The sequence below is a fragment of the Epinephelus fuscoguttatus genome, linkage group LG4 (assembly GCF_011397635.1).
Source record: "Epinephelus fuscoguttatus linkage group LG4, E.fuscoguttatus.final_Chr_v1".
Lineage (NCBI taxonomy): Eukaryota > Metazoa > Chordata > Actinopteri > Perciformes > Serranidae > Epinephelus > Epinephelus fuscoguttatus.
The window spans coordinates 41,418,260-41,527,337 of record NC_064755.1 but is presented as its reverse complement, the minus strand read 5'-3'; the positions used below and the strand labels follow the sequence as shown (position 1 = coordinate 41,527,337).

Here is a 109,078-nt window from a genome sequence, read left to right as displayed (position 1 = left end):
TTTTTTTGTAATTTTGTGTCTCTTTGTTGTTGTTGTTTGTCTCCTTGTGGTCATTTTCTGTTTTCCAGCAGTTATTTTATGTTTCTTTAAGATCATTTTGTGTCTGTTTGTGGTCGTTTAGGTCTCTTTGAAGTAATTCTGTGTTTGGTTGAGGTAATGTATGTATTTTTTTAGTGTCCTTTGTCACCTTATAATTATTTTGTGTATCCTTGTGGTTGTTTTGTGTCTCTCTGCAGTTCCTTTGCATCTCTTTGTGTCTCTTTGTGGTCTTTTTGAGTCTCTTCCTGGTCTATCGGTGTTTGTTAGATGGCCCCCTGACACTCTGGGCCCCCGGGCCTTGTGTAATCCATCAATGGGCAAAAGCAACCACTTTATTAATAATTGCAGAATATGATTACAAAAGGCATAAAGGATCTCAACTGAAAACGTCTTTCTAAAAAGAAGAAAGCTGCATGACTTAGTTGAACACCAGATTACCTGTAAGTTTAAAGAACACAGTCGAACATCTTTCATCAAACACAGTCAGATCTTCACAACTGAAAACATTGTCATTACTCCCCCAAAATGTTTTATAACTTCCCAAAGGTACTGACCAGAGTCACATTTTGGCACAATAAGCCGTACAGCAGAATCGTTTGGTTGCAGCGCTGCGTAGTGGAAATGAAATGTGGTGTCATGGACCTGTGTGGGCATTTTGGGCAGCGAGCTAGGAGAGGTCAGTGAGCCTAAGACCTTGTAGGTGAATCACAGGACCAGAAGAACAAAAAATGTGTCAGGCTGTGAACAATGCACACTTTTTCCATGGCATTTCTGATCACAAAGACCAGTTCCTCTCTCCCGTGGTGAAGTCTGTGCTGTTGTGCTGTACTCCTTCTCTTTGAGGAGATTCCAGTGGCCCACACAGGTTTTCCCATACACATTCCCGAGGGCTTTCTAAAAGGAACCCAGTCTCCTTCCTCAGAGTTTCAAAGAAGAACAGCATGTCCTCCATCCCAAACTGTTTGCTCCGGAGACACACCGAGGCCTGTTCTCCGTTCTCGTGACACTCCAGGACGAAAACAAAACAACAGAATGGCGCCAGATCAGACTTCATTTTTTCCTTCAAAGGCCAACAGTGAATTCCACAACGACAATGAAAGGCACTACATCTACAGCACTTATGTGGCCTACAAGGTCAGGACCATCAGAATCTTCTCAGGTCCGGCACAGACATGCTTTCATAAAGGTCATTACAGGTCAGAGCACAACTTCAGTTCTGAAGCTGACGGGCAGAAACAGGACACTTTGGTGCTGTCCCCGTTGTTGGAGTCAAACTGCCTGTCCCTTATGTTTCATTAGGTCCTCTAAGAATCATTGACCAAGTTCAATTGCTCAAAAAGGCTCCATCAGCAAGCCTTGTCCACTCCGATTAGGACCAGGCCCTTTGTCAGTGGGCAAGGTGTCCGTCGCTTTTGTCCAAGTGCACGGAACCCAGACAGCAGCCAGACAGGACCAAGCTGCAGATTTACACAGCAGATTACGCCAGTCAATGGCGGCTCCGGCCCAAACGCAGCAGAGGTTTGGATAGCAGCCGTGTGTTTACACTGTCAAGGGTTTTCTGTTACTCGTCTGTAGCCATTATCTTGGCAGCCAATGGGCCTATCAAGCCTATCATTTCCATCTGGGGGCTTTGACGAAAGAAGGGATTGGAGGGAAAAATTACCACCACCAAAAACTGCCTTTTAACCTTCCCTTAGAATGCACAGGCTGCAAGTCACAATCCGTTAGATATTATCACATCAGATAATATCAGTGCGAATGATCCTTCCCTTTAACAAAGTACTAGTATCATTATTACTACTGTGCCATTGTGCCATTATTACTATTATTACCACATACAGAACTGCAGTACACCATAACATTCATTTTAATATCATGGTGTAGTGCAGTTCTGCATGTGGTTTGTCCAAGTGGTGTTGCCGTACCCCTGCAGAAGCTGTTGCTTGACTGCTGTGGAAGGTACAACAACACAACAGCGTGACCAGTTACATTACTGCCAAGTCAGTTAACGTGGTTACGTCATCACAGGCTTGTGTGTGTCTGCTATTCGCCACAAAGCACCTCAGCTGAACGTCATCTAAAGTTTGTATTTGGTCAAAAAAGTATCTGCTTTTGCTTCATGTCTGAGCTCCATTTTAACATCACACTTCACCTCATCATGACCTCTGCATGCACACTACAGTACACAGAGATTGGTTGACGCTTCACCGTGTCATTGGGGTGCTGGCAAAAGCTGAGGCTAGCTCAACCTTCATTTGTAGAATGTCACACCCGTCAACAGCAGTTTGTAGTTTCATTGCACACTGGAAACATCCCTGTCACTTCATGGATTAAATATAGACAATGATTTAAAATGTTTTCTGTGATGTACTTTTAAATATTGGATATATAGTTAAAGTTAATAATGATGTTCATTTAGAGATGATGCCTTGACCTTTGCTATCTATCAATAAGTAATACTTTTGTATTTTAACATTTCTTAATACAGTGAACTAAAGAATGTTTGTTGAACTGAAATATGGTAGAATATGTAGCGGCTGTTGTCATTTGTTTCAATGACATGTGATTGGCTGTAGCTCCCGACACATGCTTTCAAGGTCTTACACATGGTTTCATATGGAGCCAGAGTGTGCGACACTTGTTTTCTAATCAAGTCTACCACCAGTGGTCTGCACCTTGTTATAATTCTTGGTGTGTGTTACTCTTATATTCTAAAAGTCTGTAATTTTATGCCACCAGCTTCTGTTAGTAATAAACTGCAGCACGTTGCTGTGTCACTCAAAGTGTGAACACAGCAAAACACAGAACCATCTCTTTATTTCATTACTTTCAAATGTATTTAAAAAGTGGAAAACTAGAATGTTATATTTGTGTCACGGAGATTATATCACTGTTGACTGTTACAGTTTTGTAAAGTGTTAGTATGTCATAAAGTAGCGTATACACTCTTCCTCTGCTGCCCTAAATTCTATGCTGGCTGCCTAAAATGGCGCTCAGTCATTCAAACTTTGAGAACCCCCTGATCTAACGCCAGAATTCCACTGGATGCGTGTCCGTTGCGGAACGGCAGCGCTGGTTATCCGCTATATGCTCTGCTGTCCGTCAACACCCACCAGCTGCGTTTGCTGTGCGGTGTGGTGCATCTCTGCCGGAAGACATTGCAGTGCACCGCCATGATTAATATCTCCTCGTCCATGGTGTCAACGGGGTGAAATGACGTTCGAAAACCTCTGACCTGTTGACTTCAGGCCTGCCTCTGCCCATTATTGAAAATTAACTGGAAGTTTTATTTTGTTTCTGTGCATGACTTCCTGCCCCGCACGGTCTGCTCTGTGCTGAATTGTTGCGTTGTGCTCCAGCGTCCAGCAAAAATAGAAGACCTGCGTATCTGTTCCGGAGGGCTCCGGAGTGCCGGAGCTGAGACGGAGCCAGAACGCAGCACAGCCGCAGCCGGTGGAAACACACACGTTGACTAGAATTGAATCCTATCGGCTCCGCTGCCATGCCGGAGCGCAGACGCAGCCAACACACATCTGGTGGAAATTGGGAGTAAAAGTTTTGTTTGAAGATGTTCGATGATGTTCACCTTAGCTGTTAAATTTCTGAAAATTCCTCCCAAGGGAAATTTCCCCCAGACCCATCTGGAGGGTCGCAGAAAGTGTCGATTACAAATGGTCCCCCCAAAGTTGAATAGTTGATTACGGCCCTGCAATGTATATCAAAAATGACTAACTTGTGCTTTTGTTCTGTTAAACATGAATTATTCTCAAGTTTATTCTGTTTGTCATACTTAATAATCATGGATTGAATCAATCAGGAACCTAATATAGAAATATAAACATCCAGAGATAAAATATTCTTCATGCATGAACTCAAGACGACATTTCAAACCCCCATTTCTGGGAAATGATTCTTCTCAGTGCACTGAGCCAGATTACAGGCCTCTGAGAGTAAAGCGACTTGTATGTTGACCTGATGGCAGTTAAAACATATTAGCCGCACGTGAGGGGGGAAATATTCAAGCGAGCTAATCCTGCACGAACGCCGCTGTAAGCCTAATCACTCTTATGTTGCATTCTTGTAGTCATCTGCTGTCAAATCTAATTCATGCTTCTCCACAAATTCTCAAAACTATACCTGCACAACATTTCCTAAAATTAGCGAAGTTCAGCCAGTTCATCCTCGACACCCTCCTCACTGAGATTATCTCTCCTTCAGTGCAGTGACAGCAGTGAATCAAATGGATTTGGACAGAGATTTGGATTGCCTTTCAAAGTTATCACCACTCTGCCAGTGTGACCTTAGTGCACCTAAATCTGCTTCAAATGACTGTGGGATTACTCTAATCAGAATCCCCCTTAACAAGCTGGGGCCAGGAGCTGGGAGTAGTTTCCTCCTGTGACTTACATTAACAGGTCTGCTGCTTTTTATTCACCATTCAGACACATCTCCCAGTTATTAATCTCTGTATTACTAAGTTTACACAGTGTTTTCAGGGTCAAATCTGCACGTTTTCACACGTCTTCTCTTCGCACATCTTTAACAGTCACATGCAGAGAGGAGCATTTCCCTACAGGGCAATCAATGGCAACATTGACAACCAGAGGCAAAATGAAATGTGAGCTCTTTTGTTAACTTCACTGAGGAACCAAACACTGTACGTATACAGAGAATATCTGAGGCTAAACTCAATGAGTCTGTGTAAATACGTCCACTGTGTGGAGGCAGAATGACTCTCTGTGACTAAAACTATAGAGGCTGCTCACTGCTGGCTGTCTCAGAATAGTCAGTGCAACATTTGCTTTTTAACAAAATATGCAGAAGACAGGAAAATGCCTGAAATCACATTTTTCCCTTTATAGATGAAGCTCTGATCACTGGATGTAGTCTGTAGTAATTAAGTGTAAAATATATTATTTGTAAAAGGCAGAGGAACTGTTGACTCTGAAACAATGCAGCCATTCATAAGAGAGCAAGGCAGAGTCTGATTACTTAGTATGTTCACACAGTAACATGACACAGGCCATAATGTCTAAATACACGTCAGTAATAAGGGTGACAGTGTGCCTGAGTTTAAATTTCATCCAGTCACATTGACATCAGCGTTGTTAGATGATTGTTGGTAACTCCTCTGAAACTTACAGCCTCATCTGTAGGTTGATAACCAGTTCATTAGTTTATCTTATTGGTTCTGAAAAGGTTTCATATTAGGGATGTTCCCAAATACAAATCTGGGAAAGCACAGATATGTGTGGTGGAAACAGATTTCATCCACAGTTGCTCATTATCAGGCAGGAAAAACATCATGATTGTTGCGTCTGTTTCAGCCATTATGTTCCTTCAAATATCATCGTGGACGACCACAAATAAAAAACCTCAATTAATCCACGCTCATCTCTCCGGACCTACTTTGTTTGAGCGACAGCATCCGAACATGTTGCAGGAGAGAAGGGTGAGGAACTAACATTATATTACCAAACTCCAGCTAAAAAATGATACTAAAGATAATTCCATACAAATAACTATGTACAACAACTTCCATGTTTGTTCGAGAATGTTGAGGCTAATATTGACATAGTTAGCAAGCAGATGCCTGGCTAGCATTAGCTTGATGGCGAAATAACTTTTTAACATTTTTTCAATGTTAATTTTGAATGCAGTCTTGTAGTCTTCTGTTTCCTTAAATAAAATAAATAAAAAATGAAATTAAGAGTGTGTCTCAAATCACATTCATCGTTCAGTACACTTCAATGTAGTGCACCATGTATACTACGTACTTCTTGCGTGGTGCACTAATTTCAACAGGATAGTGTTGTCTCAAATCGCGCACTGCCATTTTGCAAATGGCAAATAGCAAACAGATGGTGGAGCATTATTGCCAACATTTGACTGTTATTTCCGCCTACATAAGCTAAGGTTAGCAATTGCATTATTGTTCCTTGTACCAAATTACTACACACCCAACAAACATTACTGACGGCTTCTATTCAACAACAGTTTTGGTACTTAGTGCAAAAAACATGTACAGTGCCGTCCAAAAGTATTGGAACAGTGAGTCCAATTCATTTACTTTTGTTGTAGACTGAAAACATTTGGGTTTGACATCAAAAGATGAATATGAGACAAGAGATCAACATTTCAGCTTTTATTTCCAGGTATTTACATCTGGATCTGATACACAACTTAGAAGATAGCATTATTTGTAATGGAACACAAAATTTTTAGGTGAGCAAAAGTATTGGAACATATAAACTTAAAATAGATTAAAGTGAATGAGACTTAATATTTAGTTGCAAATCCTTTGCTTTCAATAACTGCATCAAGCCTGTGACCCACTGACATCACCAAACTTTTGCATTCTTCTTTTGTGATGCTTTTCCAGGCTTTCACCGCAGCCTCTTTCAGTTGTTGTTTGTTTTGGGGGGTTACTCCCTTCAGTCTCCTCTTCAGCAGGTAAAATGCATGCTCTATTGGGTTTAAGTCTGGAGACTGACTTGGCCAGTCTAAAACCTTCCACTTCTTGCCCCTGATGAACTCCTTTGTTGTTTTGGCAGTGTGTTTTGGGTCGTTATCTTGCTGCATGATGAAGGATCTCCCAATCAGTTTGGTTGCATCTTTCTTTAAATTAGCAGACAAAATGTTTCTGTAGACTTCTGAGTTCATTTTGCCGCTGCCATCATGTGTTACATCATCAGTGAAGATGAAAGAGCCCGTCCCAGAAGAAGCCATGCAAGCCCAAGCCATGACATTACCTCCACCGTGTTTCACAGATGAGCTTGTATGTTTGGGATCATGAGCAGATCCTTTCTTTCTCCAAACTTTCGCCTTTCCGTCACTTTGGAAAAAGTTAATCTTTGTCCATCAGTCCATAAAACTTTTTCCCAGAATTTTTGAGGCTCATCTCTGTACCTTTTGGCAAATTCCAGCCTGGCCTTCCTATTCTTCTTGCTAATGAGTGGTTTGCATCTTATGGTGTAGCCTCTGTACTTTTGTTCATGAAGTCTTCTGCGAGCAGTAGATTGTGATACCTTCACTCCTGCCCTCTGGAGGTTGCTGCTGATGTCACTAACAGTTGTTTTAGGGTCTTTCTTTACAGCTCTCACAATGTTTCTGTCATCAACTGCTGATGTTTTCCTTGGTCTACCTGTTCGACGTCTGTTGCTTAGTACACCAGTGGTTTCTTTCTTCTTCAGGACATTCCAAATGGTTGTACTGGCTATGGCCAATGTTTGTGCAATGGCTCTGATTGATTGTCCATCTTCTCTCAGATTCACAATTGCTTCTTTTTCACCCATAGACAGCTCTCTGGTTTTCATGTTGGTTCCACCTCTAAATGCAGTCTGCACAGGCAAAATCTATCGTACCCAATCTGAAACTGAGCTCAGACATTCAGTGCTATTTATTGTTTGAATAATCAATGTAATTGGGAGACACCTGGGCAACAAAACACACCTGTCAGTGACATGTTCCAATACTTTTGCTCTCATGAAAAATGGGTGGGTTCAAACAAAAGGTGCTATCTTCTAAGTTGTGTATCAGATCCAGATGTAAATACCTGGAAATAAAAGCTGAAATGTTGATCTCTTGTCCCATATTCATCTTTTGAGGTCAAACCCAAATATTTTCAGTCTACAACAAAAATAAAGGAATTGGCCTCACTGTTCCAATACTTTTGGAGGGCACTGTAGAACTGACAGGCTTTGTGTTGTCCATCACATCCTCACTCCGACCTCGTCACATGTCCACGTTTGGTCATGGACTTTCCACGTCCACATATGACATCCAAGTTACCCTGGGTGTGTTGGTTGTTGACATTCTGGGACGCCGTGTCAACTTCAGCCTGTTACATGCATTGTCTGTTTTCAAAATACACTTCTGTTTTCACAGGAAATGTACAGTTTGCATACAGTCTTTCAAAATAAAAGCACTATGTCAATACAACACCGCCAACTGTTTTTTTTTTCCTTCAACAACAAACATACGTGGTTGGGTTTAGGACAAAAGAACAGGGTTCAGCCTTACATTCAAATGGAAAGTGAACACCGGCCTCCTGGGTGAAAGTCAGTGGTTGTTGAACCCATCCACCACCTCTCTCACCCTCCCTACTTGAACTTCCACACCCTTAACTTACCTTGTTGTCCCGCCGCACTTCCCCCTGATGCAGCTGGGCGCCATTTAACAACAACAGCGACTGGCTGCATATCATACCAACATGAAAGGAGGCCTATTTTGTGTCAGCGTGTGATACCTGAAGACACTGACCAAGCGCAGGTATTCAGCGACTTTGGAGTGAGACCAGGTTGTGTTGTCCCCAGCTGCCATGCCAAAAGCTGAGCACTTTGCTAAGTCATAAAGCTGGTGATTGTTAAGTGTGAGAAGTGTCCATCATTCCACACTCAACTTTCAGACCATTATGAGTACGCCAGGAGTACACTGCATTTTCCTGTAGTATACAGTGGCCACACTAGTACAGAAGTGTGTCATTTAAGACACACTGTACGCCTATGCCTTTAGCAAAAGAGTGACCTGCTCGTCTCTCTCTGAAGAACCTCCGGATGGAGTTTCCAACAATCAGATCATGTTGCTGTCACTCACTTACATCTGATAATTGCTTGCGATTTTCTGACATTGATTGTCCTGCAGTGCGTTGAAACACCCACGTGGTGCCTAAGAGGGATAAAACAAAGCATATAAAGCGCAGTTGGCCAGGATCTGGTGCTGGAGCTGTGATGTACCCTGTTGGGTCCCATGACTTGTTCTTGGCCTCATGTCACAGGACGGTTCCTAGTGAGAGAGGAGAGGAGGCTTTACTGCAGTTAATCCTCTCTTTGAAAAAAGCATCTCCTCCTCCCGCCAGCAAGCGCCAGAGGTGAGCCAGAGCCACATTACCGTCATCGTGTTGTTGAAAACGAGCCAGGTGCATGAGAGGGAGCTGTGGACTCGGATGTCACGACCTGTCACCTGGAGTGCCAGTGGCTGTGGGGCTGGGCAACAATTCAAGATATTGTTCCTCTGTATAATAACGCTGTTAAATAATTCTCATGTAAGGATAATGTGGCTCACACTTCTGGTATTTAAATCACTGATATCAAATTAATTTTTACCCAAAATCTGTCAGAGTGCAGAAACACAATGCGTTTAACAGGCTGAAGTTGACACGGTGTCCCAGAATGTCAACAACCAACACACCCAGGGTTGGACGTCATATGTAGATGTGAAAGGTCCATGACCAAGCGTGGACATTGGAGGTTAGAGTGAGGATGTGTTAATACAATGCCTGACATAAAAGACTTTAAACTATATACAAAATAATTTGAGGTGTGCTTTTGAGACACAGTGGGTTATAATAAGATATATTTTATTTGTCCCCCTCCCTCTATAAAAACATGAAAGCAGCAGAGAACTTTTATTTTGCCAAATTAAAGACATTTACATCATAAACTGATGTCGAATAGGCACAAATTGGCACCAGGATGCAAGAAATTAAGTGTTTGATGCTCAAAATCTTTTGTCAGAAGACTCCCAACACCCTTTTTTATATGTGTTTGTGCCCCTATAATATTGGAAGGAAACCTACGCCTTTGACGGTACTGCTATACTTTTTGTTCTGGGTGTGAGGGCAAAGACCTGTCAAACAAGCCAACAGGTATAATGAAGGTATAATAAAATAAATAGTGTTCAAGCCTTGATCAGAAAACCTACCTTTGCTCTTGTTTTACATTGAGCTTGAAGTTGTGTGCAATATTTTATGTGTCCATTTTGTTTGTAATTAAATTAAGCAGCAGTACAGACAAAGCGGCGAAGAGGAACATGCAGAAAGTTACACTCCTCTAACAAAAACTTCAGATAAACCCCACCACTTCACCAGCCTCAGTGTTTGAATGACTGTTAGCTGAAACACGCTCGGTCCTTGATGCTGTAATAATAAGACAATGACGTAAGAGCGCAGGGACACACAGCAGCAGCTGAGCTGTAACCAAAGCTGAGAGCACCAGAACACGATCTGTGCCAGGACTCGGACCAGCAGCTACAGCTACTGTACGAGGTGGCAGAATGTTACCTGCAGCCGCTCTGTGCTCAGGTGTTTGCACAGAAGAGTGACAGCTCAGAAACAAAGGCCATGAACAAAACCCTTTGGTGAGAGGAAAGCCATCCCTGAGTTACCCACTGTGACTCAGACAAGACACAACATGGAGGGTGCAGATAGCATTTATCACCATCTAGTGTTTCCATTCTTATTTCACAAACTCCAACCATAAGCACTTCTCATGGCCTCGCAGCCTCACCAGAAAAAGAAAAAAAAACTGAATCAAGGCTGGCCGGGTGGACGTCATCGCAGCCTCGCCGCTGACTGTTTTCTTTTGTTTTATCAGAGCAGGTTTGAGCTGAACTTTGCCTATCAGGCTTTTTCTGTTTTTCAAAGTAGCTCCCAGACAGCACATGAAATACTCTTTGTTTCCCCCGAGCTTTTTAAGACAATAGGTCTGTAGGTTTATGATGTTATAAATAGTTAATCTAAATATAGTCACATCATAGGACTGGATAACAGATGCAGGATGTTGTGGGAGAAAATACTGTCGGTGAGGCACAGACGCAAAAGCTTTCTCGGTTTCCAGCCCTGAAAATTCAGAGTTTCTCTTCCACAGTTTTACTGCACACCACTCTTCACTTCATACTTCATACAAAAAGTAGGGGAGAACGGGGTTGGTTGTCACACCTTTTACTTTCATTTGAATCCTTCAAAATTGTATCCTTAGTAGTCTCTCTTAATGTGTCCAGCAGCCGCTGGCTGCGAGCAGAGCTAGCTGCTAACAGCCACCGCTGCAACTAACAAACTCCACAAATCTATTCAGCAGCTCCACCATCCACAGTCAGACACACACGGCTGATTATTTACTGCTGAATTACAGCTCACAACTCGCACCAACCCAAACATCCTGGTGCAGACTATTTACTGGAGTTTAGTTCCGTTCATGTCGCTCATGCTGCATATGAAGAGAATTACAAACATGGCCGTTCTCGGCTTTAAATGTCTGATAGTCCACCACTAACATTTCATCAAGTCTCATCAATGAAAATGAAACATAGATTTCGTCTCATGGAAAAAAAGTTGATAATGAAAAATATTCATCATACTTTTTGTCAACAAAATTAACCCTGCTGTTCACGGTGGTGTGATACATACTGGGCAGTGGCAGTTGTTGACGCAGCAGGCAATGACCTAACTCATCAAATACCGCTGCTTTGTCAGTGGACATTAATATCAGACACGTCATGATTGTATGAAATGCACCAGGCCGCCAGCAACCACCACAGTATAAAAAGCAAGTAAGTCTGTACGGGGAGGCAAAGTGGAAATACAGCAAGAGCTGGACAATCAATCAATCAATCAATCAATTTTATTTGTACAGCCCAATATCACAAATCACAATTTGCCTCACAGGGCTTTACAGCATACGACATCCCTCTGTCCTTAGGACCCTCACAGCAGAGACAGAGCTGTGAGTAATAACCCCGCCCTTATTTAAGAGTGCTGTCTGCAGTGGAAACGCTAAACAGATCGAGGGTCGAGGTATCATGTCTGCGGGGGCTACTTTTGGTTCTAAAGAGTACAACACCAAAAGTTTTTGGTGGAAACAGAGCTTTTAAGTCCTCTCACCTCAATGTCAAGTATCTTACTCCTGAGATGAGACTAAAGGTGACCTCTGACCCCAGTTCTAAAAATTTCAATACGAACAATTTTAGGGAGCGAGATCTAACAAATGTGACAAACACTGATGTTCTCTCCTAATAAAATGCTGCTCCATCACTTATTCACAGAGATAGTTTTAGTTGGACAGTGCATGTTAAAACGTGGAGTCTGTAGTTTGTGATGTTGTAGAACTGTGTTGCATTAAACAGAGAGGTGTTTCCACCTTCACTGGTTTAAATGAGGTGTACAAAATAATAGAAATACCTGCATGTTGAACAGAACCACAAACTGCAGCTCGATGAAGTCAAATCAGCCCTAAAACAGTCTCAACAGAAACTGAACATTTAAACAAGGTGGGAGGACTGACTGCAGGACTGTTGGATCAGACTGCATTAGATTCAGGTGTGTGTGCCTAATAGATGTTTTTTTTTTTTCCTGAGGGAGTGGGTGTGAAGAATCAGGTGCAACATCAAATCCCTGATTCGTCCATTCATGCCAGCGCTGGGTGATTCCCATTGGCTGACAGCTTGCATCTCTGTGACACGGTGAAAACCAATATGCCTTAACTTTCCATCAGAGGTCTGGCGGAGGTAAACTCGTGACGGCCGGATGGCGTCATGTTACCAAAGTCAGGGTCAGCTTATGAAGAATTCAACAGGTAGGCGAGGTAAGCCGCCATCTGTGACTGGCGCCGTGTTTACAGCCGCAAAATCAAAACAGCAGCACGGAGTGGAGAACAGCAGGTACTCTCTGGTCCATATCAACCAATCATGTGTTTTAGTCCTGTTTCAAAACAAGAGACTGAAAAAAAAGACATTTTGGTAATTTTTTTAAGATAAAAACACATCTAATGAGCTGATGTGGAGAATGAGCTCAGTTAATATTCCACAAAACAAAGACATATAATGAAATTCCTCCCTCCCGTCAGCAGCCTCTCTCTTCATTAATGTGTAACACTACATGCTGGGTCATCATGCCACAGAACACACTCACCCACTGGGTTGTGTGATGCACAGGCTCCATCTGACACAGCTGTCTGAAGGACGGAAAATAGATTGTAATAAAGAACATGAGGAGGCAGACGACCAAAGTGGAGATGAGTCAGAGAAAGAGTCACAGCCTGGTGAGGGGCAACAAAGAAGTCATTAAAAACTCGTGACAAATATAAAGTAAGATAATTGGGTTCAGATCTGGAAGCTATGAAATGATTCACATCATCTTCATACAAACATCATGATAGAAATGTTTCATTACAGCACAAAGAGAAAGACTGTGTGACCCCTGGCAGGTTGTTCAATTTACAAATATGCATTTAATGTATAATTCATTTATGTTTCTCTTTCAAACATAATGATCCATGTAGAATTCATTTATCTTGAGGGATGGAACTTCATGGAATTATTCATTCAATTATGATGAAATGAATGACGGAAATCATGTTTTGTTAAAACTGGAAAACCCCGCCTCCTGAGAACAGGCTCAGCCCACTGAGGACCATCACACACTGCACCATTTTCCCTCTCATGTCAGAGGCTTTGTCATGGACCTCAAGAATTCTCCACTAAGTAGTTCAGTTCGCATTTTTTTCCTGTTCCACAGTGAAAAGTTGTGGATGGTACCAACAGAAGCGTTCCTTAGTGTTCCCATGTTTGGTCCCCCCTCTGTTGGGGTACCTAGCACACAGATCTGGTACTAAAAGGTGGAGCTAGAAACCCTGCAGTCTGATTGGTCGGTAGAGGACGGTCACTCTGGTTTTATGTAACCTCTGTTCATACATCAGTAAACTACAACTATAAAATGAAAGAGAAAAATATAACTTCATTCACTGGGCCGACTGCCGGCAACTTTTAAGGTGGAACGTTTACTTGTAATGTTACTCAATGCATGAGTTGATGACGTGAATCCATCAGCACATCTTAAATTTCACTGTGACAACTTTGACCATCACTTTAGTTTCTATATGACACACACTTTTAGTAATGAATTTAAATATATAGATTAATTTGGAGCGGATCATGTGAAGGTCATATATTCTAATCCTCACTTCCTGTGGGCTACAGCAACACTAAACCCCTGAGCTTGCCTGAGAAGGACTAAATGCACAAAGCTGCTATTTTTAAATATCCCATGGAGAGAGACTCTCACTGCAGCCTGTTCTATTTTGTTCTGAAAATGTGGGCGTGCAGCCTCGTTCTGTGGACGATAAACCAGGTGCAGACTTCCATCTGTGTCACCGCTGATGAGGAAATACAGCGAGTGCTGGACGGAGCAGTGAGTGACAACAACCCCGTCCACATTTAAGAGGACTGTCTGAACGGACCAAGATGTCTGAAGGGTCACTGTTGGTTCCAAAGGGACTGCACTGAAAGGGTTTGGTGGAGATGAGGCTTAAATGTTACTGCAAATGTTTGCTACTGTCCAAAGTGCTGTTTATAAAACGGCAATATTTTTATTTAGTGCTCTTACAAAGAGAGACAGATAACAGTCTAGTGACATGGTAAAATAACAGGAGGTAAGTCAGAACTTGTATTAGCATTAAATTAATCTGTTTAACCTGTCATCCATCCTTGTTTGTGTCGCCATCGATGGAGTGAAAAATCCCAAAACTTGTTTGAACTGCTCTGTAACTAACTGTACTGATTTCAGGTTCTGGGTGAATTCTGAGTCTAATGTCAATGTTGTGTAGTATATTTTCAACAAATAAAAGTTTTGTGAAATTTAACATGCTTTTGAGCTTGTGCTTATAACATAATGAAATTGCTTTAGAGGTACATAACACCCTTAAATAATATTTGCATTATGAAGTGAAGTTGTAGATAAAGCTATAAATCAGGTGCCCTGGACATGATTAAATGGCTTAACATTACAAAATAAACTGGTTTAATAGTAACTGACCAATGATATGTAGCACCAATATGATTCTTTTAAACAGTCTAATGTGAAGGAAATACGATGATCAATAATTCATAAAGAAGAAAAGGGAAATGTCAGTTGTTCACATTTTCTTTTCTTTTCCATTTTAAAGTTCTTTTAATCACATATAGGCTCTCAGTGATCCGGCACCAGAGTATAACTGAGCTTCTCACACCGTAGCGTTCAAACAGGTCCCTCAGATCTGCTGGTCTCGGTCCTCTAACTGTTCCAGAGTCCAGGTTACAGACAAAGGGTGATCAATCCTTTTCAGTTCTTGCTCCTTGGCTTTGGATCAGCCTCCCACTGAGCATCAGATCAGCTGACTCTGTTCATGTCTTTAAATCTCGTTTCAAAACTTGACAACCTGACAGTGTGTGTATGGGAGTGTATGTATGTATGCAGCCATGTGTATATGTATGTGTGCATGCTTACAGGTGTGTTTAAGTGTATATGTTGGTATATGCTTATGTTTTATTAGAATCACTTTTGTTTTGTATTTTCTGCACATTGAAAAGCACTTTGTGCTTTCAGCTTGACACGTGTTTTACAAATAAAGTTATTATTATCATTATTATCATTTTGATCACGTGGGACCGATGTACCGACCCAGTCTCATTCCAAAGTCGTTGAAAGTTGGTGCTTGGTCAGTGACTTCCGAAATCAGACACAGACAAAAAAAAAGCCTTCCTTTCATGTCGGCATGATACGCGTCAATCCCGTTGGCATCAGGGGAAGTGCTGCGGTGGTGAAAGTCTGAGTAAGGAGGATGGGAGCAGCGGTGGATGGGTCCAACAATCATCAACTTTCACCCAGGAGGCCGTTGTTTTCTCCCTGTAAGACTGTAAAGCCAAACCCTGTTCTTTTTTACTTGAACTTAACCACATGCTTCTGTTGGCTAAACTTAACCACGTGCGTTTGTTGTTGAAGGCAAAAAAGATCAGTTTGCAGTGTTGTACCAACATGGTGCTTTTATTGTGAAAGAAACTGTATGCAAACTGTACATTTCCTGTGTAAACAGAAGTGTACGCGATAAAATCAAGTAAATCCAAAGGACTTTTTTCTATTTTACTTTACCAAGTAAAATGTGTCAGTATATGAACTGATGATGAAGGAATATCATTATGTGGGTAGATAAATAGTTCTCTGACTCTTAGATCTGAAGCTCAGTCCTGAGGCTGTTCTGTAAATAGTTTTCTAATAACAAATAAAGCAACTTCTGATCAACCAGTTTCAGGGTTTAAATAACAACCTGTCAAGCCCCACCCACTTCTGGTTTAAAGTATGCTCATTCTGAGTACATGTATGGATACAGTAGCCGTTTCTCAGTATGCGTTCTTGTGCAGACTTGTGACACGTCATCAGTCACAGCCCAAATACTGTTCCAATTCAAAGTTCACATCTAGCCAAGTTCAGTCCAAATGCCCGGATGTGTTCTCTCCGAACTGTGTTCTCTCCAAACTCTCTCCGATACAGATAATGGTGTACTCGATTATTCCTAAAAGTGGCCCCAAACCTCCTCACTGCGGGGTCAAGCATTCAGGGCCGCACCTTCCTCCTGGTATAAGCCACACATGAAGTAGCTTAGGTTTTCAATTGATGTGTCACCACACTGAACAGAATTTGATATTAAAGACAAAAACAATCCGTGTTTGTTTTGTTTTTCACTGTAATTTTATATTTTATGATCATTATCTCTCATCAGATGACTGTTTCCGCTGCTGCTACATAACCAGAACATAAATGCTGCCCAGCTCTCATTAAGGGTTTCATAAGAGGTTTTTTTCATCATCTTTTTTTGGTCCTTCAGGCAAACTGATCTTTTTCAGACTTCACACACGGCCGACATGCACCACACAGCCTCACATGAGCAAAGTCATCTTATCATCATACTCCACAAAGAAAAAGGGACTTTCTTTCAGCCAGACGGTGACATATCAATTCCTAGAAGGAGGAGCTGATTCATCTGTTAATACAAAGATACATATACACACACAAACATACAGAGACACACACGTCATCATACTCACTACCAGGAACATCCCTGACATAATGCCTGCTGATTATGGCTGTTATCCAAACTGTCAGATTGTGACCTTCAGAAAAATAAAACAAGAGACTCTTTAGCTCACTGAAATATTACATCAGTGAATGGAAGTGTCACTTGGTTCATCCACAGATGACACAAACACAGTAAAAGATTACATGAGGAGAGATCATGAGATTTAGAACTGCAAAAAACTTCTGGAGTACTGTAGTGCTGCATACTGTGAAGTGAATGAGCAGTGGAACTCCTCTAAACACTCAACGCAGGTCAACAAGTTTCAGATATCCAGGCAGAAATAAAACCTTCGACTCCAGTGTGTTCAAACTTCTGTTACTTGATGCCAGTTATGTAAAAGAGACCAAAACCCTGCAGATACTCCAACAGCTCAGTCACAAGAAGAGAATTTTGGCATCATACGTTTCTGCAAACCACAAATATTTTACATATGTACATTTCATACGCAACATATCAGCATTTAAAGGGCCAGTGTGTAATATTTGGCATGGTTTATTGTCAAATCTGAATCTGAATCTGAATATTCTACCCACTAATATGTTTATATAAGTGTATAATCGCTATAAAATAAAATTCGTTTGGTTTTCGTAGCCTTATAATTATGCTTTTATATATATACTGTATATATATATATATATATATATATACATATACACACACACACATATACAGCAAGGGCCTTGCTTTAGAGAGGTCACCATCTTGCGCCGCCATGTTTGTACGGCAGCCCGAGCGGACAATCCAGCCAGCCAGAGAACGCGTTTCGCGTGTATAAATGAACCAACGAAGACAGCGGAAGGAAGGAAGAAGGAGGAGGAAACAGCAGAGAGTGTTAGTAGTTCGTCGACAGAGAGTAGTGAAAAGTTTTTTTAGTTATAAAGTTTGCGAATGGACCACACTTACCACGCAACAGGAGAGAATGAACCCGAACCGTCGTCTGCGAGGAAAAGAAGACGCAACTTCACTCCTTGTGATGCGCTCTCTGCGGCGCTTTTCCTCCTGATGATATATCTCCCCAATGATGGTAGCAGCGAATCCCATTCTGTGCAGCAAAATGGGAGCGGAGGATTCAGCCTCTCTTCTCGCCCGCTCAGCATCCAAGTTCCTCATCTGTATGCTCCGGCTCTCATCTGTATGCTCCGGCTCAAACAGGTATGGCTCTGGGTCTGTGTCCGCTACAAGAAACTCTTCAAAATTGCGTTCAAAGTCGTCAGTCGTACAGGCTACGCTGTCAGTCAGTGTGCGGGCTGGAGATTGGTGGAGCAGAGAGGGTAGGGGGTACCTGCTAGGTACTGTAAGCGAGTATGTGTGTTTGAAGTGTGTGTGTTACGCTAGAAGAGTCAGAGTTACCCCCTGGAGTGTTACCGGAGTTTTTGGAGTGCTCAAATAAACGGGCCTTTTTCCCGAACGCTCCTCTGGTCTCCTGCTCGTGAGGGATTCATTACAATATCGTAACATGGCTTAGATTTCTAAATAAACATTCACCTCGTCGCTAAATAGACCTACTCCTGAAAAACTCGTGCGCAAGGCTTTTTGTCCCTACGAGGCCACCGTCATTTACCCGACGGGAGGCGTGAGCGAGTGAGCCCTGCAATCTAGAATTTGACCACTGATGTCACTGTTTTCAACGGTTTTCAACCCAATTTACACACTGGCCCTTTAAGAGACATAATATACAAGCTGACTTGGTCATCAGCAGCTGGTGGATGGCGCAGCTGTGATTTAGTAAGTCATCTTTCCAGATGCTTTTGGGCTCCAAACGTGGGTGTTTTAAAGAAGTTAACTGCAACAGGGTCAGTTATACTGCAGTAATATGTGTGATATAAGTACATTTGTAATGTTGAGCATTATAATCCCACAAAATCTGGTTCAGTTGTTATTACCTAACATGCTCCGTACACAATACATGGAAGGTTTGATACTAGTTTCTGTACCCCTACGTTCATCTTTGGGGGTACCCCACCTATAAAGGAGTGTCTCCCACCTTACCCCTCCCCTTTTGCTGTTGTACTCTGTGGGAGACAGAGATGGGGGACTCGAGTCACATGACTTGACTCGAGTCAGACTCGAGTCGCAAATATGATGACTTGAGACTTGCTTGACTAACGTTGATAAAAGACTCGACTTGACTTTGACTTTGTATTCATGACTTGAGACTTGACTTTGACTTGAGACAGATGACTCGAAAGGACTTGGCTTTAATTCACTATTAAAGGCACGCTAAGCACCGTTGGGTGTCACTTCTGTTTATGTTCAACAATGTTATCAAACAATGTTATCAAACACATCGGAGCTAGCTAGTTTTAGAGTCCTCACATACCTTGCGGAGATCCAAGGGGAGAGGCGGTAGCAACAAAACTCCACCTAATGGAGGCTTATGGCGTCCCAGATTCAAACGTCCAAAAACACATAATTGAAACAACAAACAAACAAACAAATATCTCCATACTGCTCGTCCGTAGTGATCCAAGTGTCCTGAAGCCCCGACATAAAAAGTTGTTTGGAAAAACGTCATTTGAACTCTGTTTTTAGCCTCATTGTAGCCTGTAGCTCTGACTGCCTCTTTGCACCGAGTTCATGTGTGCACGCTTGAGCGAGACCGTGACACATGGGCACCGCGTTCATGTGTGTGTGCTTGCTTTCGCTGGTCTTGCGCTGGCTGTTTGGTGCAGCCTGGACCCAAATGTTTTTGTTGCCATTTGCGGAGCCTGGGATGGCTACAGAGACCGGACTTTTTCACAGCATATTCAGAGGGGATCGTGAGGAGGTGTTTGCTGTATGTGACATATGACTTGACTTAGGACTTGCTTGACCTGAGCAATGACACAACTTGACTTGCTTGACTTATAGCAGGGACTTGACTTGACTTGCTTGATTCTCACCACAACTAACTTGGGACTTGCTTGAGACTTTAAGGTAAAGACTTGAGACTTGCATGTGACTTGCACGTGTGTGACTTTCCCCCGTCTGGTGGGAGAGGTAAGCTACATTGCTTTCATGGTAATTTCTGTGTTTTAGTGCTGTTAAACTGTCTATAAGTTTATTTCATGTTGACATAATCTTGTGTCGCTTAATTTGTGTAGGGGCTGCAGTGTGTATGGTTGTGTATGACGGAGGATTTTGTTTTTGCCACTTGCTGTCAGAGGAGGAATAAACAGGGATCGCTTAAGAAGATATCTACACAATGTAGACATCACTAGAGTCCACCGGTTACAGGTATACATTTTTGTAATTTTTTTCACACAGGCTCGAATCACACACACATGCACAAACAGGCCCTGTACATGTATAACATGGAGAGGCGTCAGAGCCAGGGGACTGCCTTGGACAGACACTCAAGGGCACCTCGGCAGTGCCCAGGAGGCAAACCAGTGCCAGTCCACACTCCATACTTGGTCTGTATGGGAACTTGAGCCTTTTTTTTTTTTTTTTTTACAGGGACATCACTGCTTGTCTTGCAGGAACTGTGGCTCCTAAACCGGGTATTTCGAGCCAGAACATGATCTTTTCTTAACCATAACCAAGTGGTTTCTGTGCCTAAAACCTGACCACATGATAACCACAGCCCTGGGTATCTGCTGTATCTGTGGTTTGCAGGAAAGTACAGTGCCAAGATTTTTTTCTGATGACTGGGTTCAGGGTTGTAGCACCAAACTTTGGGCCCTGTGCATGAGCAGTCTCTGTGGGGCCCCTGCCCATCCTCTCCGGATCCATGTCTTCACATGCACCTTTTAAACAATTTTGCGCCTTTGAGGAGCTGTTATGGGGGTTTTTTTACCCTCCCTGAAGCCAAGATACTTTTCTTTGAGTCTCCCTGAGTGACACATGACCCTCCCTACTCCATAAATGAGTTATTAGATTTTTAAAACTTATCCTTTGATGTTTGAAGTTGAAGATGAAATCCTGGAGTTGAGAAAAGTCTCAGTTTTTTACTCTTGTTGTTTATGCTGGTTAGTTCGTGCAAAAGGTTTATTTTTGGACAAACTTTAAACGAGAGATGGAATAAAGTGATTTTGATGAGATATCATAACTTTAAGCTCAGATTTGATTTTGTTTTTTATCTGATAGTAGCGTTTGTTACACATGATATGTTTAAAGACTGTTGGAAACTTGAAAATCCAACAATAATTTCTGTTTTTACAGTTTCTTGCTGTGATAAATGCAGCTTTGGTGATTTTTAAAGTAGCATGCCTTCCAAACCTGCATGCTTTCTTTTAAAAACAGCGGTAAAATGAATACAAAGTACAGCCATTTAAATCTAAAGCCCTTCCCCTCAGCTAAAAAAACAAAAAACAAAACATAAATCTCTCCAAAGTGCTTAAAAAATTATTTGACCAATCCCTCCCTACTTCATAAATCATGAACAGTACCTAAGTGGTGAGAGAGGCCTCAGACAGCTTTTGCTGGGTTGACTGGGTTGACTCAAAATGGTTCAAGAACAGATTCACTCATCAGACTGCAGCTCATTATTATCATCTGTTTTATCAGTGACACTTATTAGCTCCTCTGTCTGTGGCACACTGAGCTCCAGCTGATACTGTTTGCAGATTAGACTACAAGAGTTTCAGCAGTGAGTCATCATCATTTGCTAAATTTTACTGGCCATAACCTTTTTACGCAGTTCAAGTAAATAATAAGAGATAATGAAGAATGACGTGCATCAAATGTCCTCGGCCAGATGATTCAGGTATGTTAAATTAAATTAAATGGTTCATCATTAGCTGCATAGATTGAGCTATAAACTGTCCTCTGCCTCTGAAGCTGCTCTGCCATCGAGAAACGTTCATAATCACCCAGAGCCGCTGCTGTCCTGCTATCCTATTAGCCAAAGCTGCTCCTCTCAGCCTCTGCTTCTGACTTGACAAAATCCCTGACCGCAAAAAAACCCTGAATCACTCACAGTCACTAAAATACATAATGCCATAAATCCACTGCATCCAACTCCCACCGGGTTCACGCAGGCTCACCAGCTTTGTTGTTCACCAGCTGCTGGTTCTGTCTATTCTGTGTGAACTGACTGCTGCATCTTCAGTGGATGTACAGAGAGGACGGCCTGCTGGGTGCCGGACCAGCAGCAGCAGCGGTACCAGTCAGGTTTAGAGGTACCTGCGGCTCCAGAGCTGCATCTTGTTCTTCAGCCTGTCTCCAGTGGCTCCTGGGGCTTTGACCAAAAATAATGTGAAAATGGAAAATTGAATCGTTGTGAAGATCTACAACAAATAAAACAACTTGTGAACGCAGCTCAGAAAAGTCCAGACTTTGTCTCGCAGGACTCTCCTGCCTGTTCTCACAACACATTTGCACTCTGACATCGTCACATGGACTTTCCACATCCAGATACAATGTGCAAGGCACCCTGGGTTGGTTGTTTGTTGATGTTCTGGGACGCCGTGTCAACTTCAGGGTTTGGCCTTAAATATATTATAGTAATCCAACACCGGCCTCCTGAGTGAAAGTCAGTGGTTGTTGGACCCATCCACCACCCCTCCTGCCCGCCCTGCACAGACTTCTGCAGCCTTACCTTTCGTTGTTGTCCCACCACATTTCCAACCAACACTGCCAGGCGCCAATAAACAATAATGGGGACCGGCTGCGTATCATGCCAATGTGAAAGGACGGCTTTTTTTCGTCGGCGTGTGAAGCCAGAGGTCACTGACCAAGCTCTGGTTTTTGTCAACTTCGACGCAGGACAGCGTCAGGTCCAACAAACCCCCAGACTTTCACCTGTGCTTCCAGTATGAATGCAGAGCCAAACTATTATGTTTTGTTCCAAATCTGCTTTTGCTGACCTCCCCCTGTTGGTTGCAGCGCCCTGGAACATCAACAGCACACACAGGAGGATACCTGGTGCATATATGTGGACATGAAAGTTCACTAAGGGTGCTGGAGGAATTATATATCTCATGTAGCCTGGGAACGCCTCAGGATCCTCCAGGGGGAGCTTGAAAGCGTAGCTGAGGAGAGGGACGTCTGGAGTGCTTTGCCACATTTTTTGAAACGCCTCTCGTCAAACGATACCTAAATATGATTATTTTTGCACGGAAGATCTGGTCTCAAACATCCTGACTCCGAGTCAAATCAGCAAACTTCCTGTTGTCGTTATCAGTGATTCCAGACAGGTTTTTTTCTTCTTGGCTCTTTTCATAGTAAAGGCTGCTGACCTCTACGTCAAAACAACATCCTCTTTCATTTCCCATTTCTTAGCCTCATGAAACCACGATGGTTTACTTTCACATCCACTTGGACTGAAAAAAAAACCTGACAAAAATTTGATGGTCAAATGGTCATAATGTAAACTGTCAGAGAAACTTGACTGGTGCGTGAAGGCATACAACTGCAGGGCAGTAATTCTAGTTTTATTTCTTATTCATCTCATAGATGAAACACATCTTGCACCAACCTGGGAGTCGACCACAGGAGATGATGTGCTTAAACAAAGGACGTAGCTTTCATTTCAACATCGGGAGGTGACACACATGAGACGTGGGAGGTTGGAGATCCTACCTCATTAAATTTTACACATCAAACACTTCTGCATTCTGTTGAATTGTATTGCACCATTTTGTGCCTTTCCTGCATCAAGTTACAGAGGAAATGTCTTAGATTTTGTCAAAATAAAAGCATTCAGGTGCATATTCCAGATATTGAGGGCACGTGTCCCTCGTGCCTCCCCAAAATCTACACCTATTGCTCAAACACATTCTGAATGGGTCACAGGACGAAGAGAGTGATTACATTTTTACAGCTTTTCTATCATCACAGAGTTGCTCTCTGAACAGATGGTGATTATGCAACAATAATAATACCTCTCCTGCTTTTGAATGGGTTGTGGCATGTTCCTAAATCATTTATGAGTGAACTACAGTGTCATCAGCCAAACAAAACATACATGCACTAATAGAATTAAGATGATTATTGGCTTTCTTTCACTGCTCTCAGGGTGTGTGTGTGTGCTGCTCTGCTGATGAGATGGAGGCTATTAGCAGCGATCGATAAGCCTGTTACTTCAGCTGCTCTCGCTGAGCTCCTGCAGAGAGAGGAGAAAAAGCATCGAGCAGGAAATATCCTGAACATTTTGTACAATGAGGACAACGGGCTGCGTTCATGTCAGGAGCGCAGAGATGTAACGACAGAGACTGAGGGACTCTTCATCCATCAGCAGAGGAGAGTTTTAAAGAGTACTGATGAGAGCTGTGAACTGGAAGTAACAGGATTTGTGTGAGCATCAAATACACACTCGCACACACATTTTGGCCTCCTGACAACTACTGTGAGATTTCTGTGATGATGTCCTGAATTTACCTGGAACACTGTGGGTGGAGATCACACCAGATTCTGGGGCAACTCAGGACAGACACATGAGGGGTCCTGGTCTCTCCTTTCCATCGTGCACCTCCATCTCCAGTAATCAGTTAGAAAAACAGATGAGTAGAAAGTCGGACAGTTTCCCCCCTCTGACAGGAGTCAGCTCAGAAAGGACCCAAATGCAGAGCAGCAGACAGGGTGAAGGTTTCTGGTTAGAAAAAATTCTCCAAACAGGCAGGTGACAAAAGAAGGAGAACCAAAACTGAACCAAACCAAGGAAGCACGACGGACACAGGGTTGAACTCAGGGAAGAAATCCAACAGAACACAAGAGACTCGGTGGAGAACAACACCATGAGCACAGATGAACTGACGAGGAATAAAGGGAAACACACAGGTATACACACAGGAAACTAATCACAGGAATGAGACACAGCTGCAGCAGGTGGACACAGGTAAAAGAAGGGAAATGTGGATTGGCTGACAACAAGGGTGTGGTGGGGAGGGTGGAGCAGAACAGGTGTGATTGAAGGGAAGACGCTGGAACAGGTAGGGACTAATGACACTGATGGAAGACATTTGTGACAGAAAACAGGCGGGAAAACACACAAAGACAGGAAGTCAAACCAGGCATGACACATGAGGAGAGAATCTACAAAATAAATCAGGAGACAGATTAAATATGAATATAGAGAGAGTGGGCCCTCCAACAATCAACAATGTGTTGGGTGGAGAACGGGCCCCTATGAGTGATCGCCACCTTAGAAATCTGCCTGTGTGTTGTTTTTTTTCTTCAAAGATTATTTTTGTGGGCTTTTGCCTTTAATGACAGGACAGAGAGTGAAATGGGGAGACAGAGAGAGTGGGGACTGACATGCAGCAAAGGGCCGCGAGTCGGATTCGAACCCACGGCCACTGCAGCGAGGCAATGCCTCTGTACATGGGGTGCCGGCACTATCCATTATGCTTCCAATGCCCGAGAAATCTGTCTGTGTTTTAAAGCCTCAGTGTGTAAAAATGGTGAGTAACAGTGACATCAGTGGTCAAATTCTAGATTGCAGCGCTCACTCCCGCTCACTCACTCACCCCTCCTGTCGGGTAAGTGATGGTGGCCTCGTAGGACAAAAAGCCTTGCGCAGACAGCAGAGTTTTTCGAGTTTTTCAGGAGTATCTAGCGACAAGGTGAATATTTATTTCGGAATCTAAACCATGTTACGATATGTTATAGCTTACCAGTGAGATATAGGCTATCTGTGAGATAAATGTTAGGAGTGTTTTATTTCTAATTGTTTTGGTAACATGAGCAAACATCAGCACAGTAATGCTAAAATAACAAATGTGATAGTCACGACACAGTGCGGCAAATATAGGTTGGATTATAATATATGCGTTTCCAGAGTGTTCTTCCACAGGACACAGGGAGATGAGGAAGAGGGAGAGGGAGAGGAGGAAGACCAGGGAGAGGAAGGGGGCGAGGGGGTAGAGGCGGTGCAGGAACGGCCAGGCGAAGAGGTGTGTCTCAGCTACCCAGAGGGAAGAGGAGGAGGAGAGGGTGGCAGCCTTCGCAGCAGCGCGAGAGGAATCAGCAGATTAGGCTGTAGGCTAGGCTAACCATTTAGCTGTAGCTCTGGGATAACGTTAGCCAAGGCTAGGATAGCGTTAGCACGTAAACGTAGCCGTCACTCGAACTTAGACGAGAGGGAAAAGTAGTTGCAAACATGAAGCCAAAATGATTTTAAAATATCAGATTGAATTACCTGTCTGGCAGAAAGCAGGCAACCACCGCATCCCTTATGAAATCCTTCTCCTTCAGGAGTTCTTTTCTTTTATTTGGTGGTGTGGTTTCCCTCTTACGGGGCAAAACATGTGTGTGATCCTCCATTTAAACTGCAACAGAATCATAAAGTACAAAGCAAGTTCACGCAGAAGCGCCCCGGATTGATCTTCACCTTAACCGTCTCCAGTGACGGCAAGTTCTAGGTAAACGCGAACCGCGTATATCCCTTTCAGCCACTGTATTCAAATATGGCGACGCAAGAGGGCAGCCTCCAGCAGACCGCGCCCTGCCTGTGTATATATAGAGAAATCATTCTAAGCCTATGAGAAAGCTTCAACTGTATCAGAATCAGAATCAGAAATATGTTTATGTTACAGGTGCTCCTTGCAAGAGAGGAAAGATACGTGAAAATATAAGAAATTTAAACAATAGTATTAACAATAGTATTAACAAATATAGAGTTAAATAAACAGGAATTATTAACAAATATAAACTTAAATATATATGTGTATATATATATATATTGTAAACTGAACAAGATTATTTACACAAACAAAATATATACAGTCAGGGTGAATGGGGTTATTGCACAAGTTAGATTAAATTATTGCAGCGGGTGAAATAGTCACAGAGCCACTCAGAGGGAGGAGTTGTACAGTTTGATGGCCACAGGCAGGAATGATTTCCTGTGGCGCTCAGTGGTACATCTTGGTGGTATGAGTCTCCCACTGAAAGTACTCCTGTGCCTGACCAGCACATGGTGGAGTGGGTGTGGGACATTGTCCAAGATAGTTCGTAGCTTAGACAGTATCCTCCTCTCTGACACCACCATCAGAGAGTCACACTCCGTTCCCACGACGTCACTGGCCTTGCGGATCAGTTTGTTGAGTCTGTTGGTGTCCGCCACCCTCAGCCTGCTGCCCCAGCACACAACAGCATAGAGGATAGCACTGGCCACCACAGACTCATAGAAAATCCTGAGCATAGTCCGGCAGGTGTTGAAGGACCTCAGTCGCCTCAGAAAATAGAGATGACTCTGGCCCTTCCTGTAGAGAGCATTAGTGTTCTTAACCCAGTCCAGTTTATTGTCAATGTGTACCCCTAGGTACTTATAGCTCTCCACAATGTCCACACTGACCCCCTGGATGGAAACAGGGGTCACCGGCCACCGCCAGTTCCTTTGTCTTTGCCACGTTGAGCTGCAGATGGTTCTGCTCACACCATGTGACAAAGTTATCCACAACAGCCCTGTACTCATCCTCATCACCCTTGGTGATACATCCAACTATAGTAGAGTCATCAGAAAACTTCTGAAGATGGCAGGTCTCAGTGTGATAGCTGAAGTCCGTGGTGTAGAGGGTGAAGAGGAAGGGAGAGAGGACAGTCCCCTGCGGGGCCCCAGTATTGCTGACCACTCTGTCCGACGCACAGCGTTGCAAGCGCACATACTGTGGTCTGCCAGTCAAGTAGTCTACAATCCAGGACACCAGGGGGGCATCCACCTGCATTGCTGTGAGCTTGTCACCCAGTAGAGCTGGACGTATGGTGTTGAACGCACTAGAGAAGTCAAAAAACATGACCCTCACAGTGCTCGCCGGCTTGTCCAGGTGGGCATAGACGCGGTTGAGCAGGTAGATGATGGCGTCCTCCACTCCAAGTCGGGGCTGATAGGCGAACTGGAGGGGGTCCAAAAGTGGCTTGACCATGGGCCGGAGCTGCTCCAAGACGAGTCTCTCTAGGGTCTTCATGATGTGGGAGGTCAATGCCACAGGTCTGTAGTCCTTGGAGCCACGAGGACGCGACGTCTTAGGCACAGGAACGAGGCAGGATGTCTTCCACAGCAAGGGGACCCTCTGGAGACTAAGGCTCATGTTGAAGACATGCTGAAGTACTCCACATAGCTGGGGGGCACAGGCTTTGAGCACCATAGCTGGGGGGCACAGGCTTTGAGCACCATAGCTGGGGGGCACAGGCTTTGAGCACCAAAATGAATGTGACCAGAACCACACCAAAATGTGAATTGCATTACACTTTCGTAAATATATATTTTATGAAAGCAATAGTTGATATTTGCTAATAAACAACCACGTAAATTACACATTGTAACTTTAAGGAGAACTCTCATTAAATTAGAAATAGTGCCATTTGTTGGCCTTCGAGAAAGCGAAACCCATCTGTGTCATGTTTTTGTTATTTTATTTTTCTGTAAAATAGTCAATAGTCAACTCATCCTCACCATGACCTCGTCACATATTGACGTTTGGTCACGTCCCCATATGACGTCCAAGGTACCCTGGGTGTGTTGGTTGTTGACGTTCTGGGACGCAGTGTCAATTTCAGCCTGTTGTCTGTTTTCAAAATACACTTCTGTTTTCACAGAAAATGTACAGTTTGCATACAGTCTCTTTCAGAATAAAAGCACTACGTCCTTACAACACAGCAAATTGACGTTTTCCTTCAACAACAAACACACAGTGTTACGTTAAGCCAACACACACACGTGGTTGGGTTTGGCTTTACAATCTTACAGGAAGTGAACACCAGCCTCCCGGGTGACAGTCGGTGGTTGTTGCTACCCGCCCTACTCCGACTTACACAGCCTCAACTTTCATTGTTGTCCCGCCTCGTTTCTCCTTGACGCCATTAAACAATAACGGCAACCAGCAGCGTATCATGTCAACATGAAAAGACATTTTTTTTCTACCATCACAGAGCTGCTCTCTGAACAGATGGTGATTATGCAACAATAATAATGCCTCTCCTGCTTTTAAATGGGTTGTGGCATGTTCCTAAATCATCTATGAGTGAGCTACAAAACATACACGCATAAGAAAAGTCTCCTCCTTATTGGGAAACATCACTTTTTTGATTCAAATATTTCCCTTACCATCATGGATGAGTCACTGAACTACCAGGCACAGGCCCCGGGGCCCAAAGTATCAGGGGCCCAAAGGCTCAAATGAACAAGTACCAACTAGGAAGAGACTCAAGATGAGCACAAAGAGATGCAAAGGAACTGCAAAGAGACACAAAACAGCTACAAAGAGACAGAAAATGACCCAGTGCTACACAATATGTTGCTGTCCTTTCAGTTTCAGTAACAAGCTGGAACTGTGAGGCTGATCAGTTCTGATGAAAGTGGACACAGCATGGGAACACATGTCCTCCATACGCACAAAGAGCTACATTAAGAAAGATGTGAAGGCGGCACAATACAAGTGTGACCCTGAAACTGTGGTGTGATGGTGGGAGGATGATTGCCCTCACTCAGTTTCCTCCCATGACCCAGTTTCACTTTAAGTCACACTGTTTCACTGTGAGCTGTCGGCTCAGGTCTCCTCACTTTAAAGTTGCACTCGGTGACTTTTATGGAAATAGAAATGACTTTTTGTCATATTTGCTGAAACTGTTCTGACAGAAGTACACGACACACATCATCTTCCTCATACAAAAAGCACACTCCGGGGCATTGGTAGCATAGTGGATAGTGCCGGCGCCCCATGTACAGAGGCGATGCCTTGCTGCAGCAGTCGCAGGCTCGACTCCAGCTTGCAACCTTTTGCTGCATGTCAAAATTCTGTCTTCTTATTTCTCACCTCTAATGTTTTCAGAAAGATGTTTTAGTGACTGTTTCGCTATAGAAGGAGAGAGTTAGTTGCAGCCAGTGGGCGGTGCTTGATTTCAGCTCGACTGTTTCCAGGATGGCGGCTCGGTCACAATCATTCCCAAGTTCAAGTTATTAATTTTAAAGTTACTGACTACAGATTTAACTCAACCAAACACTGTCTCAGACAGTGAATGGAGAACACAGGCCTGGGGGCCCAAAGTGTTGGTGGGGCCCCCCTTTGGGCTTCACCTGTTAAATGTTACTCAGATTAACTCAGAACATATAGGAGAGACAAAAAACGACCACAAAGAGACAAAAAGGTGCAAAGGAACTGCAAAGAGACCAAAAATAACTTCAGAAACAGGCACAATGAACGCACAGATACACAACGACTACAAAGAGACACAAAATGACCTGGTATAAATTAGAAATATTAGATATATATTTAGACACACACACAGACACAGACACACACACACACACACACACACACACACACAGCTATATTCCTCTTTTTATTTCTATTAAGAAAAAGGGATTTCCGTCTTGTCTGAGCTTTATGCTAATTTCTTTTTCTTTTTTCTTTTCTTTTTTTTTTGAATCGCAATAGCCAGGAAGGGTTGCGCGGGTGGATGACGCGGTAAATGCCAACCTTGACCAAAACCTCTCTTTTTTACTAGTTAAATTCCTAAAAACAGTTTTTACTCCGCTGAGTATAGTCAGTGTGTAAAAAATGTGTGTAATATAAGAGTGTTTGAATATCCAGAGAAGGAAATGAGCGTTTATAAACAGAGGCACATTGCATTCATCCATGAGCCAGCCCCTTTCAGTGTAGTAGTGGCGCGTACCAAGTACAACAACAGGGGGGTACGGGAAACTAAAAACAGAATTTAGCCTTATATCTTCATTAAACTATCACACACAACTTGTGATGTCATAAAGTATAGGTTTATAACCTCCATGAGAAGCAATATGTTATTTATAATAGTGGAATATGACGCGTAACAGGAGCGTGGGGGTCGGAGCGCCCCTCTGAGCTCTGCGTGTTTCCGCCTGAAAGCTAGAGAAGTCGGAGCACCGAAATGAGAGGCAGCACACCGGCCGGACTGGTTCACTCAGATACAAGTGATAATGTCTCCTCCGTGCATGTGCTCTCATAATTTCATTCCTTGAGACGCGTCATCTCAGAAAAGGACGACTGTTATTCCTCAGTGGTGAGTACACACACAGACACACACAAACACACACACACACACACATACACAGCCTCCTCAGGGCTTATTACACAGATGATAAAGGCATGGTGTGTGTGAGTGTGAGGGAGGATGAGTGAGGTACCAGTGCGCAGGATGTGGTTGGCCAGTGAATGATGAAACACTTCACATGGATGTCATGCAGCCTGGGCGGGAGGCACAGGACACTAATGTATGCGCATTGCTCACAGAACAAACTGTGCCACACCGAGCCACATGGCCCCGGTGAGCTTTGTTGGCTTGATTATTTTTATCCTTTTCTTCATCCGCATGTTCTCTTTGTATCCCGTCGGCCCGTTTACTGACTCGTCATTCCTGAGTCATGTGCAGACACACACACACACACAGACACACACACACACAGAGGAGAAAAAAACCGCTCCTCGTCTTTACGCGCTCTCTCAGCCTCACATCCTCACCCTCAGACACATTCATGCATTCATATTCACGCATTAATCGCGGTGCCACTTCCATTACCGCCTCCATAATATCTGCAGTGAAGGTTACTGAGCATCAGCCTCCTTTTGGCTGCTCCATTCACTGGATTATGAAACGACGGCCTTTGCCTCATACAAACCAGGCTAATCTGGAAGCGGTAAAGGAAATCTATTAATCACTTAATCCTCCGCTTGGTGAGAAGGAGGGGAGGCATGTGGGGTTTCTGCAACATGCTCGCGCCCCTGATGCGTTTTTATGAAAATATTTATGGCTGAATTATTGCGTAAAAATGAAAAGCAGGACGCCCGAGGATGCTGATTTGCAGACGGTGATGTTGCGCACCTTAACCCGCCTCAGGGCGCGCACTGTCCACACCCTTGAATCTTTTCCAGCGATATTTATAGTCAGAATCACAGCAGGAGATATTAATGTGAATAAATGATGATCGTGTACAGGAAGATGTTTTGCTTCCACCCTTGTGGTAAGGCAGCCCGCGCGTGTCTGCTCACATCCCCGTTTGTATTTTGGAAGTTGATACCCTTTTATATTTGAGGGCTTTCCCGATCCCATCCAGAGAGCTGCGGAGAAAAGGAGTGTTTGGGTTCATATGCAAATGGCCTCCTCCCTTCAATTATTAAGGAGGATGGAAACGTGATCGACCTGTCAGTATCCACATCAGCCAGTCACTCCCTGACCTTTCTTTCTTTGCTTCAGAACAATGACTTGTAATAAAATGATCCTCATTCAGTGAGTGTGCTGCCTCAGCCAGACACGTGATCTCCATGTGAGTTCTAACTCTGCGTCCCCGGATAAAGCAATAATTCTCTGGATGGACTTTTTCCCCACAGTCCGGCCAGGCCAGAGAAAAAGATCAGTGTCAGGTCAAAACAGGAACAGTTCTGTTATAACAGGATGTCATATGGGTTTACACGAGATATAACAAGATGAATAAGTAGGCTGTAACAATAACAAAAATGTGTCACAGAAAGTTTCACATTAAAAGAAGAGAAATAAGTCAGTTTTTGTTGTTGTTGTTGTTGTTGTTGTTGTTATGGTGGTTGTTATGGTGGTTGTTGTTATATCAAGAAATGTGTCTTGATATAACATAAAAACATCTTGTTAAAATGTAAATATCTTTTTATTTCAAGAAACTTTTCTTTATATATCAAAAGTTTCTTGTAATAACATGAAAACATTTTGTTAAGACATCAAAACATTGTTATAAGAAGAAAGTTTTATTGTTGTATCCAGAAACTGATACTGATCAGTTTTGTTTTCCTGGCGTGGCATCAATAAGCTTCCGTAGACTCAGATAACTAAATAAATAAATAAACGTATGATTATAATCAGGCAGAAACACCTCACACAGTTTGAGCTGTTGAGATAAATCCAGTCTTTTTAAAACAAGGTTAACAGAAAGTCAGTTCTCGTCTCCATCTGCCAGAGTCAGCATGTTTTTGCTTATTCAAAGTTAATTCATGTTAAAACCAGTCAGACAGAAATGTATGAAGGGAAATTAGAGGCTGAGAGTCAAGACACAAAACTGTAATGCTGAGCAGCGACTCATCAAATGTGTCAAAGCTCTGACGCAACCTCGTCCATAATTTTCACTGCTGTTTTCTCACTGTAATCTGTATATGTCCTCCTCTGTCCCACAGACTCTTGGTGATAATGAAGACATAGGCTAAACCACTTCCTGATCACTCAACCTGCACAAACTGTCTCAAACCTCACCGGGCACTTGAACCCTAACACCTTTAAACTCTCAGCTTTGCACAGCCAAGGTTCAGAAAGTGACTTTTTCCCAGACGCCGGCCCTGCCCTTCAGCCTGCCAACTTATAAAGACGTTCCACCCCTCGCCCTTGTTTGCTTTATCAAATGCCCAAAAACAGCAAGGCCGTCAAGAGAGAGCTTGACGACGATGTCACAGAGTCTGTCAAAGACCTGCTTTCCAACGAGGACGCCTGTGACGATTCCTTCAAGAAGACCTCGCTGATCGTCAACAACCATGAAGGGGAAGGGAAAGAGTGCGACGTGGAGGAAGGGGGCTCGGACGGAGAGGAGGAGGAACGCCCGGCCTGGAACAGCAAGCTCCAGTACATCCTGGCCCAGGTTGGCTTCTCTGTAGGCCTGGGCAACGTCTGGAGGTTCCCCTACCTGTGTCAGAAGAACGGAGGGGGTGAGTTCCCGCCAGCAGCCGACAAATATAATGATGATGATGATAGTCATAAGAAATCATAATTCACTAATTTTAAAAAACAGAATCATTTGAGGGACTGTTCTTTACCTGTGAGGGCGGGGAGGGTTACTGTCAGCCCTCATCACACTGAGGCTGACGAACATGTGCACAGTAGGAGTGGGAAATATGGGAAAACATAATGATGATAGTCATAAGAAATCATCCTAACATTATCACTAACTTTAAAAAAGAGGCATTTAAGGGACTGTTTGTTATTTACTGGGGGGAAGGGGGTGGTGCAAAAAGTGGGAGGCATGTCAAATTATTTTTTTAAGCACTGGGGAGGAGCTTATAAATTTTATTTTTGGCTTAGGGAAGAAGCATCAGAAAACAAACAAATATCCAAATCTGAGCTTAAAACGGTGATGTTTCATCAAAATCACTTTATTCTACGTCTCGTTTGGCCAAAAAATATAAACTGTTTTACCAACAAGAGTGGAGAGGCTTTTTTCAACTCCAGGATTTCGTCTTCAACTTTTAACTGTCAAACACCGAAGGGTAAGTTTTAAAAATCTAAATTTGTATTTATTTTACAGCGGATTTTTAAAGCAAACATGTAGGAAGGAAGGCGTGATTTGACACCATCTATCACAGCCAAAAACTGTAAAAACTTAAATTATCGTTGGACTTTCAAATTTCCGACAATCCCTGGACACAACATGTGCAACAAACACTTCCGTCAGGGATGAACATAACCAAATCTGACCAAAAATAAACCATTTCTACGAAGTAACGAGTATGAACGACAATAGTGAGAAACCAAGGCTTCCTTCAACTCCGGCATTTCTTCTTCGTCTTTAAACTTTAAAACATCAAAGGGTAAGTTTTAAAAGTCTAATGTATGGAGGTGGAAGGGTCATGGATTTTCCACTAGTCACTCAGGGAGGCCCAAAGAAAATAAATAAATAAAGAACAGTCCCTTAAAAAACAAAATTTTGACAAATATATGAAGTTTATGAATGAATGAATGAATGAAACAAAATAAATCTTGAAGGATTTTCCTCATGAGTGCACCTCACTATGATTCATGTGTGTATGACTCAAAGGATATTTCTGGTTATAACAATGTGGCTGTGTTCTGGCTGATAATTTGTATCGTCGTACTCACCAGAGTAAATCTGCAAACATCAGTAAAACAAAGTCCAGCAGGACAAGAAACACAATCATTAAGATGATGAAAGAGGTTATAAATAAGACAACAAAAGGACAGACAGTGATGGTAACTGTTGGTTATAACGATTCAAAGCTCAGGAAATCTGTACGTCTGTTGCAACAAGAGACCAGGAAGTCTGTCTGTAAACTGTGTGAATACAATTTGGGTTTTGATGCAGCATCTGATTTCTTTTTAGACACATTGTCAGATCTTAGCAATTAACTCAACGATGTTAGCACCAACAGAAACCACGGCCAAAACTGTGAAATTAAGACTCAGGTTGTAATTAGCAACATCAGAGTCAACCCAGAGACGGGGCTCGACAATTACGGTTGCCAAAATGCCACTGGCAACCATTTCAAGAAACTGGCAACCAATTCTTGGCGTTAAGTTTCAATCAGTGGAACCACATCTTGACATATGAGAAAAAGGGACAGCAAAAAGCAAAAATAGCACCTCCCAAAAAAGGTACTTTTTTTTTCGAATTTGTTGAATTAGTGATATTTCTATTTTGCTGTTACAGTCAGAACAGGAACCACGCTGCACGCTGCCAAACTGAAAGTCGGGGATAGTTGAACTTTTAGCGGCAAATAGCAGCCAGAGAATCCCCGCAGCCAATCATTAAACAGCGTCCTCTCTGTGACACGTTGACCAATGTTACACAGATGCCCTTCCCAGCTGAAACACATAAACACAACTCCCAGTCACAGAAAAATATAATTATAGTGGCGAGCCACACTTCGCAGCTGTGTGGTTTGTTTTCTGTGCAACCCGTCATTACAGAGATTCTTTTACGTCACATTTTCACCATTAAGCTGACACATAACTGCATAACTACACTGCAGTATCTTAATTACTCAGATTATGAGCTGATTTAAAATGGCAACCATGTTTTCAGTTTAGGCAACCAAAAGCAGATGCCTCATTGCCAGCTTGTCAGTGCTGAGCCCTGCACAGATTATTTCACATGACACTGACATGCCGACAGACTAAGAACGACACAATATGAAACCAGGGCCGGATGAAAATTTAGCATCAAAACAGGTAAACTACAGAGAGAGCATCAGGATAAGATATTTCAGAATAAATGCAACTGTACAGTCTGTCTGGTTTGTGAGAGTGTAGAGATCTGAGTGTGCGCACATCTGTGTGTCTGTCTGTGTTGTATATGTTGTTACAGAGGACAAACGAGGACAGAATAAATTATGGATGTGATGCACTTCCACGGCCTTGTAGACAAACAGAGCCGGATTGCATCACTGTTTTTTTTTTTTTCCAGTCACACAAATGTGCCTGGAATTGGATTTCCATACTCTCAGTCAGTGCAGTCTTCATGGTTTCATTTTTCACGCTTGTATGTCGGTCCAAATTTCACAGAATGATCATGTAGCTTTTATTATAACATGTTTACAGCTTGTGTGCAGGTCCTGTAACGTCTCAGCAGTGTTCAAGTGAATGCATGTCAAAATGTGTTAAGAAATATGATTGTAAGACAGATCATCCAGTCTCCTCCAAAAAGCCAAAATTTGTAAACAGGTTTCAGTTCTTGGACATTTAAAAGATTCCTCACGATTAGTCCTTTAACGCAGTGGTTCCCAACTGGTGGGTCATGGTCCTAAAGTGGGTCACGGGTCCATTCTGAATGGACCACTGATGACTTGGAAACATTTCCAGCACATAGCTTTTATTTCGAAGTGTGGTTTCCTGCTGTAGAGTGACTGACTGACGGACAGCTACTTAACAGAGACAGCAAACTAGCTTGACGTCATGGCAAAACACAAGTATGACATTGAATATATTAAACTGTGTGAACCTTTAACCAATGACTCAGCAGAAATCTGGACCCTGAGGCTGAACCAGCTGGAAACCAGCACATCTAGACTCCACATGAAGCACACAGACGCAAGTTTAATGTGCAGTGTGTTCAGTACTCTCTGTGGAAGTGTGTGTAAGACAGATGGGGAAACACAGTTCCTTCCTGTTTGGTACCTGTCTGTTAAAACCAGCCTGCTCAGTGACCTTCAGGGTCGACGGTCATGTGACCTCCTGTCAGTGTTCAATCTGCATCATTTGCATCGAACTCTGCTGTCAACATGTGGGACACCTTCCTGAGAGCAGCTCACGACTGTAGTCTAATAATAACAAGACTGAACCCTGCTGCGATCTAAACCACATTTCCCACAATGCCTTCAACTTCACTTGATTTAAAGTGCTCGTCACCTGAAACGATCTCCTCGTGTTGTTGTGTCGCAATGAGGACTCGCTGCTGGGTTATTACTCTGACGTGTGTGCGTGTGTGTGTGTGTGTGTGTGTGTGTGTGTGTGTCCTGAGAAGGTGAAGAGGTGCTGCACTTCCCACCTGCAGATTATGTCTCAAGAAAGCTGATTAAATGAACCCGTCTCAGACTGGCTGTCCAGACAGGATATAATCTCTCAATCCAAGTCATCATTAACAATGTGCGTGTGGGCTTCACTGAACCACAGCAGCTACAGCTACAGCTCCTGTTACAGTCCAACTCCCGAAAAGTCAAGGAAAGAAAGGCAAACAAACCTTGGTAAAGAATTAAAAGGAATTCTCGCCTATTTCAACATCCGGATGTAGAATAAGTTGTTTAAAACTCACCCGTATAATCTGCTGCCTCTAAACATTTCCTTATCACATATGATATTATCATAGTTCACTCAGTAGTCTGTGAACATGCTGAGTGTGTGGTTTGCAGTCGGGCTGAACTATCATGATATTATCATCTATTACCTTATCATGATATTGTGTTGCAGGGGCATAAATATAGACGGTGCAGGCAGTGCGGTTGCAGTGGGGCCCGTGGGGTGCACAGTGGGATTCTTCTCTCACTATTAAATGCTAATGTAGTAACATACAGTGAAAAATCTTGGAGAAAAAAGTCGATGAAATTGGCCCATTGAGAGAAGACGTTCAACATCGAGTCTTCATATCGTTGAAAATTACAGTTGGAGGAGAGGTGGGGTTGTGATGGTGGTGGGGGTCTGTGGTGGATGTGAGGTGTGATGGATGAAAGTGGGGTGACAGTTTGAGAGACTGAAGTCTGTGTCTGTGCGTAACCACAGTGAATCATGTCCTTATGAGTTTGTTAATGTACTTCATTTGCGTAAGATCCATCTGTAAGTGTGTGTGTGTGTGTGTGTGTGTGTGTGTGTGTGTGTGTGTGTGTGTGTGTGTGTGTTCAGCTGTGATCACGACCTCTCTCTAACTCCTGTCATGTTTTCAGGTCTGTTTTAAACAGCTCTGGTCGCCCTGCTGTGTTCAACTGTAATTAGATTAAAATGAGGCAGATCTTTGTGTGTGTGTGTGTGTGTGTGTGTGTGTGTGTGTGTGTATGTGTGTGTGTTTCATCTTTTATCTACCCACTCCAGGAACCTGTGCGTATCGTGTCCCGTGTTCATACATGTGTACGTACATCAGTGTCTTTCATCTTCTTACTACAGTTTATTTCCTTTTATGGCTGAATGTTTGTCGAGGGGGTGTTTGTGCTCCGAGTGCTGGATCCACTGATTGTTCTCATCATCACTTTATCCATCGTCTGCATTAATTGTTTCGTTTATGAAATGTCAGAAAGTAGTAAAAATTGTCAGATCAGTGACATCATATTCAGCAGAGAAAGAAAAACATTGGCCTCTGCCGCGCCAGATTTTTTAAAAAACAGAAGATGTAGCTCAACAGCTCACCTACATTTTTTATTCTCCTCCATTCAATCATACGTTAAGGTGAGCAGTATTTCAGGTCGTGTTGTTATAGTAATTTGTTCCTCATTGCTCATACTACAAGTATGCAAATCACCCACGCCCGTTGTCGTTGTACATGTAGTACTGCTACAACACAGAGATGTCAATCATGTGGACAATGCCTCGACTGGATCAACCGCATATTTACTGCCAGTGATCTGTGTAATAAAAGTAAAGAGAGAGCTGGAAACTATTTTAAGAAAAGATGAAATGCGCTCTCATCAGGCTGTTTGCTTTCTCAAAGTGCCATCAAAGTGTTCAAACGTCTAGCGGAGACTGTCGAGGCTTTTAGAAGACAATAGAAACCAGAGGGGTTTTTGATGCTGACTGATGCCAGAGCCTCTTCCCAGAACCAAGCGTGTACTCAGTGAACCAGAAATAGAGGTTTTAATATTAGAAACCAGTTAATATACAAACAAACCAAACAACAGAAGCACACATTTACTTCCCCGCCTGTGACCACTCCCATAACGCTGAACCTGGGAGGGACAGCAGGACTCAGGATGTGAATGAACGTCCGGCCAGATGGAACAATAAATGCGGCTGAAGCAGGGATGAAACTTATCTTAAAAACAATACACCCATGGCGGAAGTTTTGACGCCGTCATCAATGACTCACTGCAAACATTACAATACGTCCACCCGCCAATGTTAACATTTAATGTTGTGGTTCAGCCTGTTGAAGGAAAGGAGGGGGAAATTTTACAAAAGGGGATTTTTACATCATCACTGTCGTCAGTGTGACTTCAAAAAGTGTGTTTTAAAGAAAAGATTGTCTGGTTTTTCCACAGTGGCCGTGCACTTTTAAAATGATGCAACAGTTTCTAACAGATTTCCATGGCCTCTCAAAGCCTTCAGCACACACACACCCACAGGAACCTCACGTGAGGAAAAAGAAAAACCTCCCACTGCAGCGTGCATACCTACATCGCCCTTTATCCAACAAGAAGATAAAAGCTGCATTATTTTACAATCTGGTGCCACTGATCACGTCTAACCACCGGCCATTTCTTCTCAACAAAGACTTTTAGTTACTCTCGTCCTCTGCCAGCCGTCATGTGCCCGGCAGTCTTACTCTTGACTGTCACAAGAGATGTGCCCCCCTGTGTTTTATCACAGCACACTATTACAGCCTGTCTTAATGTTAGTCATTTGCCCGGAAACCTTAGTTCTAGAGAGGAATGTCGTCTCTGCAGAGCCTCAAAGTGATCCCACTGTAATTTAGATAATTTTAGACTTCAGTATATTTCCTGGTTTCCAGAATTATTTGATTGCACCACACACCAGGGGGGAGGCACTAGGTGGAGACACACAGATGCAGCTCAGCACATGAGTGTGTAGTAATTTCAGTGTGTGTGTGTGTGTATGAGGGAGATTATGAGACAGATACTGTTAGAGAGCTTTTATGCAAATATGTCACCATCGGGGGGACGTTATGTGGAAGTATAGTTAGAGTTTAGGAAGCTGCTGTGTGAGTTTGAATGTAGCACGTGGCAGTCAGAGATGTGAAGGTGTGTGTGTGTGTGTGTGTGTGTGTGTGTGTGTGTGTGATGCCCATGTGCTCGTGGGCTGCATTCAGGAACTGAAATGGTGTCAGCTGCGGCTTGTAGCTGTCTGATGACACAGTTTCCCTTCTTTGCATGTGCTTCCTTTAACTCGCTGTCTGTGTGGTTTTGACTGACAGGAGCCTACCTGGTGCCCTATCTCATCTTGCTGATATTGATCGGCATCCCGCTGTTCTTCCTGGAGCTGGCGGTGGGGCAGCGGATCCGCAGGGGCAGCATTGGGGTGTGGAACTACATCAGCCCTCGGCTGGGGGGCATCGGCTTCGCCAGCTGTGTGGTGAGTGACACAGTACAGTCAGGCCCCATCACACAGAAAGGGTTTTGCAGGGTGTAAAATGTGTGGCTTTTTTTAAAAAAAAAAAATTCAATGCCCCTTAAAAAACGCTTGCTGGACCTTTTTATTGTTGCCAGGCAACCACCCAACTTTCATATTAAAGTATACCTTGAAACGGGTGTATTGCTGCAGCCCCACTGTGTGTTACGAAATTATACAAACTGTAACCTGAAACTATTTGTGGCGTCTCTGGTGTCAGTTATAAAGCTTTCTAAGGAAAAATGTGGTGAAACACAGGAAGTGATGTAATTCATGTTTCCAGCAGCGGCTTTAAATCAGCAGCACAAATGAATGAAACAAAAACATGATGATATTTATCTAAAGATGGCTGAAAAGGAAGCTGTGGCTCCATACTCAGAAAATAAAGACTCCTTTTGCAATAAGAAAAAGAGACGTCAGTGTACTGAACACATGTGGAACAATGTTTGTCACTATTCTGATGATTCAAACATCTTCATCACATCATTTGTGGTTTTGTGCGTCCAAACTTAACTCCCCTCTCTTCGCTGCAGGTATGCTTCTTCGTGGCTCTCTACTACAATGTCATCATCAGCTGGAGTCTCTTCTATTTCTCCCAGTCCTTCCAGCAGCCTCTGCCGTGGCACGAGTGTCCACTCGTCAAGAACAAGACCAGTACATGTGAGACACAGTCAGACATGTTAGGACCAGATTCACTCAGTACGATTACCTGCACAGTTGACCTATTACGTCACAGACCAAACAATGGACAAACAAGTTAGCTACGGTTAGCTAGCAGCTAACTGGTACCATGGTGGACAACTTTACAGCTCTGTACATTTGGTCTGTCCAAAAAGTCACAGCTCTGGATGTAGATTTCTCCATGTTGTTACCGGCTTCTTCTTCTCTTACACATTTAATGCTATTGGACTTCTGGGTCAAAGCCCGGGGCGGAAACTGTGGAGCATGCTCAGAGTGCCTCGGCCAGTTTGGGTCTGATTGACTGTATACATGCAGGAGTCACATGATCTGGGTGTGTTAGTCCCACTGTGACAAATTCACTTTATTGTGACACAATAAATCAGTTTTCTCTGATGTCATGTAAACGTACTGAGTGACCAATCAGAAGGCTTTTATAACACTTTTCATCAGAGGTACACATGACATATAGGCTGTAACTTCCTCCGTTTTGTCTGTAGACGTGGTGCCTGAGTGTGAGAAGAGCTCGGCCACCACCTACTACTGGTACCGCGAGGCCCTGAACATCTCTGACAGCATCTCTGAGGGCGGAGGACTCAACTGGAAGATGACCTTGTGCCTGCTGGCTGCCTGGTCCATGGTTTGCCTCGCCATGATCAAGGGGATCCAGTCGTCTGGGAAGGTAAAGAAGAGATTTGATTCTGTTAGCATTTTTAGTTTTGGAGAAAAGATGTTCATGAGAGGAGGAGAACAGAGGGACAGGCTTACTGCAGCTGCCCTGCAATCCCAGCAGCTTGGCCTATATAACTGCTCCAGTATAACTCTTGTACCCTGCAAACTGTGAAACAGTGACAGAAACAAAAGGTTGTTTTCTCGCCCAGTTTTTTCTTTTCTTTTTTTTTTTTTTTTTTTAAATCCCCTCACACTTAATTAGCTCACTTTAAGGTAGAGGCTTACAGAGTGCTAACTGCACCAATGCCTGGTCTAAAGACGCTAAATGACTACTGTAATGTGACTTGACAAATTTTTCTAATGATACAGTCTCAGATGTGACCCCAAGAGCTCATGTGATCCTGTGTGGGATTTCTGTCTTAATGTACTTTAGCTTAGCAAAGCTGACAGTAGCGTGACTAGCATCCGGAAGGATTAGCCCGCTGGGTAAATGTTGGCGTTTGCTTGAAAACTCACCCCGCTCCTCCTCTTTTCTTTTACAGGTGATCTTTATCATTGCACAACCCCTCATGTCATATGATAAGCATTAGCCGGGGCTCCTCCAAGGTCACGGTCGAGCTTAATTGGAAGAATGGTCGCACTTGTTAATCTTTCCGGAAAAAGCTTTGATGAGGAAGTCATTTGATTTTGGTATTATCCCCACCTCTTATCTCAGGTCTGGGCTCAGATACAACAAAGTGTGCAGTCAAAATGAATATACTGTATTTCAGGGATCACATTTTTTTGGCTGCAGTGGAGTAAAGTCTTACAGAACTTAACTCAATGAAATGAGTCTTTGTAATCGTGCCAACATCAGAGAGAATTAACACCCAGCTCTGCAGCTCCGTTTGGGCTTTTAAGCCTCTTTTAGCTCATTATTTTGGTTTTACAGCACATTTACTGTACGATTCAGTCTTAGCTGCATTCATCGACCAATGTAATGTTTCTACAACAAAGGCTCTGACAGACACACAATACACAACCTGTCCAGCACCAAACAGTGGAGACGCAAAGTTAGCAGTGAGCTGGTGGAGACAGTGGAACATAGCTGCCAGATGTTTTTCTCAGGAGCTGGTGGAGACCAAAGCAGAGCTGAAAAGAGTGAACTCAACGTTTTTTAAGCCAGTTGTGGTGGCTGAGTATCTGACAGCTTTTTAATGTTTTCTTGGCCAAAACAAAAGATGCAGCTGATGATATCAAGTGCTGCAGGGATGATGTGTTTAGTCGGACAACCAAGGGATCGTTACCTCACCATTTTTTTAAAGGTTCCTTGAGGCTAACCAGGAAGTAAGCATCACACAAGATCATTTTCACAAATGATTTTTGGAGCATAAATTCAATCACTAGAAGTAAAACACTAATGTTAGGCTATAAACAAATGACTACAGAGTCACATGACTCAATGTTGCCACCACAATGAGGCTGTAAAGCCGTTTAGCCACTTGTTAGCAGCCGCCTTTTTGAGACATGTAAAAGCTTCTGAATTCGCAGGATGAGTCTTTAAACATTTGAAACTGTTTTATAGAAAGAGAAAAAACAGGGATCTCGATTAAAAAATACTTTGATACTGATTGAAAACAGCAAGAGATAGCTACATGATTGATTAACGCGGGGACACAGGATAAAAACTGGGAAATGTTTTTTTCATGTCATGGGGACTCTAAACTTTGGGTCAAAAAAATGTAGGTGAAAGAGACTAACAGGTCAGAGTGAACGGACCTCTCATTACACTGTAACTCTTTTGTAACGGAGTGGGAAAGACGTCCATCTCCGGCTAAATGAGTTTTCCCACCTTTGATCCAGGCTCTGTCCTCAGCTCAGGTCTTATCCAGGCAGCTGTCTGCTGTTTACTTGACACCACCGAGCCCTTGTCTTTTGTGTCGTGTTCACCACAACAGCAGCAGACAAAACAACAGAGGTGCTTTAATCTCAGAATGTGCCGTGATGGTTTTGCGGTAGGAGACAGTCTCATTTCCCCCCCGACTGCTACATTCTGCTGCCTGGCAAGAAATGTCACTGATAACCACAATCATTGTCACAATCTATCCCGACTGCCGCTCTGTCAGAGGAGCTAGATAATGTTCAAGTCCTTCACTGCCGTTGGAAAATACGATGAACTGCTAAAGATATACAGTGTTTATTTAATATGAAAAAGAAATAATGGTTAATTTTTGTAAAGCTCCAAACAGAAGCAGCCGAGCTGCTGGTTAATTGTACAGTTTGAGCCAGATGGTCGTCCTCCAACTACCTGGTGTGTCTGGATGGCCTTTTCAGTTGGCCACAGTAGAAATGGGCCTGAACTTTCCCTCGCAGGGGCCGGCTGGAAAGTGTCTTTGAAGTTTAATCAGCGCTGTGCGGCACAAAAGAATATTAATGCCCTCTCTCCACACATGTTCACAAAAGCCTTTTCCAAGGAATATCCCTGCTGCCATCTGCATTTCTCTCCTGTTCAGTGTGTGTGGGTGGGCGTGAAAGGGATCAGGACGTTTTTGGTTGCCATGGTTATACGCGCTCTTTCGGCTTGGCTTGATTGTCAAGAGTGTGGCCAAAAAAAAAAAAGAAAGAAAGAGAACAGGGAGGCACGATCATGATGGGCAGAGAAGGGGCCTGTCATTTGGTAAAATTATAGTGAAATTAATCAAAAGTGTTTGAAAGTAGCTGAACAACATTCATAGTAACCAACTACTGTATATGCCAAATAATATAATGAATAATGTAATGTTTCAGATGTAAAATAACATTTAAATTACATCTTATTATTAAGGAGAGAAAGTGTGAAAACATATTTTTTAATGATTTGTAATTAATAATTAACTTTATTTTAATTTAGAAAAATAACATTGATTTTATTATCCCAGTAGGCTGCCAAAAGTTAAATTTATATTTGTGAAATTTATAATTTATATAAAAAACACGATACTTGACATCTGTGTATCGATGCGTATTACAACACAAAAATATTGCAATACGTTAATGTACGGATTGAACGATTAAGTTAACAATATTACCCTATCCACCTGGGTGTCTCCCTTCAAGGATGCTAACACGTCTGTCGTTCATCGTGTGAACACCTGTCCTGTAGAATCAGTTTATAAAGATAATGGCGCCGTTCTCAGAACATGACCTTTGGGAGAAGCACATACTATCTGCCATGACACAAAACCTTTCATAATACAAGTCTCCGTTTTGATAGAACATAGCAGTGAGGTTACAAAGGAGCAGATATCTGCGTATCACACAAAATGTTTGGCTTTGTGCTGACCAAGGCCACGACGGTGCAGCGCTGGGAGGGTTTTATCAGAGAAGAAAAGCTGACAAGCTGCAGCTGTCAAAACCTCAGAGAAGAAATGCACTTTGGTTCTGACATTTGACTTTATATTTAGGGATTTATGTTGGTTTCTGTGTCCATTTCCTTGGGTTTCACAATTAATGACCAACTTTGTATCTGTGATGTCGTCAAGAAATCAAGTTTAAAGCCTTTTCTTTGACAATGAAAAGGAAAAACTTTGTGGTTAGGGATTGTTCTTTATTTATCAGAGGAGGGGGGTTGCTGGGGAATGAGTTAATTGTCCCTTCTCGAAGCTACAGATATTTTTCCTTGAGCCTCCCTGAGTAACTGGTGGAAAATCCATGACCCTCCCTCCACCATAAGCTAGATTTGTATAACTTCCTGTTTGAAGTTTGAAAGTTAAAAGTTGAAGACGAAATCCTGGAGTTGAAAAAAAGCCTTGGTTTTTTACTCTTGTCTGATTAGTTCGTGCAAATGGTTTATTTTTGGACAAATTATAAATGTAGAATAAAGTGATTTTGATGACATTTTACTATTTAAAGTTCAGATATTTTTTTTTTCTGACAGAAGCATTCATCACACGTGTCAAAGGACTGTTGGAAATTTGAAAATCCAACAATATATATATTTTTTACAGTTTCTGGCTGTGATTAATGGCACCATTTTGGCGATTTGTACATAAGACATGATTTTTAAAGACAACTTGCATGTTTTCTTTAACAATCTGGGGTAAAATCAATATAAAATACAACAGTTTAAAGTTATATGCCCCGCCCCTCAGCCTAAATAAAAAACATCAGTCCCTCCCTAGGGCTTAAAAAATTATTTGACATGCCTCCCCCTTTCTTCACCATCCCTCCCGCCTCATAGATAACGTACAGTCCCGTAGGCTACTACACAACAGGGAAGTCCCCAGTATGACTTCCTGTGGGGGTAGAAGCTGTTTAGGTTTAAAAACTGTCCATTATGAGAGAACAAGCTGGAGGACAAACATAAACTCCCGAGCACTACAACAATCCCTCATGTGTCTGAGACTCACAGCTTGTTTTCGCCTCTGATCACGAAGAGAAAATCACCACACTCCCTACCTGAACTTTCAGGTATCTGAATGAATCCTGCTTTAGGTTGAATCATCCTTTTCCCTGTAAGCCAATACGTAACACAGTCTCCCTCAGAGCTACATATGGACCACCATGTAGGAGACGCAGTGTCTCTGAATCACCAACTCTGCCTATGACTCAACCTTAAACCATCTCCCAGTGCTTGCACCCACACCCACTGCCAGCACAGTAAACCCACGTGTCACAGCGTAGCGGCTGAGTCAGGCCTCTCAGTCTTTAAGTACCTCCACCTAGTCTACAAAGAGACGCAGGAAAAAAAAAAGACGAGAGGCCCGCTGTCTAATTAGCAGGATAATTGGACAAAGGGTCTTATAAAGGCTCAGCAGCTACCAGCTCTGCCTGGAACCCTGCTGGTGTCGTTTACACAACTTTCACGGTACATTAAGTCATCACCACTCATACATGCAATGTTATTATCTCAGATACATAAAGCAAAAGTTTAAACAAAATGTGTCCAACTTTTAACAGAAATAAGAAACAAAAGAGAAAAAACTAAAGTTTACTTTCTCCTGTAATGAAATACCATCAACTTAAAAACTCTCTTTTCTAAACAATTTCATGACGAGTTATTGTCATCAACACCGCAGAGACAGTCGGGCAGTAAGTTCACACCACATGTATTTTTACAGTCAAGAAACACACACACACACACACACACTTCTGACAGGAACTGAACAGCCATTATTTTCTCTTCATCACCACATTTTTGAACGCGACTCAGTAATTTAGAAACTCAGGATAACTGGCACTGAGCGACACGTGATTCACATCAGAAGTGGTCGACTCAAGTCTGTACTGAAGAGGTACAACATAATCTGACTGATCTTGAAACTAGTTTATTGCCATCAGCAAAAAAACCCAAAACAACTGAATTTAAATGCAGCTTAGTTTGATTTTTTTCAACAGATTGTGTTTAACACATTTGTCCTTATTTTTAAAAGTTCACCTCTGATTACCGTTTCAATTATGCATCAGTTGCTTGTAATAGTTTCATGTCTTCTAAGACTCAGAGGAGGCGTAAAATAAAATATGCAGAGTGACTTAATTAAAGTGCAGACTGAGCTGTGTGTGGTGAACACTTAATAAGAGCGAGCTCCAGGTCACACAGATTAAAATGAACTAGTTCATGTTCATAATTCACAATTTGAATTTTGAACTGAAATTCATAGTCACAAAAAAATAATTTAGTTTATGATCACGTTTTCCATTGTTTTAAATAAACTGAATCTTGTGCTCATTAACTTGCAAATATTTCTAAGGACTAAACTGATGCTTTAACTCGATTTATCATTTTAAAGTTGTTGCAGATGTCACTGATGTTTGGACGTGCACAACTTGCACGTAAATGTGAGATTTTGTACAAATCTGAACTGATTTGTTCATAAAAGTCCTTCAAATAATATCTATATGAACTGGCTTCAGCAGTCACTGTAGCTTTGTTGTCCTAGGTGCCATTAACGCGCTCCGTTTGTGTGTTCATGCACAGCACTGAGTCGGACTGCAGAGGTTTGACGTCTTCTAACAGGTTGTTTTGTTTGCCTGCAGGTGATGTACTTCAGCTCCCTGTTCCCGTACGTCGTGTTGATTTGCTTCCTGGTTCGGGCTCTGCTTCTGAAGGGCTCCGTGGACGGGATTCGACACATGTTCACACCCAAGGTAATGCACGTTTCATGCAAACGTTTCTCTAAACTGTGAAGGTACAAGTTCAGAGAGATGAGGAAAAAGTCTCTGTGAGATACTCAGCCACAGGAGGGAGATCGTGATTGCAGGGCTCAAACAATTCTTTTCTTTGTAGATTAATCTGCTGATTTTTTGGTCTATAAAAGGTCAGGAAAAAATGAAGGTGACGCCTTCAAATGTCTTGTTTTGTTCAAACAACAGTCCAAAATCTAAAGATGTTCAGTTCACTGTCACTTATGACAAGAAAAAAGCATCAAACTTAACATTTGAAAAGCTGTAACAATAGATGTGACTGATTTCTGCTTTAGCAATGACTAAAATGATATATCGACTATCAGCGATCGATAAATTGTCTCAGCTCTGCTACATGTCGACACACTGCTGTTGTTTCCTCTCCTTAATACTGAACATCAAGCAGCTGCTGTTGAATCCACTCACTGTTTACAAAAAAAGGTGTCTGAACTCAAAATTTAAATCTACGCTGTAATAGGCCGGCTCCTCGGCAGCAACAAGCCAATGGCACCTCAGGCTGTGGAATCATGTCGCCATGGAAACAGGAGTTACCGAGGCTTTATGTAACCAAGCAGCAGGAGAGGCTCGCTCACAGCAGACTCTGTCTGTCTCGTGTCTGCTCAGTGTCCTCGGCTGACATCTTACAGCTTCAAACATCGCGTCCTGCCTCCATCTTCTGTGTACCTGCGGACATCAAAGTCCTGCTGCGTGTGTGTTCTGCTCTGCGCTCACAACAGTTTGAGACCTTTGTGATAGAAAACTGCACTGTGGAAACTGTCAGGACGCCAGGTGTCATCTGGCAAGAGGGTACAGTGAGAGTCTGTCAAAGACAAACAGAAGAACATGTTACTGTGGTCAACTTTTAAATGAGGACCAAAATTTAAACTTTTAAAGTTTTGGCTTTACCTTTATTGTCACTAGAGCATTTTTATCTTGGAGTCAGGTGAAGCACAAAACACACAGGCTTAGCATAAAGCATATGAATATGTGAAACATGTTCAAAATCCCCCACACCAGCTCAAATAAAACATCCAGCCATTGATGCCCCACCTACAGCTGAACAACTGTTGCTCAAAATTCAATATATCTAAGTTGGAAAAAGCAGCTTTTGACGACAGTGTTAATTTGTTTGTCAAATTTTAATTAATTTTTATCAAAGATGACACCAAGATTTCTGGCCTGGGCATCAAGGGTTTGGCGCCAGGGGCCCTAGGTGGTTTGCTATACCCCTGATGGAGTTGGAGGGGCCAATTAAGACCACCTCTGCCATACTATCATTTAACTGAAGACAGTTTTTTGGCATTCAAGAGTTCACATCTTGGAGGCCGTCCAAGAGGGGCCCAACTGTGTTGTTACTGTTATCACCTGGTTCTAATGGGAGGTAAAGCTGAGTATCATCTGTATAGCAGTGTCAGGTGATGTTGTATTGCATGGAAGATGGAGCCTAAAGGGAGCAAAAAAACGAGCAAAGAAGATGGGTCCCAAGAGGGAGCCCTGGGGTGCACCACAGGTGATGGGAGTAGAGGAGGAGAACAGGCTTCCAGTTTGGACAGAGAACATTCCAACTGTAAGGACCAGACCATCTTGAGCGCCAGGTCCATTCCCAGGGTAATGGACCAGGATGGCTCAGGAAAACAGAATGGTCAACGATGTCAAGAGCTGAGCTGAAGTCTAAACGAATGAGCATGGCACATTTACCAGAGTCAAGGGACAGCAGATCATTAGATACTTTAAGCAGAGCTGACTCCATGCTGTGGCGTGCCCTGAAACCTGGTCATGTGCTATAGTGATAAAGTATTCAGTCAGTGTGATAAAATGTTGATCTTGTTTTAAAGAAATTCCTGTGTAAGAAAATAACAGTGTTCACAGATTTGCAGATTTCTGTTTCCGTCCTGAAAACAATCACCTATATAAACAGATATGACCGTATTCTTTCAGTGACAATCCTAAATGTAGACTGTGTTTCCAAACTAAGCTGAACTCTGCCTGTGTTGTTTTTTAGTTGGAGATCATGTTGGAGGCCAAGGTGTGGCGAGAGGCGGCCACGCAGGTCTTCTTCGCCCTGGGCCTCGGCTTCGGCGGCGTCATCGCCTTCTCCAGCTACAACAAGCGGGACAACAATTGCCACTTCGATGCCGTCTTGGTGTCTTTTATCAACTTCTTCACCTCCGTGTTGGCCACCCTGGTGGTGTTCGCAGTGCTGGGCTTCAAAGCAAACATCATGAACAGCAAGTGTGTCGCACTGTGAGTAGCTTCTTCTCACATTTGTGTATTTATAGACTGAAACTGCATTGGCTGCAGACCATCAAAGAGCTGATGTACAAGACGTTCAGGTGTGAATGTGACTCACAGTGAAATGGTGATTGCGGCTTTTTGAAAGGCGAAGTAGCTCTGTTTTTTTTTTTTTGTTCTTTAGACATTGAAAAGCAGAAAAGGAAACAGTTTAGGGGAAACAACTTAGAAAAAAGCTCCTGCAGAATGTGTTCCAATGTTGTTTTAGACTTTCAGACAACTTAACAGTCTCTGTACGTGTTTTCTCTTTGGTATTTTAAAGTATGAAGGTCAACCCACCATTTGCTAAAGCTCGCCCCCAAAAAGTGATTACCCAATCATAGCATAGCAGCCATAACTAGGCACAGCCACAGGTCTGTTAGTCAGCAATACTCTGCATCGAAGACTGGATTTTTAACTTGTCCAAAAACACAGCAACAAAAGTTGACTGTATTAAATGGTGTGTTTACCTGCCCAAACAGGAGCTGCAACTGTTCTGCTACTTAGCTGAAGAACTGTATAAAAGAAGTCGATGTAACCTTACCCATTAGAAACTCGACATTTTGGCAGTCACCTTCTTGTTTTTTTGGGCCAGAAGTGACTATATTTGGACAAGAGGTTGGCTCACACTAACAAAATAACACTATTAATGTCCAACAACCTCAGTCTATGCTTGACACAAGTTACCAGCCTGACGTTGCCAGGTACCACTAAGGTATTAGGTAACGCTACCCATAAATAGCCTGTTTTCAAAATACACTTCTGTTTTCCCAGGAAATGTACCGTTTTCATACAGTCTCTTTCAAAATAAAAGCACTACGTCGGTACAACACCACCAACTGACGTTTTTTCCTTCAACAACAAACACATGTGGTTACGTTGAGCCAACACACACACACACACGTGGTTGGGTTTAGGAAGAAAGAACAGGGTTTGACTTTACAATCTTACAGGAAGGGAACACCGGGTGGAAGTAGGTGGTATTCGGTCGTTTAACTATCAGTAACTTCTCCTGTGGTTTTTTTTTTTTTTTAGGAACACCCACAAGATAGTGACGCTATTGGGGAATGGCATTGAAGAAAGCCTGATCCCCCACCACATCAACCTCACTCAGGTCAGCCAGGTCAGCACTGAAGACTACCACAAGATGATAGAGATCATCAAAGGGGTGAAGGAGGACGGGTTCGACGCGCTGGGACTGGAACCCTGCAGCATTGAGAATGAGCTCAATAAGGTACGTGCAAAAACTGAAAGTCCTGTAAGTAAAGAAGTCTTGGTTACTTCTTTACTTACATGAATATATCAACACTTCACAACACTGCATTCTGGTAAATTTTATGTACCAGTTTATGGTGAAAATGTCCTAAATTTTGTCAAAATAAAAGTCCTGCTACTTTCATGGGGACAAATGCACACGTCCCCTGCGTCCCCCTCAAAATCTACACCAATGGAAGAAACTATTCCTTTAACTACATTAAAACAGCGTCGTCATGTCTTACTCACCTCTCCACTGCTTCAACTTGATGACGTTAAGCAGCTCTTAAAATCCAACACTTTCTGTGTGTTTCACAATAAAAGCTTCCAGGGAAAGGGAGGGGATTATTGCTGCTGAGCTGCTCGCAGGGTTTTAATGTGAAACAAACGAAACATGACAGATGACTTTTCATGATACCTACAAAACAGGGGAATTAGAAATAAAGGTTCATGAGGTCACCATCTCAAATAAAATTGGGGTTAAATAAAGTTCCTGGCCACTATTTTTTTTTTTTACCTCTTCTTCTTCCTCCTGTCTCCCCATCAGGCGGTCCAAGGCACAGGCTTGGCCTTCATCGCCTTCACAGAGGCCATGACCCACTTCCCAGCCTCGCCCTTCTGGTCCGTCATGTTCTTCCTCATGCTGGTGAACCTCGGCCTTGGCAGCATGTTCGGCACCATCGAGGGCATCCTCACTCCGCTGATAGACACTTTCAAAGTCCGCAAGGAATTTCTTACAGGTTAGAGAGACCTCTCAGTACCTCTCCGTTAAGTCATGCAAAGATCAGATGGACTCTAAAGAGCACACATTTGAAATCTTTCTGTGAAGAGAGATTTACTTTTTATACTTTTTATCAGATTTTTGAACACTAGCCTGCAATTTGAAGGCATTTTGTAGAGTTCTGTAAAAGGACTGTGATCCCTGTGTGCCAACACATGTCATGAGTGCAGGATTTATGGAGGCGGTGATGGCAGGGAATCTTGCAGACTTGGGTGGATGCAGGGTTGCAAAAAGTCCTGTGCAAACTTGTTGTATGTTTAGGTTACTTTAGTTTAATCCCTGGATGTCTGTAGAGTCTGAAGCAACTCAAATGGACTCCTCAGCTTCTCCAAAGATTAATGCTTTGGTCTAATAACTATTTACACATTAGAAAATGAACAATGAAATGACATAACAGTGAATCAAACTTCTCATCCATCTCCAGCACTGTGATGTCAGATAAATACCAACAGAAGGAGTTACAACCATAAAAAGAAGCTTGTGCTGTGAGAAATGTCTGTATCATAATGCAGCGTGTGGGCAGCTTCTTCCTGCTTCCACAGAAATTCCTTGAATAAAAAGCTGAGACAGTCTGACAGTCGTCCAACATACCTTTACTCTGCACTCAGAGACTAAAAAAGGATAACATTTCCAAACTGAGCTTTTCCCACAGAGAGAGGAGGAGATGAAAAGAAATATCTTAGAGAATGATCACAGAAAAGCTGCACCAAACTTGATTAATGATTTCTCAGTGGCGGCTGCACACTACAGTGAACAGATGTGGGCCATCCTGCTGCTCCTTTGACTCAAACTGCTTTAAATGGGTCCCGCTCCACTTACGTATGATCCATTTAGCTCCGTTTATCTCGACTCTTCTTATACCAGCTTGAGTGTACACGGGGGGATAGTGGCAATAATTCATGGCACAGGTTTGCTGTTCATAAAGCAGTGCCTTTTACGTATGAAAATAATATGAGTTGAAACGATGTCAGTAAGTTCACCTCATGTATCTGTCAGCTCGTACAGTAACCGACTCTCTGCTCCTCTCCTGCAGTGGGCTGCTGCGTATTGGCCTTCTCCATCGGTCTCCTGTTTGTTCAGCGCTCAGGGAACTACTTTGTGGCCATGTTCGACGACTACTCGGCTACTCTGCCTCTGCTCATAGTGGTCATACTGGAGAACGTGGCTGTCGCCTGGGTCTATGGGATTGACAAGTAAGTACAGGGTGGGAATCACCAGAGGATCCACGATATGATATTATCATGATAATGCTATGGCGATTTTAAATATGCTGCGATACGCTGAGTATTGTGACAAAATATGTTCTGATTTATGACCTTTTTTCAACTGTAAATTTTGTCCCCAAGAGAAAACTGTTTATCTATCTAACATGATAAAGTTTTTAGTCTGTTCATTTCACTGCAGTCATTTTTTTGCAGCAGCAGTAAAATGTGTGTAATGGACTAAAAAAGCAACTGATTAAATTATTCTAGTAGGCTACCTAAAGTTTAAATTGTATTTGTCATATTAATAATTTATATAATAAAAAAAATTGATACTGTGTGACGATACGATACTGCTGCACAAAAATATCGTAATACTTTGCTGTATCGATTTTTCCCCCACCCCCTGGTGTCCACACGTAACCGACAGCTTTCCAAGGAATTTTAAAACTAAATTTAAGACTGATTTTTTCGGCAAATAATATCAAATGTAGTCCTATGCAAAGGCAGTTTAAATCAAATCTGTTTAAATCAACTTCACCTTTTATAATTTGTGATTTAGTTTGATTATTTGGAAAATGAACCCTTCAGACACAGCAGATTCATTTCTGCAGTTTAGATTTAAATATTTTAGTCAAACAATAATAAAAACCTAAAGTTATATATTTATATAGTCTGTAAATGTTACAGCCTGTTCTCATGGCAGGTTTTGTTCCCTTATTTCCACATGCTGTGAATGATTCCTGTAAGAACAAGCTGTCACTGACCGTGGTGACTTTAGGAGGTTAAAAACAAACCCTTTGTTTGCCAAATACTATATCTGGATCACTATTTTTGGAACCATATAAACAGCATGTAAAGGCCATCAGGTTTATGAAGCACTTATATCATGAGACCATTGTGAATTCTTTACCACAAAGTTCTGATCTCACCTCCCGCGGCGTCGCTCTCTTTTCTCTCAGGTTCTTTGAAGACCTGAAGGACATGCTGGGCTTTACGCCGTACCGCTTCTACTACTACATGTGGAAGTACATCACACCCATCCTGCTGCTGGTCCTCCTGTGCGCCAGCTTCATCCAGATGACCATGACGCCGCCCAGCTACAGTGCCTGGATACAGGAAGAGGTGAGTCAACGTCTCCGGCTCGTCTCCCCTGGGACGAAGGTTCAATGGGGGTGGAAGTTCTCCCAAACCTGGAACAAGTAAAAAGCAAATTAAAGAGTTCAAAGTAAACGAGGCAGGAGCTGAAAAAGAGGGGAAAGGCAAAGGTTTTACGTGTTTAGGTGCTCTTAAACTCTGAGACAATTGACAGGATGTGCAGCCTACCACGGAGACATTCAAGCACCTGTTTGATCACATCAAGAGAAAACCAGTCGTTTTAAAAGCTTCAAGGACAAATGGGACAAAGTGTCCCTGCATGGACTCCTTAATTTGTCCAGTGAGACCAACACACCTCAGCTCACTAAAGCAGCTAATTAGTTTCACCTGCAGCTGAACTGACTCAGGGACATGGATTTACCTCACCTGAGTGAGCAGTGATTGGTCATCATTTTGTCTGAAATGCAGACTCTTAATGCATTTAAGCAGATCTCAGGGATGACGTGATGAGGCTGCAACAAACAATAATACTCATTATCTTTAATAAAAAACATTTTGATCAAATAAAAATTTGCACCAAAAGTGTAAAATGGTAAAACAGTCTTCTCCAAACAACACTCTACAGGTCAAATATATTGATTTTACAATAAAAAGAATACACAGAAAGCAGCACATCTTCACATCAGAGAAGCTGAAGCTGGTAAATGTTGGGCATTTTCCCTCCATAAATTAATTTTCTGTTTTCTTTTCTCAGTTTTATAGCTCAGTGTTTTATAACCGGGGCCTGAAATAGAGACTGCTTCTGCTAAAATCATAAAAAACATTTATAGACTAATAAAATATAGCGTCAGCCCTCAGAGGAGCCATGTGACACAATAAAGTCAATATATTTCATAAATGTGGCTGTTTGTTCGTCCGTCACCTCCCGGATAAACTGATCAGGAGATGAACTGTGACACAGCCTGGACAGCTTCTAAAGGAAAAACCTGAGCCAGTGTTTCTGTCAGTGAAAGCAGGGGTAGGAAGAAATCTCCTCTCCCCTCTCTGTCTTAAGCCCCCCCACATGACCACAGGCATGCACATGCTCCATACAGTATCCCAGTGTTTCTGTACATTGGTTTATTATTTTTTTTTATTGTAGAGCAACCAGCACATTCACCTCTCCTGTCCTCACCCCGCTCTCTTTTTGTTTATCAGACCACAAATGAGACAAGCATTAGCTGCTAGCCACCTCACGCTCCCTCCGCCTCGCTCACCACTGCTGTAGGAGAGCAGGTAGCAGATCCTGGGAGAGATCTTCAGTCGGCAGCTGTAGCAGATGATGTTTGGCCTTTGCAATCTCCCCAGTGCCGGGTCTAACCTGTGTAATGGCAGCAACAGAAAGTTTGCTGATCCACCAGAAGGTCGGGGCTGTCTGGTCCCCCCAAGCTGGGGTTTGCATTGGCTGCATACAGGTTGCTACTCGCTCTCCTCCCAGCAAGGTGGTCTGTGGCGGAGGAGAGTGAGGTGGAGGACACGCTGTGGTTCGAGGCTCTTGCTAACATTAGCTAGATGAACATGAAGCTGTGAGCCTTTAGCTCCTGTTAGGAGAAGGCTAAACTATTAACAACTTTTTCTCTTCATCTCTGAAACACTTCACTGAGATTGAGACATATTTTGTTTCATTTATTGTCAGACTCTGTTTGATCAGTCCGTCTTTCTTTTTTGGGTTGCTTAGTGGTGCAGACAGTTGTTGCCGACGCTGAAGTAGCAACTTTCTCTGCAGGATTCTCTGACATTAAATGAGCCATTCATCATCTGAACAGCCAATAGGAACATCCCTCCCTCTGAAAGACCTGTGATTGGACAAAGTTTCCAGTCACAGACTAGATTTACTAAATCCTGAAAACAGAACCAAGAAACAAAAAAGTAACATTTCATCCTCTGACACCAGTTACCAACTTGCTGTTTGTCTCCTGTCTGTCCTCCAGGCCAAAGAGCAGAGCTTGCATTTCCCTACGTGGGGCATCGTGGTCTGCATCTCCCTGGTGGTGGTGGCCATCTTGCCAGTGCCCATTGTCTTTGCCCTGCGCTACTTCAACATCATCGACGAGAACACTACCGGCATCTCTACAGTCTCCTACAAGAAGGGCCGCATCATCAAGGAGACCGCCCGGCCGGGCGAGGACGACGACACCAGCCTGATCCAAGGCAAGTCGCCCAGCGAGGCGCCCTCGCCGATGCCTGGCAACAGCATCTACCGCAAGCAGAGCGGCAGCGGTGGCCCTGACGCGGACACTGCACCCAATGGCCGTTACGGTATCGGTTACTTGATGGCCGACATGCCGGACATGCCCGAGTCGGACTTATAGACTGACTTTAGTAAGCCCTGCCCGGCCGTCCCGGCTGGCCACTCCTCCCCTCCACCCCTCTGCGTGCGTTTAGTTGGCCGTATCATACATGTATATTTCAATTGTACTGTATATTCTTTGTAGATATCGTAGCTGCTCTCTTATTTGTCGTCTCTGAACCTTACATGACTGTCCACCTTTAAAAAAATAAGGTGTGGGAATAAATGTCATCCTTGTCTTACCCCTCACCCATTCGCTTGGCTGCGTCCCAAACTCATCTCTGGCCCCCGCTCCCTCCCTTTGCTGCCTCCTCCTTGTAGATGCTGCAGGAGACAATGTGTGTAAGCAATAAGGTGGATGCTCCACCAGGCCTACTTGAACAAGAATCTGCAAAGAGGAGTCTGCAGAGGAGCGAGTTGAGGGGTCAGGAGGTCACCTTGGGACCGCACCTGTGTCTGTGGGCTGTGTAAATCAAGCCAGCTTCAAGTCCTGCTGTAAAAAATGGTCATGTACATTATGATCCCAAACTGCTGGCCAACAAGTCGTGAGCATAGTAGCAGTTTAGCCGCTCTGGGAGGCGTAACGATGCAAGACGCAGCAGGTCCTTCCTGCTGAAAGTTCAGGTCAACCCAGTTCAAACAGCGAGAGGATGGCCTTTGAAAACCACTCCCATGATTGTTTGAGACTAAAGTGTGCCTAAGTAATTTATATTTGTTTATAGAATACATGATGGACGTTGTATATTTAAGGTATTCTGTAAATATAATATAAATATTATAAATATATTTATCTTGATAGTTTGGATATCAGAACACCATGTTTTTAAGGTTCAGAAGTACTTCAAATCCTTAACCTTTGTGTCTTTGTTTTTTACTAATGTGCTGTCGATGTTTGTGAGGACCGAGTCCTCCCTGTAAATATTTTTTTTTTCCATGAAATGGCTTCAAATGCATCTTTTTTTCCCCGTCAAAATTAAAAATCAAATATGGCCCATACCCTGAAACTCGTGTGATTTTTTGTCCTACAAATTTTAGGTGGTTGCCAAAGCACGTCACTATATGAAAATATATCTTAAAGGTCCACTGTGTCAGATTCAGGAGGATTTAGTGTCATCTATCAGTGAGGATTACGGATTACAACCAGCTAAAACTGCTCCTGGTTGGAATTCCCTTAGCGTTCATTGTTCATGAGCTGAGTCTGTCTCCACCATCCAACAGCATTGATCACACTAACAATGACAACACTTTCACAGTCAGCAGTTCAGGGGTGTGTCTCTGACAACCAATCACATCTGTTAAAAGAATGTGTCACACCTAGCAACAGGGTCAACCACACCTCCTCACTGAGGTCAAAGTTTCTGTCCCTTCCTCGCTCAGAGTTGCTGAACTTTCCTAAATCACTCCTAAGCTCAGACTCCTTACTGACAGTTTTTAGTCTCAGTTAAGAGCTCTCAGTGTGTCTGTGAATACGGCCCCTGATGATTTGAACCAAGAAAACTGAATAAAGCTGTTTCACTTGAAAAACAAAAGTGTTTTTCTGACGCTCTCCCCTTTACGGAGGAGCTGCTAACTATGGTGGCTGACATGCAAACGTGAATGACCTTATCTAGAGCCAGTCAGTGCTTCACAAAGTCAAGGATGCGTCCTTGGTAGGACAGGTTCTTCCAAGTTGGGTCCAAGACTCCTTCCTAGCATTTGGTGAACACACGCTGGAATAGGCCGTTTATGGATCCTTCACTGACTTTGAGAAGCACCAAGTGGTTTTTGTCTGTTTTGGGCTACTGTAGAAACATGGCGCTCTCTGTAGATGAGGACCATATGTAGATATAAACGTGAGGAAAACACAACAGTTCTTATTTTCAGCTGATTATGCACTAAAGAAAACTCACTGATTATATTAGACTCCATTTCTACCAATATATCCCCCTGAATCCTGCACACTGGAGCTTTAATGTAAGAAACACAAATACCACAATATCAAACATGCAATATCCAACATAAATACAAAATGCTTTGTTTAAAGAAATCTGTGGGAAAAAAGGAGAAGCAGAAACAAAACAGCAAATTGTATTAAAAAATCGAATAACTAAAACTCTAATTCAAGTATTCAAAATTTAAAAAAACAAAATAACACTTCTTCCTGTCCCCCGTGTTCTTTGGTAAAATGATCCTCTGACAACAACATCAGCAGCAAGCCGCCATCACAGTTCATAAACCAGCATTTACTGACAGTTTGACACCATCACAAACCACTTCAGGAAACATGACATAAAACCTTGTACAAAGCCGGCAGATGTCTGAGACGTCCTGTGTTCGGTTTACTGACGTGGAGTGAATGAGCTCACAGGTAAACACACACGCACACACACATAAACACAGACATGAGAATAAATAACCAAGTATACACTTTAAAAAATGTTCTGTTCCTTTGGCTTTCTCTGCAGTTTCAGTTTCTTTTTTAATAAAATCATAATACAGGTAAACAAACATGTCAGTTCATGCGGAGCGTCTGGACATGTGCGCTGCTCTCGGCTATGATAACAGCACAAATCACACCATCTGTGTCCCTTTTAGAAAAATGTCTCCTCACAAATTACAGAGATTGTCCTCTTAGTTCATGTGCATCCTGATTTTTATATTTTCCTTTGATTGATTCATTGCATCGCGTCCCCTCCTCATCGTCAGTTCTTCATCAGTGCACTTGGATTAAAGTATGGCTGTCAGAAAATGAGGTAAACATCTCCTTTAATGTGTTCTGCTGACACATCTATCCACCGGAAAGTTGATCCCTTTTCCACCAACACTCTGTGAACAAAAGATAAAACAAAATTAATATTACTGCCAATACCACAAATACTACTACTGCACATGGTGAGGGCAAGATGGTGGAAATTATTATCATATTATTTTTCTGGATATTGGTGTGAACCACAATGTGGCATATGCATGCAAAATTAAATACACGCCAAAAACATTAAAGCAGCTAAAAGGTGTTTTCAACATGTTGTGAAATAGAGCTGCTCCACTCATACTATACCTGCATTTGATCCTTTTCACACCAGGTGTCTGACCCTGAACCGTCCCAGTTCCCCACCAGATCAGCAAACTTTCTGTTGCTGCCCGACGAATGATCAGTTCAACGCCTGCCTGGTTAGCCTGAGCTAACACAGCAGCGGCACCGGCTAACATCCAACACTGAGCCATTAAACATTCCCAACAAACTCACACTGGCACCAAACAGCTCAACTCAGTAGTTTAACCCATCAATAAGCGTGAGTTAAAGTTAGCTGTATGATGCTAACAGTTAGCCCTGTCACTGAGTGTATGGCAGACTCTCCCAGCTAGTCTGTGGTATGGTGAAATCAGGTGCAGTGTTTTTTTAAAGAGTTCAGCGTGCAGAGATGTCACCAAAATATTTAAAAGAATGGCTACACTACACACTGCTCCATTCATATTGAATAAAGTACGCTATCGTATGACATTAGGGTGCTGGTATAGTCATTTTTAAACTTACCCAGCTTTATTATAAAACGCTAATTTAAAACTGTTGCCTTTCTAAATGATCTACATGAGCAAACAAGACCATCAGAAGATTGGCTTTTTCTGTTACCGCCTGTCCCCGGGTCAGATGCCCTGCGAAATCAGATGAAACAATTTACAGCACGCAGACCGAAAGAGTCCATGTTTACATTTTCCCAGGCAAAGTTCGACAGTGAATCGTTCGCTAGCCAGTTAACAGGAAGCAAAGGAGATTTTTCTATCGAGAATTTTATATTTGACATTATTTTTGGTAGTTACACTGGATAGTGGGGAAGGATCAGCACAGAGAAAAAGACTGAAGGGAAAAAAAAGCTAAAAGGGACAGTGATAGATCAGCGGGTGAAAACATGACTCATACTTGGTCGCTCATTCAACAGATGGAAACTTGCAGGATTTGAAAGGAAAAACTGATTCTGAACTGTCCCTCTGCCTCCTGCACAGGAATGTAATATGTCTGTTTTATTTATAATATACATTGTGAAAATGTGGTTTAAATAAATAATCAGATAAGTTGGGTCTCAACAAATTCCTGCACTGGTCAGCTTAAGATCTTTTCGACAGTTCAGTTGAAACAGTTCTGCTTTTGTCCACGGGAGGCGCCAAATTCAACACCAAATGAAAGCTCCTTGTAGTTGCGTTAAATAAAATAATCAGACATGAATCTAAGCTCAGGTTGTAAAGGGAATAAAGTCCATACATACAGATGTGTGGGCTCAGTCAAGATGGAGCTGCTCTCTCAGTTTGGCTGCGATCTGCTCTCTTTTCTGGCAGTGTTTGTTCAGGTCTTTGACCTCCATCGGCAGAGTGCTGTTCCACACCATCAACACGGACTCCTCCTCTGAGAGCAGACACAAACTTTAGACCCGACAGCATGACAGCTGTATTCACAAAGTGTGCGACCAACAATGAACCATCTCACTCACCAACATGATGTGTGTCCTGTGGGATCCTTCTGCCCAAAACCAGCACCACATTCTTCCAGTTTAGTGTTTCTGTTCATGAAAAAATTATTTGTGGTCACTATCGACAGGAGACACAGACGCCTGACAGAAAAATGTGTTTAGATGCAGCATTTCAACATGTAAATAATAAAGACAGAGAACAGGGGGACAGGAAACATATTGAGTTTAACACATGGGCAAACTGTGAGCAGGACGACGGGTTGTTTCACACATTTTATCACACAACAGCTCCGACACACTCACATGACTCACAACAACAGAGGACAAAAGAAAAACACAGCTGTTGTATTATGAGCTCTTCTTAAGTTGTTTTCATTCATTTTCTGACTCTGACTGTTTCCACTGTATTTAAGATGCGCTTTAACAGGTGTGGAGAAAATTTCAGATCAATATGCACGAGGCAATTTGCTGTCATTTATATAGTTGTGTGAGAAAACACTTACTTAGAACTGAAACATTTGATCTGATCCACACACGAGCAGCTGTTATCTACAGTAAAAGGTCATTTAACATGTTAATGTATTTAAAAGATTAATCTCTGGCTGTGTGACATCGTTCTGTTGTCACTTACAAGTGTAAAATACGGCTTTATCAGTGCCTTTACATGATCACATTGTTCCCTCCAGACATATATCTGTTGAAACTGCCCCATTGTTTATTAACAATAACATTTTTCTATCACTTTGGGGTTTTTTTTTTACCTTAAAGTCATGCGAGCACAGGTTATAAGGCCAGTTTTCAATATTATAAATACAAATTTATTTCAGTTCAGCACTAAACTTTGTCACCAAGAAGACATAATCTTGGGCAGTTCACATTCTCACCATCTACGAAAATAATCCAGAACGTTCCTCCACAGGGGAGAAACCATACAGTAGGACACACCGATAATGCATGCATATATGTGCCACGTTCTTTGCTGCATTTCCAACATAGATCGACTTTCTGTTGAGTCTCGCTGGAGTGTGATAATATCTGTGAATTATTATTATATATTGAATAAATTTGCCTCTGGACTCCTCTTGCATCCCATATCATCCTCAGATGACCATTGTTTTTTATTTAAGGACATATTTCATACCACTTTGTTGCTTTGTGAAACATTGTCAGCAGTCGTCAGATTTTTATCTTAATACAGTCTCTAATCTGTAGATATTTCCAAAAGTGGACTCGTCCTTCCAGGTTAAATTTTTCCCCTCACCCTGTTATATGAAAGAAAATTCCCCCTCTGTTACCTTTTCTTTACCACTCAGCACAATAGACTGTCTGCCTACTTTTTTCAGGATTGTGTCATATGGCAGAATATTTTTGAGTATTATGAGAAAACTTATATTTTTATGTACTTCTTGCCAGACTATTCTTGGATAAGCTTGAATAGGATTATCCATCCATCCATCCATCCATCCATTTTCATCCGCTTATCCGGGGCCAGGTCCCGGGGGCAGCAGGCTAAGCAAAGCACCCCAGATGTCCCTCTCCCCAGCAACGCTTTCCAGCTCCTCCTGGGGTACCCCAAAGCGTTCCCAGGCCAGATGAGATAAGTAATCCCTCCAGCATGTTCTGGGTCTACCCCGGGGCCTCCTACCTGTGGGACATGCCCGGAACACCTCCAGCAGGAGGCGTCCAGGAGGCATCCCGATCAGATGCCCGAGCCACCTAACTGACCCCTTTCGACGAGAAGGAGCAACGGCTCTACTCCGAGCTACCTCCAGATGTCCGAGCTCCTTACCCTATCTCTAAGGCTGAGCCCAGCCACCCCACGGAGGAAACTCATTTCCAACGCTAGAATAGGATTAAGCATACTCTAATTATTCCCATTTTTTGTTTGCGTGAGAGCTTCAGTGGGTTTAAAAGGAGAAGTAAGTTCCTGTTCAGTCAGGATCCAGTCCAAAGCAGCATCTGTTCCGCCCCAGTGTCAGGTGAGTTTTGCCATTTCAATAGAAATACTATAATATTTCATGTTCTCCCTTCTTTGGCCGGCATGATTTGTCCATATGAATTCTAGATCTTCTTCCATCCCAAAGAAAATGGTTCATCATTTTGTTATATCTTAGTAATACTCATTGTGAAATAGATATTGGTATCATTCCAAGGGTTGGGGGTGATGTACATCCCTTTGTGTTAAATTCAACTGTTTGCAGCATTATGAATGTCTTTAATTCACTCAAATACTTTAAGAAGTTTGCTGCTGTTTCTTTATAAACCAGCAGAAAGAAAATTAAGACATAAAGTTCATCTTAAAGCTGTGGAACAAAGATGCAAATAAGATGATGACTGAGTGCGTGCACAAATAATCTTTTCCCTTAACTTCTCCTGCGGCACCAAAGATTATCACTATCTCATTTAAAACACTAAGACTTATCCTAATGAGGTCAGTCATAAGGATCGTATTAGTCAGTGAAATCCCTCTGTATTAACGTGTTATATAACAGGTGTCAGTGTGGACTCCTGACCCACAGGGGGAGCTGTGTTAGTTTTAACTAAATGTTTTGTCCTTATTAATATTCAACTTCAGGCAACATGATGCTCCAAAATCCAGTGAGGTCACTCAGTGTCAGTGTGAGGTTTCTGTCATGATGACTGTGAGACAGTTTGTGTTCCTCACACACACACACACACACACACACACACGCACACTATGACGATACACAGCAGTGTCTTGAACATGTGACCTCAGGCTGACATCACAGAGACTAACACTAGATGCATTAATGATTAAATAAATAGAAACAGGTTTAGCACCCACCTATGAGCGCAGAGGCCATGCAGCGGATGGAGCGGCAGCAGGGGCCGATGACCTGCAGCGTCTGGTGTTTGGAGATCTCCAGCAGCAGCAGGTGGCCCCCTCTGGTGCCGATCCAGAGAGTTGCAGCGCTCTGCACCAGCAGGGCCTTCACTCTGGCCCAGGAAGGAGCCGCTTCAGTGGGCAGCTCCGCCTCGCTGCCATGCCTGCCTCTGCAGCCAGAGTCGTGTCTGCAGGACGAGAAGACGGACAAACACGACTCAGCACACAAAGTCATGTTGTTTAGTTGTATACTTTTATGATCCTGATAGTTTGTGTTAGAAAGATTTCTCTTGCTAAGTGCTGACTGATGTGTCGGTGTCGTTTCTGCTCTGTCAAATGATTGATTAGTCAAACAGTCTTTAACCTTTGAGTTTCTGTTGAAAGTTACAACTCAACTACTTCAGTCTGTTATTTTCTTCATGGCAGGAAACGGATTGCGAAAATGCAAAACACATGACTTCCTGTTCTGTTTAAAACAGGGACTGCAAATGCAAATTAGCTCTAAGCTAAATCAAGCTAAGGTACGGTGCATCAAATGGTAACATTTATGTTTTGAACTGTGAATGGACCCTTTAAAAAAAAATAAAAAATAAATTTAAAAACAACAGAACACAATTAAATACAGCAACATGAAAGATATATGTATCAAGGCCCGATTGGGGCCGATGCCAATTCCGACATTATGGAATAAAAAAATCCAATAACCGATATATCGGCCGATTAAATTTTTATGTTTTTCAATTTAAAAAACCCAGAAATACCTGCTTTTGATGGCTTAAATATAGTTCAAACACTCGTTACAAAGATATAAATTGAAGGAAGAACCTTTTACTATTTTCAAATACTTTTATTGTCAGAAATTGTGTGGAACAAGCAGCATATGAACAATTTGAACACAAAATAAATCAAAAACATGATGTGCAAAAAGGCAGTAAACCTCTGGGAAATAAAACAATCATGTTAAGTCTCTATGAATTAATACATTCACATGTATGTTCACAGCACCAGAGTTCTTCTTATTATTGACAACTTAACAGAGGGAGGTTATAGTGCACAAAGTAAAACAAGGACATCATTTCTAAGTAAAACACCATATTCCCTGCATTTTATTAGTGATGAAAATCTAAGTGTTAACATCGGTGTCAATCGCAAATAAATCGGTCGGGCCCTAATATGTACATATGTGTGTGTGTGTGTGTGTGTGTGTGTTGTACCTGATGATCTGAGCACAGTCGATGCAGTCCACCATCCTCTCGCTCCTCTTATCCCAAACCTCCACAGTCGTTGTCCCAGACTTACTCAGGTAAATATATTTATCCACAACCATCCGAGACACACACGCCTCACCTGCCAATGACCGCTGCTGCCTGAGGAGCACACACACACACACACACACACACACACACACACACACACACACACACACAAAGCTTTACCTTTAAACTCAGGCTTCACTCTAATCAAACCTTAATTATTTTCTACTTTTAAACTTTCTCATCTTGTCAAACATGCAGAGATAACTTTTAGAAAAACTCAGATTTATGATCCACGAGTTTTTGATGAGTATTTTATTGTGCTGTCAGACTGCGTCATTGACACAGGTGTGTCCTTTGTGTGCAGATAGTGCGAGAGCGAGTCCTTTTTTTTTTTTTTACCGCAGTGAAAATGTTGTTTTTGAAATGCTAAACGCCAACAAGTATGGATAAAAATATGGATGATTCCATCTTTTATCAGTAAATTTTGCCTTCATTTGACAGCTCTCTGGAGGGTTTAGAAATGGTTGGATCACTGGAGTCAGAAAACAATCCAGCTAATTTTACAAATGGTATAACACTGATAGCATCAGTGTAGCCGGACCACGAAATATCGGGTTTGATTTTACTGAACAGACAAAAAAAAACACAACAAGCTCATACAAACCACAAAAATGTTCAGTTTCCAAACCTGTCTAATAAACTCTGACCTACGAACTGCCTCTGACCTCTGACCTCTGACTGCCCCACAGGACACAGACTCACTGGAAGATGAGGTTTGGTCTCGTGTCGATGTTCTTGCAGACGTCGTATTCGGCAGTGAAGGAGAGGATCTTGGTTCCGCAGCCGGCCCACACAGACCTGCTGTCCAGAGAATGCATCGACTGACCCAGACACATGACGGGCGTGTTGACGTTTCCCACGGTGAGAGTTTTAACTGGCTGCCCGTTCTCCTGCTGCAGGGACAAGAACGAGAAGAAATGAAGTTCCAAACTGTTGCTGGACGAGGTCGGAGTGACATCTGAGCAAAACCTCAGAGTGCCTTCGAATGAAACAAACAAACAAAAATCATCTTTTATGGCTCATTAATTTAATATCTAATATTTACCTTGAGCACAGAGTCCTCATAAACAGTGAGAACTCCATCAGCTGTTCCAACCAGCAGGTAATTCTTTCTTTGGCTGAGGAGAGATGAAAAAGGAGGTTAACTCTCCTCCAGCCTTACATCACTTCACAGTGATGTTACAGACACTTACGTGCGGCGAGGGTGGACATGGAAGTACAGCGAGGTGACAGCGTCTGTGACACTCTGCAGGTGGTGCCAAGTCGACGGGTCCTGAGTGCTGATGACCACTAAGGAGCCAGACTGGGTGCCTGCCACCAGCCAATCACAGGCCTCTGTTGGGATCTGGACGGTCACGAGACACAAGACGGGACTGGTGTCGACTTTCTGCAGGAGTGAAAGAGAAAACTTTTAAACATGAGTCAAACAAAGACATATTTTCATTGTGAAAATAAATGACAGGGCGACACTGAGTCTGTTACAGAGCAGGTTCAACTGGTCCTTAACTGTGGTGTTAAATATGTGAGGAAGCACTGCTTTGTGTGACATGACGACTCTGTAATAACTTTAAATGGCTGTTTGGACTGAACATCCACAGACGGCACCTCAGACCTGCTCACCATCTGTCACACTGAATGATTTGGAAAAAATAACTAATTGCCGGAGTCCTTCTGTGTGGGGTTTGCATGTTCTCCCCGTGTCAGCACTGATGCTCTCCGGGCACTCCAGCTTCCTCCCACAGTCCAAGACATGCAGGTTAATTGTGGTTATTAATTTTTCAGTCACAGCAAACATGTTTATGCGTGAGACTCCTTTAGGTGGTTCACTGTGTCTCTGATTCACACTAAACTCCTCGGAGAGATGTTACAAATTTACATCCTGATCCTCTTCCAGTGAAAGTGAAACATGTTTCATCACAAGAGGAATGAGACAGTGATCCAGCCACGTGTCACCCGATACTTCCTCATATTTACTGAGCCAAACATGACAAAATGAAAGTATGACAAACTGCAGTCTGGGCTGATGCTAATATTAAGAACTGATTTTAACTTTTAATTACAGCATTAAAGTTTAGTTTTAATACATCCTCTCTGTAGATATATTTAAGGAATAGTGTTTTTAAAGTTTGTTTTTGTTCTGGTATCTTTGTATTTTTACTTTTTCTTTTTAAAATAATAATTTCAAATGCACAAATGGAAATCTGACACATTTTTCTTACTGCAGCTAAAGTTAAAAGTTAAAGTTAAAGTCCCACTGATTGTCACACACCTGAGTGTGTGAAATGTGTTCTCCGCATTTGACCCATCCCCTGAGGGAGCGGTGAGCAGCAGCGGTGAGCAAGTGGTGATGTAACCCCCCAATTCCAACCCCTGATACTGAGTGCCAAGCAAGGAGGCAATGGGTCCCATTTTTATAGTCTTTGGTATGACCCGGCTGGGGAGCAGATTACAGCTGCTCTGTAATCTGAGTATCTGTTAATAAAGACAAATCTTTTGAAAAAAAAAAAAAGCCCAGCCAATAAAAGAGCTCGTTTAGTTTTTGTTAAGAATAAATAAAACCAAACTAAAGATGTGAAATGAAGATCTGACCCTCCATGCTGAGGTGATCAGCAGTGTTGTTAATACCTGTGTGGTGACCCTGCTGGTGTCCAGGTCCATGGCTGTGATGGAGCCCTGTCTGTGGGTGCTGCTGCCTCCACCCAGCCAGGCCGTGTGGCTGCTCGAGGCTCCGTCCCTGCAGCCGGAGCTCACTGTGAAGCACTCAGCGTTGAATACCCGAGGAACCACCAGCTCCCTCATCAGGCACAGCATCTCTCCTGAGTTCAGCCGATCAAACACCTGCACGCATCACACAAGACACAAACACTTTATTTTGTTTTAACTGGTTCTGAAATCTCATCAAAGCCTCGGCGTGTTTCTGCACTGCTTCCTGTCACAGTGTGTTGGTCTTTCCAGCACCACCAGGGGGCGATCTTACAAAGCTATGCCTTCTTTGTGCCTCTGCACAGTAAAAACAAAAACACCTTCTCCACAGTGTTCAGGTCCTGACCTGAGCAGACGTGGGTCGACTCTGAGGGCTCTCCCTCAAACAGTCCTTCATCAGAGCCTGGAAGCCCGGCCAGGGTGACACACCGTAATGTTTTACTGGATCTGTGGGCAAGACGGAGAACAGGTGAGGTCATGTTTGAGTGACCTTTGGTGGCAGAAAATTACATATTGTGTATTTAAATATCCTGAAGAATTCAGGTCCAGCATCACATTTAAGAAATAAGAACATTTGTTTAAATTAAAAAGTCTGATCTCGTGATGTGCCTCCTAAAATAATTCTCTCAGCACAGCAGCTTTAAAAAGGACGGTGGCTGACACCAGACCATACACCAGCACAACAGACGTCTGTCAGCCTTACCTGGCAGTTTTCCCTGCACTGCGACCTCATCAAACTCACTGGGGAACTTCATGCCGTCAGAGATGCGCTCACCACAAGTCAGCAGGTCGTAGAGCAGCAGGCCGAACGAGAACACGTCAGCCTGCTGGTTGTAGATCACGTTACCTCGGGCGACCTCAGGGGCTCTGAAACCTGCCACATACACAGATATCAGTATAAAAAGCTGAACAAAATGTCTCCTGCTGAAAGATCTGGTTTGATAGAGGAACCTCAGGTCAGATAGATATAATCAGGATGTATAAAGTCTGAGGAGGCGTCTGACCTGGCGTGCCCTCAGAGCTCCTCACTCCCATGCTGCAGCAGTACTGAGCGATGCCGTAGTCGGTGATCTTGGCGATGATCTCAGAGTCGGTCTTGAGGTTGAACAGGAGGACGTTATGAGGCTTCAGATCCCGATAGATGATCATGGCGGAGTGAAGGTACCTGATCACACAGGTTAAACAGGGACCTGAACATTTTCTTTTCTTCACACAAAATTTGACGCTGACTTTAAGGATCTATCTGGTTTAAAAAAGAAAAGTCAGAATCCTGATGCTAATTTTGATTCTTTATCATGACGAGATTTTATGTTCTTACAACACATTTCCTATGATGTTATTAACAGCTCTGCACTTGGCTTACCCAAGAATGACACAGTATTGTATCATACCGTAATTAAGACTTTTACCACAGTTTCCAAAACAACTGAAACGTAAAGTCACCCTCCATCTCTCTGTACCTGAGTCCGTCTGCCACCTGCAGAGAGATTCTGTGCTGCAGTTTTCGGTTCAGGCCGCCGTTCTCGTGTTCAAACAGTGAGTCCAGTGAGCCCCGCAGAGCCAGCTCCATCACCAGCACCTGAGGATATGAGCCGGCTGCCAGCAGACCCACCAAGCTGGGGTGACGGAGGCGACCCAACACCGCCAACTCCTGCAGGAAAACACGACATGAAAAGAAGTGAAGTGACGAGCGATGGAGGCCGAAAACGACAGGTTAGGAAAGAGTGGGGGCCAGAAAAGGCTGCCTGATTTTGCAGACTTGGTCATTTTTCCTTGAGATTTGTGTTTCTAACATCAGTAAGTGAGTCAGCTACGAGTTAAATGTTTTCTTTTATGCCTGTTATGTGTTTATCATTATTTCATACTTCATTGTGCTGCAGCCGACAAAGCTGACACCATTAAAAGTCCAGTTATGAACGACATGGATCAAAGATGTCTGGCTATATTTTAACTATCAAAGTACATTTATCCTCATAATTATGGTGCATCTATATTTCAAATACAGTGATTTTTGCAGGAAAACTCATCTGCTCTGTGCAATGTGCTGTCAAAAATAGACAAGGGCTGTATTCTCATAGGCTTCTGAAACGTGCTGCAGTGCATCTGCAGGAATTACAAGAACTGTCTCCAGTGGTTTCAATCTACTCAGGCGGCCACGTAGCAGCTGGAACACGGCTGCCTGGAGGAGATCTGCCCTCTGCTGAGTGAACTTTTCTACCTTCAGTTTTCAGTAGTTAACAACTTGTAGAGAATCTCCTGCACACTGTCTAACTTGCAAAATTCGCTAACTCGACCTTCATCAGACAAACAGCAGGCAAATGTTCAGTGGTACCTGTCTGAGCAGTCTGTTGATGTAAAGCTCTGATGCGTGCTTGTTGAATATTTTCACGGCTACTTCTTCATTTTTGTAGACACTTCGATAGACGGTCCCAAAGCCTCCGTCCCCTGTAAACAAATTAAGATGTATTTATGTGTTTAACTTAATTTTTTAAAGGCATTACCAGGAAAAGAAACTGATACATTTTTGACCTAGAAAAGCAAACGGAGGAAAAAGCATGGAGATCCTTGTCTTGTACATTTTTAACAAAACTGTCAGTTTTAATAATAAGTTATTTAAAAATAGAAAAAAGTAAATTGTTATTATATATGGAGCCTGAGGCAGAAGTACCCAGTCTGTTCTCTTTCGACATGTCGACATGCAGCTCTTCACTGTCCAGTATGGTTCCTGCAGGCTGGTCACTCAGCAGCAGGTCAGGAGCGATCTGAGAGATGGGCAGCGTGCAGCTAGGGTCCTCCTTGCTCGGCAGCAAAAAATCTGTGATCGACCATCACGATAATCATTAACACAACAGATCTGACAAATCTGGAGCCATGCATGTTGGATGATAGCAGGATCCAAACACAATGTTTTGTACCTGACTTTTACAAATTAAAGGAACATTCTTGAATTGATCCTGAGGAAACAGGTGCTGTTTGTTAGTGTGATTCATGTACCCTTTTCAAAATATGGAAAGAGGTCCTCAAGCAGAATCTTGCTCCACTCCTGGCCATCCTCAAAGCTGTACTGAGCCCACTTCTTCAGCAGAGCCTCTCCACTGCCATGCATGTCGGTGTTGAGGAGGCCAGGAAACCATTCCTCCAGCAGGGAGTCGATGTGATCCACCACCTGACCCAGCAGCACCCGGCCTGGACGGAAACAGACACAACAGTCAGCTCACGGTAGAGATATTTTGTGTAATGCAGGACTTTAATTTTTTAGAAACAACGACACCTTTGCGTGAGGAGGGCACGGTCACCCTGACAAAGCTGGAGGGGTTCTCCTCCTCGGGGGCAGCCTCCACCAGACAGTAGGCCTCGGGAGACCAGCTCAGGTACACGCCTCTCCTCCAGTAGATACGGTTGGGCCGCACAGGTTTTTCTGAATAACACACAGCAAGATTTGTTTTTATCTGCATCTACAGAGTCGCTCCTTTGTTGAAAGAGTGTCTACTGTCAGTTCAATCTACCTCTTCCACAAAGCAAGTAAGAAGAAACCTCCAGCAGGCGGCTGATCTGGCGAGACCAGTAATCCATGGGGAAGTATGGCATCTCGTACAGACGCACAATCAGCTCTGAGTTCTCACAGTGCGGCAGCTCGATCACTGGCCTGTGTTTGGACAAACTGTAAAGCAAGAGATGAGTGGAGTGATACGATCTCTCTACAACGACACAATCCAAAAACTCAGACGTCTGTGGCTTCAGATTTTGAAACACATACCTGCTGGGTATCAGCAGCTGGTCCTCGCTGAAGGGCAGAGCGATCAGAAACTTCTCCAGCAGTTTGAAGAACTGCGTCAGGTGACTCTTGGGGAAACATTTAGTCTCAGACAGAAACTTTTCCACCACTGAGCGCTGGACGAGTCCTTTAGGGTGCTCCCAGAAGCCACAGCTCTTTGATGTCAGCTTCTACACAGAGAACAGGCAACACAACACATGCATAGGATTAGCTGTTCAATCATTAATGTGGCTAGCAAGGCTAGGAAGCCTGCAGTGTGTGTCATCGACTGCATGCATTTAGATGAATCTACCTGTGAGATGATGTTGCACAGCCACTGTGGGTCGATAAAGTAGAGGTCCTGGAGCTGCAGAGCAGGATCATCAAAGTGCAGTAAAACTCCTTTAATGACAGAAACAGGAGAGAAAAAAAAACAGAGTGGTCAGATATGTTGCTGAGCCTTCAGACAATATTTAAAACATTAAAGTTATCATTAAAAGTTAAGTGTGCTGCAGGTTAGCAACATCTACATGTGGATTACTACTCCTCCTCCTTCTCCTCCTACCAGTGTCTGAGAAACAGACTGCACATGTTAACAAAGTGAAGGCACGGTAAGATTTAGATTCATACAGTCACACTGCTGTTCTCTGCACACTAAAGACCTCAGTTAATATAATCCTGTTTTTACTGCAGGTTACTGTCATGAAGCACTGATGCTGAGATGAAGGAGAGCTCAAGGATAATGATGAATTATCACTCTGTATTTAATCAAAACGTCTTCCCCAAACAGTTGAAGGCCTGTGCAGCTCTGACGGCGACTGACCGGCTTCACTGAGGAAGTGAACAGCGTGGGGCAGCTCGGCCTCATCCAGCTGCAGCTGACTCTCCTGGATGAGCTGCAGCAGCTCCTGGTGTCTGAGGACGGGGAACTCCGGAGGAACCCTGGTTCTCTCCTGCAGAACGCGGCGCTCCAGCTCCACGTAGCTGTCTGGAATCAGCTGGCCCATCACAGGCTGGCCCTGGATCTGCGGGAGGGGGAGGAGGAGAGGAGGAGAGGAGGAGAGGAAGAGATGAGGAGACGGAGGAGGGGAGAGCTAAGGAAAGGAAAGCTTTAATCTGTTTTTTTCTCACCTTAAAGCTGGTGACCTCTCTGGCGATGGCTTTGCGCAGCTTGGTCATGGCGTCTGAGTCCTCGCAGACGGAGACCATGTGGTAGTCTCTGATGGCGGGGAAGCCCTGGTGGTTCAGCAGCTCCTCTCTGGTCTTGGTCAGACAGGCCTGAAGCTGCAGCTCGTCGCTCACATCTGTGTGAGTTCCCACCAAGATAACAGGGGACAGAGGAGCTACAGCCTGAAGAAGAGGAGGGAAGGATTTATATTTATAATATCTTTACATGTGCATAATTTATATTTCAGAGTTTAATATGATTTACAAAACATTTTTATCATTAAATATGGAAACATTTTTATGAGATGCATTTCTTCATCAAACTGGGACTTTGTGAGTCTTTGGCTGATGATTGACCTTGATGTTGAAGAGCCAGGGTTTGAGGGCGTCCACCTGACTGGCTCCTTTACTCAGGTTGTAAACCACCAGGTACAGAGCTCTGGACGTCAGGAAGTGAGGGTGAGAGCCGCTGAACTCTTCTCCACCTGTGTGACAAAGAAGCAGGAAGTGAAAGTCAAACCACACCCATACACCTGGACTGTCTACTACGATCTAATTCACTGTTTAACACACATCCCTGCAGCTGCACCTGTTTGAAGGACTGAGCCTCTGAACCACGAGTGGCTTTATCTTTTTAAGGTGATGTGTTTCTTGGCTATTTTTCCCTTCAACAACATCACATTCACTTCTGACTTTATACGTTGGCCAACCTGAGAAGTCCCAGACGTTAAGCACCATCTTCTTCTTGTCCCGTTCTCTGATGGTCCAGTCCCTGACGTCAATACCAACAGCGTTCTGCTTTGAGTTTACTTGGGAACGCTTCAGCTTCATCAGCTGCTGGATCAGGGTGGTCTTCCCGCTGCCTGCGTTCCCCACCACGATGAGCTTCATCCTGTAGTACGGCACTGCCTTCTTCAGACGCTGCTGCAGGAACCTGGCAGAGCGAGGCGGAGAGGTATTCATTATGAGATGATGTAAACTGCATAACTAAGATGTGAGATTACAACAATGTGGTATTCAAAAAGTATTCAACATTAATATCTGTCCCTGACCGGACGATGTCTTTGGTCTTGCTGCCAATGAGTTTGAGGTCCAGCTGGAGTCGAAGGCCGTCCAGCGGCAGGTCCCACAGTCGGCCCAGTTTCCCCATCTCATCAGGGAAGGACCGGAGGTTGGCGTTACGACTCACATCCAAAGAGGTCAGGCCTTCCAACAGGCCGATCTGTGGAGGGATCTGAACAGAGACCATTCATCAGGCGAGGCGTTCTTTAGTTTCAAACTGATCAGTAACGGCGTCAGGACAAACTCTTAAAGTCTTCTGTACCTCAGTGAGCTTGTTGTCACTCAGGTGGAGTTTCTCCAGTCTGGTCCATTTGTAGATGGGCCCACTCAGGTCCAGGACTTTGATACAGTTCTGACTGAACATCAGCTCTCTGAGGTTGCTGGACTCCCAGAGTCCCGGACCGGGCAGATCAGTGATGCTATTGGTTCTCATGTCCACTGAACGCAGGCTGGACACAAAGAGAATAAGTGTTTGTAGTATGAGAGGAGGGACACGTGAAATGTTTTTGGTACGGCTGAAATCAAGCAGTCAATATAAAAACCAGCTAATTATGTGACTCACTTTGGGAGATGCAGGATGGCTTCAGGAACACACGTGAAGCTGTTGTTCGCTAGTTTCAGTGTTGTGATCTTGGAGGGCAGATGTGACAGAGAACCTGGAGAGGACAGTAAAGATCTTTCTATGTCTCCACATCACAGAGTATGAATATCATGAAAAGAATCCTTTCCTGAAACTCAAGATTATACAGATCCATTCTTCAAATAAACCAGCTGGCAGTGTGGAGGATTTAAAGGCATCCATCAGTGAGGACTGCAGATTGCAACCAGCTGAAACTTCTCCTGGTTAGAATTGTTTCAGTGTTCATTGTTCAGGTGTTTCTGAAACTTTGATCCATGCTTACCAATATTTTGGAGATGGGAAATTGGCGACGCAGATGGTGAGCTGGAAGCAGGATTGTAGTAACTGCTGAATGTTTTTTGGCACATGCTATTGTTGGCTTTTGTCCATATGTACATATCTAATATGGATCCTGCGAACTGTCTTATAAATAAGGACCCTGCTGATTTAAACCACTAAAGACACTGAATAAAGATGTTTTTCCCCGATTTGCTCGTCGCAGAGAGGCTGCTGAGAAAACATCAATGTCCCTGTGTCGGACAGCTTTCTTTCACCTCTGCAACATCTCCAAACTCCGCCTATCACTGTCCCAGTCCAGCACTGATCACTGGGTCCATGCATTTGTCACATCTCGTATTGACAGTTCTCTCTGGCCTTCCCACCAAACTCATCAACAGGTTTCAAATCATTCAAAACTCTGCTGCTCAGATCATCACCTGCACCAAATCATCCAACCACATCACCCTCATTCTCCTCCAACTACACTGGCTCCCTGTTCAGTACCGGATCGATTACCCTCCACAGCCCTCCACAACCCAGTCTCCACCTATCTCTCTGACCTCCTCCAGGAGTACACCCCCTTCCGCCCCCCTGACCGTCCCCACCTCATGCCTCAGCACCATGGGTGCTTTCAGCTACACTGCACCCAGGGTGGGGCCTTGGGAGCTGTAAAGGGTGCCTTTTAAATTAAATAAAATCATTATTATTATTATCTAGAGTCAGTGTTTGGTTTCGTTCTGGGCTACTGTAGAATCATGGCGGTGCAACATGGTGATCTCCAAGAGGAGGACCTGCTCCCTATGTAGATATAAACAGCTCATTCTGAGGGAACGGAAACACAAGGATGCGTATTTTCAGCTGATTATACACTAAAGAAAACACACTAATTAGATTATATTCCATTTCTTCCAATAGATCGCCCTGAATCCTACACACTGGAGATTTAAATCTTTCAAAATTTAAAGTATGTTTACAGCCATGCCAACAGTCTAATTCTAACTGTCTGGATGATCATCTGTTGCTTAAATATCCTCAGATATCTTGAGCTCACAGAGCCGTGCTTTTGATAGAACAGTTAATAGAACTCACTGATTTGGTTCATGGAGGCGCTGAAGGTTTCCAGTTTGGGGCAGCCGGTCAGGAAGTCTGGAGAAATATTCTCCACACTGTTCTTACTCACATCGAGCAGTTTGATCTCAGGCAGACACAGAGGCACACACAGCTCCGTTATACTGTTCCTGAAAAGACAAAGAGGAAACTGTTAAAGATAAACTCTGAAGGATTTTCATAGAAACAAAGTACAGACTCAGACAGCAGTGATCCCCCTCCATCATCACTGTGAGGCGGTGTGTTTATCTGCAGTGACTCTGCCTGGATTTTACTATTTTATTTCTTATTCTCTGTGTTCTGGATATTTGTGGGCGTGTCCCCCCCACAGCACTCAGGTGAGGGCAGGGCTTTATTAAAACGTGACCAGGTGCCAGACCACCAGCAGCAGCAGCAGCAGCAACAGCATCCAAGACACAGTACCAAAAAATCACAAATATAGTGAAGACGAGAGTCAATCTGGGTTTGGCTTTCACTGGCGAGCGTGTTTATGAACAGTAACCAGAAATCCTTTCATCAATTTGTAGTTCGACATATGGATACATGATGTTCTCATAAACTTCATACAGCACATATGGGTACTATGGGATGAGCAGTATCAGTAAGAGTAGTAGTATCGCTAAAATCTTAACAATACTTATCCCTACTTACTTATTCAGTCTCTCTCTAAAACTCGGTACAGACTAAACTTTGAACAATGTTCGAGCGCTGCTTGGAAGCAGATGGATGGTATTTTATGGTGACGTGTCACTGAATCGTTCCGGCAAAGGGGCTAAAATTAGCACTTCAACCCAGGTGTTGTGTTTCTATCACTGCTGATCAGAGCTGGAGCTGATAAATACCTGTGACTACTGCAGAGTGCATTTGTCACAGAAGTGAACACTGATTGTAACCTATCTCATTAAAAAGCCAGATGTTAGCAGATGTTAGTGGGTTTGTTTAAAGTAGAAATTTGGAGACATGATTTAACCTCTGTGTACGCTGTTAGTCGTCTACGCAGAACCCTATAGGAACACTTTCCCTAATAGGTGCTGTGGTGATGACAGCCTCCTCTGGATGACGTATGCAGCCATGTTGAAGTATAAAAGAACAAACACGTCCTCTGCTCATGCGAGGATTCAAACCAGCAGCCTACCCTTCCAAAAACAGCTCCTCCAGCTGGTCCATGGCGCGGCCCAACTCCTGAGGGAACGTGGTGATCTTGTTAAAGGACAGGTTGAGCTGGCGCAGTGATGGGCAGGTGACAGCGGGGTCAAAGGTCAGGACGGGACCCACACAGTTACGAGAGACGTTCAGCATGCTCAGTGAGAGCAGAGACAGCAGCTCCACCGGCAGCGACTGCAGCTGGTTCCCCTGCAGGTCCAGCCGGGTCAGACTCTTCAAACTCTGAGCGAAATCACAAACAAATACAACGTCAGTGAAGACGTCTTTAATTATCTGATATCATGTTGATGCAGCACAGATCAGATGCTACCTGACAGAGAGCTGAGGGGAACTCCAGCAGGTTGTTGTGGCTCAGGTCCAGACGGAGGAGATGACCCAGCTGCTGCTGGACGATGCCGTCGTCCATCAGACAAGACAGAGAGTCCAACTCGTTACCCGACAGGTCCAACAGGCGGATCCTCTCTCGCTCTTTAGGCAGAGCAGCAGAGCTCTCACCTGATCCAAACACTGGGGACGAGATAAACCATTACACACCGTCTGATGGAGAGACGCCGTGAGTTTAACAGCTTTTACATCAGTGAAGTGACATGTGGAGGAGGAGATGGACTTCAATAAGACACTGCTGCTCTGATAAACCTCTTAAAAAACTAAAACTTCTCGCATTATAGAACTTAAACTTATTTGCAATTATGGATGGAAGTGTGGTGTGTTTGTAGGTCTTGTCCAAACCAAACAAAGTTGTTGTTTTTGATGCAGTTGTGTTTGATAAGATCAGAATAAAGTCACACAGAAGGAAATCTGATGGAGAAACCTTTCTGGCTGGAGCCGGTCCTTCCATATCTCCTGTGCACATGTTCACTGTGTTCGTTCTCCGTTTGGCCGCTCTGGAAAAAAACACAGACACCAGAGAGAGAAACCAACAGTGAGAGAACAGATGGACAGCTGGGCAGGATTTACAGATCTGTTACTGAGAAAGGAGCTGAAAGGAAGGTGAATATTTAAAGGGGAGCGGTGCCTAAAGTGAGAATTCCAATGTATTATTTCCATGGTTGAAGGAAGATCAATCAGTATTAGTGAACATGAGCCACTCTCTCTCAAAGCCAGGATCCAGAGAAGGAAGTCTCAAACTTGTGATGTCATAAAGTATAAAGTCTGGCTGCTCCATAGTCGATGAATGGACGTCTGATTTTCTTTCACCAGTCAGTGTCTCTGAAGCAGCTCCAGACTTTATACCCTGTGACATCACTAATATGAGTTTTGGCACTCTAGATTTTGGATTTGGGAGAAAGTTGTTCCTGTTTACAGACTTTTTGGATTGTTTAAGACCACAGGAATAACATGTATGAATTTACAAAATGGGCGTCGTCCTCCTTTAACTTCCGAGTAATTAAAACTTTGCTTTATGATGTTTTAACACAGTCCAGTTAAAACAACAGAGGTTGGATGAAGATGTTTCTAAAGAGGTTTTACCTCTGCACTGGCGTGTCTGCGGCGGCCCTGCTTCTTTTTGCACGACCCTCCTCTCAGCTCTTCTGACGAATTATTACGAGCCTTTGGAGACAGAACTCCGGACAGTGAATCACTTCCTGCAAAAGGAAAAGCCCACAGTGAGAGGAGAGGACGTTATCATCATCATCATCATCATCATCATCATCGGAGGGGGAAAAACATGTCAGGAAGCAGCTCAGATATTTTATTTTCGTCAGCATTGCCCGTCAGTGACGTCATATCCCCTGTACACGTGTCAGGGTTGTGGTTTTCTGCCAGGAGCTTCAAAAATTGACCTTTGTCCAGTTTTAAGAAACATTTCTATGATAAACTTTTTAGATCTTGGTTATTTTTAACTACATGGTCTAACTGGACGAAGGATTTGAGTCATGAGACGTCTGGATCTGAAGTCATCAGAGAAACAAGCTCAGCAAACGCTGGTACCTCGGCTCCAACTCCTGTGATGCCAAACAGCATCTGAGACACACTGATTTGTAACATGAAACTTTTTGTATTCAGTGTTTTTATCAGCTTTAATCAGCTGATCAGCTTGTTTTGGAGAGGAAGAGACCTCTGTGGTTAATTCAGCTCCTGGTAGAAACCTTGCTAACGATGAACACTAAAGCAATCAGGAGAAACTGACTGCAGTGATGGCATTGCTCCATTTTTTGATAGTGCTCTGAGTAACAGACGCCCTGCAGGAGAAAATAACTCGCTTTGTCAAACGCCACATGAAAAAAATGAGATCTATGTATCAGTACAGTAAGAACAGACTGAGACTAATCATAAATCAATGACATCTATAACTAATTAATTTGACTTCTTTGATGTGAAACGGACTGTACAGAGTTCAGATGGACGACTTGTTGATCACTGGGGAAGAAAAATACAGGATGTTACTGTGTATGAACTTCTGATGTTACTGATTCACCCGCTGGAGAACAACACAGCTACAGTTTAACAGATTAATTCATTTAGACTGAACATGGTTCAGTCTGTAGTAGAGTTATATTGACTGATTCAGGCGTATTAATCTAAAGAGGACACACTTAGAGTCTGAAGAACATTTGCAACCTGAGAGTTTAAGAGTTTAACCCCTGATTGTTCTCTGTGATGTCTGTGTGCTTTACCGTCACTCTCCATGTCGTCGTTTAAAAACAAGCTGTCATCTGCGGAGACAAAGCTGAAGCTGGAGTCGTCGCTCTCGTCAGAGATGTAGCCGGAGGTCAGACAGGGGTCGGTCACAGATCTTGAAGGACCGCTGGTACTCTTGGACTTCTGCAAAGAGTCAATGTACTTGGCCAAACTCATTCCTTTACCTTAAAGACAGAACACGAGACACAGACATTAAGACTGACAGCTGACACAGTTACAAAGCAGACAAAGCATCGACTCTTCCTCACTGTTGTTGTAACGCAGACTGTGCGTTCGGCCTCTGTCAGCCAGCAGCGGGCTGAGCCAGGCGGCGTCCAGGCGGCCCAGCCTGAAGCCCCCGAGGCAGAGGGCGCTGTTGTTGAGGTCCAGACCCAGACGGCCCAGCAGCTGAATGACGGTGGGTCCTTCGCCACGCTTCACGCTCACAGCCAGAGCCCTGCGGAGGTGCTGCTCGTGGACGCCTCGGCTGAGCAGGAGCTCCACCAGATCCAGAGGACCGCCTCTCTCACACACCTGAAAGAGACCGCACAGAGGTCAGGATTAGGATTGATTATTATACTAATATTGATTCATCTATTTATTAGCAGGGCTGAGTGCTGAAACTGAATTTGTTTTTGGCACAGTTTGAAATGTGTCATTACAACAACATCTATCAAACACCAAAAGCTTTCATCAAATGTCTGGTCACAGTCATAATGTTGTTACTTCCACCAAGAAGGTCATGTTTCTAGTTTCTTTTGTTTGTTTATTTGTTTGTTGGTCTGTTTGTCAGCTGGATTACAGAATAAAAAAATGATGGCCTGACTCACATGAAACTTGGACATGGAACTTTGACATTCGTTAGCATGAGACCTGACGTTCGACCATGTTGGTATTAATGCCAGACATCTATAAATCAGTAGATGGTAGTAAAGTTCAACAGTGACAGAACAGCCAACTGTGGAAATACAATAATACTATATAACGGTCCACATTCAATCAATCAATCAATTTTATTTATAAAGCCCAATATCACAAATCACAATTTGCCTCACAGGGCTTTACAGCATACGACATCGCTCTGTCCTTATGACCCTCACAGCAGATAACGAAAAACTCTGCAAAAAAAACCCTTTAAAGGGGGAAAAATGGTAGAAAGCTCAGGAAGAGCAACTGAGGAGGGATCCCTCTTCCAGGACGGACAGACGTGCAATAGATGTCGTACAGAACAGATCAACATGATAAATTAACAGTAATCCGTATGACACAATGAGACAGAAAGAGAGATGCAGGACAGACTTGATCTTTGAATAGTTCCAGCATTATCCTCATATGTAAACTTTTTCCAGGTTTGAAGTCCAAAAATTGTCCACACAAAAAGTATCTACAACCATGTGCTGAGGCACACTGGTGGTTTAAGCTAAACGTCAGCATGCTCACATGGTCGCATGACAACGCTAACATGCTGCAGTTTAGCAGATATTATGTTTGTTTAGCACAATAAAATAGAAAAAATATTAAAATAAAATACTAAACTCTCCAAGTACCACCACTGCCGAACATATTTAGCTGTGTGGAGTTCACACAGAGGGCAGGTTCTAATCAGAGGACGCTGCCACTAGAGGGAGCTTGAGGAGTGCCATAGTTTGAGAAACAGTGCTTTAGCGTGTTAGCATGCTAACATTTTTAAGTTATGGACCAATTAAAATTTAATCCGTTCAGGGAATCCTCAGAGTTACAATAATTCATTCTGAGGGGAACATAAATATGTGTGACGAATGTCACAGCAATCCACTCAATAATTTCTAACATTTCAGGCTGGACCACAGCGGGAGAGCCGTGCTGTTAGCATGACTGAAAAATATCCAAATATCCAGAATGTGTTTCCTGATCAAGAAATTTCTAAATTCTGTTCTGGACTTTCTTGATAAAATAGAACAGACTGACAGGAGCAAAAACAAAACCTCCCTCATCAAACTCAACATGACCTGATTTGACTTATAAAATATGTGATTTTTTGTGACCTCTGACCTTGTAGATGAGAGATTCTGTTTTGGTCTTCCTGTTGATGTCGGTGCCGAGCTCGATCAGACACTCAGCCAATATCGTGTCTCCGTCCTCGCAGGCCTTTTCCAGCATGCTGTAGTTAAGCTGTGGGTCGCACCGCATCTTAGACAGAGCCAGACACAGCGACTTACGCAGCTGACGGCGAACAGAGAGGGACAAGAGAAAGTTAAACGTGTTCATGTACAAATCTGATTATCCGATTACAGTGAACTTTACAAGAAGGAGACAAGTGGCCTCCAGGATTAATCTGAACAGTGTTCAAGCATGTCTGGAATGTCCTACACGGTCCATTCGTTCCTGTGTGTTCCTGTGTGTGTACAGTGCGGCCTGTGTGTCAACATGACCGCCTGCTGATACACAGAGACTCAAACTCCTCATATTTTCAGTGACATCATTTTTTAAAAAGTGCATTTTCTAGCAGCAGATCAAACTGGAAAAAAACAAGGATGTGGTGAAATGCTGCCCTGGTTCTTTTGGAGACAAATACACATCAAAAGTTATTAAAGTAGTTACTAAATATTGATGAATAAATTTAGTTATCATGGGTGCAGAGGACCTGTGATGACAGCCTGTGGTGAGGGGACAAAGACAGAGAAGGAACCTGATCGTCTAACTCACGGGGTTGTCAGCGGTCTCCTCTCTGAGGTGTTGGAAGATCTGCCTGTCAAAGTCTTCTCTCTGCAGCTCAGCAGCTGCTCCTGAACAGGCGTCCAGCATCCTCAACGCCACCTGAACACACTGCAGGACACACGGACACAGACGGGTCATCAGTTTACAAGCACTAAACTATAACCAGTAACATTCAAGTCAGCTTTACTCACAGTATAAAACCAATAGTATGATATATCAATGAGCCTCAGAGTTTTACAGTCTGTACAGTTCACAACACCATCATCAGACCCTCGATTCAAACATGCTGGAGCTCTGTATTCAGACTACCAGCGATGAATGACACATGCATTAAATACTCCAGTTTTTGCCCTTATCCCTAACCCGCCCAGGTGACAGTGTGTTTGTTTCCTTGCCATCAGGGAAGAGCCAGCTTCTTCCCCAGAGCTGTATCCTCCATCAGCCCCAAACCCTCCCACAGCTGGTTGTGCAATACTTTTTATAATTGATTATCTTTTATTATGTTGCCATCTTGTTCCTTGTTGCTGCCATTTGCTGAAAGATGTCAACGTCACTTCTCTGTCAGCCCACAAGGACAATAAAGTGTCTTATCTTATCTTCACAGCAGCTGACTTTAAAATCATTTTCATGACTCTTGGATGACAGTTGTGTCCAGTCATCTAATGTGTGATTAAAAACCTTCGAAGAGAGCTAAACATGTAGCATGTGTTCAGAGGTCACCTTCAGGAGCATCTCTCTGTCCTCTCTGTACTGGATGAGAGAGGCGACAACAACGGAGGCCAGAACAGGTACGATCATCCTCGACAGCTTCTTCTTGGAGACGAGGTAGTTGAGCAGGGTCAGACCCCAGTAGTGTATCTCTGGAGGAGGGTGGGAAGTTAGAGAAAGCACAATTAATCATCTTTAATATGAAATAATAATATTTAGAAACAGAAACTCCACTTTTACTTTGCTTCAGGATCTAATCATTATTCACTACATTTATTCAGCCAAAGTGCTTCAAACCTGTTTTTACTGAACTAAACTCACAGCAGTAGTGACGGACGAACTGTAGTGTCAGTGTTAATCAGCCATAAATCTCCAGCCTGTCACTGAAGAGGAAACACTAAAAGTCCTCTGATGAGTCCTGTTTCAGTCAGGAGGTGCAAACCAACGTTCTGACGAAGTTCAGCTGATCGTTCTTCTCAAATTCAATAACAAGACTGACGCAAACCTCATCTGTTGTTGTTTATCAGTAACAGGTGTTCACTGTACCTCGTTCCTGAGGGAACATCTGTAGTGTATGCAGCACCGTGTCTATCGCCCCCTGTTGGCAGAGCAGGTCCACCGCACCGGAGCAGTCAGCCAGAGCGGACAGCACCTTCAGACCACACTGCTGGATGGACGAGCTGCTGATGAACTGCACACACACACACACACACACACACACAGGGACATGGAGAGACTGACTTCTCTACTAAGACTGAAGATGATTTAAGACTGAAGATACGTAAATGGATAATGTTTCATTGGAATAATATAAATTGACAGTTAGATTGCCCCTCTCACCTTTAATACATCTTTAAACTTCACGCTTAATCATTCATGAATAACAAAACATGCAGAGCTACACAGACCATTGCTGTCTACAACTTCCTGTGGTTTTTAACAAGTAAAAGAAAAGAGAGATGAACAAATTACAGCAATAAATACTCACTGTACTTACAATAATAAGTGTTTGTGACATGCCGAATCAGCACAAGGTACAGAATAGTTCAATTTTTTTCTTTTGTCATATTTTCAGTCTTTTTTCTTCCTTCTCATTATTTTTGTTTAAGAAAAATATATATATGTGTAGAAATAAAAAAAAATGCATAGTGCACCCATCTGCACAACTGCACACATACCTGCACATACACTTCTGCACACAAACTCACACACGCACATCTGCTCATCTCCAAACTCAGTAAGTAAACTTAATTACGTCCACTCTACCGATGCCATCATGAGGGCGAAAGGAAGAGCAAACAGTAGTGGAGTTAAACAATGACTGTTCTGACTGGGGTCACAGATTTGGTCCTTTTATTCCAGATTTGACAGAATTTGTTCTTTTTCTTTTCCTTAAAAAGAAGGTCAACTTTTACATTTTAAATAATTCTAAAATTATTTCATAGCAATCTTCGAAAGTAGGTGCTGCTGGGTTTAGTCATTTTCTAGATTGATTTCTTACTTGCTGCTAAGAGGGCCTGCAGCAGCTTCATATCGCTCCTCTGTCTCAAAAACACAACCAATAGCGCAGACCTCAGAGCTTGGGTTTACAGCAATTTTATTATTTTATCCACTTCGCTTCAACTGATCACCATCAAAATTTTATCATCTGTTCCTTGTCCCATTATTAACCTTTCCTTAAAATTTCATCAAAATCCGTTCAGAACTTTTTGAGTTATTTTGCAGACAAACAGACCAGCGCCGGCGAAAACATAACCTCCTTGGTGGACATAATAAAGAGTCTCTGAGTTGAGGGATATCTGAGTCTTAAACACAGCATTTAATGGTTCGTGGATGTTCCTCCAGTAGAAAACTCAGTTTGGGACAATCCCAAAATATATGAAAATGATTTGCCTCCATTGAGCCACATCGTCTCCAGAATGTCAAATTTGTATTTTGTATTTTTCCTGGTGTGGGGTCTTAAAATATCTTATAATATCTTCAGATGTCAATCAATCAATCAATTTTATTTATAAAGCCCAATATCACAAATCACAATTTGCCTCACAGGGCTTTACAGCATTTGACATCCCTCTGTCCTTTGGACCCTCTCAGTGGATAAGGAAAAACTCCCCCCAAAAAAACCCTGTTTTTCCAACAATGTTCCCTCCAGTCCACTGAGGTAGTTGAGGGCCATTGAAAATTAAAATATCAAATATAAACCACAGGATGAGGTAAATTATTGAAAAGTGCACTGATTTTCTTTTTCCCCTGGATTACGACGTCCCAGAGGAGAAACATAGTGGTTTAGTAGTTCGTTTAGGAACTCAGACCTGCCCAGTGTAAACCTCTGCTTTATACATGTTACTGGAGCAACGTTACAACAGTTATTTCTCCACTTAAGTTGCCTGTTTAGTGATTTACTTTATTTTTTTACCTTCCCAGTTGACCTTTTAATTTAATTTCATTCATTTCACTGAACTCCCTCCTTTTTTTCCTTTTATTTATTGATCTATTTTTCACTGTATTTTCTACCTTCATCCATTGAGGTCTCTTATTTTTTTTGTCAGTGACATAAAGAAGGTAGAAAGAATTAAAAATGTAAGACGTAACAAAAAGAAAAAGTTTTATGCTGTAAGTCACTGCGTAAATGTTAGTTTAACAACACATTCTCTAATCAAACTCTTTACGTGGCCGATAAAAGTTCCAGTTTGGTTAATTATTGTCTTTTGACTTCCCCCTGACATGTGACGCCTTTTTGCTTCGTTCTCTTTTCAGAAGCTGTGTTTTGGTCAGTGTTTACCACCCTGCCCTCAGGCTGAGGGCATACAAACAAAAAAAACATGCTCACCACTCTTTCATACCAGTAAGTCAACTGGCAAATTCTTTTTGGAAATGTAATTACAGCCCTCCTCCCGATGTTCAAGCTGCAGAACGACCTACTGTATAATTTCACCAATGAATGGATGAACTGTTGTTTAATCTCTGTAATGAATGAGAACTATATGTTCTGATGGAGGAGCTGTTCACTGATGCTATTTATGTGCTAAACAAAATCCCATTAGGGCGGTTTACAAGCTCCACCCTCCTGTCTTCTTCATGGTTTTTGTGATATCTGTGCCATCTAACTAAACAGAAAGGAGTCTGTCTGTCTGTCTGTCTGTCGATGTTCTCGACAGCTGTAGGAGTACACACTGTGTAGTGTAATGATAGGAGACCCCAATTAACTATTACACAGCCCAACTGCACGCTGGGTACAGCTCGCTCTCTGTCCCCCGCCACAGTAGATCCCCCAGGAACAGAGCTGGGCCCTGAAGTCGTTTGACAGAGCAGCCAAACGCTGAATCACAACATCTGGGTCAGTCACGTGACGCCATGAGGCCAAGACATACTTTTCCCACAGACTGACATATGAAAGAGACGTCTGAACATCAGCAGATCATTTTTTCAGAAGTAAATCAACTCAGAGTCCTGCACCAGGTCGGTACCTGACAGGTTTATTTATTTATTTGGATCCCCATTCGTCACTACCAAGGTAGCAACAACTCTTCCTGGGGTCCACACAAGCAAACATTACATCAGGTAACAAGCGGGTAAAAATGAACTACATGTGGGCGTGCAGCCGGTGTTCTTGTCACAGCAGCCGTAGGTTCCCCTGCCCCTCTCTCTACCTCCCTCACGCCTCAAAACTATCCTGTCACTAAAGGCAAAAAAGCCTAAAAAAAAAGCAACCTTAAAAATCAAGTAGCCTGGCTATAATTTCACTGAGGCCATGAAATGTTTGTGAGTTTTTGCACCCGAGTGATGCGTCTACACAAGCATTGCTAGGGGATGCAACCATGTCATTGAGGACTCAACGAAGCCAAGTGTCAAGTGTGAAGATGTTTAGATGAGCAGCTCTTGAGAAAGCTGCAAGCAGTCAGAGCAATCTGCCCATCGGCGCTGCTCGAGTTTTACTAAACTGTATCAGGTAAGATTTTTTTTTTTTAAAGCATGCAAGGACCAAAAATGTGACGAGACTGTAAGAAAATGGAGCATATTAGCGAGATTTTTGGGGGTAAGTCAGTGTGTTCATACCCTGTTGAGAACTTCCAGGTAGAGTGTGTGAGCTCCTTCCACCACACACTGATTTTTCAGGACCTTCAATGACACGTCGGCCATGTCAGGATCTGCGACCGAGACGCCGTGCTCACTTAAACTCCTGTCTGGCAATTCAAGCACACCAAGAAAACATGTGAAGACAAAGAAGCAAGCAAACATACACACACAGACACAGCCGCTCTGTTATCAGTCACTAACGTAATTATAGCGTAGCTGTAGGAGCAGAGGAAGAGTCCACTGTAACGTCAGGGACATGTGATAAACATTTAAACAAGCTGCTCCACTGAACCAGCTTTGTATTCTTGACCTTCCTGAGAAGTCACTGGAACTTCCAGACCCCAGAATGTTCACTAATCGCCTGGATTGCATTTTGATGTCTGTTATAACAGCGGCATTCATAGATATTTTTGGATATATGTGGACTTCTGGACTTGAGTCAGAGTCCAGTATTCACTCCACTTTTAGCTCTGTTTTGGTCTCTGACAAATCTTTCACTGCTGGATGTTTCACTTTCTAACTAACTTCACTCTTCGTTTCTAACTATGATGTTCACCGCTGGATGGTGAGTTTATCAGAGCTTGTTTTAGGCAAAAGCCACCTGCTGCAGCTGGAAACGAGCTGAGACCGGCCCTGCTTACTCCTGATACTGACATGTGTCCTGGGTGATCAGATCACATATTTAAGTCCAGGTGTGAATGCACCCAATGCGTCCTTGATGCGCCTTCAGAGGCTATCGATCAGACTACATGCGAGGTGGTCTAGGACACATACAGCCACATTATTTCCGCCATGTTTACACTAATGTGTCCCGGGCCGTGTTGAAGCTGACGCCCTTGCTTCTCTGACTCCCCGCTGGATAAACACTCTCTGTTGCTGCTGTTACACAGAATGCAGCGTATAAAGACAGTCTCCGGAGCCGCTCTCCTCACAGCAAGCCGTCAGTTTAATGTCTGCCTGGTTAGCATGAGCTGACACAGCAGCAGCTGTTAAAGCGTCCCAACAAACTCATATCGACACCGAAACGGCTCGACTCTGAGTGAAACCGTTGATAACCGTTAGGTAACGTTAGCTGTGTGTTGTCATTAGTTTGTCCTATCACTGTGCATGTGGGCAGACTTTCATCAACTGTAGCCAGCGTGGAGTGAAGCTCACACTCCTGCAGCAGTCGTCTCCTGTGTGACTAAAATGATGTATGTGTTAATTTGCATATCGAGCAGGAAAGTAAGATCCAAGAACAAGTGGGTGCTCGAGACGCTTGTGGAGACTCACTCTGATGCCAGCTGTGAACGGACAGACTCACTGATGATAATCCAAAGCAGTGAGCTAATGGAAATGCAAATCCGTGCTGTGCTGGTCTGACAGCCCAAACCAAAGTAAGCCAAGTCATGACTAACGGGCATTATATGTTACCTGGGCAGAGGAAGACCAGACTGGCCTGCAGAGCCTCCAGCTGAACCTCTGGCTGGAAGTTGTGAATCTTCATGGTGCTGAGGATTTGACTCATGGCCATGTTCAACTCATCCAGACTGGCTGTCCTGCAGATACACAGAGGCAGGTTTTTAATCCATTAAACACTAAATCAGATATGAACGTCACTGCTTTTTAACTGATGTTCATTACATGATATTTTCCATTCATCAGAAAACACACGTGAAAACATCATTCTCCTCTCTGTGTCTGTTTGCTGACTTCATTTTGATTTTACCATTAATGTGAATTTCTAAAACCAACACAAACATCACAGGATGGCCCACCTTCCCTGAAAGAGCAGTTTGAGCAGTTTGCAGGCGCTGATGGAAACCTCAGCTGACGTCGAATGTCTCTTCATCATCTCCACTAGGTTGACGTGGAGGCCGCTGGACAGCAGCAGAGAACGCATTTTACCTGCACACAGAGCAGAGCTGACGTTCACTGTACGAGCCAATAAAACTGTTTTTATAAACATCTGAACATGGGATGTTAAATCTGGGATAACTGAATTGTGTGGCAGCAGTGGAAACAAGCTGTGAACACAACACTGACATATCCTCACCATTTAGATTAATAGGGTGAACTTGTTAACAAACAGTTGCTCATTTACACATTGAGCAGTTACAGACCGACATTATTGTTCATTTGGAGTCGTGTTTCTGACCACCTGGTGAACGCAAACCTTAAATTCAATCTCTTTTAGGTCTGATCGTGGTCTCCTACAACTCCAGAGCAAAATACCTGTCTCTTTAGCTGTTCACCAGCTGCTCTCTAACTCTGTCTGTCTTCTGTTTTGTTCAGTGGGTTTTAGAGCTTTTTCACTGAAAGCAGCCACCTGCTGCAGCAGAAAACAAAACTATGAGAGCAGTCTCACTGTTGTGTTGTGAAGTAAAACAGTAAAGTTGTAGACAGACGGCTCAACAATGAGCTGAAAGTCACCATAGAGCTGTGTAAAGCCCAGTGGGGCTGCAGATTCACCTGATCATTCTCAGTTAATTGTGATCGGCCCTTTAAATATCATCACACTCTGTCAGTTTCCATGACATCAGAGAAAATGGATTTATTGTGTCAGGCTTTTAAAATCCCTGTAAACATGTAAGAGAAGAAGAAGCCGGTAACAACATGGAGAAATCTACATCCAGAGCTGTGACTTTTTGGACGGATCAAATGTAAATGTAATGTAAATGTAAGCTGTAAAGTTGTCCACCATGGTACCAGTTAGCAGCTAGCTAACCGTAGCTAACTTGTTTGTCCATTGTTTGGTCTGTGACGTAATAGGTCAACAGGAAAAAGGTCCAATACTAACAAGCTGAAAGGGGGCATATCTCCACCTATCGTAGAGGAGTCACACATACTTGGGTCAATACATGGATTCCCATCCCGTGCTTGTATACTGGGACAAGGACAGTAGTCCAGTTAAATGTCCTCGTCCAGCTGGGACTGTAGCTCCACTTCACACTTAGTGTTTTCACAGTCATTTGAAACACTACTATGACACAAAGTGACCTGTTGCAGACTCACTGTTGTGTGTGAGGAGTGTGGCGATGGCACTGGTAGCAGCTTGAAACACACTGGGAGAGGAGGAGTGGAGCAGCATGGCCGCCATTAACTGTCTGTGAACAGGAGTCCTGAAAACAACCACAGAACATCCAACAAACGTCATCACATTCTCACATCAGACTTTCTTATATTTCTCTCAAACAGCGCTGTGCAACACTGAATCATTCTGAATCTGATGTCCTGTGTTTCTCGTCTCTAATAAAAAAATAAATGATCATGTCTTTCGTGCTTTTCAGTTTAAACACCTGTAGAAAACAGTGTGTACCTCTCATCCTGCTCCTCCTCTGAAGGGTTGAGTCCAGCTCCGTGCAGTAACAGGTTATGGATGGCCCAGCTTGCAGCTTCCTGAGGCAGCGACAGTGATTCATGGTTCATCAGAGACATTTTAAAATGATTCTATGTCAAATAGTAAACAGGACTTTGGACTGACCTGAACATCCGGCTCCTCAGCGTGGAGCTCCAGGGCCGTACAGCAGGCCTCCATCCAGCCCAGGCCCATGTCCTCCACCTCCTCCCTCCCCCTGTTCTCCTCCTCCTCTCCTTCCTCCAGGCCCTGCTCGGCCACCGCTTTGTTCTGCACGATGGTGGCAGCTGACAGACGGACACATTACAGTGTAATTACTGCACTGTACGACATGTGATTGAATCACCAGAGCTCCTCTGTTCTTATCAACAGTAACTGTGTTTTTAAACTTATACAGCTCGTCTTCTCCACACTGCTGAACAGACGCAGACAATAACTGTGTTATTTTCTACTGAGAGCTCGTTGTTGATCTGATGATGCATGAAACTCACTGTGTCTGTCGGCTTGTGTTGATAATTACGAGATCATATCATAGCTAACAAAGCTTAAAAGGGACAGTTCACTCCAAAATCAACAATACATATTTTCCCTCTGCACTGGGCTGTTTAGCTTTGGTGTGAGTTGCAGAGTGTTGGAGATATCGGCCCCCTCTCTACTGGAACTAGATCACATTCAGCTTGTGGTGCTCAAAGCGCTAAAAACAAACCCAAAACATTTGAGAAACATCAGTCTCTTTTCAGAAATCATGACCTGGTTACTAAAGACAGAGTCCTGCACTGGGTCGAGTACCTGACAGGTGACCTGCAAAAAGGTGTGTAACTGGTACAAATATGTACATATATATAAATTCAATTACAGGTGCAGGTTGGGTCGTGGGACTTTTATTAACCCTTTAAACCTGAGCAAGTTGGCTTTATTTCTTTCAAAAACATAGGAAAAAGGCAACGAAAGAAGAAGTGACCCAAAATATTGCAAAAAATTAGTAAAAAATAAAATAAAATAAAAAGTAATTTACTATAAAAAAAGAAACAAACAAACAAGGAAATGACTTGGGAAAAAAAGTGCTTAAAAATTATAACAATTCTTTACCATAATTTTTTTTATTATTATTTATTATTATTATTATTTTTATTTGTTTTATTATTTTATTTTATTTTATTTATTATTTTATTTATCTTTTTTGTTTATTATATTTATTATTATTTTTATCTTTACCATAATTTGAAATATGTAATAATAATGATTATAAATATAGTTTTTCCCTATTTTTTAAAATAATTTTCTAAATCTATTAATTTATAATTTGTGGGACATTTCTCATTAAGTTGCTCATTGCCTTTTTCCCCATGCTTTTGACAGAAATCGCACCACTTTGCTGGGATCGGAGTTCAAAAGTTTATATATTTGAGAAAGGCGTCTGAAAGCAGCACAAGAAAAGTAATGTGACGTCACGTTTCAGTGGGTTAACGGGTGTAGCTTTGACTTCGACATAATGACAGGTAACAGATCGGTTATGTACTGAGCTTTACAGGTATGGGCAGGTGCAGTTTTTCAAAAATGGACCCATGCATGACTCTGACCTGTATATTATGTTTCCTCTCATGAGCCCACACAGACTGGTGGGTCCATTCTCTCTCTCTAAAGCTTCAGTCGTCCCTTCATCCAGAGCAGGTACTCTATCTTGTGCAGACATGTTTACTTATATATTACGTACCATGGCCACCAGATGCAAACAAAGCATCTCACCTGAAAAAACGCAGCCCCTCAAAAGTGCTCTCCGATGCTCCCAGCTGGGCGTTTCCTGAGGAGTTTCTGGCATTTTCAATTGGGAAAAAACACTTTGGTGGACACAGGGTGTTAACCCTTCGAAGGACCTGCCTGTTTTCCTTCCTCTCAGATACTCAGACTTTCAAAGCAAACTTAAGAACAAACATTTGCTGCTGGCTGCCACGAAAGCACCCATACATAAATGTAGAGTTTCATTACATTGGAGAAAAGGCAGACATCTCTACAGCTGATATCTCCAACACTCTGCAACTCACACCAAAACTATCTCAACTGATAAACAGCTCTACAGAGAAGAGTAAAATATGTATTTTTGATTTTGGGTGAACTGTCCCTTTAAATCGTCAGAATTCAAGTCAAGTGTTTCAGGTCAGAGACAACGGATTACAGATAAAGTGTTTATTACTGAGCTTCCTGTCCTCTGTGGCTGTCAGCAGCAGCAGTGTCGGTATTTACTACAGGTCTGACAGCGCTGACTCAAACTCCACAATAAGAGCATTAAACAGCCTCCTGCTCCTCGTCTATTACACAGCCTGGAAGCTGTCCACTATTCATGTCCGTATTTAGCACCCTGGAAAACACAAGCTGGTGGTTCACGTCTGAGGACTTGAGAAATCAATCAGCACAGTCACAACACACAGAGAACGTGCTGCTGTTGTACACTAATCAAATTCATCTTGTGTCTCACACTGCTGTGTGTCGAGGTCCAGGCATTGTTCTGTCATCTCCACCACTAACTGACACACTCTGTGTGAGTATAAATACACGAGATAAATATAGTGTGTGTGAGTGAGTGTGTGCCCTCACTGAGGTCTGCCAGGCAGGAGAGAGCGGCGGCTTGCAGCATGGCGTTGTCGGGGAAAGTCTGACAGGCTCTCACTGCGACCCTCTGGACGCCATTCAGTACCAGGATGTTGTAGTAGCTCTCTATGAGACGACACAAAACAAGCGCATTAAACTGATGCCTCTATTGACTAAATCTTAATGTGTCAGATGGCAAACACGTTCTGTTATCAGCATGAAGACAATCCAAACACTGCACTCCAAACACGATCAGGATTCATTGATTTAACAAACAGTGTTATCGTCACTGACTGTCAACAAGACAGGAGATACTCTAGTTATTCATTTACAGATGTTTTAAGTGTTGGCTGCAACATATCTGACATTAATTCCAGTGAAATAAATGACAAACTAATTTTATCCCCTAAAGATCTAGTTTATTTCTAACATTTTAAAATAAGAACCTGATGTGTATATTACACTAAAACAACAAAAAATAGAGTGAGACTGGCCACCAACAAAATACTGTCCTCCCCAAATTGTTTTAGCACAGCGTAAAGTATTCATCAAACAATGAGGAAGTATTTTTTACTTGTCCTCTGGTGTTACCTCTGGAACTACTAAATGTGGACATATGGACAAAACTTTTCAACAAATTAAACTAAATTTTAAAAAATGAAGAGAAAAATGAGAAAAAACATCGGTAAAGGGATCATTTTGATTTTTTTAAAGTGGGGCTATCTAAGGTTTTCACCCAGAGTCAGTGTATTACTGAGATGGCGGGCGGCCCACCCTCGTTTGCAGGCTGGAGTACCACCACAGAAACCGAGCTATGGACAGGGTCAACAGCACAATGTATTTCAGCCACCTAAAAATATCAATATCAGTTTAAGTGTACGCTTCATTGAGAGTATTTTCACGGCTTTAGCTTTCTGTCAGACAGCCTGTTCTGACGAGGAAGACATCGACAGCTCCAGTTCCCGTCTCTGCTCTCGTCAAACCAGACTCCACTGACAAAAACTGTAATTCTAGGTGCATGAACACAAGAGCTGCTGGTTTACTGCTGCCTTGACCAGTTAGTTAGTTTGTGCTAATGTGTGACTTTGGTGAATCTGAATGAACCCTTTAAAACATTAAAGTCACACAACACAAACACACTAACTGATGGAGGCAGCAGGTGACCAGCAGCTCCTGTGTTCAGTGATGTTAAATCACTGTTTTTCTCAGTGGAGTCTGGCTTTGAGGAGAGCGATTTCAGAGCTTCAGTTCCTTGTTAGAAATCAATGTTAGACTCACAGGTAAAGCAGGAAAAAAAATTATAAACATAGCGTACACATAAACTGGTAGTGTTTTTTTTTTCAAACTTTATTTTAGGATTTTCAATATGTAGAAAAACTGCTGCACACTAACTTGCAAAAATTCAAATTAAAACTTTGTTTTTAAATAAAAAGATCTGAACCTTTAAAATCTGTCTCAGTCTGTGGAAATTTTGAACTCTGACCTGATGTAAACCTCTTGAAGAGGCAGCACGCCGTCTCCTGCAGATCCTCCACCTCGGGGAAGGCGTCCATGGCGGCGATGATCAGGCTGTAGCAGCGAGCGCCTCCTGACATCAGCATCTCCACGTTACTGACTGGAAGAGAAAAGATGTTTGACTCAAAATGATCAGACTATCTCTGCTTTTTTACAGTTTAAATTAGAACCTTCATGTTTTACAGATGTAAATAAAAATGTGTGTACGTGTCATGATATGTAAAAAAAGAATCAAGTCTAAAGTTGCATAAAACGTGGGCACTGATTAACAGTCACAACTGCATCTAGATTCCTAAACAACAAAGAACTGATGTTAACAAAGTCGCCATGGAAACAAAAGAAAAACAGCACACAAAAAAAAGTCCCTAACAAACGACAGAGAGGAGCTGGTGTCTCCTGGAATCCCCCCATGACTGTGATGAAACGTTTATCTGTGAAAAACACAGATTAAAGTGGAGAAAATGTCCGTGACTGAAACTTTGTCATGTTCACTTTTTCACTTCTTCATGTCCAGCTGCAGCTTTCACGCAGCAATCACCCAGATAATAAGAATTTAATGTAGATCAACGCCTGAAACAAAAGTATTATTTCATCCTCTGTTCAGCAGGTGTCTCCACAGATGATGTGTGATATGTTGGATGCTATGTCACAAGGGTTTTGCCTTTGCCTGCAGTCCGCCTCATGACAAGCTTTTAATACAGATGTACTACAGAGGCTAGACTGAATTACCAGAACACTTATTATTTACATTTTTTTTTTTCAGAGTACATAACAAACATACTGAAAGTGATCAAATGATCTGAACAAGACAGAGTTTTAGGTTATCAGACCCTAGCCACTCCGTCTGTAGTCCCCTTCACAGCTGAATGAAGCTCTCTACATCACAGTGTAAACACAGCAGCAAGCTTTGGGACAAACTTCCTTCTCTGCAGCGGAAAAAGGAGGTGTCAATGTATTCAGTAACCACAGAGAAAAGTCAAATTACTCCCATTTTATGTTCTTTATATGTATTTGTATCACTTTGATTTGATTTGTGCTGTTTACTTGAATTTTGGTTGCGTGTATTACCCTTTTGCCATTCAAATAATTGAATGAATTGATACATAAACACATTCATTAATTAACAACTAAATAAAACATACAAGGGTATAGAACTTATCCCTGAGATTAATTGGTGACATTTCTTGTCTTTTACTTTTGTACACATCTTCTCCTTTTTCTCTCTGATGTTTATGAGCTGCTCAGTTTTACAACAGTTCCTGTTACATTATAAAATAAACACAACTGCAGTGTTACAGAGACCAGAGAGGTGAAGATTTGATCCTAAATACAATGTTGTCGTTAGGAAAGGCCATGTATGTTTATCAGAGAAGATCAAAGCTGACAGGTAACAATACATTGATCAATAAACTAGAATTAAGGTGTGTGTGTAACAGTGAACCAGGAGAAACAGGTACTGCAGAGGGGAACTTTATGTGTGGAAATTCTTCCTTTGTTTTCTACCAGGAAACAAATACAAACACTAACGAGCTGAAATCATTGTTATTTAACACTTGTTTTTTCACAGGCAGTTCAGTGATCACACCCCCAGCTGTGCTCCAGAGTCGCCTTTGTCTGACAAGACCGAGTCAAAACGTTTTCTTGAGACCGAGACCGATCTCGAGCACTGGAACAGTACGTAGCAGTGTTCCTCACCATGGAGGGAATTTCCTTTAAGATTTGACTCTTTTAAACACACACTGCTCTCCTGTCACACAAACAGCTGCTCTGACTTCTGTTTAAAAAGCGTAGCAGTGACATCACGGTCGGGTGGCAAGGCTGGAAATAGACTGTGTGAAATAAAGAAACCGGCTGATGTAGTGTAACGCATCAACCGTTAAATCCAGCGAGGGACAGCACACATTCCTGAAGCTCTCCGCGTTAAGAGAAGTACACTGCATCCATTCATCCACCCTCAGCCCACTGAGCTTCAAACTAAACTCTTTCATCTGTGCATGCACATCTGGACTGCAATGATAATCAATCAATCTCAGATCAATGTTCTGTAGGATTCAGCAGTGAAATTGGTACTCTGGTTTATTTCTCTCCCTCCTACACCTCATAGACTGAATATGAAGAGGTCTTACCAGGCTGAGCCAGAGGGAGCAGCACCTTCATGGCCTGCAGCAGCAGCTCAGGGCTGTCAGGGAACCTCTGCAGAGCCGCCAGAACCACAACATGATCCTGGTTCTCCACAAACTCCACCAGGTGGTCTTCACTCACTGGAAAAAGACACGACAAAGAGAATTCAGGTCTTATAGAAAAATGTTAACGCAAAGCTAAAATGATTAATTGTACGTACAGGTAGAAACGTTAGTGACCTCGCATGCTGAATGTAATCTGACTGCAGGCCGTCACAAAGGCTCGATTAAAACTGAAGGATTCATGCAAATAAATCAGGGGTGCAGTGTGCTCAGAAAGGCATGAAACTTTGCACACATGTCTGAACTGGTGAAAATTTTGATATTTTATAATTTATTTGAAAAAAAAAAAAAATTTGTTCAGTAGCGCCCCCTACAAAATTTCTTTGAGGTAGCCCCTTAAAGGAAATGGCCACTTTGGAATGAAAATACAGACAGTACTTACTGACCCTCATGCCGACAAGAAGTCCAGTGTAGTTTTTTAATCAACAAAACTCGTTTGGGGTATTGGATGATAACAGCTAGCCGGAATAACAGCTACACTTGAAGTGCATGGTACCCACATTTTGAAAACCTAACAGAACTCAGCTAATGCATTTCAAAAACGTCAGAACGGCTCGTCCGTCGTAATCCAAGTGCCCTCAAGCAGCGGCATGTAAAATTGACTCGAAAAGACATAATTTACTCCACTTTTATAGCATCGATACAAAAAAGTCTCTTGGAGCCACGCCATAAGCCAAACAGGAAGTCAGCCATTTTTAGTTTCCTGTGCAATTTTTGGCCATTTCTAGGAGTCGTACTTTAACAAACTCCTTCTAGAGATTTGATCTGATTGTCTGTCTTTCAAAATTAAAAATCACTCAAAGCGTGAGTTTTTGTTGAACCGTGTGACCGTGGCGAGGTGTCAAATTTTCATGTTTCACCATCAGACAGTAAGTGAGGAATAACTCCAAGGTACGTGGTCCGATCTTCCTCAAACTTCACTACATCAACAAGTAGTTGTAGTTATAGTTGCCATCTACTGGCAACAGGAAATGACATGTTTTATACTTTGCTTTGTTCCTCCGAGCAGGTTGACCAGATCCACCTCAAATTTGTTCTGAAGAGTCTCAAGACATGGATGATGCTTCCTGATGAAAATTGTGAGTTTTCGTCCACAAATTGCCATGGCGTGGTGGCCATTTTGCATGTTTTACTGCAAAACAGGAAGTTGTAACTTGAGCATACTTTGTCTAATCTGCCCCAAATTTGTCCTGCTTCATAAGAGTCTCGGCCTGAAAACATCTACATGTCTACACTCGTTACTAGTTACAGCACCATTTTCTTAAAGGTAATGACTTGGCCTTTACTCTTGAACCACCCAAATAATATCAAAGCTTCACTCCTTGTAATGAGCATCAAAACCTCACAGGACTCAAAGCACAACTACTGATGTTTGGCTGGTATTAGATATGTAAATATAATAGAAACACTGTTTGTTCTGATACATGATACAAAGCCAGAAACATCTTAAATACTCTGCTACAGCACGGGATATCGACCACACTTCACACTCATATGTTGGAGCTTAGAGTGTATGTTTCCCCTCACCTCTCTCCAGGAGGAGCTGCAGAGCTCCGCAGCCTTGGAGCTGAACTTCTTCACTGGTAGGAAACGTCTTCATCGCCTGCACCACCAGGCTGAACACATCCTCCTCTTCCTCCAGCACCAGCAGAGGAAGCATGTCTGCAGATCCATCGATTAAACAAACTTATACAAATAAGACTTAATGAGAAGAGCTCAGTAAAAAGCTGAAGCAGCACTTTGTGCCAGAGAACTGAGAAGTTTCAGAGCCATAAATCCATTAAATTCACAAGTTCCACAGTTTGTCTCGTGATAAGTTGTGGATAATACGAGTTTTTCTTTTTGACATTTTGTGAATATTTTCTATGAAACTGTCCCTCAGAGTCAGAAGCAGAACGTCTGGTTGGTTATTTTTCTCTGCAGAGCAGCCACTGACATTTTACTCAGACAAACCAAAGCTGGTTTACAGATCATGTGATGAGTATTTAACCTCTGCCTTTCTCAGAAGCCTCACGTCACACGGTCACTGCAAATTAGGTTTGGAATGAGCATAACTGAAGAGGTCATGTTATGAAAGAGATCAAAGTGTTACTACACCAAGATGATGAGTTTTACTGAAGTATAGTCATGCATACCAGAAGTGGAAACAATACGACAGACTCATAACCAGATAATTACATGTGAACTGCAGCTGTTTGATGTTTAATTAATTCGTTATAAAAGGCTTCTGTGAATCATTTACACAGAAGTCTCCTCCAAGTTTCCGTCTCCTATTGACCCGATGGCAAGAACGCATCATCACAAAACCGCTGTCTGGATTATATAATATATTCCAATCACATGTAGAATCACCACTGCAATCAGAGCCTGTGACCTGAGCTTTGGCTGTGAGTCACAGAAAAAGGCTAATGATTGACTTTCAATCCTATAGCACTCATGCTGGAGCCCTGGTGTATTGTGCCATATCCCCTGTGTGTTTGTGTACCTGATCTGAGCAGAAGAGCCAGAGCTCTGAGTCCAACCATGGTGACTCTGCAGTCTGCGCTGTACTGAGAGAGAACCTTCAGGATCTGCCTGGAAAAAACATCACGACAGTGAAAAATGGAGCAGAGCTGCGGCCAAGACAAAAACTCTCCTCGGCTAAATCACTTCACTGCCTGCAGGCAAAGGGACTAACTTCTGCAAACCTGAAGAGAGTTAGTCAACACTCAGCATATCTTACTCTAGATCCTGATTTACACATCAGATCTATAAGCTCTTATTGTGTGAGTACACAGAACTGAAGAAAATCAAACAGCTCGGCAGAATACAAAGAGATTTAAAGAAATGTTAGACAGCAGTGTGAAGGAAGTGAAAGGATCACTTGTGGGAAAAAAGGCAGGTAAAACTGACATAGCGTGATTTGATAACATGACCACAGCTGGTATCGTGCAACGAGCAGGAACTGAAAATGACAGTAATATAATCTGAATCTGGAACATCTAAGAGCCGAAATCTGTTTCCTTACAAAAAACAGATGCAGACGAGCACTTAAATTCATCCACACTTTGTCCAACAGTACTTGGCTCAGATGTGAAATGACGCTTTCACATCTCATGATGCTGAATATACACACCGATCAGACGAAACATTGAACCTACTGACAGGTGAAGTGACTAACATTGATCATCTTGTTACAGTACAATGTTATGCTGGGTGAAGTGTGCCAGGTGGCATCCATATGAATACCAGGACCAAAGGTTTCCCAACAGAATATTGTAACAAGATGATCAATGTTTTTCAACCTGTCAGTGGTTTAATGTTTTGGCTGATCAGTGTGTATGTATGTTCTCTTTAACATATATTATAAGAAACCTTTAAACATATGAAAGTCAACATCACAAATGAGCAAACCAACAAAAATCCACATGATGCTCAGAACATGTGTCTCTATAACAGATTCTGCTTCTTGTAGTCAGACTGACGGGTTCTGAGATTGTGTAACTTAGAATGTGAAATGTTATGCAACTCTCAAAACTTTTATTACTTTTACTTCTTTCACTGTTTTCACTTCTTTTGGGGACAGATTACCGAGTAAATCAGGATGTGATCCTTGTTGGAACATGGAAGCAACAACACAAAGGCTTCACTCAGACTGCAAGTAAAACATGTGTTATTCTCAAATTTCCGACAGACTGTCCACACTGTTATTCACAGGTGACCAGATCAGATTTTTGAGTCCAAACCGCACAGACCGATCTGCATTCGAGGACTCACTGGGACTGCATGAAGGTGAATGTTAGCTTCTGGGCTAAATGAAGTCAGTCTCTCTCATGCAGGATTCCAGACATATTTAATGTTGGTAATGTTATGTCGTATATGATACTGTCAACCCAAGAGGGAAGGTGTCCTGTATTTCAGATTTTTCTCATCCGTCCTGTTCGACGCCTGGTGGTGAGACAGGTTCACGCACATGCAGTTTACAGCCATGGTCATGACTCTATGAGGCCACACAGAGCTGCTTTGAGCTAAATGCTAACACCAACATGCTAACATGCTGACAGTGACAATGCTAACATGCTGTTTAGCTGATGTAATGTTTACCATGTTCATTATCTTTATTTAATGTGTTAGCATCACTAAATACAAATTACAGCGAGGCTGGTGGTGATGTCATTAGTTTTGCGGATATTTAATAATAAACCAAAATATCAGATAAATTCAAATATAACAGCTTCTTTTTTAACATGAATGTGATGTCATCTGTCATCTGATCGACCACGCTGTGATTATGTTCTGTACAAACATGTAACAAGATAATCTGAATTCACTCCTGTACAACTGACATCAGTTCATCACAGTTACAGGTACAGCACCCAGTGTGTGTGTTGCTACTTACTGGTGCACTCCCAGTACCTCCCAGTCCTTGGCTGCCTTCAGAGGTCTGGTCAACTCTTCCAGCGTATTGGGGCATATTTCAATCAGCCGACACAACAATGACCAACCAACCTGTAACAAGAAGATTACACCGTCACTCAGGCTACAACTGAACAATCAAGTCAAACTATCAAATTAAAACTGCAGAAATTTTCTGCAGAGTTCCTTCAGCTTACAGCAAGTTAGGTTTAAGGCTTTTTAATACCATTTGCCAATTTTACAATGAAAACAAGAACTGACATCAGTTATGTGGGCTTAAAGGGGCAATAAGCAGAAATTCATCATTTCTAGATTGGAGGAATTAAAAAATTGCTATGTGAAGAACAAGAGGAGTAATTTCATCTGGAGTATAGCATGACATCACACACCCTCTCTCTGTGTTGATCTCCAGCCCCTTGTTTACAAGCCGGTCCAGCTGCGTGTTCATGTACGTTCATGTGAATCACCGCCTCCTCCCTCCTCTCAGAGCCCTTTGCCCTCCCTCCCTATAAAAGGCTACAGCCAGTGAGCAATGGCAGCGCGTATTATCGAAGCGATATGGCGGAGAGCGGAACGAAACGTTCACCCGAAGACACCAGGATCCGACATTACCTCTAAAGAAACAACGGTTGCTGGCGAGGAAGTTGTCGGATAAAGAAAGGGACAGAACTCAGATTAACATTGGCCTTGCATTTCCAAGGTGGAGAGCACTGCGAGAGCTAAAGGGGCTACAATCTGACTTGGAGCCAGCTCTTCTTCTCCTGGACAGGTACAACATAAAGTCAAATGTCTGTTTTAATTAGTGTGTCCGGAGCTTGAGTTATTAGCGGCTCGGCCCCAGCAATGGGTCAGGCGTTACGGTTGTGTTAGCTGAGTAGCATTTGCAATTAGCATTGTAAAATGTAGCCAGGCTAAAACATCGCTCTCACTCACGGAGAAGAGTAGAAACGTTAGCGTTAGCTCCCGGTGTTAGCACTAGCCGGGATCCGGCGATGGCTCGAGCCGAGTGAGTGTAAGACATCGCTAACTGCTAATCTAAGTTTAGATGAGGCGAGTGGGGGGGTGGAGAGCAGAGGTAGAGGAAGGTGTGGCTCATGACACACTTTGTTTTGGTCGACAGACAGTGCACAACAGCAAACCTAGTGGTGAAATGATTTCGCTTTTTGCCCCTTTAGAGAAAATTTTCCCAAATGTTTTTCCGTTGCGTTGCCAAGACGAGGGTAGAACAGAACTTGCAACTACTTGGCGGTTGCTGGTAAGTTTTCTTGGTGATTTCATGTTTGTCACAGTGTGGGATTCTACTGCCTTGACGTCCATCGCAAGTTTGAAAAAGCATTTGCATAAAATACACTGAGCCTCATACGCATCACACCCTGTACTGGTTTCAGCCATGCCGTTAAATCTCGGCCGGTTTTCATTGAATCTGAGCTTCACCGTGTCGTCCAGAGGACAGTGACAGCTGGTGCCATCATCCTGATCTGTGTGACGTTAATTTAAGAGGTGTTTGGTAAATTATTTAAGAAAAATAGCTGTTACTTACTGTTTTGAGATTTTATGATGCAACGTCGGAAAAAAAATGATTCATGAAATCCGTCTTCCCATGCCTCTGAGACTTTTGAAAGGTTAATTTAAGAGATTTAAGATTTAAGATTTAATTTTAACACCAATTAAGACTGATTCTTGGATTAATGAATTCAGTGCCTTTAAGAGTTTTTCAGAAAGTGCAGGCACACTGTTCTAACTGAAACTCAAATCAGCCTCTTGTGGAAGAGATCCTTCACCTGCAGATACTTTGGCAGTGTGAGGAGCTGATGTCTGTTTTACATATAAGACTCTGGAGCTGTTAAAACTTGTTTGACTCCACTGCAGCAGAGCTGAAACCATTAAAGCCGTGTCCCTGTCTCCAGTGTTACATGAGCACCAGCTAGATCATGTGACTGTACAGTACATAAAACAAACTGCTGCACTAAAATATGTCTGAGATGAAATCTTACATGTCTGAGCTGTAAATGATTCACAGTATCACACCGCTGCCTGCAGCTCAGCACAAATCTCTGAACACATTTTTAACCTTTATATGAATCTGTTATGACTGACTCACAGTCTGACTTTCACTTTGTGTCACGCTGCGGTCTCACCTCTGATACGCTGCAGTCACGAGACACCGTAAACATGTTAGATCAGGCGCAGGCGTGTCAGCTGGGGCTGATGTTAGAGCTCAACAGGTGATGTTGTTGTGACACTAACATCTGTGTAGGAACCACATATATCTGTGTTGAAGTGACATATCATACAGGTTCTGATATTATTTAAGTTTGTATATTAGTGGACTGTGCTCAGGTTGTGTTTGCTGACTTTATTTCTGTGTTAGAGCACAGACAAGTTATGTACGACAGGTATGGTGCTGTGAGGGTTAGGGTTAGTGCACAGGGCAAATGGAGATTGATACAGGACTGATTTGAAGGTTCTGTTATTTGTTTTTAAAGCCACACACAGGCTGACACCTCCGCACATCACTAAATGTCTCTGCCCCTACTCCACCTCCCGACCTCTTAGATCTTCAGAACAATATCTTTTATCTGTCCCAGGATCGAGGCTGTTGGGTAAGAGAGATTGTGCCTTTGCAGTAGCTGCTCCAAAGCTCTGGATTAGTCTGCCACTCTCAATCAAACGCCCCTTCCATCGACACTTTTAAGACAAGCCTTCTTAATGGCCTTTGGTTGTTTGTAGTGGTTTTAATATTTTAGAATTTTATTATCTTTTTATGCATGTAATCGTTCTTACTGTTGTTACTCAGTTTTATATTTGTGTGTCATTCTTTTAATTTGTACAGCACTTTGGTCGACTGCAGATGTTTTTAAATGTGCTATATGAATAAAATTGATTTGATTTTTCTTATCTGAGTTTGTTTACAACATTGTGCTTGAAGACAACATTAAGTCTGTGTGACCACGTTATGCAATGTTTAAGTGTGTAATGACAGTTGATATGGTAAGAATATATAACCATATGAGACGTAACTTTTGAAGGATTTGGTCTGCTGTTTTCTTTTGTTTTTTGTATTATTAATAAACATTGTTCAACTTTTTCCTGCCTCGTGTGAACACTGTGGATCGTCACTAAAGGAGCACGAGTCAAAACTGACTGTGCGTTCCAATCTCCACACTGCCACACCATACAGTACGCCATAAAAAGGTTTAGTATGTCCCAGTGCAGAGTCTGTGAAATGCAGTGTGACAAAGATACCAGGATGTTCTACTGCATCAGGTCTGATTTTGCAGTCTGTGAGCCAGAATGCTCTTCTGGCTGTTCTGACCCACAATCTTTTACTTTAAAGTTAATCTACACACATCACAAAGTAACAGCAGCAAATCTCTGCAGGTTGATTTCCGTCTCTGTAAAACTTGGTAAGTGGCGTTTGTTTTATCTCCAAGGTAACGGACATAAAAGCAAAAGGGTCAAAGCTCAGGGCGTGATGTTATGAGACAGCAGTATTTCCCGATTGTGTGCAGACTGCATGTAACATGGGTAAACTGAAATGGCTGTTATAATCTGTGTGTCTAATTTAAGGTGGCGTACATTTCTGTTTCCTTTCAGAACCTTTAAAACTGAGAGTAGGACATTTGTTAATAAAAACAAGGCAGTTCTGATGAAGAGGTGTGTGAGGTTTCTGATGTAGAGGTGTGTGAGGTTTCTGACGTCCTTACCTGCTGGACTCCTTTGCTGCTGATGTGGGACGACAGCACCGTCATGAGGGGGGCGTGGACATCTTTGCCTTCAAACAGTTCAGCTGCTGCAAAAGATGCAACAGACATGATGTGACACGTTAGCTCAGAACGAAGGGACGCTGTCTGTCACACTCGTTTCTATATTTAAATGTGCACAGCAAGGCTCAGAGATCAATAGATTAGCAATAACAAGGATCAATCAATCATCAGTCAACTGGTTGTTGTAGTAGATTACCTGCGTCCTGCTTTCAAGATTTTAAATACATAAAAGTACATTAAAATTATTAGAAAGTGTCCTTGCGTACAAAAAGTAAATGATGCATTATGATAAGTTAAAGTGGACCATCTTAATGCTGGATTAAACCTCCCACACCAAACTAACTACAGCGATGCATCCATGTCCCCATGTGTCATATCTGTATCTGCAAACTTGAAATTACCACTGCATGTTGAATGTGGTGCAGTAAAAGTACAATAAGTATAAAAACATACAAAATTAAAACAGTACAAGTCCCATAAATATACTTAAACTCCTCATCTGTGCATTAGGAACCCAAACTGATACTCTAAAACTCTCTTAACACCAAACAGAGTCCCTCTGAAGCACGAGAGAAGGAACAATAACAAAGAACATTTCAAAGTAAAGTACTGCAGTTCAGATTAGTAACTGCATGCATGGCTTTGTACGCAGATGACACTACAATGTATGTGTCTGCAAAAAAAACCAGGGAGGCTAATGTAACACTTCAACAACAGCTGATGCACGTTTTTGAAAAGTGAAGCTGAAGTTAAACATCTCAAAAACAAAGGGTCTGATATTTGGCTGCAGGCGTGCTGTGAGGACAGCAGCTGCCCATCTCTCTGCATGGAGCGGCCTGCCTCTTGTTTTTGTTTTATTTTGTAGATATAAACTTTCTATGATGTGATCATTTAATGTCTTGTCTTGTTTTTGTGTGTGGACCACAAATGTCGTTACAGTGGTGACGACTGACGGGATCCTGAATAAAGAATAAAGAACTAAGTTCATGTTTGAGGCACTTTTACTTTAAGCATTTCTATTTTCTGCTTCTTTTTGCTTCTGTTCCTCTACATTAACACAGAAATGTAGTCTCCTTTACATTCATTACTTACTTTATAGAGTAAGACTTTACAAACAAAACATATGATCAGTTTCTAATAAGACACTGTTTAGTATATAAAGAAGTTAAGACGCTCCACCTGATCGAACATTAAAATGCTGCTGACAGGTTAAAACATCAGTTATAATATTCCAATAATGTAACTCCCTGAAATGAACCATCCTGACAAACAAGTATTTTTATCTGCAGAAACATGTTTGTTGTTGACAGTTGATACTTTGTCATTTTATCTCTCTCCTTTATTTGAGTTATTTTCTAAGGGGAGACTTTTTACACAAACTTCATTAACAAAGTTTCAATTATAGTAATAATAATTGGTTTGTTCAATCTGCAATAACCCTTCTGTTTTCAATCATTTAACCCTCAGTCTGACTGATAATAATAACAATAATAATTTTGTAATACCATGATACCGTGATATTTTCTGAGATGGTTACCATAAAAAGATTTCATACCATTCTAACCCTGTAAGCTTCACAAACTGCAACACTGCAATAACAATATAACAATCCTACTATAAAATATATATTTTAATGTATAATTTTTCTCTATTTCTCAAAAACTTTTTGCATCATTTGAAGCTACATATATCCAACAATACTTCTGAATGCATGGCTTTAAATGGAGTATTTTTACACTGTGGTATTTCTACATATACTTCAGTTAAAGGGTCCAGTTGCACAAAACACCTCAAGCTAAGATTTTCCTTAAAGTCCCGGTTAAGGTGTCCTTAAAAATAAAACCGGCTGCACAACACACCCATAAGTCTTCTCCTTTAAAATGTTCACTTAAGTATTTGAGGTTTATCTCTTGTCTTGGTCTTATACTTGAGGAATCTCTAAACAAGTGCACAAAAGACCTTAGATACCAAAGTAAGGTTGTTAAAAAACTTAAGGTACCAAGCAGGAGGAGCCAGTGGATACGCTTTGATTATGAATAACTGAATGAATGACTTTATTTTGAACCAAAAATTATAAGAAAAAACATAATAAAAAACAAACAAGACAAAGATAACAGTGTCTGAAAAGGAGTAGGTCGAAATTAAACTAAGATGTCTCAAACAGTTTCTTACAATTCTTCTTTTAACTCATATATTATTTCAACAAATCCCCAAATGTATGCAACCATCCCCAGTCTATTAACCACCCAGTTAAACAAATTAGTAATAAGCCCAGTTTATTACAGTCCAAGTATCACCCAGGGTTACAAAGCAAATACACACTCCCCTAACACAACCTTTCCTTCATCTATATATCTGCAAAAATATATATTTGTATATTTCCACTACAGATTTAACTGAATTAATTTTCATTGCACTTTCCACCCACCATCACAGATAAACCAAATAAATGCAAGCAACTTCACAGAAACTTTTACCACTGGAAAATCTCCTTTAATGCAGTAAATTCTTATTGTTTTTCCTTAACTTAAGGACACTTTTTAAAGGTCCCTCAGCTCGGGAGAAATTAAGCCTTAAGAGTCATAATTTAAGAGAAAATGTAAGGTGTTTTGTGCAGCCAGTCCCTCAGTATTTGTCCTATCACTGGTCCTAACTCAGACAGCATGTTCAGAGGAAACTGTGCTGGGTGTGTCAGCAGCAGCCTGATGATGATGATGATGATGCTGCTGCTGATGATGATGCACATGGAAGACAAACGTGTTTCCTACCAGTGTCGGTGTGCGCCAGGAACAGCAGGTCCTGGATGATCTGGATCAGGGTGCACAGCTGTCGGTCCTCCTGCGGGATCTTCAGCCTCACCAGCAGTTTCTTCAGCCTCTCCTCCAGCTCCTCCTGGTTCACCATGGTCTGTCAAATACTGAGGCCAGCTGACGGCGAGCATCGAGGTCACTCAGTCCGAGCCGTCAGAGCCGAGGCTGGGGAGCAGCCACACCGCTGCAGCATGGTCACGGTACGGTCACAGTTACAGTAACACCAGTGTGATCGTGACTTAATACGAGCTGTGTTACATCATATTACAGTAGCTCCAGTGCGGCTGAGTGTCTGCTGTCACGCCAGGAGAAGCTGTGAGTGTGGCGGAGTTTCGGTTCAGACGGTGATGACATCACAGCTCGGTGCGGTTAACTTTCCTCCGGCGGACACACGAACCTTCCTCTTTGTGCAGTCTGACACTTTGTGTTGTTTCTGAGGGAGATAAGCAGCAGGTCCTGTCCCTGTATGTCTGTGTGTGTCACAGCAGCACAGTTCCTCCTTTCTTACAGTCACATCATATGACTCCGCGCAGAAAAAAAAATAACTTCCCGTTTGTTAAAGAGGAAACTGGAGCAAACCCCGCGCGGCGCGGCGGGGGGGCGGTGACCGACAGTCACATATCCGCCTCACCGACGGACGTGTTTAACTCCCGGTAAAGTTTGTACGCAGATTGAATTACCGAATCGTTTCTTTACTTAAATCAGACTGAATCTAACGGACAGCAAAACTGTTAGTCACCATGGGGAGGTGTCCGTGCTCTCCTCAAGCTGCCGCCCACCCCGGTGTCTGATGTCAGTTACTCATTTACCGCTTTATTTAACAGTGAGACTTGACAGTGATTTGCGCCGGATCTCATTCAGATAATTCACCTTTTAATGTTTGTTTAAGGCTGAGCAGAGCGACTGAGCCCACAGACACAATATTAAAACGTTTTACAACAGATTGGAGCGTCAATATAAATTCGGTAAACATCACTTTTTACAAAACTGCGATTAATTCAACAAAATCTAAACCTTTCAGTTGGTTTCCTGTGCGGCAACCATCCGTAGTGTTTTGTACTGCGCACCTAGCGCTGTAACTACGGTATTTATTTACACTGGCAGCAGGGAGGGTAGTTGTTTTTTTGTTTGTTTTTTAGGGACTGTTCTTTATTTATCAGAATAGGGGGGCGGCTGGGCTGTGACTTAGTTGTTGGGTTTCCTTTTTTCAAAAAGATTATCATTACTACTATTACTATTATGAATTATTTCAGCTCTGTACTATTTTTTTCTTTACTTTGTTGTTGTTGTTCTTTGTAAAGTGTCTTAAAGTATCCAGAAGA

General features: G+C 42.7%; 2 protein-coding genes across 3 annotated transcripts; one reads left to right on the top strand and one right to left on the bottom strand.

Moving 5' to 3' along the window:
• Positions 1 to 30,465: 30,465 nt before the first annotated feature.
• Positions 30,466 to 57,818, top strand: slc6a15 (solute carrier family 6 member 15). Its single transcript, XM_049575242.1, has 12 exons — positions 30,466 to 30,605; positions 32,741 to 33,262; positions 39,922 to 40,079; positions 40,649 to 40,775; positions 41,294 to 41,475; positions 47,460 to 47,570; positions 49,609 to 49,850; positions 50,913 to 51,111; positions 51,679 to 51,871; positions 52,946 to 53,105; positions 54,077 to 54,239; positions 56,183 to 57,818. The coding sequence occupies exons 2-12, from the start codon at positions 32,962 to 32,964 to the stop codon at positions 56,561 to 56,563; spliced, it is 2,217 nt and encodes a 738-aa protein (XP_049431199.1). The 5' UTR covers positions 30,466 to 30,605; positions 32,741 to 32,961; the 3' UTR covers positions 56,564 to 57,818.
• A 654-nt stretch (positions 57,819 to 58,472) lies between these two features.
• lrrk2 (leucine-rich repeat kinase 2) lies at positions 58,473 to 108,866 on the bottom strand. Of its 2 annotated transcripts, none has more exons than XM_049575240.1 (52): positions 107,715 to 108,866; positions 104,887 to 104,969; positions 101,163 to 101,272; positions 99,270 to 99,358; positions 98,312 to 98,446; positions 96,668 to 96,802; positions 94,510 to 94,641; positions 93,033 to 93,152; positions 90,567 to 90,727; positions 90,402 to 90,481; positions 90,098 to 90,204; positions 88,861 to 88,990; positions 88,517 to 88,641; positions 87,083 to 87,210; positions 83,573 to 83,717; positions 83,039 to 83,178; positions 82,307 to 82,426; positions 81,653 to 81,823; positions 79,891 to 80,155; positions 79,618 to 79,806; positions 78,470 to 78,585; positions 77,811 to 77,883; positions 77,310 to 77,506; positions 76,971 to 77,221; positions 75,818 to 75,966; positions 74,393 to 74,486; positions 74,093 to 74,279; positions 73,821 to 74,002; positions 73,479 to 73,702; positions 73,126 to 73,253; positions 72,733 to 72,951; positions 72,425 to 72,626; positions 71,915 to 72,003; positions 71,605 to 71,792; positions 71,354 to 71,508; positions 71,119 to 71,265; positions 70,842 to 71,033; positions 70,516 to 70,662; positions 70,180 to 70,292; positions 69,308 to 69,498; positions 68,852 to 69,012; positions 68,551 to 68,721; positions 68,194 to 68,294; positions 67,770 to 67,982; positions 66,338 to 66,531; positions 66,190 to 66,262; positions 65,847 to 66,037; positions 65,043 to 65,195; positions 63,790 to 64,016; positions 61,005 to 61,073; positions 60,783 to 60,919; positions 58,473 to 59,346 (listed from the first exon to the last, which is right to left on the bottom strand). In XM_049575240.1, exons 1-51 carry the CDS (start codon positions 107,848 to 107,850, stop codon positions 60,795 to 60,797), a joined length of 7,623 nt encoding a protein of 2,540 aa, XP_049431197.1. In that variant the 5' UTR covers positions 107,851 to 108,866; the 3' UTR covers positions 58,473 to 59,346; positions 60,783 to 60,794. The 2 variants fall into 2 exon arrangements, with proteins under 2 accessions (XP_049431197.1, XP_049431196.1); XM_049575239.1 differs by having other exon boundaries at positions 104,887 to 104,972; positions 107,715 to 108,865.
• Positions 108,867 to 109,078: the final 212 nt, after the last annotated feature.

Excerpts from the sequence above, each read along its gene's own strand:
- lrrk2 (XM_049575239.1), bottom strand. The coding sequence starts at position 107,850 with ATGGTGAACCAGGAGGAGCTGGAGGAGAGGCTGAAGAAACTGCTGGTG. Across the intron at positions 83,718-87,082 it reads ACCTGGAAGTTCTCAACAGG|TTCATCAGCAGCTCGTCCAT; the intron begins GTATGAACACAC and ends GTGTGTGTGCAG. Across the intron at positions 67,983-68,193 it reads GTCGACCCACGTCTGCTCAG|GTGTTTGATCGGCTGAACTC; the intron begins GTCAGGACCTGA and ends TGATGCGTGCAG.
- slc6a15 (XM_049575242.1), top strand. The coding sequence starts at position 32,962 with ATGCCCAAAAACAGCAAGGCCGTCAAGAGAGAGCTTGACGACGATGTC. Across the intron at positions 41,476-47,459 it reads GGATCCAGTCGTCTGGGAAG|GTGATGTACTTCAGCTCCCT; the intron begins GTAAAGAAGAGA and ends GTTTGCCTGCAG. Across the intron at positions 53,106-54,076 it reads TGGGTCTATGGGATTGACAA|GTTCTTTGAAGACCTGAAGG; the intron begins GTAAGTACAGGG and ends CTTTTCTCTCAG.